The 136,930-nt window shown below is 39.0% G+C and overlaps 1 protein-coding gene across 14 annotated transcripts; it reads right to left on the reverse strand.

The window, feature by feature from the left end:
- Positions 1 to 18,452: 18,452 nt before the first annotated feature.
- EMSY (EMSY transcriptional repressor, BRCA2 interacting) lies at positions 18,453 to 108,270 on the reverse strand. 14 transcript variants are annotated; one of them, XM_032853010.1, is made up of 22 exons: positions 108,154 to 108,270; positions 106,332 to 106,440; positions 100,815 to 100,914; positions 99,243 to 99,317; positions 97,861 to 97,902; positions 94,389 to 94,564; positions 92,637 to 92,786; positions 90,002 to 90,261; positions 81,198 to 81,474; positions 69,861 to 70,115; positions 56,304 to 56,453; positions 53,381 to 53,551; positions 47,096 to 47,232; positions 44,504 to 44,677; positions 42,374 to 42,572; positions 36,170 to 36,334; positions 34,302 to 34,457; positions 33,124 to 33,165; positions 30,668 to 30,867; positions 28,217 to 28,780; positions 26,747 to 27,247; positions 18,453 to 22,927 (listed from the first exon to the last, which is right to left on the reverse strand). In XM_032853010.1, exons 2-22 carry the CDS (start codon positions 106,399 to 106,401, stop codon positions 22,733 to 22,735), a joined length of 4,059 nt encoding a protein of 1,352 aa, XP_032708901.1. In that variant the 5' UTR covers positions 106,402 to 106,440; positions 108,154 to 108,270; the 3' UTR covers positions 18,453 to 22,732. The 14 variants fall into 14 exon arrangements, with proteins under 14 accessions (XP_032708901.1, XP_032708900.1, XP_032708904.1 ...); XM_032853009.1 differs by having other exon boundaries at positions 92,637 to 92,789; XM_032853013.1 differs by having other exon boundaries at positions 30,668 to 30,819; positions 92,637 to 92,789; positions 108,154 to 108,269.
- Between the last annotated feature and the right edge of the window lie 28,660 nt (positions 108,271 to 136,930).

Genomic DNA, 136,930 nt, shown 5'->3' on the forward strand with positions numbered 1-136,930 from the left:
GAGTCGGGCCCCATTGAGATTTGGGAATGTTTATTTTATTTATTTACTTATTTATTTATTTATGGTGGGAAAACAGACTAGGATAAAATATTTCCTTGCGTCTGCAGAGCTATTTTGAGCCGGGCCAGCCGGGGGATGTTCCTGGTGATGGACGCTGGCTGACCTGGGCTGCGCCCCAGGCTTCCGGCCTCTCTCCCTCCCAGGCCCACCAGAGCCCTGGCAGCAGCACAGCCTCTGGGAGCCTAGGTTCCAATCCCAGCCTCGTGACTCATCCCAGGGTAGGCCTGAGGATACCCTTAGTGCTTCTGGACCTTGTCTCGGGAAGGGGAGACTGAGGCCTGTGCTGCCCCCTCCTGGGGATTTTGACAGGGACACCCAGCTCATGGCTATGAATGTGCCGTAGGGATGAGGAAGGCCAGGACAGGACCACCATACAGCCGGTCCTGCTCAAGATCCCAGAAGTGGAAGGGACCTCACTGGGGGCTCACCAGACCCCCGCCAGCCTCCACACTTCTGGCTGGGCCCCCTTCCTCTCCATCTCCACTCAGGGGCCACACTGTATGTCTGCAGAGCCGACCTGATTTGGCCCCAAACTTGTCTAATCCTCTACCAGCTCCCATGGCTCCCAGACGAAGTCCCATTGCATGTGAGGCTGCAGGCCCCATCCGCGCCAGACGCCCTCCGCTGCCCACTGCAGCCTCCTCCTCCCGTGCTCTAAAGCCAGGCTGGCCTCTGTGCTCTCTTCCAGCTGCTTACCCGTCACTCAGGACGCTCACAAGCTTCGTCCTGTTTCATCCTCTCAATGACCTTCCAGGCAAATGGACCTTCCAGGGCCAAGGGGTCGGCGGAAGTGGTGTTTGTGAATGTGCCCGCCACACAATAGGACCTTAATAAGTGTTGGGTTTCTTCCTTCCTTGTGAACACACACCCTCTTTCCTTTACAAACCCCTCCACGGCCTCCACATAAATCTCACTCCAGTGGCGGCTGCTGTCGGGCCGGTGGGTGTGGAATGGGGGCAGGAAAGGGCGGTGGCAGGGGCCAGGCCTCTGGGATGGGACACTCCTAGGAGCCTTCCCTCTGATGCATCCCAGCCTTCACCGGGAGCTGGGTAGCTGTCTAACAAGCTCCCGGCTTCCCCAGTGCAGACAGGGCTCTGTCTCCTACAAAAGGCGGGAAGAGGGTCTTCATGAGGCCATCCCAGCAGGAGGGAGAAGAAACTTGAGACTTCTTGATCCTGAAGGTGAAGCAGGAGCAGACAGAGGGAAGAATGGCCTAGAAGGAAGGACGTACTCCCAAGGAGGAGCTACAGGAACCCTTGAAGAGCTCGAGGACTGGGAGTGCTGGGAGGAGGGAAAGGGGGGCATTAGCTTTCGAAAGACTAGACCTGGAAGCCCTTAGGTCTCCTCCAGGCTCTTGCACTTAAAATGCGGTCTAGGGCCGGCGGCATCAACAGATGATGGAAGCTCATTCGAAATGCAGACTCTCAGGCCCTGCCCCAGAGCTGCCAAATCAGAATCTGACTCTTACCAAGATCCCAGTGATTCATAAGCCTGTGCACGCCTGATAAATAAAGAAATAATAAATAAAGAAATGGAGGCTCCACGAGGAGAAGCTCTATGCCCAGGTTCCCATAGCAAGTGGGCAGCAGTGCTAAGCCTGCAGCCGAACCCGCCCGGCCCCAGCCGGTGTCCCAGGACTAAGGCCACCTCCTCTTGGTCCCCCATGCAGGAAGCCATCTTCTCTTCCTGGGTGCGTTCAAAAGGGAAAGGACTGAAACTAGAGTGGAAGAGCCCTGGTTGAGGAGACAGGGGGCCTGGAGTCTGGTCCCAGCTCTGCAACCAATTCAAGGTATGATCTGTGCTGCTGGGGCCTCAGTTTCCTCCATAGTTCTCTGAGTTGAGCTGGAGGCAATGCAATCAGGTAGTACATTTATTTTCTCACAGGTGCCTGGTGAGGCAGGCAGGCCAAGAAATCTCATCCCTGTTCTACAGATGGGGAAACTGAGGCCTGCCAGGTGGTGGCTTCCCTGAGGCTGCCAGCTCTGGCTGCCTTACATGCCCACCCAGGCGACTGTGAAGTGTGCCCTACAACCAGGCCGTCCTCTGCAATGGTTCTTTCAGCTCCTGTCAGTTACCAGGGCCCCTGGCTCGGCTGACAGCCAGCGTGTCTGCTGCTGCTGCTTGGATGCCCACATTCCTGGGCTGTGACGAGGAGCACACCCAGAGCCCAGGCGAGGGGCACCCGGAGGGGTTCCACTTGGCTGCAAGCCCTGGGGCCTGGCTGTCTGGGGAGTGTCAGGACTCAAAGAAGTTTCTCTCCTTCTCACTGACAGGGCAGCTGGGGATGTCTCTAGAGGTCGACATGGCAGGAGCTGGGTAGGGTGCAGGCCCAGCCTGGCCCCAAGGCAAGGCCTACCCCTGTAAATGCAGGGTGGCGGTGTGAGCACAGTCAGTAGCTGATTGGGGAGAAGTGTTTGAGCATCAAGATGGAAAGACCTCAGGCTAGAAGGCCAGACCTGGCTGGAGTTTGGTTCAGGCTTCGACATCTTCTAGCTGTGTGCCTGACAGCATGGCGCCTGTCATCTCTGACCCTCAGTTTCCTCACCGGTAAAGTCCTCGACACAGCCTGGTGCTACATGCTAAGCCTGCAGTGTGAGCCTTACAAGCCTAGAGATACTCACGGCTCAGACTCTGGGGGCATTGCATTTTAAAGATTTTATTTATTTATTTATTTATTTGTCAGAGAGAGGGAGAGAGAGCGCGCACAGGCAGGCAGAGGGGCAGCAGAGGCAGAGGGAGAAGCAGGCTCCCGGCTGAGCGAGAAGCCCGATTCGGGACTCGATCCCAGGATGCTGGGATCATGACCTGAGCCGAAGGCAGCAGCTTAACCAACTGAGCCACCCAGGCGTCCCGGCATTGCATTTTATTTTTTTTAAAAGATTTTATTTATTTATTTGACAGACAGAGATCACAAGTAGGCAGAGAGGCAGGCAGAGAGAGAGGAGGAAGCAGGCTCCCTGCTGAGCAGAGAGCCCGATGCGGGACTTGATCCCAGGACCCTGAGATCATGACCTGAGCCGAAGGCAGAGGCTCAACCCACTGAGCCACCCAGGCGCCCCTCGGCATTGCATTTTAAACCGCTCCCGGGGCACCTGTGTGGCTCGGTTAACTAAGCCGGTTAACTAAGCCACGGACTCTTGATTTCCACTCGGGTCCTGATCTCAGGGTCAAGAGATAAAGAGAGCTACATCGGGTTCTCTGCTAGGCGTAGAGGGTGCTTAAGAGTCTCTCTTGCTCTCTCCCTCTGCCCCATTCCCCTCCCCCACCTCTCGAGCTCACTTTCTCTGTTTAAAAAAAAAAAAAAAAAAGACGCTCCTAAACAGATAAAGCCTTTAGGATAACCTAAATAATTATATTATTAAGTAATAATAAATAAACTAAAATAAGTCATTCTTGGGCGCCTGGGTGGCTCAGTCATTAAGCATCTGCCTTTGGCTCAGGCCATGATCCCAGGGTCCTGGGATCGAGCCTCGTGTGGGGCTCCACGCTCAGCGGGAAGCCTGCTTCTCCCTCTCCCACTCCCTGTTTCTGTTCTCTCTCTCACTGTCTCTCTCTGTCAAATAAAAAACTAAAATCTTTTAAGAAAATAAAATATAATAAAATAAAATAAGTCACTTGTTTCCTCGATTCCCGCAAAGAGAAAACGAATCTAAAGACTGTCGGTGCGAGGCTCTCAAGATCCACTCTTCTGCTCATGTCTATCTGCTGCCTGGTTCGGCTCATCTCTCCTCAAACGCTGTGAAAACTTCAACCCAAACTATCCAGCTCTTCCCACCTTTCCTCTTCCCTCGCCCCCAGTCCTTTATTACGTGGATCAACTTGGCCTCTTATCCAGCAATAGGGAAAATAAAGTGGGAAACTGCAGGGTCCCTGCCCGGGCTCCCGTTGGCAGGATGGGGACCCTGCACAGGGACCTGAGGCCCATCCCAATTCCTATTTATTTGTTATTAGTATTATTTAAAGCTGTGGCAGGACAAACAAGACTGACACAGGAATATCAAGGGCTGCCCCTAAACCCTGCCCACTGACAAGTCTCTGCCTTTTCCCTCCAGTTCCTTCCCATCCTTGCCCTGGCAGGGGGGGCTTGCAGCACCAGATAGGGTCTTTTACTTTGGGAATGGAAATAGAGCTGGAGGGCAGCCAGCGAAGAGCCAGATCAGAGGGCAGTGGGGAGGGCGAAGGACTCGGCAAAAGAAATGAAGCCTGTTTACTAAGGATACAGGAGGGAGGTTTCACTACTGTCCAAGATGTAGTGAGCTGGAGACTGGCTCCCATCCCCTCTTGCCCTCTCTTTCTCTCTCTCTCTCTCACACACACACACGCACACACACACACACGATAAACTACAAATCAGAAGTTTTCTTGAACTCATCACAGATCTGAGGTCAGAGGACAACAAAGTACTCGGACTTGTCCGGAGGGACAGGCCCCTCTAAGGAGAGATGAAACCAGGGACAGGCTCTCCTAAGACAGAGCGAGACATTATACGGCCCCTATACAGGCAGATAAGCAGACAACAGCTACAAGTTTTGTAACTGCTCATGGCCGAGTGTTAGCTAGCATGACAGCATCGAGCCCCAGACTCAAGGAGGATTTTAACATATTTCGAGGCTCCTTCCCATGGACCTCTACCAGATACTTATAAGAAATACTTCAGGAGAGACTGTGGAGAGCCACCTCCAGGACTATAACAAAATATCACTGTAACAAAAATCAGAAGAGTGGTTTTCTTTTGAGAAGAGAGGAGGAATGTGAACAAGAAAGGTCACACAGACTTGGGCGGCTGCTGGAGAGTGGTTACATGAATATTTGATTTTATAGTTACTCTTTAAACTGTGTGTATATGTTTTGTACACTCTTCTGCTTGTGTTTCTAAACTGAAAAATTATTGAAGAGTATAGAAATATCTATTCCCACAGCACTAGCCTCTTTTCAGGCACTTTAGCCTGCTAACCTCCAGAAAGCCGTCGATCTGTCTCCCTCCAACCACACCACTGCTAGAGGCAATGTTGGTGCCATTTAGGCATAACCTTCACCCACTCTTGCAAGCTTTCATGCCTTGTTTCCTAGTGCCACTATTTTTACCACTAGCGCAGACTTCTGGCAATTCTCTCTGGCCCAGATAGCTCTTACACAGTCAACAACGGTGTTTCAGCCATTAGTCCATGAACACTGGATACATCAGGTAGTAAGACAAGAAATCTTTTCCTCAATGAGCTCACACTACATTCTAGTACAGGAAGCACATACGTCAATAAACAAAAGGTGGTTTCAGGTACCAAGTTCAGTGAAATAGGTAAAATAGGGTAATGTGAAATAAGAAGTAGGCTTTTTCCAGGATAATCTGGGAAGACCTCTCTGAGGTGATACTTGAAATGAAACACAACTGATGAAAAGGAAGCAGTTTTGTTTGAAGAGTTGGGAGAAAAGCCTTCTAGGCTAGCTCTTTAGCCTTCTAAGAGTTGGAGGAAAAGCCAGTAAGTGTAAAGGTCCTGAGACAGGAATCAGCTTGCCATGTCCAGGAGCAGAGAGAAGGACACGGTGGCTGAAACATGGTGAATGAAGAGAATGGAGGAAAATGAAGTTGGAGAGGCGGGCAAGGATCAGTCAGTCACACAAGGGATGGGACTGGAGTGTTATGATAAGGGCAATGAGAAGCCAGCAGGTGTTTGTTTGCTACTTAACCCAGGAGATATTTACAAAATTTAGAACTACTGTTTAGTAGCAGCTGAATTGAGCTGAATTCACAAACCACAAAATTCATCTAGGCAAAGTGCAAAACTAAATTATTTTCACAATCTAATATATATTTACAGTTAGGCACTCACCTCCACAGTCAATTTTACAACATTTGCACCACACCGAAAGACAGGGAAAGAGAGAGGGAGAGAGAGATAAAGAGAGAAATACCCCCATACCCACGAGTAGTCACTCCTTCCCACTCCTATCCCCAAGCCCTAGGCAACCACCAATCTACTTTTTTTTTTTTTTAAAGATTTTATTTATTTATTTGACACACAGAGATCACAAGTAGGCAGAGGTCCAACCCACTGAGCCGCCCAGGCGCCCCACCAATCTACTTTCATTATGGATTTGCCTATTCTGGACATTTCATATGAATGAAATTATACATCTTTTGTGACTGGTTTCTTTCATTAGTATAATGTTTTTTTGTTTGTTTGTTTGGGATTGGGTTTTTTGGCTTTCTTAGTGTGAAAGTTTTTTCTTTACTTCTTTTCTTTTCTTTTTTTTCCCCTTTACTTATTTCCTGTTTGTTCTATTAACAGGAAAGGAATGTTGAAGACCCTGGGCATAAATGTGAATTTGTCTATTTCTCCTTGCAATTCTATCAGTTTTCTCTAATACCGTTAGAAGCTCTGTTATTAGGTGCATATGCTTTTAGGATTATGTCCTCTTGATGAATTGACCCCTTTCTCATTAGGAACTGGTGTCCTTTATCTCTGACAATATTCTTTGCTCCGAAATCTACTTTATCTATTAATATAATCAATCCAACTTTTTTGGTATTCTTTCTTTCTGGGCATATATTTTTCAATCCATTTACTTTTAACCTACTTTTTACTTTAATTTTGAAGTGTGTTTCTTGGAGGTAACATATAGATGGGTCTTGATTTTATATTTAATCTAATGATCTATGCCTTTTACATTGAATGTGATTATTTATCTAGTTGGGTTTAAATCTATCATCTTGCTATTTGATCTATCACTTCTTGTTCCCATGTACACTCACCCAGCTTCCCTTAATGACAACATCCTACATAACCACAGTGTATTATCAAAATCATCACCTTCATTTTTAAAACTTATTTTCAGTGTGTTCTGAATTCTAGGTTGATAGTTTTCAGTATATTAAAGATGCTGTTCCTTTCTCTTGCCTAAAAAGTGTTTCTTGCAAAAGAAACTATTACGATCTTTATTTTTGTTCCTTTGTATTGTAATGTGTCTTTTCGCCTCTGGTTCTTTTAGGGTTTTCTCTTTTCTCTATTTTCACTGGTTTTGAGCAACTGCCTGTGAGGTGTCTTGGTGTACTCTGTCACGCTTCCTGTACTTGGGAGTTCTTTGAGCTTCTTGCATATGTGAGTTTATAGCTTTTATCAAATTTTGGAAAATGCTGGCCATTATTTTCAGGATTTTTTGTTGTTGTTGTTCCTCCTGCCTTTTATTTCCCCAGGATACCAAATTATTCATGTTAGACCACCTGAAGTCGTCTCACAGTTAACAGATGCTCTGCTCATTTTTAAAATGTTTCTTCTTGGGGTGCCTGGGTGGCTCAGTGGGTTAAAGCCTCTGCCTTCAACTCGGGTCATGATCCCAGGGTCCTGGGATTGAGCCCCACATCTGGATCTCTGCTCAGCAAGGAACCTCCTTTCCCCCTCTCTCTCTCTGCCTACCTCTCTGCCTACTTGTGATCTCTGTCAAATAAATAAATAAAATCTTTAAAGAAAATAAAATAAAATGTTTCTTCTTTCTCTTTTTCATTTTGGATTATTTCTATTACTGTCATCAAGTACACTTCTGAAATGCCTAATCTGCTGTTAACCCCTTTTACTCCACACATGTATGTATATGATACATATACAGATATTGAAATTTTTCATCTCTAGAAGTTTGATTTGGATTTTTTTTTATGTCTTCTGTGTCTCCATTTAACATTTGAACACATATATGCTGTTAGAACTTTTTAATGTCTTTGTGTGCTAATTTCTACATCTGTGGCGGTCCCAGGTCTGTTTTGATTGCTTGGTTTTTCTCATTGTAGGCTGTATTTTCCTGCTTCTTTGCATTTCTGATCATTCTTATTGATGCTAGTAATAGGGAACATTATCTTGTGGAGTGCTGGATAGTTTTGTATTTCTATAAATATTTCATGAATTTTGTCCCGAGATGCAGTTATAGTCATTGGAAATAGTTTGACCCTTTGGGGTATTTTTTTTAAGATGTGTGAGGCAGGATTAGAGCAGCATTTAGTCTAGGGCCTGTTACTCCTCCCTACTGAAGTGAGACTTTTCCGAGTGCTCTACCTGAAGCCTTGGGAAATACAAAGTTTTTCAGACTGGTTGGTCAATTTTACTCCTGGCCCTGTGTGAGTGTCAGCTAGTGTTTCCTCTAATCTGTCCAGGTGGTTCTGTCCCTACTCCTGAATGGTTTCTTCACATGCATATACATATCAGTACTCTGGTGAATGCTCGAGTCCTCTGCAGATCTGAGGAGCGCTCTCTCTGTGATACTCTCCCTTTTTCAGTACGTTGTCCTGCACATATGATCTACCTTAGTCTCTCTGGGCTCTTGGTTCTGTCTTCCTCGACTCAGGGAGTCTGTCAGGCTCTGCCTGGGTTCTCCTCCCAAGTGCTGGGGCCTGGAAACTCTCTCGTGCATTTGTTTCCTATCTCTCAAGAATCACTGTCCTTTGAGGCTTGATGTTCGGTGTCTTGAAAACCATTGTTTCATATATTTTGATTGTTGTTGTTTCGGGCAAAAGAGAAAAATCTTGGTTTCTGTTACTCCATATTTCCAGAAATCAGAAGCATGTGGCCTCAGGGAACATATTGAGGCATGTTTGCAGGTTGGAATGAAGTAGGAGAGAGAAACGTGAAGGGATGATGCCGCAGAGAAAAGGGATAATTGCAGGAGAGAAAACCTTAAGAAACAGGAGGGAGGTAGTCTAGGTCTCTGGTAGAGGATATGTGACCTTATTAAGGAACTGGAATACTTTCTCCATTACCACTATGGGAAAATCAGGTATGTGGGTCCAGATCTAAGTGGATCAGTAGAAAGAGTGGTTGAAAGAAGTGTCTTTTTAAAAACATATATTATTTATTTGAGAGAAAGAGAGAGAGAGAACAAGCAGGGGGAGTGGTAGAGGGAGAGGGAGAAGCAGGCAAGCCCCAGCAGGGAGCCCAACATGGGGCATAATCCCAGGACCCTAGGATCATGACCTGAGCTGAAGGCAGATGCTTAACAGACTGAGCCATCCAGGCATCCCAAAAGAAGTGTCTTAATGGGGTTCCCCCAATAGACCCTGAGATTAGGGTGCCTGTAAGTCACTTAGAAGAGGATCCTAGGAAACACTACTGCAGGAGTAGAGTAGCGAGGCAAGGAGAGGAAGGCAGCTGATAAAGGCAACATTATTGAGCAAGTTACCACTATGGGTAACTGGGGCTTAGTGGGGGAGAAAGTGTCCCAGAGTTGCCCCGAATTAAGAGGAGAAAGAGTTGGCTTATTTTTACATCCACTCCTACCAATCCTTGGCTGACTGAGCAGCATGAATTTCCCAGCACTTCAGTGCCTGCATGGCCAGAGAATGCCCTCAGGCAGAGAGGCCCATTGCTGGCAGAGGGAGCTGGCCAGTCTGTCCTGAAATGGAAAGGCTCAAAGGGGCAAAGAGTGGGGCACTGACAGCATTTCTGCACATGCTAAGATGGTCGCTGGGATTCCAACATTTAGTCCACAAGAGTCAAGGTCATCATGCAAAGATGTAGATTTGAGGGGAGAGGAAATGTGACTCTTGGTCTGGGTGTCCTACCTGAGACTGCATGGGTCCCATGTGCTACAGCTGTTGATCAGCCTTTTAATACTGGCACACAGGGACATGTACGTACACCATTTTCCTCACAGCATTCCCACAGTGCTGAGTCCACAAGGCTGAGTACAGCACACAGCATACACGTGGTGGAGACAGCAAGAAGTAGTGAAAAGAGCACTAAACATGAAGCCATGAGCCCTGGTTCTGCCAATTACTCAGCTGTGCAATGTCAAGGTGGTTTCCCAGCTGGTGAAATGGTGCTGACTTACCTCTCAGGACTATTGTGAGAATGTGAAGAGAAACAGGGAACATGAGACCCCTCTATAAACCTTAGAGCACTGTGCACATGGAGGAATTATTAGCACCACAGGCCACGTGGTGCTTCTAAGATGCCCCAGGCAAAGAGTCGCTAGATAAGCTTCCCAATAAAACCCACTACAGGTCACAAGAAAAGCTCTGGGAGGTCAAATAAAGACTTGATATTAAAAGTGTGGTCTGTGGTCAGCAGCATTGACATTGCCTGAAATCTTGTTTAAAATGCAGACTTCAGATTCCAGGCTAGAACTGAAGCCAAATCTACTGAGCTAGGAACTACATTTTAACAAGTTCCTTAGGGGGCTCAACTGCACACTAAGGCAGAGTCACCGGCCCTATCATTGGGGTCAAGCTCTGCTTCTTCCCCTCACTCAGCCCTCAGGTTTCTGGGGCAGCTTAGCGACCTCCACCTCAGATTTTGGACACTAGTATGGGTCTGCTTCAAGGAGAGACCGAGCCCGAGTTACTCCTCCTCTTATTCCTTTAGCGAGGCTCTGTATTCTTGTAGCTGAGATGGAAAATTCTAACGATGTTCATGATAACGATTCTGAAGAAACAAAGACTGTGTAGAATCACGTTCAGAAAAGTATGATAATGCATTTCTTAAGTTTACCATCTAAAATGGTTAAAATTAACAACAACAACAACAACGTCCCGTTGCTTCATTTATTTGAACTGTGGCAATCCGGAAAAGTCGTCAGTACAAAATGACTCATTCCCTGAGGGTTCTGAGTAAGATTCTAAAACCACCACCCATGGTTTTCCTGTACTTTGAAGTGACAGAGCAAATGACAACAGAGATGGGCGCTGTCCTCTGGGTCCAGAGTGACTGATACACAAACGTTTCACAACAATAACATCCTCATCCCAAAACAACCTGCAATAGGGATGTTATTTCTGGATTTGCGTGTGCATTTCAGTTAATAAGCGTTTGCGCGCCTGTGGGCAGGGCCTCAGGGCCAGCCTGGGAGTTTTCTACACGGCCAGTCAACAGACCTGACGGTGCCTCCTACACACCAGGTACTTTTTCCTAACGCCATGAAGACGATCCAACTCTCAGAGCAAAACTTCTGTGGAACAAGAAGTAGGAGCCATAAAGGAGATGTAGAACAGCCATAAAGGAGATAGAGATGAGGAAGCAAAGAAGGAGAGTCAGGGGAAGCATGCCAGGTGACCTTGGAGATGCAGAGAGGAGACTGGCCAATAATCAGAGGTCAGTGTGTTGTGTGTGAGGAGGGAACAGCCTGTGCCAGACACAGAGTGCGAAAGGACTTGTCAGGGTTCTTCTTCAGGAGGACAACAATCTAACGCTAAGGAAGAAAAACTCAAAATAAATAGCTCTTTAAATCCTGTAACCGCCTCCAGGTGACCGCTCTGAGTTCACTGCCATCTGGTCACCAGACACCCCATCTTAGAGTGCTCTGCCTACTTCATTTTACTTCACTTTACTCCCTCGCCCATGGAAGAAATCCACCCTTCTTCCAGCCTCAGCTCTGGGGCTGCCTTTTTATTGAGGCCTACACCCCAGCCCAAAAGCTGGCCGGCCTTTCTTCTTCTCAGCATGGATCGGGATGCCATGGACAGGTAGTAACACAGCAGGGAGCATGAATCAGAAGGTAGTTCATTTGGGACAATGTAAAGTATTTGTAGGAGTATTTGTAGGAAATCCAGTCAGGGATGTCTCAAGGCAGTAGGCTTTGGCCCAGGGAAGAGAAAACAATTGTAGACAGGAATTTGGGACTCATTAGAAAATGGAGACAGATGTAGCTACCTGCCTACCCACTTCTGCCCCTGCATATCTTCTCTTCTATTATGATGGATGAACCCAGAACCTCCACAAATCCCAGCTCCCACCACTATTCTAAGAGTACACCAGCAATTTGACTGTCTTCTACATTACAAACACTTTCTTCTCTCCATTGGATCAATCTCATCAGGAATCCCACTTCCTTAAATTAAAAAATAGCAGACCTCTTGACCCCATTTGCCTTTCTAGCAATTGCTCCATATCACTGTTCTTTACAGCAACTCATTGAATTATCTGTATTCTCAGTCTATAATTCCCTCTTCACAACCTCTTCTAGCTTTTGTCCCCAACTCCACCCAAACTGCACTTTCCAAGGTCACTTATGACTTCACATGGCTCACTCCCGGAGTCCTCACCTTTTTTGATTTAGCAGCTTTATCTGTTCCCAAGATAAACATCTTGTGTTTCCAAGACACTAGAATCTCAATTTTCAGCTTTACTTCCCATCCTTCTGGCCAGTCCTTCTCAGTCCCTTTTTTGGTTCTGCTTCATCTTCCTGACTGCTGTGTGCTGGACCACCCAGAGATCAGCCCTTGGGAGCTCTTTTCTTTTCTACCTACCTACTTGACTTCTCCACTTGATGTCTAATAGGTGTCTTGAATTTAATCTATCCCCATCCGAGCCTTTGATATTCTTCAAAATTAGATCTTCCCACAGTCTTTCCAATCAGTAAATGGCTAGTCTACTCTTCCAAATTGCTCAGGACAAAACTGTAGTGTCGAGAGTGATGTCAGCAAAATGGCACAGTAGATAGCTCCAAGCTCCTACACTACCCACAGAAACTGAAACATAAGCAGAAACTACCAGAACCAGTTTTGTCAGAACTCTGGAAAATAGTCAAAGTTTTATATAGCAACACCAAATGCTGAATCAAGAAAAAGGCAACTTTGAAAGTATAGGGTGCTTAATAAGGGCTGGGGGAGGTGGGAAGGGGAATTATCATATAATGGCTACAGCGTTTCAGTTTGGGATGATGAAAAAGTTCTGGAAAAGAACAGTAGTGATGATTGAACAATATGAATGTACACAATGCCACTGAACTGTATGCTTACAAATGGTTAAGTTTTATCTCATGTATATCTTGCCACCTAAAAAAATGAGACAGAAACAAAACTATAGGAAAACTCTATGGTATTTCTACTGGCTTTTACCCTAGCCTCTCCCTGGCTCAGCAATGACCTTAAAGATGCCCATGTTGCCAGGGTGAGGCACTGGTCCTTGCTTTTGAAAGGAACACAGGACACTTTATTTGCAAATTACTGTGTACATTTATCCTAACCTGCTTCAGGGCTATTTGAAGGACTGAAGAAAGGCAATCATTTCTGTTTCACCTAACTCAGAACTCAGTCATGCTGGAAATGCAGAATACATTGTTTGAAAACATGGTAAGGCTGACAAACAATCTGCAGACAGCTAAAGCAAAAGATTATGGTTGAGGCATGAAAGAACACCTAAGGCCTGGGAGGAAAAGACCAGGAGAATTTCTTTGAGAAATTAGGACATTCAAAAGCACTTTATATAAAAGAAGAATCTACAAAGCCACATACATGCTTAGAAAAGAACTGAGAAGACCTCAAGCTTTCACTTCAGGTTGGTCCCTAGACTCAGTGGGAGTCTGGGTAAGTGCTGAAGAAGGACCACAGCACAAAGCCAATCTGCAAAGACCAAGAGGTGTGAGTGTGTATGTGTGTGTTTGCTTAGCTCCTGGGGTTCAAAGAAATCTGTCAAACACTAGTCGAACACATGCTGTGGAACAGAAACTTCAGTGACCACACATGAAAAGAATACAGTGTCGGGTTGGGGTGGGGGAAGATGTCAGTAGACAAATGAGCCACTATAGTCTTTAACAATCAAAAAAAAAAAAAAAAAAGAAAGAAAGAAAGAAAGAAAGAAAGAAAAACCCTGGGGGGAAAGGGAAACTCTGATTTCTAGTTACCACACCACAATATTCAAATGTTCACTTTTCAACAACAAAAAATCACGAAGTATACCCATAAACAGAAAAATACAACCTATTCAAAGGAACAAAATTACTTGACTGACACAGTTCTCAAGAAAACCCAGACACTGGACTTATTATACAAAGACTTTAAAATAACTGTCTTAAATGTGTTCAAAGAGCCAAAGATGAAGAACTAAAGGAAATACAGAAAGTGATTTGAGAACAAAATAAGAATTTCGATAAAGAGAAATTATCAAAGGAACCAAATGGAAATTCTGGACATAAATGTATGATTATTGAAATGAAAACTCCATGGAAAACACTATAGAGGTTCCTCAAAAAAATTAAGTTACCATGTGATCCAAAAATACCACTTCTGGATATATATTCATAGGAAATGAAATCAGTATCTCAAAGAGCTATCTGTACTCCAATAACACTGCAGCATTATTCACAATGGCGACAACCTAAGTGTCCATTAGTGAACGAATGAAGTAAATACAGTGTGTGTGTGTGTGTGTGTGGAATATTGTTCAACCTTAAAAAAGAAAATCCTATCATTTGCAACAAATGGATGAACATGGAGGACATTGTGCTAAGTGAAATAAGTTAGAAACAGAAGACAAATACTTCATGATACCACTTATATGTGAAATCTTAAAAAGTCAAACTCACAGAACAGTGTAGAATGGTGGCTGCCAAGGGCTGCAGAAATGGGGAGATGTTGGTAAATGAATTAAAACAAAACTTTACTAGAGGGGGTTCAACTTCTAGAAAATTTGAGCATGCAGAAGACAGAATGAGTGAACTTGAAGATAGGACAACTGAAATTATCCAGTTACAGAATTATCCAGGAACAGAAATGGGGCGGGGGGGGGGACTAAAAGGAGCTATGAGACCTGTGGGATACTATCAAAAGGCTCAATATATGTATCATGGGAGAAAGAGAGAAAGGGGCAGAAAGAATATTTGAAGAAACAATCGAAAATTTACCAAGTTTGATGGAAGACATGAATCTACACATTCAAGAAGTTGAATGAACTCCAAGTAGGATAAACTTACACAGCTATACTAAGACATGTCAGAGTCAAACTGTCAAAAGACAAAAAGATGTGGAAAGAAACAAGAGGGCAGCAACTTGTCAGGTACAAGGTCTCCTCAGTAAGGTAAACAGCCGATTTCTCACCAGAAACCATGAAGCCTAGGAAGGCAGTGAGATGACACAAAGTGCTGGAAGAAAAAAAATAAAACCTGTCAATCAAGAATTCAATATCCAGTAAAACTGTCATTCAAAAATGAGGGAAAAATTAGACATTCTCAGATAAACAAAAGCTCAGGGAGCTCATTACCACTAGATCTTCCCATAAAGAAATACTAAAAGGAGTCCTTCAAGGGCTTCTGGGTGGCTCAGTCAGTTGAGCATCTGACTTCTGATCTCAGCTCAGGTCTTGATCTCAGGATCCCGAGTTCAAGTCCCATGTTTAATAAATAAGTAAAATAAAAGGAGTCCTTCAGATGGAAACAAAAGGCCACTTGACAATAAGTTGATGCCATATGAAGAAATAAAGTCCTCCAGTAAAGGTACCTACACGGGAAAATATAAGAGCCAATATTATTGCAGTTTTGTTTTGTAATTCCACTTTTTATTTCCTACATAATTGAAAAGACAAATGCATAAAAATAATTATAAATCTGTTATTGGACACACAACGTATAAAAATGTAATTTGTGATGGTAACAACATAAAGGGGGGAATGAAGCTATAGAAGGGCAAAGTTTTGTATGCTACTAAAATAAAATTGGTATCAATTCAAACTAGGTATAAATTAAGGATATTAAATGTAATCCCCTTTGTAACCACAAAGGAAATATCTAAATAACTAAAAATTCACACAAAGGAAATGAGAAGGAAATAAAAACATCTCAATACAAAAAAAAAAAATCAATTAAACATAAAAGAAGGCCATGGGAAATAGGGAATTTTAAAAAGTATTAGACATGGCAAACAAATATTAAATGGCATAAGTAAATCCTTCTTTGTTCCTAATTACATTAAAAATAAATGGATTAAACTCTCCCATCAACAGTCAAGACTGGCAGATTAGATTAAAAATGATCCAATATGCTGTCCATAAGAGACTGGCTTTCAACACAGACATAAATAGGCTCTAAGTTAAAGGATAGAAAAATATATTCCATGCAAATGATAACTAAAAGAGAGCTGAGGTGACTATACTAATATGAGACAGAATAGACTTTAACTAAAAACTGTTACAAGACACAAAGAAGAACTATATACTGATAAAGGGTTTGATTCACCAAGAAATAACAATTATAAACATACACGTACCAAACAGAGCTCCAAAATATATGAGCCAAATATTAACAGAACTGAAGGGAGAAATAGACAGCTCACACTAATGGAGACTTCTGGAGACTTCAGTACACCACTTTCAATCATGGATAGAACATCCACAGTGGAATAGAGGTAGAAATCAGTAACAGAAGGAAAACTGCACATTTCACAAATACGTGGAAATTAAACTCTTAAACAACCAGTGATTGAAGAAATCATAAGAGGAACTAGAAAATACCTTGAGATGAGTGAAAAAAAAAAAAACCCACAACATACCAAAATTTATAGAATGCAGCACAAACAGTGCTCAGAGAGAAATTTACAGCTGTGTATGCCTACATCAAAAAAGGAAAGATCTCAAATCAATAACTTAACTTTACACCTTGAGGAACTAGAAAAAGGGGGAAAGACAAAACAAAGCCCAAAGCTAGCAAAAGCAAGAAAATAATAAAAAGAATAGAATGGAGATAAATGAAATAGAGAATAGAAAAACAAAAGAATCAAAGAAACAAAAAGTCAGTTCTTGGAAAAGATCATCCAACTTGACAACCCTTTAGGTAATGACAAAGAAAAAAAGAGAGAACACATAACTCCCTCCATCCCCATTCACTCTGACCCTATCTGGTCTTTTTTTGTTTGTTTTTGGCTGTTCTTTGAATATGCCAGGCACGATCTCAGGGCCTTTGTACTTGCTGTCCCCTCCACGTTGAACACTCTTTCTGTAGACATCAGTCCAGCTGACTTCCTCATGTCCTGCAGGTTTTTTCCAATTTACCTTCTCAGTGAGAACTTCCCTGTCTATTCCATCTAAGATTTAACACCTACAGATCCTAGAATTTTATATTCCCCTTTCCCACTTTGCTTGTTCTAATTATCATACCATTTATTTCTAATTTACACTTATAGCCCATTTAGAATGTAAGCTACATAACACAGATTGTTTTATTTTTCGACTATTTTGTTCACTGCTATATCCCTAGTGGCTAGAATAGTGTCTGGGTCACAATAACTGCTCAATATTTATTCAGTGATTTAATTAATTAATCCATATATGGTAGAGGTCAAAGTGATAGCATAGATGATAGACCCTGGTGAACGCTGTCATGCAAGGAAATAGCAGTTGATCCTGTGGAGAACCAAACAGGATGCTACTGACTTGAACGAATGAATCTTAAGATTACCAACGATCTCACTAAACTCTTTCTAACAAACTTGAATAGTAAGCCTTGATATTCAAGGGCATCAGAGACAAAAATGAATAAATAAAAAATAAATTAAAAAAAAAATCCAGAAAGCTCAGCACCTCTTACTTAAGCTAAAAGAATTTAGAATGACTCCTTAGAATACTGCATTTCAAGGACTCTCCCAGAGGCATTCTGTGAGAAATTGCAACTAATTCACAGTAAAGAAGCAATGGTAAGTGCTAAGTAAATGTGTATTTCTCCCCAAATGCTAGGGGAACTCAGCAGTGGGGTGAGATTAAGTTCCCCTTCAACACATCTGGGCAGTCTTGGTGAAGGATGTGGTTTTTAAGCAGGGCTTTGGGAAATGAGTGAGCCTTTCAAATACAGAGCATAAACTGTATGTGTGATGGGGGAGACAGGTAGTAGGTCGGGGTAGTGAAATGGGTTATGAATCTACAGATGTAGACTGCAGCTCTGGCTAAGAACCTTGAATGCCAGACATAAGGAGATGAGACTGGCATTAAAAAAAGAAAAGTTAAATATATTTTTCTGTACTAATAAACCAACATAACTCCAAATATTTTGTACATATATTAATTCATTTTGCCAGGGTCAATGGCTTAAAACTTTTCAGTGACTTCTTGTTCTAAGAATAAAACCTCAAACCTTTATCATAACCTGTAAGATCCACATATAGGTCTGTCTCTACTTTCTGCTCCCACGCTTGCTGCCTTCACTTGCTGCGTTGCTGTCACATTAGCCTACTCAAAGTCTCCCCAATCCCCTCCGACCACAGGCCTTTCATAGCTGCTATCCTTCTGCCCCCCCACCACATCCTTCTTGCCTAGTTAAATCCCTTCCTTCAAATCACTTTAAGAATCCCTTTCTGAGCAAAACTCCCCAACCTCCGTATTTACACACTATCCTAGCACTACTTATTTTCCACCATAGCACCTAGCAATGAATATATTTAGCTGTAATCTTTGATTCATGTATCTCCTAAAGGAGATAAAGGCTCAAGTTCCAAGAGGGTAGGGGTGTCTTTCCCTGGCTATTATATCCCCAACGTCTGCACATAAGAAATGCCCAGTAACTATTTGTTGGAAGGAAAAGAAAAAGGACATTTAAAAATGGGTATTAGGTGACATAGTATAAACCATTCATTCCATCTTGTGCTAACTGAAGCCTCTCAGCTTGTCCAGCTACATGGCTTGTCAGGATTCAAACCTAGGCTCCTTTTTTTCCTTAAGTGCCCTGTTTTCAGTTACAGTCTGTGTAAGCAAGGAAGAGGTAAGAAAGCAGAGCAAGACTTCTCACAAGTACAAATCTGATTCTATGGTGTTTCAACCCTTTTTTCAATATATAGGTCATAGGCCTCACTTAAAGGCTTATACACCTGTAAGCAGAGGCAGCAGACTGTTTTCTCACTCTTCTTGGAAAGGCCTTGCTTACATGGTGCTTTTTCACTCTACTTCCTCTTATCTGGGATTTGTGACATGTAATTGAACTCAAAAAACAAACTTGTGTGTGAGCACCTCTGTGTGAAGGCACCCAAGACTGACAAAGAGATTAAGTTAAAGGCCAACATCAAGTTCCCCTGTCTTTCCAAAGGCCAGTTCTGTGTTTGGTGGCACACATACACTCCTATATAGAAAGTATCAACTTGGGGATCAGCATGATGCCTATTAGCATATAATCTATGTGTTTTGGTACTTCATTTGTCTCTGAGCCCTCATTTTCTATTTATAAAGTGGGACTGTTAATAACTATTAGACTTAAAAAATAGAGCACCTCTGTACCTGGCATTTTTACATGCACTATTTCATGCATTCTTTACGATAACCCCAAATGGGTCAGAAACTCACACTTTGTATTACCGGGAATGGGACCTGCTCAAGTTCATATGATTCATTAACACAGGAGCCTGGGACTCAAATCCGACCACTTGGGTACTATTTCCTTTGTACTATGTCTCCCATCCAAGCAGGTCATTGAGAGAACCTCACAAAGAAATGTATTTAAAAACGTTTTCAATTAGCTCTACACAGTTTTAAGAATGTTAAGCAATTTGTTACATTAGAGAGGAAGTAAAACATGATTAAGGTTTTAAGGGTGATGAATTAATGACTAGAGAACAGGTTACTTTTCTTTTAAGAGTGGTATTATTGCCTGTACTTCGAAAAGTTCTCAATTTAAATAATAAAATAGAAAATCATTCAATTTGAAAATGGGCAAAGGACATTTCTCCAAAGATCTGTGAATGGCCAACAAGCAGATGAAAAGATTATCATTAGCCATCAGGGAAATGTCAATCAGAACCATAATGAGGTACCACTTCACACTCTAAGATGGATATAATTTTGAAAAATAATGAAAACTAAAAACAAATATAGCAAGCATTGGTGAAGATGTAGAAAAGGTCAAACTGTCCTATACTGCTGTAAACTGTGCAGTCACTGTAGACAAGTTTGATAGTTTCTCAAATCATTAAACACAGTTACTGTAGGACCTAGCAATTACACTCCTAGAAATGTACCAAAGAGAACAGAAAACATGTAAAAACTGTACACAAATGTTCACGGCAGCATTATTCATAAAAGCCAAAAGTAGAAACCCCAACGTCCATCAACCAATGAATGGATAAATAACATGTGGTTTATCCATGCGGTGGAATATTACTGAGCCATAAAAAGGACTGAAGGACTGAAACGTGTTACAATCTTGAAAATACTATGCCAAATGAAAGAAGCCAGTCACGGAAGACCACATATTGTATGATTCCATTTATATGAAATGTCCAGAATAGGCAAGTCCATAGAGACAGAAAGTAGTTTAGTGGTTGCCTAGAGCTGGAGTGGTAGGGTGAGTTTCAGGGGTAACAGCTAAGGGGTACAGGGTTTCTTTTTAGGGTTATGCAAATGTTCTAAAACTGGCTGTAGTGATGGCTGCCCAACTCAGTAAATACAGTGAAAACCACTGAACTGTACACTTTAAATGGGTGAATTGTATGGCATGTGAATTAATTTCAATAAAACATTTTTTTAAGATCCCTAAGTTCAGCATAAACTGCATTCTGCAATACAAAGCCTTTACAAAGTTTACTTCAAACCAAATGAATTTTTCTTACCACTGCCTGTAACAGTTGTTAGGACTCTAATAATTCTGTAATATTTGCAGCATAATCTCTGGATATCTTTCACAAGGACTGATTTAAAATTACATTTAATAATGCTAAGACTTTCAGTAAAAGGATACCTGGAGACCCATATACAGCACCACCATCCATTCACTTAAGCAAGAAACCTAAGGGTCACTTGAGTTTCCTCCTTCCTTTGGCCCTGGCATCCACTCTTCAGCAGGAAGCTCTGTTTGTAAACTCCATAAGGGTAGGATTTTCTGTTTATTTACTGTGGAATCCCTGGTGCTTAGAACAGTACCCGACACACAGATGATGTTTAAATAATATTTGTTGAATAAACAAAAGAATTCATGGCCTCCTTGAAAGTAATATCTTTGAAGGAAAAAAAAATGTTAAATCCGTCACTTGATAATTTGTTAGTATATACACACTAATTTTTAAAAGTGAAGCTTATGGAAGTTTCATCTGCTATTCCAGTTGCTGAAAACATATTAAGGTTAAATTGTCAAAGGGACACAGGTATGCTATGCTGCCAGAATATGTAGAAGTAGACATAATAACTTTATTCACGTTTGCTCTTGTTACCTGAACCATGAATATTTAAAAGATATTTTATTTTATAAAAACTTACATCTGTAAGTAGTGGACTGACCATAACAGAGGGCTTAACCTTGAATACATGGTTAGGCTTAGGGACCCACAAACCCCTAAGATTGTATGTAAAATCTAACATGTATATTGGCATGTGTGTCTTTTTGGGGAGAGTTCATAGTGTGATCAGATTTTCAAAGAAGCCTAGGACTGGAGAGGTTAAAAAGTTACTTAACTAGAAACAATCACAAAGTCTTTTAAACATGAATTTGTACAATAAAATAAAATCCAACAGCCCCATCTATGGGTAAGTCGTTAACCACTCAGGAGAAATGATGGCGACTACCAGAGGTCAGTGCATCTTATAAATGCTTGTGTTTAAATCTTCAGTGTCACTCTAGTGGGAATTTATTAACTACAGTATCACAGTTTCTTTTTCTAGATATAGATGCAAAAATTAGGAGACTGTTGATGAAATCTACTTACAGTACTTCAGCACCAAAAATTGGGCAGTTATGCTGAGATATGTATGTACAGTTCAACATGTGTCAGTCTTAAAATGCTTATTTATAGTGAAATCTATATAAAACCGTTAAAAACTTTTCTATTTACATTTTTTTAAAAATGAAAAGAATTGCTTCCTTTGCCACAACTTGTCAAAACTGACTGTTACCCTCCCACCCTTACCCCTCACTCTACTTGTGACAGACAGTGATCACAAGACCCAAACATATTGCTTAAACAAACTGTGTCCTAAAAAGGCAGAATGCTTAAAAACATTACATTTAGAACTGCAAATTAATTTTTATACATTTCAAAGGGGTTTAAACAAAAGTATGTAAAAGTTATCTTCAAAGTCTCAGTCCAATATGAATGTGCAATTTCAATGTTAAGAGAGCATCATATGGATAATTTTTCCTTAACATAGCAGAACATTTCCTTTAGGCTAGAAAATGTTTCTTTTCCTCTCCTTCACAATGAAACATTTTCTCTTTTCTTAAAGGAGCGGGAGGGGTGGGAGGTGGAAAAGGCAGGCAATCCCGGTTTACAGGAAATCTGTCAGAAAGAATACGGCCTGCTTTGAAATGTTTACATTTAAATAAATAGAAGGCAAGTGCACTGCCTAGAGCACAGGAACAACAACACAATAAATTAGCATACAATTGATGAGAATGTACAAGCCACCCAAAAAGCACTTCCCACTGGTTAGGGATCTGATTTCCACCATCTAACAAGGATTCTTTAATGCCAGTATTTTTCTAGTTATTTTATAAACTATAAACTGAGCAAATTGTAAAATTTTAACCAATTCAACACTTCCAGAGATTTTCAAAAACATACAAGGTTTTTAAAAAACTGTTCCTGACACACCGTTTCAAAATACAAACTATTCACATTCTCCTTTTCTGATGGTGTTTTGCTCAGCAGAAACCAGTTGAGGAACATTCACAGGAAAAGTCTCTTTCCACTGCATGACATACTTTTCCATCAGCTGTGGTCCAACAGAGAAAGAATATCAGGTCTTTTGTCACTGCAGATGTGCATGTTTTTCTTTTTTTTTAGTTTTCCTTTTTTTTCTTTTTTTTTTTATTTTAAAAAAGTACATTCCCCTGTGAGTTTTATCTTGTTTTAAAATGCTGCTCCTGCAGCAACTCTTGTTGAAACACTGTGATTTGGGGGTCCATAGCCTAATAAGCATGGGCAAAGTGCTCTCTTTAGACATCAAAAATCAAGGGCTTCCCTGGACACTTGGTAACCAAGTAGGTTTTAAAGTGCACGCCTGTTTCCAAAAACTTAGGACCGTTCAGCAGAACTCTGAGAGGGGCTGGGCTCGGTTCCATCCTCTGTGCTACTGTCTATGTCTTGCTCCATTGCCGTCTCATCGTCATCCAACTGCTGGCTAGTGAAGTTGTTTAGCTCAAGAAGCCCACTGGGCTCTACAACCACGTTGGAACTGGAGTGACAAGGAATAGCATACTGGGGAATAGCCTGGAAGAGAAGACACAGGAGACAGGCTTTATGGTAAAAAGAAGAAACAGGAGGATTTCCCCAACACTAAGGAAGGAAACAAGGAAACTGACATTTATTGGACAACTACTACACGCCAGGCACTGTGCTAGGTGCTTTCACACATGATACTCTACTAAATCCCCATACAACACTGTAAGAAAAATGTTACTCCCATTTTACAAATGAGGAAACTAAGAGGGTAAGTGACTTAATCAAGGTCACACAGTTGGTCAAAGTTAAAGTGCCAGGATTCAAGCTCAAGTCTTCTAACAACTTAAAGTGATCTTTTCACTTCCTGATGGCATCTCCTCCAGTAAAGGGGGCTGAAGTCTGTGCCTAATTCAAGAGAGAGACTTTAAAGGACATTTTCATTTGATCATTAAGCAAATTTTAAATGTAAATGCAGTCAGATTTCACTCATTATTATCTGCAAGGTATATGATTAATTTGCTGACACCACAATATATTTTAAACCCTTCAGTAACCTTCAGTAACCCTTTGGTAGTTCAAAGGGGAAGTTATTTATTTGGGTGACATACTAATTCTCTTTCCTAAGAGGACAAAACTGTCTTTTAAAATATGAGTAGACCAACACATGTTATGGCCATATTGCCTTGTCAGGTTCTTATTTCTCATCCTTATCAGGTCTATCAGTTCACATCATACCTCTGCTTAAAGTTCTACAACGGTTTCCTACCGTAATTGCTATAAAATCAAACTTTTTGTCACGACTCTAGGCTTATGCCAAACACACTCATACCTTGGACCTTTGCACTAGGTTCCTCCCCTCTTCCTGGAATACTTTTTCTCTGAATCTCTGCATGGCTGGTTCCATCCTGTCATCTGCATCTTAGCTCAAATGCTTAGAGTAAAACATTTTGAGAAGCTTTCCTTCTATGACCATTGAACCAGATCACTGGGTAGGTCCCACTCCCACCTCTATTACGTTGTTTTTTTCTTCACTGCATTTATCATTTTTGTTAAACTTTTTTCTCACTCTTAGAATGTAAGCTCCATGAGAGTATGTATTAGAGCACAGACCTTGACTACTTTTTTTCATTGCTAGACGCCCAGAGCTCTGAACAGGGCCTGTCATGCCTTAGTTGCTCAATAAACACCTGCCAAATGAATTGACCTGTCTTTATCATTCAAAGTCCCGGGGCAAAACTGAGTATCAGGAAATACACCTGACCAAAACAGTCTTCTACTGCCAGGGTGGGAACTGATGGGGAGAGGGATATAAATATAATTTTAACACTATAAAGAAAATATTTCAAGATGCCAAGGCACTCAATCTAGATTAGTGGAGTCTTCTGCCACTTGTTTTCCCCCACTCTGGTCCATATAGCTGGTCACTGTGAAGAAGTCTGAGGTGGGGTCAGGAGACCTGAATTCTAGTTCAATTCTGGCTCAGATGTGCTATGGACCTCTGAACAAGTCACTTCACCTCACTGAGCTTTAATCTTGTGCAGTAAGATATACTCTAAAGATCTTTAGAGTATATCTAAGGTTCTAAAACTATGAGTTCCACATATATAGACTCCTTCAGAATAGAAGATATATTTGTTTTGTTTACTCCTCTAGCCTGCACCTAGCACAGCACCTAGAACACAGAGGCTAAATAATACATGTGGTATGAATGAATGAATGAACGAACAAATGAATGAAATACAGTGTCTACAAAGAACAATGCTTTCATTCAAAGTATTTATTATTAAACATGTTGAATTCTTATAAAACATTTTTCAAGGAATCAAAGCACTTCTGTAGACTTCTTTCATTCATCCCCACACTATTTTACTGAATCCATAAAATCAGTACTTCCAGTCAAAGCTAAGTATATCTAGGAAGATCTGAAAATATCCCAACAATATATTCGTGATGATTATAGTAACAGGAGCTATAGTTATTGAGTGTTCCTTTGTATCAGACACTTAACTAGCTATATTCCATACAGTTTCCCATGAAATCCTCAAAACAACCTTGTGAGCAACTGTTAGGCTCTTCATTTCACAGGGAATGAAATGGAGGTACAGAGGTGAACTCTGTTGCTCCAAACCACAATGCTGGTAAGAAGGAGCACAGCTGAGACTCAAACCCAGGTGTTTCTGACTCCAAAAGCTTGGTTCCTAATGACCACACTGTCCTTTCCTCTGATGTGGCCACCTAGCACATGGTATATATACACTGAAAGTTAGTTGTGTGTTCTGTAGAGAGCCAACTCATTAGATACTATCCTTGATACACAAAGCAATTTTCAGCCCTGTTCATAAAATACAGAAAATAATTTCCAAATAAGCTATCCCAAATTATTTCCAATATAGTTGGCATACCAATTTAAACTCTTAGGAGCCACAGTAAATTTTAGTAAAATAGTTAACAGCTACCATTTATTGGGCAATCACCAAGAGCCAGGTACTGTGCTAGGTGCTTCATCTCAATTTATACAATCTTCCCATTAATCATGTAAAATAGGCATTCCTTATTCCCATTTTTACTGATGAGGAAACTAACGAAGAATGGGGTAAAAGAGCCCTGCCTAAAGTCATACAATGAGTGGCAAAGCTAGGAACTCAAAGTCTTTTTCCACCTTTTTTAGGGGGTGGGGTGGGGGGAGCGACACACCAATGACTCCCCCTGTCAAGAATGACTTAATTTGCTAACAACTGTTTTTACAGAGGAAGAAATCATTTAATAATTCAATGGCCAGTTCTATTTGCCTTTAAGCATTTTCCCCATACTTATTTATATTAATAAATATAATATTGGTCAATTTGTATTCTCTTATAGCCTGGCATCATGGAAAAGGGAAAGTTTACCATAGAAACTTCCAAGTCACACAACAATGAATCTATGGTAAATCCTAGATTATCCACATTTCAATGAATCCAAATTCTCCATTAAATAAAATGTGTTGTTCTGATAACCTTCCAAGCCATCTTATGAGTGTAGCCAAAAAAATGACAAGTGACAAGAAAACAATCTGAAACCCTGCAAGGAGAAAGGGAAGTAAAATACAACTTCTAAAGGCTAGTCTGGACTCAGTAATTCTTTAGTCTTGATCTATTATGCATGATGACAGATGAGTTTCAAAATGAAGGGAATGTGAAGCACAGAAGATCTACTGCCAATGAATAATTCATTATGTTCACTAGCCTGTACTTACCAAGGCAGGACAGTAACCATAACAAGATTTTTCAACAATGATTGAAATAAAAAGCAAATCTTTATGGTTAATCCCAAATTAAATATAAAATTAAATTATGTAGAAACATTTTCTTACAACATGTTTCTCCAGACAACTGCAGTTAATTAAGGTTTAACTGTCCTGAAAACCATAAACTTAGATCAAGATAAAGAGCTATGTATTTCCAAGGAAAGGGTCCCTGAAATTGACTTGAAATAAAAGTGCAATCCAGTTATATCCCAGGAGTTTTTGAGCAAAGACCGGGGAGACTGACCCCATCAAGTTGCTGATTTTCTGTGTTGACTTACTGAGTTAACCCTGGCAAGCATGTCTTGTATCTACAAATCAAGCTGACATATGGGCTCAGGGCCCTTGACTACCTTTAAGAGGGGGTGTGATAACATCCACCAATTTTCTAGAATTCTCTTCCAGAAAATAAAAATTTGTATATTTATAATAGGTATTAAACCCCAATTTTTCAAATGCCATCTCAAAAATAATTGCTATGTCTTTTGCCATCTTGGCATGACTCTTCCTGTGACAGCCCCAATCACAGCAAACCCACAACCCCCAAGATGCCCAATACTTCTCATGTTCCTTCCAATTCTTACCTGGATGATAATTTCTGCTGGGCTCTCTTCAGCTTTCTTTTGGCCTACATTCTGAATACGCATGAACTGGCCTGTCGTAGGCACTCCTGGTGCATCGATTTTCCTTGTCGTTAAGGGAGGGCCAACAGCAGATGGACTTGAACAGGACTCTCTACATTTCTGTTGCTGGGGAGTGGAATTCGCCATCCCTGCCACCACCACATGGGTGGACGGTAATGATCCTGCTTCACCAGTGAGCATACCAGTGGCAAGAACCTTCTTTGGGGGATCCACTACCATATGGTCTACATTTGTATCAATCTGAGCTTCCATCAAAGACATTTTCAAAATGTCTGACACTGCTGTCTTCTCAGAGGCCTGAATGGGAGATATGCTTGTAACTGGTGATGTCAGCTTAGGCACAGAACTGCCACCAGTTATCTTTGTAACTGTGGGAGGCTGGCGCCCCTCAAAAGTTATCTTTGTAACAGAGGATCCTTGGGTTATAATTGGCTGCTCCACCTGAAAACAAATTGGGGTTGTGTGTGTTACAGCTACATCTCTTTGAGAAAACCTATCCAACACCCCAGATAATATGGCAAAAGAAACATTCGTGCAGTATACTAGGAAGACATTCTGAATGAAGCTTGGTGTTTTAAAAGAGGGCTGGATGGAAAAGTATGTGGTTATTTTTAAGAAACCTAGGGAATGAGGAGGGATAAAAAGAACCTTCGTCTAGCCAGCCAAGGTTCACAGCAATAAAGGAAAAAAAAAAGTCACAGCCGCCTTGTTTTCCTTTGGGATTTATATCCCCACACAGTATACCTTCAACCCATTCTCAAATTATTTGCATCTTCTTCAGTTTTTAAAAATAAAAAGTAGGATTTTCAATTTTTTGCTTCAATACACCTATACAAATATATTCTCTATATAATACACACATACACACATATACATCACTCTAAAGCCACTGGTTTTCCTTAATATAATTTTTCTTTTGATTATCCAGATAATTCCTCTGTAATCTAGAAGATAAATCTAGAAGGTAAATTTATTAACTAGATGATAATGATGTAAACTACAAGGGAAGATGTTCAATGAAGCTTCTTAAAAAACTGTAGTTTACTTAGCTTTACTGCCACAGATATGAGTTTATAGGCACGGAAAAAAAAATTATTTTATACCTAAAAAATACAAATAATTTAGGGATCTCGCTTCCATGCACTGCTGACCAATGCTGAAGTGACTTCATTAACTGTCTGGAAAATCAAGTTCTGCATGCTATGCTTTTTTTTTTCTTCCTATTATTAATGCGTGCATTTCTTCCCTAATATCAACCTTCTGATGGGGTAAAGTAATACCAGCATAAATGAGGCTTTTGAGTTTCCTCTTGCCAGGAGAAAGCACTGCTAATCACGACAGGGTCATGATGTTCTTATTTTTTCCATGAACAGAGAAGTTTAGCTTTGCATGCTACCAATATTCCGTTACCTGGCTTGCCGGCTGTTTCTCTGACGCGGCTGGGAGCGGCATTTGGCTCTGGGGGGTTTGGGGTTGCACGTAGATTTTTGGTTGGTTCGGAGCCTGTTGCAGTTTAGGGAGCTGCTGCGTGGTTTTCACTGCAAGCACCTGTACTACAGTCTGCGGGGGCTGTGCCATTAAAGTAGGAAGCTGCCTGTCTTTGGCCACCATGGGATGCTGTGTGTGCTGTACATCTGGCTTGGGCTGTGCTTGTTCTTGCTGGAGAGGGGTGAGCTTTTGGTGCCTGATGGAAAGCTGGGGCATTTGCGGGAGTTTGTGCTGGAGCTGGTCTGCCTGCAGGTGGATGGTCTGCTTCTGTTTAGTCTGGAAGCACTGCAGAGTTTTCACTTGCAGCTGAGTCTGTTCCAGCTGGGGCTGGCTAAGTTTCTGCTGCTTAGCTGACTGCGACTGAGTCAGGGCAGATCGGTAAAACAGACCTGTCTGAGGGTCTAAAGTGTCCATCTCTTCAACCTCGCCCTCCTCAGTTCCAAGTTCCTCGCTGTGTTTGGTAAAAGCAGTGTGACTGCTTAATGCCTAAGTAAAAAAGGCACAAAGTAAGAATGAAATAAGAAAAACACCTACATTGCTACATTTTCCTCAAACTGGAAGAGACTTGGTTATGAGATTCATTCAAAAATTTTCAGAAGGAAGAGCCTAAAAAGACCAAGAAACTCAAGTTTTCTACATCTAAAGGGGGGTCTTTAGATTGAGACTCTTGTAATTTCAACTCTTAGACATTAAGGACTGCAAAAACTGATCTACTCACTTCTTTAAGAAAAGTCCTTGAGAGCCCAGAATGTGTAGGTAGGAGGAGTAAGGTTGCCCTGCAAGCACAGCCCAACACAGAAAAGGGAGAGGTTCTCTGGCTCAGGACACAGCTCTCTAGCCTGGTCATCAGAGATACTGACCCAATCAAGGAAAAGAACGCAGCAACCCAGGAATGAGGTGTCCAGAGAAAAGCCAAGGTTCAAAGAAGCCCATGTTGGCCGTGTGTATGTCCAACCCTATCCAGAAGGGAAGAGTCACTGTCTGAGGGACATGCCCATACGAGTCCCCAAAGAGGGCCTCTCTGCTCAGAGTGGAAATGGGTCCTCAGGCTTCACCAAGGCCTGTGTTTAGAACCGTCTGCACTAGTCGTCCTCCCCACTTTGGTTATCTTCTGGGCCCATTGAGCAACAGTTTCCCAGAGACTGGGCTGCCAGGAGGGGAGAAGACCAGGGAGGGGATGGAGAGCACTCCTGTCCGTGGAAAAGGAGATTGTTCTGTGTCAGTTGTAACTGTGATGGGAGAAAGCAACGATCTTGAGGGACATGGTTAGGGCCAGCCTGTTTGACCTCTCTGGGGGTCTTGAGAAAGCTCAATGTCAGGACCTGCCAGCAACCAGGCTAAGATCTGATACTCCGCTAAACCTCTGGCCACCTGGCTTTCCTCAGTGACACAACATCCACCCCAACCCCATTCTTCCTACTTCTTTGTCATGCTATTCCTTTATTCTAAACTTTAAAAACTTTGAGATTCAATTGAAACCCTCCTCTATCTCATAATGACCTTACACATATAGGTTTTTAATGCAACAACTTATTGTCATTCAGGTTAGTTTGCTTACTATTAGGATCAACTGCTACCAGTCAAATGATGGTGATTTATGTGACAACTAATCAGAAGTCACACTTAAATCTGGCATCTATGATATCACTTTGTATAGAGGCAGGATGCTTTGGGTTTAAACCTTGGCTCTGCCACCCAGAATAAGTTACTTAACTTCTGTAAGCATGAGTTTCCTCATTTGTAAGAGGGATAATACACCTACCTTGCAGGATTATAGTGGGAATTAAACAAATTAATGTATTTTAAAGCTCAAAGCACAGTATCTGACACAAAAATCAGCTTATCAACATATTCTTTTTCCCTGTTACCCTTGATACTAGATTTCCTGTTTTATATTAACTCATTCTCCTCCCCCATTAAGTCTCTTCCTCAATTGGTCACATAGAGTAAAAGAAGTGAGATATTTATACGTACTTATAAATAATGTTTCCTATGAGAATTCATTTTAAAACCAAAACACCTAGCAACAAACAGCTAAACAAGCTAACTTCTATTTCATTTAAAAATCTCACCTCAGTGATAAATGCTTTCATAACAAAGTATACAGAGTGACCAATTCTGAAGCCATAGATTCATCTAGATAATCCCACCCTTTTCAAATGTTCCAATTTTACAGAAGAAGATCCATGAATACTGCTTCTTAATTACTTTCCAGTGTTTTAAGACTCTCAATTCATTTTCTCTACTCAGTCCTCACAGAGGAAAGAACTGCTCTTCAATTCAGTTATTTCCTCTCCTATAATCAATGAAACTAAACCTTATTTCAGGAAGGAGGCAGTAACAGAAGGTAAGAAGAGAAAGAAGAGATACAACCTGCTGCATAATGTGGGTGATTGCTCCAGGGGAAGATGCCGGGATGGACTTCACCACCACTGAAGTCTGTGTTGCAGTCTGTGACTGAGCCACATGCTGGAGCAGGGTCCGCTGGGGCTGGGAGGGCTGTTGGGGCTGGGAGCGATGGCTGACTGAAAATAGAGGAGGTGATGATATTTCTCCAGAAATCACCACAGCATCTGTAACCAGTAGTCATTTTAAACAAATGTCTGTGAGATTGCATCACAGAGAATATGTGGTACTGTGAACTAGGAGGCAGAAGACCAGAGTCTGCCCATCTATGAGATGTGTGACTCTGAGAAAGTCACTTATCTTCTCTGAGACTCTGTGTTCTCATCTGTAAAATGGGAATAACAGAGTCATTATAAGGATGAGATGAGAAATGTGGAAGCACCGTGAAAACTATTATCACAAAGGAGGAACAAACCCCGTAAAGTTACAGCCTCCTGTGAGCTGTACTTAATTTCTCCAACAACCTTCACCCCTTTAAGGTAACCAAACAGCAATAAATTTCTGCAATCAAATCCCAGGCTAATGTCTTTAAGGACATGAAGGTAATACTAAATTTACTAAGATAACACTTTAATTTATTGGTCTTAGTTCCTAATGCAATATAAAACCCAGAAGCATTCATTCTTTTACATGAAGTGACATTGTCTTGCAGCCTTATAGTTCCTAAGGATATAAGAGGTCAAGATGATACTGCAAAAAGAACTGGACCAAGAGTCACACCTGGATTCTGTCCCATTCTGCCACCAACCCCAGCTATGTGAATTTGAACAGGTCACTTAAATTCTATTAGTCTCTAAACTTAGAGGTTTTATTTATTTATTTTTTTAATAGGAAAATAAAAAAATTTTTTCTACCTAGAAGAGGATCAAATGAAGTAACAGATTGAAAACGGTCCTTAAATTGTTAAGTCTTAAAAGTAAACATTGGAATAGAAAAATCACAAATTTTGTTCATCTGACATAAATGGGTGAGAATACAGTGTAACAGGAAAACAACCCCATTTCTTATTCTCTCACTACAAAAGTCCAAAGGAATAAGCTAGGCATTTATATCCATGTAACAGATGTAAAACAATGTCTACACTGATGCCAAACTATCTCTTACCAGTTTCAACTTCAACTTTTTAAACAGTAAAACATCCACCACTTCTTATTCTACAGAGCCTTAAAAATGCTTATGGTTATTGGGAAATGAACTTTTTGAATCAAGAACAGAGTAAAACAAATCTGTAAGATTTGGTAAGTATTTTGAGAATATCAAAATTCTCTGAATAACCCACGATTCTAATGCTCAAATATCTCAAGCTGCAATTTCAAGTAGTTCCATATTAAGTGGTTCCATGTTTAGAAAAGTGATAGTGGAATGTCCAAGAAGATGATCACTACAGAAATCAAAGTCAAAGTACCACCTAGGTATTATAAGTACAGAACTAAAACTATCCAATGTAATATAAACAAGCTTTACTTATTTTTGTAACTCATTCTGTCTATATTCACAGTTTTTCTATTGCTGCTTATACATATGCCTGCAGGTGCTCTAAGAGATTATAGGCAGCATCACTGGTATAAATGTACTGCAGTATCTTACTGCATTTCACAGTATGCTTTACATGCACATTTTAGATTATGTAAGTTAATAAAATCTTCCACATGTGCTCAACCAAACTGAAAAAAAGTGTTGATATTAGAACAACTACTGAAATCATTTATAATGTGACTAAGGAGAAAAAATAAATCATACTAATATTAAAATTAAACAAATTAATTAAGTTTTTTAACTGATAGAAGCATCATCAGAAATGAGTGACATTTGAAAAATAATAATCTTTTATGAAATTATCAGATTATATGGAACATTTCTGCTGTCCATACTAATCTTCATGATTATAACATTAAATTTTTTATTAAGAAAGGAAATGGATTTAATAGAAGATCAACTAAAATCATTTAAGAATAATCCTCATTCAAGATCTATAAACCCCTTCATAGTAATTCCCCAGTGTGTGGGAAAGTCAGAGAAAACTAACACCGATTGTAGGATAATACAAGACATCAGGGCCAGGAACCTGGATCTGAAGTCAAAGAAAATGCTTACTGTGGCTGAGGATATGATGAGGAGGAGATTATGGAAGGAAGTCAGAGAGTGAACATATGGAAAACAGCTGAAAGTGACCTTAACTGGGCCATATCAACAGCATAAAATAGTCACTTATTTCTTTAAACAGCTCTTATTTTTTTCAATGTCAAACTGCTCATTTCTGAGAAAGAATCCTACTATCCTGCAAAAAGAAAGTCTCCTTTTCACTGAGTGGAGCTTACCTTTCCTCTACCAGATCAGAGTAGAGCGCATCCATTTAAGTGGTTTCCCCCAAAACAATAATCTTTTACCTTCAGTTATACTACAAATGGATGCACACCACTTACCTAGAAGGGGAAAAGCAACCTCTGTCCCCTCATCAGTGCGTTCTGAAAAGGATAAGTAAGGGAAGAAATCATAGGTCTTTTCCTCCATTTACCATCTGATAATCTAGTCTATCCCCAGAGGTTAATACTCATATTCCCAACATACTGCCCCCTGCTTTATTTAGATTTCTGCTAAATATCTTTAAAGAAAGATGCTAGATGGCTTTCCATGGTCTTTAACTGGATTCTCCCTTCTGGCAATTTTAACCCATTAATCTTTTTTTTAAAATTAACATATAATATATTATTTGTTTCAGGGGTACAGGTCTGTGATTCATCAGACTTACACAATTCAGAGCACTCACCATAACCCATTAATCTTTAAAAATATCTCTTAAAAATGATACCAAAGAATTCCTTTTCCGCTTTAGTATTTTTTACATCCTTTAAATATTTTTAACTTTACATTCTCCTTTAATCACTGCTTAAGAAAACTTAAGACAGGCGTTCTTGACATACTGCCTCATAAGTCATTTCTCCCAACCCCTAATTATTCACATTACTATCCTCTGAACTATTTCAAATCTCTAGGTAATGAAGTGTCCAAACCAGAAAGCAGTATTCCAGGAATGGTCTCACCAGAATATGAGAGAAAGAATCTTATGATCCTTCCTGCTCCACTTTTCTATCTATGCCATCTAAAAATCTCATTAGTGTTTTATGGCCAGACCACATTTTAAACAAATACCTAATTTGCTTTCCACCAGAACTCCTAAGTATTTACATGGATTTCAAGGTCTCCATTTTTGCCTTTACGCTAAAAAAGCACTGGGTTTTATACCTTCTTTCTCCCTTGACCCACATCCCCTCCCCCAAAACTAGAAAATTCAGATGTATCAGAATATCTATCCTTATATAAAAGGTATTTTATCCTCTTTACAGCTGTCACCTTATAACCACAGATTTTATTTACGGCCACCTTCAATTCTTTATTATTTGCAGTTTGCAACAACCAATTGCTTTTTTCCCCCCTTGTCATTAATGATAGGGTAAGTCCCAAGGACAATGTGAATGTACTCTCAGACAAAATTGGAAAAGATCTAGAAATATAAAAACTATATTCTCCCCCAAACAACCATCCCATAAATCCAGAAAGGTAGCTCTCCTACCTTAATACTACTTTTTACAAGGACACCTACCAGTAGTGATGTATTCAGCAACTAGTTCTGACTCTACCACAGCAATGGATGGACTCTCAGGAGAATGTCTCTTTTCCTGGGTCATCTGAATAGGCACTGCCATCTGACTCAAGTCAATAGTGGGTTGTCTTGGTTTAGATTCCAATTTTTCCTTTACTGCATAAAAAAGTCAGGGGAAAAGTTAACTTTTATTACAAACAAGTATCAAAACCAGAGTTGTCCATGGGAATATGAACCAGACCTCTGGGGTGCTACACTGGCAGTGACTAAGGAAACAGTGAATTGAAAAGAAAAAAAGCAGACTGCTATGTATGGCTGTAGAATGCACAACTTGTACAGCCATACCCAGCAGCCTAGCAAGAAGAACTCATATGCACTCAGACTAAAATTCCCCCCTACTATGACTAGGCCAAGCAATCTGTTTCTCTTGTACACAGTCCTCTTAGAACATTTCCTTTACCCTTCTTCAAGGTAGTCCCTGGTTTTTTTGAGTTCACCAACCTGAAAACAAAGGGTGAATAAGCAGTATACACAATAATTTGCTCTAGGGCAGACCTACCCAGAATAGCACAATACAATGACCGGTTTAATTTGATCTATTAAAAATTCAAGATAATTTCCAAAGAAATTTACCAAGTCTTCAACGACTCTTAAATAAAAATTTTCAGTGTTTCTCTGTTCCTACAAAAATGTTTTATGGAATGGCCTGGAAACAAGAATGGGTTCCATGAATAAATTTACTTTCTATCTTAACACTTTTTCTATAAAATCTACTCATTCGGTTTCTACCCTTATAAGACATTAATGCAAATGGCTAAGTATGTCAAAGACAAGAAGCTGAAGAAATACCTAAGGCCAAAAGTAACACCAATAGAAAGATTAACCAAAGATACTAAATGCTAGTATTCTTTGGCTAGTGTAAAGTGGGTGTTATGGCAAATAGTTACAGTAACTAAGTCCACTGAATGATCATTCAGATCATTCCCACGAAGTATAATGTGACAAAATCAAGCTAATCATTTAAACAAAGAAAGCAAAACAAAACCAAAATAATATTACAGTCACCCCAAAAGTAGAGCAGACACTGAAATAGGAATCAAAAGACATGGAGTCTCGCTCTGCCACTAGCCTACTAGGTAACATGTTTGGATCTCAGTTTATTTACACATAAAATGAAGGTTGGATGAGATCATTGCTAAGGTCCCTTTAGTAACCTAATAATCTTTGACTTACTGTAACAGGTAAGTCAGTATAACTGATACAGGTTTTGCCTGGAGTTTATTGAAGATATTTAAATAACCAGAAATACTGATAGGATCTTGTTAAATAAGGATGGCTTTGCATGGAAGCTCAAGTGGTTAAATTATACAATGAACTACAAAGATAAAACCAATTAGAATGCTAGCAAGGGCTATTAATGGTGTTTTATGTCCACAAAACTGCCCAACCAGTATCGAGGAGGATGGCAGGGGCTCTTCAATCTGCTTCCTACTATTATTCTTACATAGAACTAGCAGCTATACTGGATCTACCCTTGTGCTAAGAAATGATAGAAACTACTGCCTTCTGGTGACAAGAGGCTACAAGGATTGCCCTTTTAAGCAGGAGACAGAAAAGAAAGAGTTCTGCCCTTTTTTTCTCCCTGACTAGCCTACCCTTCAGTATTCCTGGGCAGTATTCTTACTGAACTGAAATCAGTATTCTTACTCAACTGACAAGCACACAGACTGCAGCAAGGACTATAGACCAGTCCAGAGGGGGGAAATGTGCTCAAATAATAACAAAGAAAATATAACAGTGGTAGTATTTTAGCACAACCCATCTCTAGAGAAAACATGCTTCATTCAATTGAGCATGTGAATTCATACCTGTTGTCTGTTGGAGTTCTAATAGAGCTTTGATTGTTGAAGTAGCTGATTGTGATTCACTGGATACATCCTGATAAATTATGGTGGGACTAGTCTCCATTGCAATCTCATGTTCTGACCAATCCTGACGCCGGGAAGCAATTACATGAACTACAGGCTGGGAATCTGTTTTATATTAGTTAAAAAAAAAAAACCCTATAAACAAAGTTTCTCTTAAAAAAAAAAAAACAAATTGTTTTTTTTTTTTTTAATCTTTGTATTTACTGTAAACTTCATGCTTTATCTCCCCAAGAAGACTGTAAGCCCCCTGAGGGCATAATATCTTTCGTGTCTGTATTCACTCACTCATTCACTCCTATACACTGATTCAACAAACTAGGCACCTGTAAGCAGGAGTCTGTATTGGCACTGAGGATATAAAGGAGCTTACAGAATAATCAGAGGATGCTCAAGAAGCACATAATCTGGCTGGAGAGACAGACATGTAAAAAGACAAATTACAATTCAATGTGATAATTGCTATAATAAATAGGTGTGCATTTGTGTAAGTAGATGCATGTTTGTGTATAATAAGAGCAAAATACTGTAGGAGTCTTATTTTCCTCAGTGCACCTGAAAATGTGTTCTGTATTACAACCTGAGCATCCAGTCAACACTTACTGGATGGCTGAATTGCTGGAAAGAAATCCTGTCCACCAACAACAAGAATGGATAAATGATCTAGAAACAGGATGATCTAATAGGACACATATAACATCTGGAGTTCAATGTCTTAGGTTACAGCCCCAGCTCTAGCAATTATTCACAAGTTGAGCCTTTAGGTTTTAGTGCCATTATTTCTAAAATGACAATGATAAATTTACCTCTCTGCCTCACAGGAATTCTGAGGATATAATGAAATAATGCATGTAAAAGAGCTCCATAAACTATGAAGGACAGTAGAAATGTTATTGTTGTTGTGTCCTAAAAGTTCTTGATTCTGAGACTCTTAGTCAGTTTCAAAATAAATTAGAGCCCTAACTCCAAGGTTTATTATATTTATACTATGAAAGTAGGCATGTGAATACTAAATGCACATTAAAATAAGCAACAAATTACTGAGTTTTCCATCTACAGAATAAGCAGGTTGGATTAGACTATTGCTCCTTTGTCAGGATTCCACAGAGGACAAAAATTATGTTGGATCCCCACTCCCAAGTTTAAATTACAATGGAGGAGAATAAAAAAAACACACATATAGCTTTGTATTCTTGGGTAAAATCAAATGACTAAGGCAAACAAGACAAATACATGGAAAGAAAAAGACTGCTTTGATTTGGATTAGTCAGTGAAAGCATTGTAGAAGAATGAAAAGAATTCATGTAGCCCCACTCCAAAAAAAAAAAACAAGAATAAATTCAATGTAAGTTCACCTTCTTTGAACCTTTTATTTTTGAACACCACAAAGTTGTCGAAAAAGGTTGGGGAGGTGAAATGACTCTTAAAAAACAAAACAAACAAACAAACAAAAAAACAGCCTTCCCAAAGAAAAATCAATATATAATAGACATGGAATTTTTAATTACCATTAACAAACTGCATCCCCAGTTACCCAAACACCAGGCAGAATATACGACAGGGGTGTATAATTTCCATTAAACTTCTCCCCAAATTCTAGAAGGCTGTGGGACACTATCCTTCAATACCAAATGTCATGTGATGCATACCACAGTTTTCCCTTACTCGTTATAAGTAGACAAATAGAACTTACACCTAAGAAAAGTAATTTTATTAGGAAATAATTCTTTTTATAAAACCCAAGTTCTCACATTTAAGAAATTCTCACAATGATGTAAGCACCCCTTTGGGTAGGTGAGAGGACCCATGGCAAAGAATGTTTGCAACCCAATTCTGTATATTCATTAAATATCCAGAAGAAAGCAAGGATAACATTTGCAGAGGGATAAGGTAGAAAGAGACCAAAAAAAGAAAACAAATCTCTGCAAGGGAGCACCTATCACCACAAATAACATTATCCTGTAGGAGCTAGAGATTCTTCACTCTTTCTGCCCATACTCAGAAAATAGCTGATCATTGCACAGTATCACTGCGGCAACCCCAAGAGCTGTGACAAAGTTTCTACATTTCTCAATGTAGAAACCAATCCTTAAGTGATTTTCCTCTTTACTTTGGCTTTTATTCTTAGACTAGATAAATCTATTGCCTATTAAGTCTGAGAATGAGGTCAGAATGCAATGACAGAGACATCAAGAACACGATCTCACAGCAGCATCGTAGACCTCCCTATCTTTCTTGAGGATGATGGTCTGCTAACCCTCAGATATCTTTCCCCACAGGTCACTTAACAAATATTTACTGGATGTCTATTACATGTTAGGTACCAGAAATACACACTGTACTGTTATATGCAAGGGCAGATGAGGCATCTCTATGAAAGAATGTCTCCTGTAACTTTACCATAAAAGGCCCATATCACATTTTCATGGAAAAGTTCAGACCTCTCAGCTAGCAGGGATCTAAAAGTTCATTTCATGCTATCAGCAATCCTGTGCTAAAATCTTCACAGTATCCCAATCCAGGAACTGCAACACCAGAGAGCTCACTACTTTCTAAGATAGTTTCCTCCCATTTCTGCAGTTATGACAATTAGAAAATTTTCTTAAATGGGCAGGGTTTCCTGTGACTTCTACCCAATGGTTCTAGTTTCCATCCATGTAGCCACAAAGACGAACTCTTTTCCCTCTTGCATGTCACAGTCAAGAAAACTGACAGCTCCCAATGTGCCCAAACCAATCCTCATCTTCTCTTCTCCATAATAAATGTCCTATTTCCAACACTTTCTCACATAAAATGATTCCCAGATGCCTTACTCATCTAAACCACCCCTTCTAAACTAAACCCAGGGGACGCCTGGGTGGCACAGCTGGTTAAGCGGTTGCCTTCAGCTCCCGTCATGATCCCAGGGTCCTGGGATAGAGTCCCACACTGGGTTCCTTGCTCAGCGGGAGCCTGCTTCTCTCTCTGCCTCTGCCTGCCACTCTGACTGCTTGTGTTCTCTCTCTCTGACAAAAAACAAATGAACAAGCAAACAAACAAACAAAAACACAACACTAAACCCAAGATGTCTATGTCCCTTCTATGATGTAATAAGCATTTTTCCACTGAAGTACTGTCATAAAGCCCTAGCCCTTCGTGATATTAAACTGCCTAGACAGCATCACTCAAAATGTTTCAGAGAACATTAGTTCCTAAAGATGTTCTGCAAAAGAAGGGTTCTATGATCAAAAAAGTTGGGGAGCAGTTTACATTATATACTCTTCTCTTCATCTTTCACAATATATATTAACACATAATAGCTCTGAAAAGTTTTGCAGTAAGTATGTTTTGCTTAACCTGGATTTATTCCCCACCCTCACCATGATCTACCAAGATCATAAAGCTTCCGGAAAAATCATCCTAGAAACCAAGTTGTGGCCTCCTTAAAGCAATGTCTTTACAGGATGCATTTTTGTATCTGCCTCATACCTTGTTCCATCTTAAATCCCTACCCTTGGTTTTCTCTCCTTGCTCCCTTCCATTTCACTTCACATAATCTTATATTCTACCTAATCCACCTTAAACTTACTGGAAATAAACAAAATTTAAATAAAGAAATTTTTAAGGTGTGCCTGAGTGGCTCAGTGGGTTAAAGCCTCTGCCTTTGGCTCAGGTCATGATCCCAGGGTCCTGGGATCGAGCCCCGTATTGGGCTCTCTGCTCAGCGGGGAGCCTACTTCCCTTCCTCTCTCTCTCTACCCGCCTCTCTGTCTACCTGTGATCTCTGTCAAATAAATAAATAAAATCTTAAAAAAAGAAATCTTAATTATATTAAATTATATTAATTATATTAAAATTATATTAAAATATTAATTTCTCTCTTTTTAATTTAACTCTTCTTGCAAGTTTCTTGAAAGTTTGAAATTACATTAAAAGAAAAAGTTACGAAAGGTGGGGGAGTGGCAAAAACTACAAAAAAATATAAAGGAAAAAATGAACTGCTATGTAGTGCTTACATTCCCAACAGGTACGACCCTCGTATACTTTGAATGCCAGCATGATCCTAGACTGACCAAAATCTCTATCCCTTTCTCTTTAAATCACAGCATATAGATCATCAGTCATTGTGAGAATGCACTAAGGAGCTATACAAAGATATGAGTGGGATAAGGATGATAAAAACTGGCTTTATAATCTAGATATATGTATTCCGAATTGTTGACTTTTTCTGTATTACAGAACTTTTTAAAATAAATAATATGTAATGATACAGGACAAATAAATAAAAATAGATGAAGCCATGTTTAATAAGAGATTGAAAAGCAGAAAACCTTCCACTCAATCACTTCCAAAAATAGCCAAATTTCTGTCCCATTCTTAGAATGAACACTTAAGACTGCCTAATGAAATGGCATGTTTGGGAAGTAATGACTGGCTTACAGCTCCCTTAGGAAAAGACCTGAAATTTCACAAGATAACCCGAGATTATGGATATAAAAACATCTACTGTTCATGCCCCCCTTTTAGGACCAACTCATAAGCTAAACATTTACCTATCCTCTATAAAAATATTTCTCAAGGAAAAAAATGACATGTATTTTCAAGGAACCAGAGACTTAAAAGTAAAAGAGGAAAATACAGCCAATGTGTGAAAGTAAGAATGGAATCTTTAAATAGCAAATCATTATGAAATAAAGATCAAATGAAATAGAGAACAGGCATCACTCCATTGTAACTTGTACAAAGACTGATTCATAATCAATATAGAATGATAAATTGAATCTTCTCAGTAAATCAATCCAGAAAATATTACTAACATTGATAATATGCTGAAGAAAACCCTAATCCACTCTCTAAAATGAGTGTCATATTGTTTGTTAAAATCAACAGTTTTATTTCTTTTTAATTGAGGAGTTTTCAAAGACCACTTCAAATGCTATCTCCTTCATGAAGCTTTCTTATTCTCTCCTCACTGGAGTGTGAATTTTTAGCCTTTGGCATTTTTGTTTGTTTCTAATAAACTTATTATATTCATACTGAAGTTGTACGTGTATTTTTTAATCTCCTATTCTAGATTTTAACAAGAATTATATTTTACTCAACATTTATAGGGCCTAGCATAATACTTAATAAGTAGTATAAGAAATGTATATATAAATGTCAAATTCAATTAATGGACTAATCAGGAATTTGAACCCTGTAAGCAATCTGAACTTCCCATTAATCTGGAAAGACTCTGCTAAACAATTAGAATAATAGAAGTGCATAAGATGAAGAATCTGCATTAGAAAATTGAAGATGTTCAGAAAGCACTCCAGAAAAAATAATAGGGGGGTGAGGAGAGGGAATGGAGTGTGTGAGGAATGATCAAGGGAAGATAAACAGCTTTGCTTAGTAGATGCATTGGAGCATATAAGCAAGCATAGGCATAAATATACCTACCATCTGACAATAAGGGCCGTCAAGGTAACTGACAGACATTAGTACTAGATTTGTAGGTCTCAGAGCTTATGATCAAGAATATATTTCAAGAGACGTCCTAGGCAAACTACGTAATTAAAACAACACTGAGGATAAAGAGCTTCCCTACTATAGAGTCTGGCTTCATGGCTCTTTCCTTATAATTAGGACAACCATACAGTATCATCTAAATTGGGATACCCTTGAGAGTGAAAAGGAATGCTATTAATAGTTATGCTGGAACAGATATAAACCAGGACTTGTCCTCTGCAAACTGCAATATATGGTCACTCTACTTATAGCTCAGTTATGGCCCACCTCTGGCCACCCTGATTCTTTCTCAAGGTTAAACAGTAACCATTCGAAAGATACATTTGCTTTCTTGCCCACTTACTTCTCCTACCACCCAAAAGGAAACAAGAAGAACCACAGCACTATTTAAGTTTGGTTAACATCTACCTGACAAAATCACCATCTAAAGTTTACCAATTATTTGATGAACATAAGGTACGCAGGAAAGAATGGTAAAATCTTACCAAAAACAAAACTTCAGCTCACTGATTACATATCAAACAAAGGAAAATAAAATCAAAAGAATCAACAAAGCAAACCATACATGTTTGTTTGAAACCCCTAGATTCAACTATTTTGGAACTAGGGCACTATGTCAGAAGCAATTACATAAATCAGAAGTAAAATGGATCTTACCTTGGGAACTTTGGGAGGACTCTGTAGAAGAGGAACTACTATCTGTATAACTCTGTGGGTCTTCTTTTCCCTCTTGAATAGATGAATTACCAGCTTCTGCCACCCTAGATGCTTGCTGTAATGTTTCTGTGACCAGCTGCCTTGTCTGTTCACTAACAACTGTGGCTTGAAATGTCACTGGTTTGGGTTTAATTAGAACCTAGAAGAAAATCAGAAATACGCCCAGCTTAAATTTTAGAGCACTATTTAAAATGCCAAACTTGAAGTCATGAAGAATATTTTCCTGACATGGGAAGCTGTATTCTGTATATTTATTATGCTTTGGGCACAACACTGTTCATCAAAGACTAATTTAATCTATGACCAAATTAGAGTCAAGCCACATAAAAGATTTTAAGTGATACATGCCAGACTGCAACAGCCACAATTTTGACAAGAGGCTCTCCCCTGTTTTTTCTTGCCTATGATGACTTCAGAAGTCATTTTACAATCTGTGGGCTATATAGTAGAAAGAGAGCCACACACTATGGACAGCAGAAGAGAAAGACACAAGGAGCCTGGATTCCCAATGCCACGAGAATAGTCTAGAATTTCCTCCCTCTGAACATTTATTAACATCATAAAATAATTAACACATTATTATTAATATAACAAAAATAAGCCCTTATTTGTATAAGCCACTGTTCTTCAGGTTTCTTTTCATTAACAACCAAATGAAATTCCTAATTGAGACACCTGCACAAAATGGTGGGGACCTAAGTCATCTTTGAAAGATCCCCAGAACAACACTGACTTAGACAACTGTTATTAGAAGCAATATGAAACATGTGGTAGATCAATTCCTGGCAAAGGTCAAAACCACAGACATTAAAATAAGTGAAATGGGAGAAAGATTTCAAACTGAACCATTCCACTTCAAAATCTGAACTCTAGGAGCTGACTTCAATTGGATGCCTAGAATAAAAATGTTGACTGAGCACATTTAGTTTTTATTTCTCCAATATGTAAGATTCTAAATCTTTTCAGACTCCACTAATTCACCCATTTCCAAGAATTCAAGAATGAAAACACGGGTTATACTATGATGCAAATGATGGAGCAAATGAGAATTGTTACCAGTTAAAACTTAAAGGCAATTTGGACTTATCTCTAATCACAAAACTTGTTTGTTTAGATGTGTATACAATTTCACTATGATTCTAAGGGAACTGATCCTAAAGGCAAATTACTAAAGTAAAATAAAACCTTTTACAAGAATTCTAGGATAACATTTCTCAACCAAAGTTGACATTACTTCCTTTGCTGTTCTCATAAAGCATTTAAAGTAGGAACTTTATAAAATAAATAGTAGTCTAGCAACATAAGATTAAATCCTTAGCCTCAATTTTCTAGGCAAATTTCCAGAAAAATTCCCTTATCTTCTATTGCTTGAAAAATGAACGGATCTCTAGCTACTCTATCACTTAGGTTTCAAGTAAAACAATTTTTTTAAGTATCTGAAGTGCTTTCAAAGGCCATACCAGCTTATAAAAAATACTTGTTTCTGAGAGATTCCAAATAACTACCACTATCCCTCAAGCATCTACTTCTCAAATAACAATATATCCCTTCAGCAAATTTTATTCCAAGGGTGTTCATTTCCCCAAACTTTGCTCATGACATGGCACAAATATTTAGACCCCCCCCCCCAAAAAAAAAGTACTGAAGAGAGAAACACAGGTTTTGAAAACAGAAGGTTATGTACATCTGGTCATAACTTAACAATCGGATCTTTTATTATTTATTTATTTATTTATTTATTTAACAATCGGATCTTTTAAAAGATTATTGATCTTCTCATTCAAATTTCTAGCATGGAATTTTAGGTATTTGAAATATGCCAGAGCCAAGAAAAACCACTGTATCTTTTTTTTTTTTTTTAAGATTTTATTTATTTGACAGAGATCACAAGTAGGCAGAGGCAGGCAGTGGGGCAGAGGGTGGGGGAGGGGAAGCAGGCCCCCTACTGAGCAGAGAGCCTGATGTGGGGCTAGATCCCAGGACCCTGGATCATGACCTGAGCCAAAGGCAGAGGCTTTAACCCACTGAACCACCCAGGGGTCCCCAAAGCCACCATATCTTATAGCATACCTGTGTTTTCCCTTGCTGCCCATAAACAATTTTTGTCGGGATGATTTTAGCTGCTGGTTGAACTGTGGAACCTATTCCTTTTGGTTGAGTTACAATCATTTTGGTGATGGGTCTTGTAGCAGTGATAATAGCTGGCTTTGCTCCTGTTGGCACCGTCTGAATAGTCTTTTCTCCCTAAATTAAAGTTAGTGAATACATGAGATTTATATGTATTTAAATGCCAAAAACTAAAAAATCCTTTTATTGAAAAATCACACAGCAAGGTTTTACCAGGATGATGGGGAAAGGACTATAAATTAAATAGCAAAGTACAATGTTTTCAGGTGACCAAAAATCCTAGACATAGTTGAGACAGTCCTAAAAGTCATCTGCCCAACTTTTGATCCAAAGAAAGCATTACTTATTTCTTGACAAGTGAATTTTAAAAATTATCTCACATAAGAATATTTACTACCATGTCACATTCATAAAATACATACATTAAAATAGTCAGGAAATTATATAAGAATATATACTAAAATGTTAACAATAGCTATCTCTAAGAGTTGGGATTATAAGTCTCCCCCTTTATTTTCTAATTTACCCAAATTTTATTTTGGGTAAAATAAACATTACCTTTATTTTCTAATATAACCAAAATAGACATTAATGTAATAAGAAATTACTGTGCATTATACCAATAACTAAATGTATACCTACAAATAAATTAAGCTCTCCAAATACAAAATTATAAGGACACACAGCAATCTCTATGCAAAAAAGCATGGCAAGAGATGAAATCAGCAGATATTAACAAATGTTCTGAGGTTATACGGGAAAATACAAAAAACAAACTTAGGGCATTTCCCATGTTGTATTATTAGTATGTTACTAATATCACTTTAGTCTATTAACTAGATAGCTTAAGCCCATTAACTTTTCACCATTTTTTCACTTTTGTCTGCTTTATTCTTAAGTACCTTCTGTCATTTATAGAGTCAACACTTGAGTTTAAATTCAAAAACGGTGATTTTACTAAATAATTCATTCTTAAAAGTTAAAATCCATAAAACTGAAAAGAAAAATTTTTACCTTATTGGTTTTTAACTTTTAGTCATCATCATCTAAATGTGTGGCCATCTAAACTTAGCAGCCAGTAAGAACAAAGTACCCAGGTGAGCTGGCAGAAGGTAATCACTCTGAATTTAGAGCTAAATAGGATTATAAAAATCACAAGTTTATTTGCTGTAAGGGAGATAGTTATCTCAGGGAGATATGAAGTGTCTATCACTCCTGTTATTACTTATTTTAATACAAACACACCCTTCACAGCAGCAGCTTTGGAAGGAGCTCTAGTTCATTTGCCAAGAGCCACTAGTTTGCAAGTGGGCATGTATACCTATCAAATAGCTTAATGGGCCCTGTCCAAGTATAATGACTCATTCAAAGCCTATCAAAACCAACTAGCAGGCTATCTTTTGAAGACGCTCTTCTGATGTGTGTAGACATGCCCAGGTAAACAAGCTGATGAGTACAGATGCATATACATATGTGTAGTCTTATGCTCTGCTCTATTTTACTAGTATTTCCTGAGTCAAACTCCTGCTGTTAGATATACCTAGCAGCTAGGATTCATACACGACTCTTCGATGTATATGACCACAGGACTTTGGGTACATGGCATCCCCTCTTACATATCAAATTCTATGAAACTGTAAACCAGACTATAAAGGGGTTCTGAAAATAGGAATTCTAATCCAGGCTTTATTTTGGCTTACCATGTAAACTCAGGCTATGTTTTCCCACATGATGAAAAGATCTAATGCCAACATTATAAAGACTGTGATGCCTAGAAAGCTACTCAAGATCTACTAAAATGAAGAACAGTATTTTTTTTTCTAGCAAATCAGGACATTACCAAGCCTAAATAGTTAAGTACCAAGAGTAACGACGTAAGAAAAAAACTACTTATTCAGGATTTCCTACGCACGAGGCACTGTTGTAAGGATTTTCAAAACAGCTACCAGTTACTGAACAAACTCAGTGGTAAAGATCATCATCCCCAACTTATAAATGAGGAAATTAAGGATGACAGAAGTTGAGTAAATTTGCCAAGATCAAACAACTACGATACTAAGATACAAAGCCCAGGTTTGTCTAACTCCAAACTTCTGCACAACTGCCTTCACAACTATAAATGAAGCAGTTAATTATGAAAGTAAATTCCTGTCAATTAATTTTCTTCATTCCAAATATTTCACTTTGCCCAGCCTGGGCCAATACTAGGCTTGTGTCTACTGGCCAGAGGCAGGAACAAAACTGTCCTCTAACAGAGGTCTCCCTGTAGTTAAGCCAGTGGAATCCTCCATCTGGACTAAGCTAAGCATCTAAATCATGGTCATAAGCAATGTAGCTATGAGCAACATGTTTTAGAAATTACTGTGAAAAATGGCATCAGTTGGTGGTATTTTAACAGTTATTACATCACAGTAGTGGTAAATCAAACCATACAGGCCATTGTGGGGTTCTGAAGTCCTTAGGCAAATATTTATATAGCTGGTCTTTAAAATCCTCAGTGGATTCGCTGAGTCTGCAGTACAAGCTCTTACTTACTCCAGCATTTAGCAATGTCGTGACAACGTTTTTGCCCGGGAGGCCTTGAATAGTCGTTCCTTTTCCTGTAGTCTTTTGCACAACAATCACATTAGGCTTGGAAGTCATTGGGATTGTAGTGATTTTGGTAGTCGTTCCTTAGAGAAGGGGGGAGAAAAGGAGGCCTGAGTTAAGGACTAGTGATACTTGGTTATTTCTGTTTATGCTGTATATAATTAATACATGTAGTTAATGTCATTCCCAGATGACACAAAAGTTGTCATGAGGCTGAAAACGAAGGCTTGGGACAGTAAGCAGAAGTTGTCCTAGAATGAGAGAATATTAAGAATTAACTTTTACAGCAGTCATCTTTTTGGAATTTGAAAACCTGTACACCAAAATCAAAATCTAAAATATCACTATCAGTTTCCCCGTCAATATTCCTCCCCTGACTAGTTAATTGAAATAAATAAAAATCTGCCTTCCACAAAAAAAGTTTCCCCAAACCCAGGATTTTATTTGACTAGTGTGATGCAAAAACTCTTCAAAAAAGAACATTAAAAAGAGGTAAATACTTAACAAAATCACATAACTTTAGACTGTACAGAAAACTTATGAAAATAAGCCATTTATGCTTGTGATTAAAAAAAAAACAAGCACTCATAGACCAAGGCACAGATTAAACACATGCTCTTGTGATCTATAGTACTCTGAAGAGTATGAGGATAAAACTCCAATTTATATATTTATATAAATGGATCTATATTTTCAACAATTAAGATCTATTCAGTAGATCTACATCTACTGATCCAAACATATTACTGTGCTCTCTTCCTTACATCCTTCCACAACCTACTTCTCTTATACCTATCAAATTTGTACCCTATATTCTGATTGTCGCAGTTAGAAATCCTGGTGCCAATCTTGCTTTGTGAAAGCCCCTGGAGCTCCAAACTCTATCTTTTTGCATCCCTAATTCCTCAGCGCTTATCACACACTGTATGGCAATTACTCAGTAACAGCTGTTCAATGAATATGTGAACAAACTCGATTTGTCATCAACTTGTGTATTCTTTCAAAATGCTATCAATGTCAACAGACAGACCCTCTTCTCTTTGGGCTTCCCATATTTTCTCCCTATTTCAAGTTTCTGTATCATACAAATAGCTCTCATGCTCCTGCTATATCAAACATTCTTTTTAAAAAACCAGTTTGATCATGTCAAGAGCCCAGTGTGAAACTGGTCAAAAACCTGCCCAGGGCTACTGGTTGACTCAGTCAGTATAGCATATGACTCTTGGGGTTGTAAATTTGAGCCCTATTCTGGATAGAGATTACTTTAAAACAAAACAAACTTTCCTAATCCCTATTTTATCTAGTTCTAACTTTCCCTCTTAGATTTCACAATCCTACATGACCCGATCCTTAATCTACCTATTTGATCTTATTTGTTCCTATTCCATAATATACACCACAGACTCTAGTCTAATAAGTAACTTCTTCACTATGGTTTCCTATTACCTGTCATATAGAGCCCAAATTCCTCTTATGTTTCCAGGTTTTGCCAGACTTTAATTTTCAGAATTATCATATATGTGTGTGTATATATATATATATGTATATATATATATATATAATCTCCTTGAGTGTGTTATTTTCCACATTGGTCCTCGAGCCTATGTTATAATGCTACTTCTATGCCTATGATTTCTTCTGCCCATGAGAACAGACAAGTCATACTTTTCTTTTCTAGGCTTGCTTATCATTTATCAAATGACTAAGCACAGAACAGGTACCATTTAAAAATATGATGGATTAATATGTTCCCAAGAAGAAAAATTAAACAAAATTTTATTATTTTCTATGAGAAAAACAGCATTCCTGACGAAGAGTTTTAGAAATAAAGTTACACTAAAAACAAGGATATTCTAGTCAGTTCTTGGCAATCTTAGTGCTTAATACTTTATATATCTTTATAATATACTTGCCATCACCTAATGTCTTGTCTGTCCAAGATAACACCATCAGGTTACATAAAAACACACTTTTATCCAACCACCAGCTTCACAAATGATTTTCCCTCTATCTGTAGTTTTTGAAAAGTAAGCTGTTAAGAGCCACAAAGACCACACTGCCCATTATTCATATGTATCAACTTCAACTCTTAATTAACTTCAATCCCTCATACATGACTGATTACTATGACTCCTTCGACAATACAGCCTCACGAAATATTTGGTTAATAAAAATGTTTTTAGAAAGTAAGCATTAAAAATTATCTCAAGGAAATGTAAACTAAGCTTTCACCAAAGTACAAGGATCATTTTTTAAAAAAGCTTGCTAAACAAGTGCCTTATATTTGTATTAAGTCACTGTCTAAAACTTTCCATTACAGGGATTTGTCAATTTATTGAACAGTTGCAAATTAAGTTCACCAGCTTAACAAAATGAAGGGTGGGGGGAGAAGGTAGAAAACAGAAGGAAAAGGCATAACGTAAGGAAAAGTAAGGGTGTCATATTAAAACAGAATAGTTTATGACTAGAATTATCAAGTTATTAAAGTGTGAAATTCCAGTGAGCATGTTTCTTTCAGCTGATAACTATGTTGTGTGGATGAAACAAGTGTTACTCATTTTTTTTTAAAAAGATCTTCTTCTAGGGGTGCCTAGGTGGCTCGGTCATTTGAGCATCAGACTACTGCTTGGTTTCAGAGCATCAGACTATTGGTTTTGGTTAGATCATGATCTCAGAGTGGTGAGATCAAGGACCCACTTGAGCCCCGCCTCACTGGGCTCTGTACTCTCTGGGGAGTCTGCTGGAGATTCTCTCTCCCTCCCTCTCCTTCTGCTCCTCTGCCCACTAGTACAGGCAACCACTCTCTCTAAAATAAGTGAATCTAAAAAAATTAAAATAAAGGTCTTTCTCTACACTTTCACTGTAGTCAGTCTACAGTTCTCATGCTACAACAGAGCTTATAAAAGTTCATTTGTTTAGCATTCTTTAGGGCAGAGAATGCATCCATGTACATCCCTATGTATCACAGCACCCAGCCAAAGGTCTGGCTCATAGAATATCAGAGGACCCACTATATATATGGTCTTTAGTTATCAATTGCACCTACTGTGCAAATTAACTATAACTCACATTTGGATCATGGCCTATGATATTGGATGCATTCCAGGGATTTCTATTTAAAAATAAGATTCCTGTAAAAATGTGAGCATTATGGGAGGATGGTTTAAAGAAACTAATTTATTGGCCCAGATTTTACTATTCAGAGATTTCTTACATCACTCTAACAATCTGGTCTCTTGGGTAATGTTTTATGTTGCTTTGCTCAAAGAATGAACAAATGAACGAACAAATGGAAAGATAGATAAACACTAGGCCCTTGCCTGAACATTGTACTAAGGATCAAGAAAATCAAAATCAAGTCTTGCCAATGTCACAGGTTCTCATGTCCTTTGAGTGAAGATGAGTTCATCTCTGAAGGATGCAACAATCTTCTGCATAAAATAGCCATGGTTCCTTAACCAACCCTCAACAAAGTTCACCAAAAAACTTACATATCTGATAGGCCTCTCTTCATATATACATAAAGTTAATATCTGATTCTGAGGAGTTAAATAACTACAAAAATAGTCATGCCTTCCATTTAGTTGTTTATTCTAATGAAAGGAAAAATCTGACCTTTCTAGAAAGTACTTTGGAAGCATGACCTTGCTTTCTAGAGAAAAGGAAGTAAGAACATCACGTAATTTATTTATAATGACCAAAAAAAAATTGGAAGCAACCTAAAACATTCAATAATGAGAAAATGGCTAAACTATGGTACGTCATATAAGGAAACATTGTGTAGCCATTAAGTGGGGGCAGAGGAGTTCTCAAGATACATTTAAAAGAATAGGAAAATAAGATTATTCTATGAAAAAAGGGTAAAAGCTGATTATAATAGATTTCAATGTAATTTTAAAAATACACATACATTCACTTATAACCAAAAAAAATGAACAGAAAAAGGAATCTACAGAAATATATACACTTGAATTTACCATAGTTCTCTGGATGGTAAAAATCATATGTTTTTAATTTTCATTGTATCTTTCTGTATTTTCCAAATTACCCATGATAAGGGGGAAAGTATCATTTTCCTTTTTAAAGCCTTCTATTCTTACAGCTATCTGTCTGGGTATCTTTTTTTTTTTTTTTAATTTTTTTGAAGATTTTATTTATTTATTTGAGAGCGACAGTAAGAGAGAGAGCATGAGCAACGGGGAGAGAGGGAGAAGCAGACTCCCCACTGAGGTGGGAGCCCAATGTGGGGCTTGATCCCAGGACCCTGAGATTATGACCTGAGCCAAAGGCAGCTGCTTAACCGATTGAGCCACCCAGGCACCCCAGATGTCTGGGTGTCTTTTAAGAAAAGCGTTTCATTTTTGTTTGGGGATAAGGAAGCAGGGTAGGCACAAACTCTAGAATCCAGCATCTAATTATGGATTACCCAAATTCATCCAACTAGGCTTACCAGTTCTATGTGAATAGATAACCAGGGTCTGAAAACTGCTAATAAACTAAACTGTAATCCCACTATCACGAAGTAACAAAAATATTACAAAATAAGAGAACTGTCTTTATAAGGAATATTGATATGCAATAAGGATCAGTTTAGAGCAGTCAGAAATGAGAGATACCTTAAAATAAAAGTGTCAGTGAGGTGGAAGTAGACACAAAAAGAGCTCCACACAACGAATAGCGCTGTTTCAACTTTGTGCCAAGTACATCCTATTGCTAGAAAAGTTTAAGAACTCTTCTCATGTATACCAAATGTACTTGAAATAGCAGCTAACCATGAGTTGTTTTATATTTACATACAAAGGTGGATAAAATGTTTACATGTATAGGATACAGATCTCTGGCTTCCAGGAAAATATGCTTGCTTACTGTACCGCTCTAACCTGGTACAAAGCAGCTAAATCATGAAGAAGATCTGACAACAGTGGCCTCACGACATCTAGACATTCCTTCAAGCGGTAAGGTTATTATGAATTCATATGTAAGTAAAGAAAAACCATTATAGTGATAAAAAGCTACATACCAATGAAGAATGATCACTTTTTGAAAAATGTTTTAGAATGTGCTCTATACCATTAAGATACTGTCAGTTAATAAATCATAATTTGAGTTTTCACTGTGTTATTTTAAAAAATCCTCTTAAAGCTGGAGTATGATGATTCTTTCCCTATTGGTTTCACCCTCCTCAGTTTGGCAAACATCAGATTTTCTCACTTAAACTTAAAAATAGAGCCAATATTAGCAGCTTTAAATACTGTGCTTTATGCCAATATCATGCCCTGCTTTGTTTTTTTTTCTTTCAGTCCCTGAGTTATCAGCAACATCATACATTAGCAGGTACTTCAATCCCTTCACAGAACAACTCACCAGGCGCATAAAAAATATGGCTAGTCCACAAAAATGGTAGACAGTTAAAGTCCACAGGGCTTGCTTAATGAGAGATTATTTACATAATTTTAATTAAAAACTAATAAAGAAAATAGATGCTATGTTAACATTCCACTTCAGAGTCTATGGTCCAATACTGCAGGAATTAATGAGCTGATAAAAACCAGGTAAAGTCCCAGAATACCAGTAAGTATTAGCTTTCACTATCTGAGTAAAGTATTTCTTAAAAGTAAACAATCAATATAATGGTGAAAAGAAAATAAAAAGATATTAAAATATTTTTATTTTTAATAAGCTAAAGTGACATTAGTAAATGAAATTATGAGATATAGTCCTTCAAACATATTTAGATGAATATCCATTAAGTGGGGGCAGAGTTCTCAAGATACATTTAAAAGAATAGGAAAATAAGATTATTCTATAAAAAAAGGGTCTTCCTCTCTCTAGCGTGTGTGGTCTTCGACAGGTCAATCTCATTTCTCTAAACTTCCATCTGTCTGTACCTGTCAACTGGGGGTGATGCCAACTATTTGAATTTATCAGCTCTGAAAGGACTGACAAATGGGAGAATACTTAGTAAATGAAAAATCGCAATACAAATGTAAATCACAGTATTTTTATTCTGATGAAAAACAACTAAATGTTCTATTTTAAAATAAAAAACTTAATGTGTGAAAACTTAATACTAGAAATAAAAAACTAGACTTAAAATCACTAAACATCAGGACTAAAAATAAAGCTCCAGAATCGTAAGCAGAAAACAGATCAAAAAGAATCCTTCAACAGTGAAAAGCTTTTTCCTCTTACAAGTTACCTATAGCTTTAACATATTTCAGATATACCTACCAGAAACTATATTACTGCTAATTATCTTGCCCCCCAAGGTGGCTAATGACTTGGGTACAACTGTAATGATGCTACCACTGGTAGTTTTCACGTAAGTTGCAGCTCCAGGGGTTGCAGCCATCCGACCTATGGACGGGCTCACTGTTGGCCGGGTATAGGTTGCCTGTGTGCCTATAAAAAGGGAAAAGCCAAAGAAAAACTTGTCGTTACTTATAGAAGAATGACAATTTATACAGTTCAGCTATAATTCAATGTAATCTACATTGCTTTAACTTGAAAAAGGAATTTCAAGGTGTCAAGACATTAAGTAACAATTTATAGCCAGTTTTCAATGCACATAGCAATAACTAAGGCCAAGTCAATTTGAATTAATTTTACACATAAAATTTTGTGATGTGTTGCATCAAATTACTAAGCTCAAGAAAAAGTACAAGTAACTATGTTCCTTTCTTCCACTACCCTTCTTCCACTAGTTCTATGCCAAAAGAAACTTAAATTTAATCATCTTCCCTGCCAGAGCACTTTAGATATTTCTGTTATAGATTTTAAGGTCTCTGCATCTGTTTTATGCTGTCTCAGTGCCAAACCCAATGTCAGCACTCAGCAAATAAGGCAGTATTGTTTGCTTAAAATTTTATAAACTTTTACTATTTTGTACTCTGCTACTCTCTAAATATATTTCCATCTTTAAAAGAATTATTCCATCATTTTACTAGAGATTAAAGTTGAAGCTGCCGAGTTGCCAGAAATATTTCTTCTAGCCAAAAAAGTTCACTATTTACATATTTCCTCAACTCTCTAACTGACCTGTTAGAATATTTTTCTTCATGTCTCTCAAAGGATTTTGCACTCTTGCCCACTCTCCTAAGGACTTCTTTTCTCAAACAGGAATTAAAAACTAATCAGATGAGCCTGTCATAGTTTCCTACAAGTTCAGTAACTCAGAAATACTATTCTTGCACTAAGAACTATTAGTCTGGGGAAGAATGAAGATGATTAAGATAATACCTTCTTTGACAGGAAAGCATTTTTTCATGCTTTCTCATGGTCATCGTGATAACCGTTTTCAATGGTTATCCTGCAAAAATGCTTTTAGCAAGATATTTAAAAAATTTTTAATACAATCACAACTCAAACAAAGAACATTAGGTAGAATTAATTTAAACTGGTTACAAACATACATCTGAATCCCCCTCAAAAAAATCTAGTGCAAAGTAAACATGCTACAAACATAATGTGAATCAGCTGAATTTTAACAAAACATTTTCCACTTAAGCTTTTGTTTTAAAAATAGAAACACCATTTCTAACATAGATACAAAGGCACAGACACATTATTATTTTTACTACCTTTCCCTAAGGTAAAGAATCATATATAGATAACACTATTATCTTTGTACCAAATGGAAAAAAGTTTGGGGCAGGGGGCGAGGAGGGTGGAGTATGATAAATTTAATGCAAGAATACCATGTTTTTAAACACAGGCTTTGCAGAGACAGCAAGCAGAATGCTGGCTGGCAGGGACTAGGGGAAGGTGGTAATGAAGAGTTACTGTTCAATGTGTAGAGTTTCAGTTTGGGAAGATGAAAAGGTTCTGAAGCCTGATGGTGATTGATAGGTATAAAATAATATGAACGACACTGAATGTCAATGAACTATACCCTTAAAATGGTAAATTTCATGTTCTATTTTTGTCACAATTTAAAAGAAAAAAAGGGAGTCAAACAGATTGGGGTTCAAATCCCAGATCTTCCTTTTATTGGCTGCATGACTTTGGGCAAGTTGCTTTACATCAGTCTCTGTTTTGCCGCTAAAAGTGGAGATATCAGCCTAAGGGAGATTAAGTGTAATGTTTGCATAGACCTTTACATCCTGGCCAATAAATGATAGCTTTATAAACTTGAGATGGGTATCATTTTACATTATTTAGATTCTATCATCTACGTACTGACCCTTCTCAAAAAATCTGGTAAGAGTTATACAAATTTAAAATAATAGTAATAGGTAATTCTTACGTTAATTAATAATAACAGTTATTACTCTGCTGGGGACTTTACATACCTGATTTCCTCTAATACTTACAATAACCTTATGGTACAGGTATTGTTATCCCATTTAATAGACAAGAGAAAAGACTTAGAGGGATTAGTAAACTGCTCAAGGATACAAAGGGTGGTACTATTTAAAATGTTCTACACTGGGGGTGCCTGGGTGGCTCAGTGGGTTAAATCCTCTGCCTTCGGCTCAGGTCATGATCCCAGAGTCCTGGGATGGAGCCCCGCATCGGGCTCTCTGCTCCGCAGGGAGCTTGCTTCCTCCCCTCTCTCTCTCTGCCTGCTTCTCTGCCTACTTGTGATCTCTCTCTCTCTGTCAAATAAATAAAATCTTTAAAAAAAAAAAATGTTCTACACTGTCACTTCCTTGGACATAGCCTGGGTGCTCTCATATCTGGGCAAAAAGGCATCCTGTGCATCTCTCAGTCAGAGTAATGCTTACTACACCACAATGTAATATAGACTTTCAACCTCCTAAGAGTACAATCCTTCTGGGCTGAGAGAGTATGTTTTCGGTCCCTCAACAAATCCTGACTAAACACCTACTTTCAGACCAGCTCAACATATATATGGTGAATAAAACAAAGATGCCCCTTATCATGGAGCTTATGGTCTAACAAGGTGAACTACAGTAAATCAACAAATAATCAAAGAAATGAGAAGATGAAGATGATTAAGATAATACCTATAAAGTAAAAAAAACAGAAGACCATGACAATAATAAAAGAAAGCTAATTTTAGTTGGAGGGAAAGCCTCTTAAAGAACTGTCATTAATCCCTACATTCCCAGTGTCAAGCACTGTGTTGATACAAAGAAACTACTCAATAAATAAATGATGCATGAATGGACTGACGCTCAAGAAAACTTACCAGTAGGAGTGGTTACCAGTTTAGTTGTCATAATTGCACCATTACTGCTAACCACCATAATAGGGGAATTGCTACTGGTGGGCAGAGTTGCTGTCACTGGTTTGGGTAAGATTTTACTTGGTTGAACTTGTTGTGTGATGATTTTAACACCTTTAAAAGAAGAAAGAGAAATCTCAACACAGATTATTTTGAAAAACATGTTCCTTATACCAACCCAAGAGGGCAGTAGTTACACATATTTACTCAGTCTTGCCTAAACAGGAAGTTTTTTTTTTCAAAATGATGACACTCTCAATTTTTATTCCTTAAATTCCTATCTTTCCTAACTTCTCTCATTCAAGAATATAATTAAGATATTACAGAAACTATTAATAATTTCTTTAAAAATTTTTTTGTATATGATCATGTCAAATAAGAGCTTTCAAACCAAATTAGTGTAATGATGTGGATTTTTCTTACGTTTTTCAAAATTTTTATTTAAATGTTTTAATTGTTACACTGACTCTCCAAATATAAAATATCCATTTAAAAGAAAGCTCTCAAAAAAAGTAAAATAAAAAATAAAACGAATCCCTCATGCTAACTACAAATTTAAGTACTAATTGTTAACTGAGGAAGGAAAATTTGGTAACCCTTTACACCCCACTAACTTCATTGAAAAAATCCATGGGATGGAGTATATTGTCATAGACAACTAAAAATTATACTTTTTGGATAGTGATTTAGGTTGAGACATTAGGAAGTAAATACATCTATTTATTTAACAACCTTAAATAATTTTAAATTTCTGTAGGCCAACTAAGAAGTTAAAACTATGATCATCACCTAGGCATAACTGAACAAATTATTTTCTCTATAGCTCAATTTTCTCATCCATAAAATAAAGATACTATCAGTATATACATTCTTGGATTGTTATAAAGATTAAGTAAATCAAAATTGTAAAGTGCCTAATACACAGCAAGAATTTAATAAGGCACTATTATTGTAGAAATAAAGAAACCCTGATTATAATAAATCATAACCAGACAAGTTGTAGGGAAAAAAATTTTTCCAGTATTACCTCATTAGTGGATTATAATAATCCTAAGACATATAAAAAGAAGTACATCCACCCCCCCAATAACCACAGTCAGAAAAAACTTAATGGAATCATAAGAGATTACTTTGCTCAGTCCTATGCAAATAGGTTGAAAATTTAGATCAAATAGATAATTATTTAGAAAAATATTAGTTATCAAAACGGACTTCAGAAAAGACAGGGACCTAAATAAACAAATTTCTTTAAAATAAAATTTAAGGAACTCCTCCCCCTTCACCAATAAATAGCAGGCCCAGATAGTTTCACAGAACAATTCCACAGCCCTATAAAAAAAAAGATAATTACAATGTATTTAAAACCATTCCTCTTTAAAGTTCCCATCATCAGAAATAAAAAAAAAATTTGTTACTGTTCAGTGATAAATGTTAACTAAACTTGTTGGGGTGATTATTTAATAATACATATATATATATCAATCAAATCATTATGTTATACACCGAAAACTAATACAGTGTTATATGCCAATTATATCTCAATTAAAAACAAAAACCATTCAGAGATCAATTTCTGACAAGAGAGCATGAGGAGCTCTGCTAATCTGCTAACCCAATGGAACTAGTAAAATGATACCAATGAGAAGCTCAGGAAATAGTCCCAAGGACAAATGAGGAAAAAATTATTTAAGAATATAAAGAAAAATTCAGTAAGAAAGGAGAGATCTGGGCGCCTGGGTGGCTCAGTGGGTTAAGCCTTTGCCTTTGGCTCAGGTCATGATCCCAAGGTCCTGGGATGGAGTCCCTCATCAGGCTCTCTGCTCAGCAGGGAGCCTGCTTCCTTCCTCTCTCTCTGCCTGCCTCTCTGCCTACTTATGATCTCTGTCAAATAAATAAATAAAATCATTAAAAAGAAAGAAAGAAAGAAAGAAAGAAAGAAAGAAAGAAAGAAAGAAAGAAAGGGAGAGACCTGTGGTATTTAAACTAAGACCTGTCTGTCCCTACCCACTACGAGTGAAGCAGACTCCTCTCCAGACTGCTGTAGTCAAGAACACAAGGTTTCCTCTTATTGAACTCCTTGTTGGAGGGTTTTCTTCTGAGGAGCCCCAAGACTTCAGTTTACCTTGTCCTGCCCCCAGGTAGGTACTGCTAAGCCCCAGGCAAGTGATGTCAAGAAGTGAGCATTCCCTTCTTTGGCCAAGCCCCCAACTTATGGAACAAAGGCTATACTTTGGGCACAACTCTACTGAAAAACTGGAATCCTAATCACCACTGCCCTGGCTTGTGAGGTGGTGGCTCTAGAGAAGCAAGCCAAGAGGTTATCAGGTTGCTGCCCACACTCCCACCCTTGCCTTCACTGAATGCTCAAGCTTCTAGAGCAGCAGTGTCATTCAGAGAAGAGCTCCAGAGTTGCCTGAGAGTAGAAATAGATAATAAAACAGGTAGTCTGTAATCTCTTCCCAAAGGAACTGACTTCATTTGTAATACCACATGGAGAAGTTCAAGCTCTCAAGAACAGCTGAGGATGCAGCAACTGGAAGAAAATTTATGGATTTAAGAAAAACACATTTGGGGAACCTGGGTGGCTCAGTTGGTTAAGCATCTGCCTTTCACTCAGATCATGATCTCGGGGCCCTGGAATTGAGCCCCGAGTAGGGCTACCTGCTGAGAGGGGAGTCTACTTCTCCCTCCCCCTCTGCCCTTCACCCGTGCTCATGTCTTCTCTCATTCTGCTCTCTCTCTCAAATAAATAAAATCTCAAACAAACAAACAAACAAACAACATTCAAGACAAGAGGCCAAGATAGCTTGCAGGAGAGAACTGAGGTATAATGAAGCTGGGAGGAACCCTCCTGTGGTCGGAACAAATACACCTCTGAAACTACTCCTTCAAAGAAGCTACAATTTAAACTAGTTCGTAAAGCAACTTAAGACTCCAAGACACTTTTGAAAACAATAGAGCAGTTAATGTAGTTTGACAGTTGGGTGTGGTCAGAGAAAGAGCAGGAGAGAATCACTGTCTTCTCAGAACAACTGTGGGCATACCGAGAGCTGTGATTCCCTGAGCAATAGCATCAGAAGATTACTTCACTAAAATAAGTGACCTAGTTACTAAACAACATTGAATAAAGTAAATAACAACAAAAAAAATACACATTGAGAAGGTACAAGACCAGTGTCTACCTACAATATATAACGTCTACATCTACAATATATAATGTCTAATATCTAAAATATCAAGGGGTGGTTGGCTGGCTTAGTTTGGTAGAACATGTGACTGTCAACCTCAGGCTAAGTTCAAGCCCCATGTTGGGCAAGGAATCTACTTTTTAAAAAAATAATTAAGTAAGTAAAATAAATTAAATTATCAATATAAATATCTAGAATGTTCAGTTCCAACAAACTACAAGGAGATGTACAAAGAAACAGGAAAATATGACCCATACACTGGGGAAAAAAAGCAGGCAACAGAAATTCCCTATGAGAGCAATCATATGTCAGATTTAACAACAACAAAAGACTTGAAAGTAGCCGTTATAAACATGTTCACAGAAGTATAGGAAAGCATGATTATAGAAAAGTAAAAGAGAGTATGAAAACAAAGTTGCATCAAAACAGAGAATATTAATAATGCAAAAGAAATTACAAAAAAGAACCAAAGAGAAAAATTGGGGTTAAAAAGTATAATAACGGAAATAAAAAATTCACTAGAGAGGCTCAAGAGTAGATCTGAACTGGCAGGAAAAAAATAAAAGAGCAAATGTGGGGCGCCCGGTGGCTCAGTTGGTTAAGCGACTGCCTTCAGTTCAGGTCATGATCCTGGACTCCCTAGATCCCTGCTTGGCAGGGAGTCTGCTTCTCCCTCTGACCCTCCCCCTTCTCATGCGCTCTCACTCTCTCTCTCTCTCTCATTCTCTCTAATAAATAAAAAAAATCTTAAAAAAAAAGAGCAAATGTGAAAAGAGCAACTGAGATTATGAAAGCTGAAAAATGTCAAAGAAAAAAGAATGAAGAAAAATGAACAGAACCTCAGAGAAATGTAGAACACCAACAAGTGCTCAAACATATAGTAAGAGAACTACCAAAAGAAAAGAACAGCAAGAAAAGAGAAGAAATACTCAAAGAAATTGCAGAAAATGTCCTAAATTTTTGAAAAGCAGTAACTTACATATCCAGGAAGCTGAAAAGCAATAACTTACACATCCAGGAAGCTCTTCAAACGCCAAACAGAATAAACACAAAAAGATCTACAAACAGACACATCATACTAAAAATGGTAAAAGTCAAAAGCAACAGAAAAATCTTGAAAGTAACAAGGAAAAAAAACAACGTCACTTATAAAGGAACTGCATTAAGGTTAATAACTGACCTCTCAGCAGTTATTATGAGATAACTATTCCAAGTATTCAAAGAAAGAAAATGCCAACCCAGAATCCAATATCCAGCAAAGCTATCTTTCAGAAATACAGGGAAGATGAAGGCTTTACCAGTTAAACAAAAATGGAGTTTGTTGCTAGTAATAATGTGTTGTCTTACAAAAGATGTTAAAAGAAGTTCTATGAAAAGAAGGAACAAGGAAAAAAACAATGACGTGCACTCTTAAAAGTTATACTCAACATTTTACTAGACTCTTGTCAGGGAAATTAGGCAAAATAACAACAACAACAACAACAACAAACCTCCGCCCCCCAAAAACCAAAAAGCAAAAAACAAGGCATCCAGACTATAACAGCAGAAATCATCTCTATTTGTAGATCACATGATCTTTTACATAGGAATTCCTAAGAAATTCACCTAAAATTATTAGAACTAAAAATGACTTCAGCAAAGGTACAAGGTATTAAACAACACAAAAGTCAGTTTTATTTGTATAAATCAGCAATGAACAATCCAAAATATGAAATTAACAATTTCATTCATAGTAGCTTCAAAAAAATACTTAGGAATAAATTTGACAAAATAAGTGTAAAACTTATACTCTAGACACCACACAACATTGTTGAAATAAATTAAAGAAGATCTAAATAAATGGGAAAACATCTTATGTTCATGGGTCAAAAAATTTAACATTATTAAGATGGTAATACTCCTAAACTGACCTATAGATGCAATGCAATCCCTATCAGAATCTCAGTTAACTTCTTTACAGAAACTAATAAGCTGATTCCAAAATTTGTAGTGGAATTTCAAGGAACCCAAACACTCAAAACAATCTTTAAAAATAGAACAAGGTAACAGTAATTACATTTCCTGGTTTCAAAACATACTACAAATCAATGGTAACCAAAACAATGTGGCACTGGCATATGGATACGCATACAAATTAATGGAATAGAATTCAGAGCACAGAAACAAACCAAATGATTTTTCAACAAGATGCCAAGACCATTCAACGGTGCAGGCAGCGGGGTGGGGTGGGATCGTCTTTTTAATAAATGGTACTAGAACAAATGGATAGACATATGCAAAATGAAATGGGAGGCTTACTTCACATCATAACAAAATTAACTCAACATGGATCGAAGACCTAAATTTAAGAGGTAAAACTACCGAACACTTAGAAAAAGACAGAATAAATCTTTATGATCAGGAATTTGGTAAGATTCTTAAACATGATGCCAAAAGCATAAGGAACATTAGAAAAAATAAACTGGACATCACCAAAATTAAAAACTTTTGTAATAGGACATCACCAAGAAAGTGAAAAGACAACCAACAGAATGGCAGGAAATATTTGCAAATCATGTATCTAATAACAAGGATTTAATATAAAAAATATATAAACTAAAAACAACAAAAACAACAACAACAAGAAACAAAGCCTTACAACTCACTGATAAAAAGACAACCCAATTTAAAAGTGGACAAAGGATATAAATAAATATTTCTCCAAGGGAGAATATAAAAAGGGCCAATAAGCAGAGGAAAAGATGTTTGACATCATTAGTCATCAGAGAAATATAAATCAAAACTACAATGAAATACCACTTCAGAAACTAGGAGGGCTAGAATCAAAAAGTCAGAGAATAGCAAGTGTTGGAAAGGAGACAGAGAAACTGGAACCCTCATACACAAATGCAGATGTAAAATGGTACAGTCATTATGGAAAACAGTCTAGTAGTTTCTCAAACAATTATAGAGTTACCATAAACTGAGCACGTCCACTCCAAAATATATACACAAGAGAACTGAATACCCAAAACTTACACATGAATACTTTCCAGAGAATATACTCATAACAGCCACCAGGTGGAAAAAACCCAAATGTATTATCAATGGACAAATGAATAAACAAAATGTGAAATATTATTTGGCCACAAAAACAAATGAAATACCAATATATGTATGAACCTTGAAAACATTGGTAAGTGAAAGAAACTGGTCACAAAAGACCACATATATAAATATATATAAATATATAAAAATCCAGAGACAGAAAGTAGATTAGTGGTTGCTTAGGGCTGGAGAGGCTGTCATAGGGAGTAAAGAATGATAACTAAAGGTTACAGGGTTTCTTTCTGAAGTGATGAAAATGTTCTAAAATTAACTGTGGTGATGGTGACTCATATCTGTGAATATTCTAACTACTACTAAACTGTCATTTGAGTGGTTATTTGAATGGTATATAAATTAAAACTCAATAAGCTTTTTTTTAAATTCCAAGCATTTTTAAGAAAGAAAACTTTGCAATTCTTTCTCGAAAGCACATAATATTAAACTAAAGCCTAACAAAGACTGTACACAAAAAGAAAACTACAGACCAACTTCCCAAGACTGTAATACGTAATCAATTCCTCATACTGGGATAAATTGGAAAAATATTTAAATGTAGAAAATGTGAATTATAACTAAAAATCTAGAAGCATTAAAGACTACACTGATAAATTCAACTATATAAAAACAAAAAAAGATCTATACAGCAGAAGTCCTCATAAATAAAGTTAACAACAGACAAGCAAACTGGGAGGAAAATCCCTGCAAATCATGAAACACACACAGGGTTTGCTAATTATCCTGATATAATAAAATTCCCAGAAATTGATAAGAAAAATATCACAGCAGAAGTATGGACAATGAATACAGACTGTACACAAAAAAATGAAATACAAAGGGCTCTCAAACATAAAGAGTTGTTCAAACTCACTCTCAATATGAGAAATGAAAATAAAACAACACAGAGAAAATGAAATATGTTAAGTATAAATGTAACAAAACTTGTACAGGATTTGCACACTGAGAACTGTGAAACACTGATGAACGAAGTGAAAGAAGACCTAAATAAATGGAATGCCACACTCTGTTCATGAACTAGATAACTCAACACGATGTCAATTCTTCCTAAACTCATCTAGAAGTTGAATGCAATTCCTAGGAAATCCCAGTAAGGTTTTACTATACACAGATACATTTGAGCTTAAATTAGAAAGGCAACAAAACTAGAATAGCTAAAATAATTTTGAAATAGAAAAATAAAGTGGAAGGAATCACTCTATCTACATTAAAGCTTACTATATAGCTATAGTAATCAAGACAGTATGGTCCTAACAGAGAGAGAGATACAAAGATCAATGAAACAAATGGGAGTACCTAGAAATAAACCCACACAAATATGCCCAACTGATTTCTGACAAAGGTGCCAAAGCAATTCAGTAGAGTATGACAACCTTTTCAACAACAGGCACAGAAGCAACTATATCCACAAGCAAAAAAAAAACTAACCCTGACTTAAACCTCACATACTTTATATGAAAATTAACTCAAGGGGCATCTGGGTGGCTCAGTGGGTTAAAGCCTCTGCCTTCAGCTCGGGTCTTGATCCCGGGGTCCTGGGATCGAGCCCCGCATCGGGCTCTCTGCTCGGCGGGGAGCCTGCTTCCCTTCCTCTCTCTCTGCCTGCCTGTCTGCCTATTTGTGGTCTCTGTCAAATGAATGAATAAAATTAAAAAAAAAAAAAAAAAAAAGTTAACTCAAAATAAATTATGGCTTAGATACTAAAAAAAAAAAAAAACTGGAACAAACCATAAGAGACTCTTAATCTCACAAAACAAACTGAGGGTTGCTGGGGCGTGGCGGGTAGGTATAGCTGGGTTATGGACATTGGGGAGGGTAAGTGCTATGGTGAGTGCTGTGAAATGTGTAAGCCTGACGATTCACAGACCTGTACCCCTGGGGCAAATAATACATTATGTTAATAAAAATAATTAATTAAAAATATATAAAACTTTTAGAGAAAAATGCTAAAACCTAGAGCTATGCAAAGTATTTTGAGTTCATCCCCAAGACATAATCCATAAAAGGAAAAACTGATAAACCAGACTGAATCAAAATCTAGTATGAATGAACAACTCAGAGCTATTAGTGGAATTTTATTAGTAACCTATTTCTTGTATACCTATGATGGTTAGACTTCCTAAAGAAGTCATGCCATAAGACTCCACAATTGAGGCTTAAGGCATATGGGGAAAATAGGGTTAGCAGACAGATTTTTGAGTCAATCCAGAAAAGCATTTATAAGCATTTTCAAATAGAGTAAAAGTAAATCCAGACAACATAATAAGTATATAATATCATACAGCTTTTATTAGCTATACTAGATTTTGTGTGATTAACTACATCTTGCTCACTAGAAATTTTTTAGTATCTCCTACTCCTGCTGTTCAAAAGAGATAATTAAAAATTAATTTTTGGAATAAGACAAGCATCACCTTGACACCAAAACCAGAAAAAGACACCAGGAGAAAAAAAAAAAAAGAACTATAGGCCAATATTTCTGATGAACATAGACACAAAAATCCTCAACAAAATACTAGCAAACTAAATCCAACAATACATTTAAAAAAATCATTCACCACCATCAAGTGGGATTTATCCTTGGTTTGCAAGGGTGATTCAATATTCACAAATCAATCAACATGATACATCACATCAATAAAGGAAAGGATAAGAACCATATAATCATTTCGGTAGACAAAGAAAGAGCATTTGACAAAGTATAACGTCCATTCATGGTAAAAGCCTTGAACAAAGTAGGTTTAGAGGGAAGTTCAACATTATAAAGACAATCTATGAAAAACCCACAGCAAAAATCATACTCAATGGGGAAAAACTGAGAGCTTTCCCCCTAAGGTCAGGAACAAGACAATGTTGTCTACTCTCACCACTTTTTTTTTTTTTGTAATTTCTCTACGCAGATGATATGATACTATATGTGGAAAACCCAAAAGATTCCACTCCAAAACTGCTAGAACTTGTACAAGAATTCAGTAAAGTGTCAGGATATAAAATCAATGCACAGAAATCAGTTGCATTTCTCTACACCAACAACAAGACAGAAGAAAGAGAAATTAAGGAGTCAATCCCATTCACCACTTTTATTCAACAGAACTGGAAGTCCTAGCCACAGCAATCAGACAACAAAAGAAAAGGCGTCTAAATTGGTAGGGAAGAAGTCAAACTTTCACTATTTGCAGATGACATGACAGTGTATAGAAAACCTAAGAGACTCCAAAAAAAACCCTGCTAGAACTAATACATGAAGTTAGAAAATACACAGGATACAAAATCAATGTACGGAAATCTGCAGCATTCCTATATGCCAATAATGAAGCTGCAAAAAAGAAAGTAAGAAACAATCCCATTTGTAACTGCACCAAAAACAATAAAATACCTACCAATTAAACTAACCAAAGAGGCAAAAGAGTTATACACTGAAAATGTAAAACACTGATGAAAGAAATTGAAGATGACACAAAGAAATGGAAAGACATTTCCATGTTCATGGACTGAGAGCCCAAATACTGTTAAAATGTCTATACTACCTAAAGCAACACATTTAATGCAATCCCTATCAAAATACCACCAGCATTTTTCACAGAGTTAGAACAATCCTAAAATTTGTATGGAACCCCAAAATCCCCAAATAGCCAGAGCAATCTCGGAAAAGAAAAGTAAAGCTGGAGGCATCACAATTCCAGATTTCAAGTTATATTACAAAGCTGTAGTCATCAAAGCAGTGTGGTACTAGCACAGAAACAGACAAACAGGGGCGCCTGGGTGGCTCATGGGTTAAGCCTCTGCCTTCAGCTCAGGTCATGATCTCAGGGTCCTGGGATCGAGCCCCCATCGGGCTCTCTGCTCAGCAGAGCCCGCTTCCCCTCTCTCTCTGCCTGCCTCTCTGCCTACTTGTGATCTCTGTCAATAAATAAATAAAATATTTAAAAACAACAACAAGAACAAAAAAAAAACAGACACAAAGATCACTGGAACAGAACAGAAAACCCAGAAATAAACCCATAAACATATGGTCAATCAATCTTTGACAAAGCAGGAAAGACCATCCAATGGGAAAAGGACAGTATCTTGAACAAATGGTATCGGGAAAACTGGGCAGCAACACACAAAAGAATGAAACTGGACCACTTTTGGGGCACCTGGGTGGCTCAGTCGGTTAAGTGTTTGCCTTGGGCTCAGGTCATGATTTTGGGTCCTGGGATTCACCCCTACATCAGGCTCCCTGCTCAGTGGGAGCCTGCTTCTCCCTCTGTTCCCCCACTGGTGCTTGCTTTCTCTCTCTCTCTCCCGCTCTCTATCTCAAATAAAGAAATAAAATCTTTAAAAAAAAAATATGAAAGAAAGAAAAAGAAACTGGACCACATTCTTACACCATACACAAAAATAAATTAAAATGGCTTACAGACCTAAATGTGAGACCTGAAACCATAAAAATCCTAGAAGGGAACACAGGTAGTAACTTCTCTAATATTGGCTGTAGCAATTTTTTTCTAGATATGTCTCCTAAGGCAAGGGAAACAAAAGCAAAAATAACTTGGGGACTTCATCAAAATAGCAAGCTTCTGTATAGTGACAGTGAAGGAAACATCAACAAAACTAAAACCTATGGAGCGGGAGAAGATATAATGACATCTGATGAAGGGTTAATAGCCAAAATATATAAAGAGCTTATAAAACTCAACACCTAAAAAACAAATAATTCAATTAAAAAATGAACAGAAGACATAAACAGACATTTCTCCAAAAAAGACATCCAGATGGCCAAAAGACACATGAAAAACTGCTATCATCACTTATCCTCAGGGAAATGCAAATCCAAACTACAATGAGAAAACACCTCACACCCACCAAAATGGCTAACATCAAAAAAAGAACAAACAAAAGGCGTTGGCAAGGATGTGAAGAAAAAGGAACCCTTGTGCACTCTTGTTGGGAATGCAAACTGATGCAACCACTGTGGAAGACAGTTTGGAGATTTCTCAAAAAGTTAAAATAGAACTACCTTATGATCCTACAATCGTTATTATTGGGTATTTACCCAAAGAAAACAAAAACACTAATTTGAAGGGACACATATACCCCTGTGTTTACTGCAGCATTATTTTCAATAGCTAAACTATGGAAGCAGCCAAAGTGTCCATTGACAGATGAATGGAGAAGGAAGACATTATGTGTGTGTGTATACGTGTGTTTGTGTGCGATGGAATATTATTCAGCCATAAAGAAGAAGAATGAAATCTGGCCATTTACAACAACACGAATGGAGCTAGAGAACATAATGCTAAACAAAGTCAGTCAGTTGGACAAAGACAAATACTGCAGGATTTCCCTGAAATGTGGAATTTAAGAAACAAAGTAAATGAGCAAAAGGAAAGAGACAGAAGCAGAGGGAGAGAAAGAAACTAAGAAACAGACTTAACTACAGAGAACTGATGGCTGCCAGAGGGGAGGTGAGTGGGGGAATGAGTGAAATAGGTGATAGACATTAAGGAGTGCACTTGTGATGAGCACCGGGTGATATATGGAATTGTAGAACCACTATATTGTACGCTTGAAACTAATACACTGTATGTTAACTAATGAGTTAAAATAAAAACTAAAAAAGAAAGAAATCCTGCCATTTGCGACAAGGTGGATGGGCCTTGAGGGCATTATGTTAAGTGAAATAAGACAGAGAAAGACACATACTAAACGATCTCACTTACATGTAGAATCTTAAAAAAACAAACAGAAAAAAGACTCACAGATACAAAGAATATTGGTGGTTGCCAGAGGCAGGGGATGGAGGGCTAGCCAAAACAGGTAAAGGTGGTCAGGAGGTATAAACTTCCAGTTATAAGATAAATAAATCCTAAGCAGGTAACCTATAGTATGGTGGCTATAATTAACAATACTGTACTATATTTGAAAGTTGCTTAGAGAATAAATCTTTTTTTTTTTTTTTAAAGATTTTATTTATTTATTTGTCAAGAGAGAGTGAACACAGGCAGAGTGGCAGGCAGAGGCAGAGGGAGAAGCAGGCTCCCCATCGAGCAAGGAGCCCGATGTGGGACTCGATCCCAGGACACTGGGATCATGACCTGAGCTGAAGGCAGCCGCTCAACCAACTGAGCCACCCAGGCATCCCGCTTAGAGAATAAATCTTTAAAGTTCTCATCACAAGAAAAAAAATGTGATTATGTATAATAATGAATGTTGACTAAACTTGCTGTAATCATTTTGAAATATATACACAGATCACTATGTTGTACACCTATAATACAATGTTTGAGATATGTCAGTCATCTCAAAAACTAGTAACAAAATGTTCCTATCAAAAAATAAAACAAACGAAACTAAAAATGTTGGCATCTTCAAACACTTCTTTTACCACCAAATAAAGTCCAGATTCATTGGAGGAAGAAAAAAAGCCATTTCTATTTCTTAAAGATATAAAGTATATTAAGAGTCTTTCTAATTTCCCTGTGTTTGAACCCCCATCCTACCTGCTTTTCTATTCAATACTTTTTTTTTAAAGATTTTTATTTATTTATTTGACAGAGAGAGAGAGACACAGTGAGAGAGGGAACACCAACAGGGGGAGTGGGAGAGGGTGAAGCAGGCTTCCTGCTGAGCGAGGAGCCTGACACGGGGCTCGATCCCAGAACCCTGAGATCATGACCTGAGCTGAAGGCAAAATGCTTAACAACTGAGCCACCCAGTTCACCTCTATTCAATACTTTATGATTCAATAACTTAAACTAATTGACTCCTACTCCTGAGTTCCCACTGTCCTAGAGATGCTTTCAATAAACTCCCAAATTATTATTCCACAAACTTTATCGTACACAGTGTCTTATAATCTTAGCGCTTCTGCTCACACCATTTTATGCCAAATTCATAATACAGCATTCTAACACAAAACTCCAGACTAATTTTTCAACTGCCTACATTCTATAACCCCAATGCATCCAGAATATAATTCTAAAATCTGGGTTTGCTTCCTCAGCTTCCTTACCTCCCTGGAGAGTTCATTGAAAATAACTTCCTGCTGAGCAAATTGCTTTTTTTTTCTCATTTCTATGCCCAAGCTCTAGTTCTTTATATAAGTATTTCCCACAGGAGGCTCTCAAAACATATTTTGGAATTTAAATTCTGGTGCTTGAGGAAACTGTATATCCATATATACTCACAGTCTTCAGAGAAGCAGTGACTGGGGAAGAATTATATCTTATAAACATTTTCCAGTTACCTGACTCCTGTTTGATTTGAATAGTTGGCTTGATACCAGGTGGCAAAGGAGACTGCTGAGGTTGCTGCTGATGAGATACTGGCGCAGGCTGGGCCACATGCTGCGGGGTCTGCTGCTGCACTTGATGTAACTGCTGCTTAGGAGATTGTTGATGCTGTTTAGGAAACTGTGCGAGAATCTGAGTTGGGGCGCCCACTAAACTTTTGGGGGAAGGAAGCCTGGTTGATGCCATTTTGATCGCTGATGTAGACACACCTGCAGAAGAGTAGGGGGCAAAGTATTTAATAGCAAAGCATACTTAAAGCTACTTCTTGTAGTAATTGATAAAGACTAGGTAAATCAATAAAAACAATGATCAAGCACCTGTTAAGTGTCATACATAATATGTGGTGTTTTACATATTTGATACACAGTCCTCAAACTTGGCAAGGAAGGTGTCCTTGCTCTCACACTTGAAAAAATTGATGTTCCCTTAGTGAACAGTAGAGTAAAAGAGAGAAAATAACAGGAAGAATACTCACATGTCTTTCAATAAATTTTCTTTTGAAAAATACAAGTTCTTAGTGTGAATAATATAAGAACACAGCAAACTAAGTTTTGAATCTTATTTGTGATACATTTTTTAAACTACTTTTCAGGTTCCAGCAAGTCAATTTAAACAAGGCCAGAGAAAATATTTCACACTGAAACATTCATCTTTTGAACTACTCAGCATGGCAAAGGAGTTTTCCTATATCTCATTTCTGATGATCTACAAATTAAAGTCACTGCTTGAGATCTCTAACTGGGTCATTAAGTAATCTGTGAAAAATTACAAGCAGGTATACTCAATATATCCATAGCAAAACAATTCTGATGACATATTAATACATTGCTTCTCAGTGCAATGCTAATATTAGTAGCATGCATAGATAAGAAGTACCAGTAACATCCATTAAAGATGCACGAGTTTGAGAGAAATTCTTCCCTCTCCCAGATAGTTCTTCAGTAATTTTCTTAAAATTCTTCAACTACACAACAGGATGATTATCTGTAAATGATTTAATCTTCCTAACAACCTGGAATATAACTCATCAACTTTTTGAGCGTTGCTGAAATGAAATGAAACTCATAAATTAATTAGCCTAATTGCCAAATTCTTGGGCTATTTCACACCTTCTTCTCCCACACCTCCCATTATGACAATTACATTGCATTATAGAAAAAACGTTAAATACTATCATGTTCCTATGTAAAATGTTTCCGGAGAATGATAAAGATGGAAAAGAAACCTTGGGAAGTCATTCTGATTCCTGGGGCCTCAGCTCCTGCATCTGTTAAATTTTCCTTACCCTGCAAGTCTCTAAGGGTTGCTGTGTGGATCAGGTGAAATCACAGACTAAGAACTATTTTAAGAGACTAAGAGAGTAATCAGAATCACCTGGAGGGCTTATCCACATTACCTACACATTCTCCCACCTCACCCAAACCCATCCCTCCCCAAATACTAGTATTTGACAAGTTTGTGTTATATTGCTTAGTTGTGCTGAACAAGATTATCTCTGGAGCCCCATTCAGCACCAACATTTTATGACTCAATGAATATAAAGTTTTATATTAGTGAATGATATTATTTCTAAACTATTTAAAAGCTCTAACCTTTATATTGAATCTATAATGAACTCTTATACTGAGATAAATTGTGTACATGGGACACTCCCTCTGTTCTCCATAGTTTTTTACAGTGTAAGTATGTGATGTAATAGCAGTCAGGATAACTTTAGAATCAGAGAACTATGTCCAAATCGTGCCTTCAGCACATAAACACATTAACAGCTGTATGACCTGACTGAAGTACTTAATTTAAGAATGTTCATTCAGTAAAAATTTACTGAGCACATACTTCATGCTGGTTCCTTGGGGCCATATTGTATTCATGAAACAGTCCTTACCTTCGGAAAGGTTACAAGAGAAGATAATCAAATGACTATACAAATCTATTACCATAAACTGTAATGAAGACTATTTTTGTTTTAAATAAGTGAAAGGTCCTCTTCCTTTTGCCCTTTGTTTCCAAAACAATTCAGCACTAAAGCTATCAGCTGGTGCAAAGCAAGATGAACAACTAGGCAACTAAAGAGAAGAGTAGCTTAGCATGAAATGTCAGAGCTCACTGCAGAAATGGGGCTAGCATGGGAATCAGGAGAGGATGCAGAGGGTGTCCATGCTGGGGAAGCTCAGGAGGCAGCACACATGTATAGCTAGAGCCCAAGCAAGTGAGTGTGAGCCACCTAACAAACAGACTCAAAGCTTTAGCAGAATGTCCACGGGAAGGGGTGGCTAAGGTAGTATCAGAATCCAAATTAAATGAAAAGGCCTTCTGGGTGGGAGGGCAGCCTGTCATAGGTCTTAGAGCTGAGAAGGATGAGACTGGCATCCATGCAAAAGGCTGATGTGGGGAGAGTGTCAGAAATAGGTGGGGTGATGCAGGAGTCTACAGGATGTCAGAGCCTGAGTGGAGTGAGAGGTACTGCATGGTGGTGGGGGCAACAGCAACAACAGACTGGTTGCATACTGGGAACTGACAAAATAAGTCAATATATGAAAGACAATGGAAGTCAGGTTTTTCACTATCAAAGAAGGGAAAGGAAAAAACTAGAGCTGTTTGATTGAAATTAGATTTATCAGTATGAACCCACAGTTTTCAATATATAGAAATAAATATAGATATAAATATGTGTACATATAAATGCACACACATAATATAGCAGTAGCATATCTAGTACTCAGATTCTAGCTAATTATTACTTTCCACTAATGGAATCAGGGTTCCTTGGAAAAATGGCTGACCCCACGGCTAGAGGAGGAAAAGTACAAAATGAGCTTGGTAAATATAAGACTTTTTTACTCCTTTTTGTTATATCTTTAACAGAAAACAGAAAAACTAAAGCAAAAATAATAACCATGCAATGTGGGTTTTGTAATGTAGAGAAATAAGATGCAGGACAACCATAGCACAGGATGAGAGAGACAAAATAGAAGTGTACTATTCTAAGATTCTAACACAATACGGGAAGTGGCGTATTACTTCAAGACAGACTGTTACAAATTAAAAATGCAAAATGTAAGTTCTAGAGCTGAGTTCTCAACCAAGGGCATCTTGCCTCCTCCTACTTCCACAGGTGGCGATCACTGGAGACCTTTTTCATTGTCATGACGGGCTACAACTACTGCTATTTAGTAGGCAGAGGTCAGAAATGCTATAAAACATCCCATAATACACAGGTTAGCCCCTCATAGTAAAGAATTATCCGGCCCAAAATGTCCATATGTGACAGTTGAGACCCAACTCTACTACTATTTACAAAGTATCTATAGGGACACCTGGGTGGCTCAGTGGGTTAAGCCGTTGCCTTCAGCTCAGGTCATGATCCCAGGGTCCTGGGATTGAGTCCCGCATTGGGCTCCTTGCTCAGCAGGGAGCCTGCCTCTCTCTCCGCCTCTGCCTGCCTCTCTGCCTGCTTGTGTGCTTTCTCTCTCTTTCTTTCTGACAAATAAATAAATAAAATCTTAAAAAAAAAAAAGTATCTATAAAGTACACACACACACACACAGCTAAGAAACCAATGGAAGAGATAAAATGAAATCTTTTTTTTTTTAAATCAATAAATCCGGGCGCCTGGGTGGCTCAGTGGGTTAAAGCCTCTGCCTTCAGCCCAGGTCATGATCCCAGCATCCTGGGATCGAGTCCCGCATCGGACTCTCTGCTCACCAGGGAACCTGCTTCCCCCTCTCTCTGCCTGCCTCTCTGCCTACTTGTAATCTCTATTAAATAAATAAAAAATTTAAAAAAAAATCAATAAATCCAAAAGATGAGAAAAGAGGGAAAAGGAAACAAAGAACAGAAAGGATGAATAAAAACAATTATCAAGAGAGAAGAACTTGAACTCAATCATATTGATAATTACATTAAATATAAACAGACTCAGTAATTCAATTAAAAGGCAGAGGTGGTCATGGATTTAAAAAATCCATGACTACCATCCAAATCCATCCAAAAAAATCCATGACCACCATCCAAATACATCCAAAAAAAAGATACATTTTATTTATTTACTTATTTTAAAGAGATTTTATTTTTAAGTAACCTCTAAACCCAGCGTAGGGCTCAACCTTACAACTCCAAGATCAAGAGTCACATCTCTGACTGAGCCAGCCAGGCGCCCCAAGAGATACATCTTAAACACAAAGGACAGATGGGTTAAAAGTAAAAGGATGAAAAAAGATGTATCATGCAAACACTACTTATAAGAAAGTTGCATGGCGACATTAATATCAGGAAAGGTAGACATTAAAACAACAAATATCATCAGAGAAAAAAGGCAACACTTTATAAAAAGGGGGTGATTTCATCAAGAAACAAGTCAAATACACTTCACTAATAAAAAGGCAGCAATCCTAAATGTGCATACACCTAATAAAAGAGATCAGAATACATGAGACGAAACTGATAGTGCTGTAAAGAGAAATGCACAAGGCCACAGTTATAGCTGAAGTTATTTACACTCCTCTCTCAGTAACTGATATTACAAGAAGACCAAAAAAAAAAAAAAAAAGATTAAAAAAAGGATATCTGAACAATTCTTTTAACCAATTTAACCTCATCGACATGTAAAAGACCAAATAAAAAGTCAATTCTTCTAAAACCATTTACTAAACAATCTAATGCAGTATATACTTCTAGTTGCCCGGTTAATATTCTTTCTCCTCTGCCTTTTGTCCTTTCTAACAAAAACCTGTTTTCTCCTCTCAAAAGGATCCACCTTCCTGGGTACTGACATTTATTTTATGGAGGACCCCAAACCAGCCCTAGAGGGCAATTTCTAACTGATCTAAGCCAGTCATGATGGCTCCATTACTCTTGCCAAGAACTAATTTAGGTTAGGGTGTATAACACAGTTATGTCCAACAAGATGTAAGTTCCTTCTCCTGGGAACTTCTGGGAAAGGTATTCTCTTTCCTAAGACAGATTCACAAAAGGGGACTGATTGTCTCTTCTTTCTGTGCCTGCTGTCATATCTGGATGCGATACATGAAATTGCTGCACTCATTCTGCAACCATGATGTGAGCTACCTGAAAAAAAAGCTGACATACAAGGAAAGCCTAGAAAAAACTTCTTGATGGCTTCGGTGAGCTACCATTTAACTTAACTGGGGGCACCTGGGTGGCAACTACCTTTGGCTCAGGTCATGATCCTGGAGTCCCAGCACTGACTCCTGTATCGGGCTCTCAGCTCCATGGGGAGTCTGCTTCTCCATCTGACCCTCTCCCCTCTCACTCTCTCTCTCTTAAATAAATAAATAAAATCTTTAAAAAAAATAACTTAATTGGAACTTCTCTGCTTCTGAACTTTTGGTTTTATGAGATAATAATAAGATAAAAAATTTCTTATTAAAAACCAATTGCTGGGGTGCCTGGGTGGCTTAGTCAGTTAAGCGGCTGCCTTCGGCTCAGGTCATGATCCCAAGCTCCTGGGATAGAGCCCCGCATCAGGCTCCCTGTTCAGTGGAGAGCCTGCTTCTCTCTCTCCCTCTGCCTACCGCTCTGCCTACTCGTGCTCTCTCTCTGTCAAATAAATAAACAAAATCTTTAAAGAAAAAAAAATTGCTCAAATTTATATGAAGTCATTCAATTACTTATCAAATTTTGCAATTCAGTTTATGTATTAATAACCCAGGGCTCCAAAACAATCAAACATCCGAATGCCAAATGAATACAGGCAACAGTGAATAGCACTGAAGCAAACATAATAAGCCATATTTGGAGACATTAAATACAGTTCAGGCTACACAGGTATCCAAATAAACACGAACTGCTTGGAGTTTTAACATGAGCCCCAAGGAAAGAATGAAGCCAAAAACACACTTAAAAAAAAAAAAAGAAAGGAAAAAAAAAAGTCATTTAAGTGAAGGGGAAAGAAGGTATACAGCTTTAAAAGTCTTACCTGTGGTTTTGTTTTATAGAGATTAAAGAAAAAAACCTAGTATTAAACAACTGACTGATTCAACAGTATGCTGTTCAAAATTTTTTTTAATCCTAGAAATTACACTCCTTCCCCCCCAACTTTTGTGAATAGGAGGAACAAAGACTTAATAGTGGAAACGTACTAGTAAAATATTCTAAGATGATATAGTTCAGGGAACTAAAATATAATATTTTGCAACCTCTCCCCCAAAATTCCATCCCTCAGGGAGCTTGGGAGGCTCAGCTGGTTAAATGTCTGACTCTGGCTCAGGTCACGATCCCACAGGTCTGGGATCAAGCCCCAAGTGGGGTTCCCTGACCAGTGGGGACTGTGCTTCTCCCTCTCATTCCCCCTTTGTGCTCTCTGTCAAATAAATAAATAAAATCTTAAAAAAAAAAAAAAAGAAAAACTCATACAGTACTTACAAAAAAAAATTCCAACCCTCTGATTTGGTAATCCTGGTCCTAAAAACTCGTTCTAAGAGAGGGCTCAATTAAATTCACGAAGATATTTGCTATAGGTAAATCTATAATATCAAAATCTAGAAATACTCTAAATACCCAACATTGAGAGAATTTAATAAACTACAATAGAAAAAGAAATATTAAATAGCATTGAAAATAACTAGGGTAACTTAGAAAAATAGAAGAATGTTTTGAAGAAAGTATGATACCAAAGGGAATATGAGTTTTTAATTCTAAATAAATAATTTACTTACATAGGTAAAAATGCATTAATACATAAAATGGAAAGTTCTATTGTGATACAGTGGTAGGATTACTGATGGGTTTTTGTTCTCTGAAATTATTTAATCCATTAATACTTTAAGGTTTTAAAAAACTTAGATGCTAAATGAAGATCATTTTGAATTGACAGGGTTGGGGGATTTCATAAGGAAAGGATTTCATGAAACAGAAATGTTAAAACGGGAACTCCATTCAGGGAGACCCTAAAGAAAATCAATATAGTGAAGAAAACAGGAGTTTTCAGTGGAAACAACTGGAAGCAATTATGTTACTCAGGTTGAAGTGGGGTCAAGGACATAAAATAAAAGGTCAGTGGAAGACAGATTCAGTATTGGGTAAATAATTCATGAAGTCCACAAAAGAATATAAGTTGAAAAATGACATGAAAGAAAATTTCTCTCACCAAAATATGAGAAAAGACAATGGCAACAGGATTTATCTGAGAAGCAGGTAGAATAAAAAGTAGAAAGGTCACGGTCATCAACCTGTGTGGTTTATGAGGAACAAGAAGAGACACACAGATTCAAGATATAACAGAAAAGGCTATGCAATCTATAGGGGAAAAAAGGGAAGGAATCAAATATGAAGCAGTCATCTAATAAACTTCCTTCTATGCACATAAAGCACATTTCAACTTATCACCATCATTTTATATTACCAGCACCAGACTTAAAACCACCAAATTAAAAATTATCTCTTTCAACACTAAAGTGCAGTATATGTGTATGTTACTTTCCATTAAACACAAAGAGAAAATATAATTATGTACATACGTGCTTACATATTTAAAAAACATAAAAACAAATAAAAACTAATTAAAGGGAAAAAAAAGGTTATTAAAAAATGTTCAATCCCATTTGAGCCCTGGGTGGCTCAATCAGTTAAGTGTTGGACTTTAGCTCAGGTCATGATTTCAGGGTCCTGAGATCAAGCCCCACTTAGGGGACAGTCTGTTTGTCCCTCTCCCTCTCTCTGCCTCTTTCCCCCACTCGTGTTTTCTCTCTCTCTCTCTCTCAAATAAATAAATCTTTTTAAAAAAATATTCAATCCCACATCTCCCGAAAACAATCAGATTTAAATCTGATCGAGCTTCTTGATTTAACTACCAGTTTTATGGAAGGAAATACATGGAACAGGAGCACTTGTTAAACCACTCCATGGGGATAAAAATCAGTAAAATCTAGACTATAGGAAACTCTCATGAAAAATGACAGATTTCTTCAACAAATAAACTGCAAAGGGGGAAAAAAAAGGAAGATAGACTTATAAAGTTTAAAAAGACATAACCATATCAATCAATGTATGGACTTTGGATCCCAATTAAAATTTTTTTTACGCATGATCAAAGAAACTTGGATAAGAACTAAATATTTTATTATATCAAGAAATTATTGTTAAAAATCCTAGGTGGTAGTGGCATTGTGAGTTGTGATCTTTTTTTCAGGGATACATACTGAAGTATTAATAGTTAAAATTATATAATGTCTGGGATCTGCTTCCAAACATTCCAGGTCAATGGTGTGTGGATGGAAATAGCATGTATAGATGAAATAAGACTGACCATATACTGCCCATCTCTGAAGCTGGGAATGGGCTCATGGGGGTTCATTCTAGTGGTCTCTCTACTTACATGTGATTGGAATTTTCCATAATAAAAAAAGTTTTTAAGTCATCCTTCAAACTTTTATTTATTTATTTTTTTAAAGATTTTATTCATTTATTTGAGAGAGAGAGAGCAAACCAAGAGAGCACAAGCAGGGGAAGCAGCAGAGGAGAGGGAGAAGGAAACTCCCCCCTGAGCAGGGAGCCTGATATGGGACTTGATCCCAGGACCCTGAGATCACAACCTGAGCCAAAGGCAGCCATTTAACTGAGCCACCGAGGCACTCCTAAATCATCCTTTAAACTTTCAGATGACCAACCCCAAATAACTACTCTCATTGGCAAAATTTTTAAAATTCCCATATTTGAAATATTAAGGGGTTCCTTTCCATCCCCTTGGCATAAACCAACCATAAGAACATACCCCCTACCTTTGGAACCATCTCTACACTTTTAAACATGGAATCACTTACCAAGTTGCTGCCATTAAGACTCTTCCCCCCTTTACCACCAGCTGCCCTTACAAGAATAACCAGAGACAGATACATCAACTCTGAAATAGCCTGTCTCTAGTCCCCGACAAAAGTAGACACTGAATGCCCTTGTCCCCCAGTTAGCCACACAGAAGCTGCTACAGAAGCCCTACAGTCAGAATGACAGCTCTGGTCTGTATATTACCACTTCCACTAATATTTACCTTTTTTAAAAGGAATTGCTTTAATTTTTTTGGCACTAGTAATAGCTAAATTAAATATCTCAAAGACTCAAAAGAATCATAGTTTCCCTGAGTATCTGCATTCATGAGTTTATTTTTATAGCTCTCATGTTCTATTGAATTCCAGTGAATTTCCAAGAAACCTCTGAGATATTCTGTTCAATTCCCCAATAACTACCTGGAGCTCAAAAAGATACAGAATACTATAAGAAGCAAAGGAGAAAACAGGGAAGTCTTAAGTTCCCAAGAGTTTCAGAGGATACCTAGAAAAAACAGTGTGAGAAACAGAAGAATGGAATATTCATTTTGCCTAATGATACTTCATTAGTAGTGGGATTCCCAGGTGACTCAGTCTATAAGTGTCTGCCTTTGGCTTAGGTCATGATCCCAGGGGGTGGTCTCCCTCTCCTTCTGCCCCTCCCTCTACTAGGGCACTCTCTCTCTCTCATTCTCTCTCAAATAAATAAATAAAATCTTTAAAAAAAAAAAAAGATATTTCATCAGTGGCCAAGAGAACCCCCCCTTTTATCTCAAGTAATAACATCTTCCTTTGGAAGAACAGTAATTCTTCTAATAGTTCAATATAACTTCAACAAACTGTGTGATGAGTACTGGAAGGAAAAAATAATTATCAGTGGATGATAGTTTTGATACAAGGATCACTCAGGTAAGGACAGAGGTGGCCGTCCCTTCTCCCACCTTCAAATTTTAAAATGATGAATTTGGATCATGTTTGTAACTAACATTTTCAACAAACTTTCTGTATAAAAATTATTACAGTTTACTGCTATGCAAATAGAAAAGTTGGAATTTTTTTTAATTACTTAAAATAACAAATAAAAGAAAATTTCAAGACTACTATTTTCTGTCCTTGATTGAGACATTAAATAGGTATAAGAGCCAGGAAATAATGACAGCTGCTTTCACATCCTAGCACTGGAGCTATAAAGTAAAGGAATACTGATGGCGTCGCATCTATATAGCTTCTTCCTTGCCTACGCAGCTGCAGAGAACACACTAAACATTACTAAAACAATGATGAAAAATACTTCTGTTTTCCTATGCTAGTGCTTGCATTCACTACTAGTTCATAAACTAGGACACTTTTAAGTCCCACCCTATCTTTAGCTATGTATTGTTCAAGTAAAATTCAATGAAAACTAAAACTAAGTTGTATTCCATATTGTCTCTATGCTCCCTTTGATAGACCACAACCATGAGTGTGATTTCTGTACAGTACATGCTTCTCTCCCATCCCCATCTTAAGACTCACTAGCACTAAGAAAAAGATTTCTGAAAGTATGCTATCTGGCTTTCATAGGGAGGAAGACAAAGATATGGAAGAGAGCTAAACTTATTTAGGCTAATATGGAACTAAGATTTCCACATTTCCTTTCCTCTGGAATTACTAAGAAGCAATTGTTCTTCAGTTCAGCCTTAGCTCCTCTTAATATCTCCCATCATCCACCATACAGAAAAACTTAGGAAGACTGAAGAAAGGGTGAATGACATGTCCTTGAACTCATCCTCTTCCTCCTGCTTCTTATCATTGGGTTACTTACTCTGAAAACGTTGTATACTTAATGTTTCCCCTAAGAATCTTTTTTAAAAAAAATTTTTTTTTTTAATTTGGCAGACAGAGATCACAAGTAGGCAGAGCGGCAGGCAGAGAGAGAGGGAGGGGGAAGCAGGCTCCTCGCTGAGCAGAGAGCCTGATGTGGGGCTCAATCCCAGGACCCTGAGATCATGACCTGAGCAGAAGGCAGAGGCTTTAACCCACTGAGCCACCCAGGCACCCCTGCCTAAGAATCTTGAGTAAGACTGACTCAAAGAACTGTATGGGTCCACTCATACACAGATTTATTCAATAAATACAGTACAGTATGAGAAATGTATTTTCTCTTCCTTATGATTTTAATAACATTTTCCTTTCTCTAGCTTACCTGACTATAAGAATACAGTATTTGATGGCTACAACATATGAAATATATTGATTGTTAATCAGTAAGGGTTCTGGTCAAAGTAGGCTATTAGTAGTTAAATTCTGGGGGAGTCAAAGTTATATGTGGATTTTCAACTGTGCCAGGGGTCAGTGTTCTAACCCCTGTGTTGCTCAAAAGTCCATTGTAATTTCAAGTTCCTCATTTAAGAATTGCTGATATAAAAAGCAGGGATCCTCATACCCAAAGCAGAAAAATATACCCAGCTGGTTGTCTTCAAAATCCCCATACACCACAGGTACAGAATTACACGGCAGGTCACCACTCACCTTGTGCTACTGTTGACATGACCACGGATGGTGTGGAAGATACCACAGCTGTCACTGCAACTGTGTTAGGAATAGGTGATGGTGTAGAACTGCTGCTGCCACTGCTGCTACTACTGACCAGGGAGGATTGTGAAGCAGTTATAACCACTGGTGGCTTCTGGGTTGTGGAAGCAATGACTGATGTTGGTACAAGCTTAGTGACTGCTGCATAGTTATGGGATTTGGAGAGAATGTTGGGCACGAAGGTTGAACTTGGTGATGTGGTCACTATAATAACCTAAGGAAGGAAAAATAAGTTATTTTTATGAACCCACTATACTACTAACGTATCTAGACTCATAGTTACATGTAATCCAAAAATAGCTTATGAAATATGAAGAAACAATTCACCAAAGAAAAATACACAACTAAAAATATGTGTAAGCTTTCCTCTACTAGTAACCATCAAAATATGTTTAAAAGAAACAATTTTTACCAACCAAGTATTTTTAAAAATAATGTTCAATGCTGTATAAGATACTGTGAAATAAGCATTTCAATATACTGCTTAGGGAGTATAATATGTACAATCTTTCTAGAAAGTAATTTGGATAATCATTCATTTATAAATATTTGTTGAGCATCTACTATGTGCCAGGCATGGTTCTAGATGCTGGGGATAGTGAAATGAACAAAGCAGACAAAGTTCATACTTTCATGGAGCTAAATTCTTATAGGCGGGGAAGAAAACAATAAACAAATTAGAAAATATATGTCACATATATGTCATATAGAGATAAATGGAACAGACACTAAGTAGGGTAGGAAATAAAGAATACTGAGAGTACTGTATTATTGTTTATACAGGAGTCCATGAAAATCTTTCTGATAAGGTAACATTTGAGCAGAAGCTAGAAGCAGGGGTGTGAACCATGTTGCCACCTTGAAGAAGTGCTCCAATGGCATAGAAAACAGCAAATAAAAAGGCCCTGAGGCAGAGGCAAGCTTGGTATCTTCAATAAACTTCAAGGACTTAATGAATGGGACCGGAATTTAGGACACAGAGAGTAGTAGGAGACAGAATCAGGGATGTAATGGGAGACCAGATGATATAAAATAATGTTGATGCTATATACCCTTGATATGATAAATGAAAATGGCACTTTATCAAAACCCCCAAGCCCTAGTCTAATGATGAGAAAACATCAGACAAATTCCAATAGTGGAGCCTCCTACAAAATATCTGACCAGTATTCTTTAAAATACTGGTCAAACGAAGTCTTGAGAAGCTGTCACAGACAAGCGAAGTCTTGAGAAACTTTCACAGCCGAGAGGAACCTAAGAAGACATGACATGTAAATGTAATGTGGTATCCTGTAAGAGAGAAATCTGAACAAACCATGGACTTTGGTTAATCTTAATGCATCAATACTAGTTCATTAATTACAATAAAGTACCACAGTAATATAAAATGTTAAGAACAGTGGAAACTGAGTATAGGGTATATGAAAACTCTCTGCACTATCTCCTCAATTTTTCTGTAAATCTAAAACTATTCCAAAAAATATTTTTAAAAAAGCATTATTGTCTGCTAGATGAAGAGTACAGTAGGGCAGAGGTAGTAGAAAGAGGGAGACAATTAGGATGCTCCTGGAATAAAGCAAGCAGAGATGATTATGACCAAAGTGTTTATAGCAGAAGTGATGAAAAGTAAACAGATTATGAATATACTTAAAGATAAAATGAAGAGGATTTGCTCATAGCTTGATACAGGGAATGGAGGGGAAAAGAGAAGCAGGAAAGAGACTTCAAAGTTAGCCTGAGTGGCTAGAAAAGTGTAGAAGACATAGGGAGGCAAAGGATTTCAGATGAAAAAAAACACAACAGAGCAAAGGACCTATAGCATGATGTATTTAAAAACAAAGAAAGTCAGTGTAGCAAAAACTATATAGAGTAAGGAGAGGTTGGCAAAGTAAGGAGAGGCCAGGTTATACTTATAAGCTGGAGTAAAGGATTTAAATTTTACACTAAGTACAACAGGAAGCCATAGGGGGATTTTTAAGTGATGAAACAACAAAATTTGATTTATATTTTAAAAGATGATTCTAGCTGCTATGTGGTGAGTGCCAAAAATGGAAGCAGTGAGACTAGTAAATATACTGCTGCAGTAGAGCAGGCACGAAATGATAGAGGCTGCTTGGACTAGGGTATTAATAGTGGAAATAAAGAGAAGTGATCACATGTAGATTCTTTTAAGAGGTAGAGTCAATAAGACTTGTTGATGTAGAGAAACTGTAGGCCTAAGGAAAATAACATAATAAAGATGAACTCCTAGAGCTAATGTGCATTAGCTAAATTTCAATCTCCCCAAAATTCTGTAACACAGACACTATTATTATCCCCATTTTACAGCTGAGAACACAAAAATCATTTACAAAACTATAGTATCACAGTTTTATTCTGGGTGGGCATAATGGTGGTATGGTGATACCCAAAACAGAGCAGAGTTTCTTTTTCTTCTTTCACCAAAATTCCCTTTACCTATCTAGGGCAGAAAACGGTTTTGAAAAATCCAAAGAAATTAAGGGAGAAATTCTCTTTCATTTTCACATTAGTCCTAAAGAAGGCCTGATATTACATCAGTTGTTCAAAATTTACTGAGTATGTCTGCACTCAATACTGACAACTCAAAGATGACTATATCATCACTATTTTAACTATATCATCATTATTATACATTTGAAGTGTCATGGAGAATTATAAGACATAACTACTTTAAGCAGTTTGTTAATTATTTGATGAGTTTAGACAGATATCTAAGTCTTGACCAGCAAACATCTATATAGAGTTGACCAGCATACTTCTAGATAGACTCGGTCAGCAAATATCTATATAGCATTATTACAAAAACAATCAAACGCTATCATATAAACTGAGAAGAAATAGACCAAAATGGTAAAAAGACTAGAAGTTTAAGAGTCAAATGAACCTGAGCTTAATTCTGCTTCGGCCACTGACAAATGGCAGGCTCCCAGACAGGTTAAAAATCTCTGGACTCCTATTTTCATCTATAAAATAGGGATAATAATACCTACCTTGCAAATCATTACAAGGACTGAATGAGATAATGATGTGAAGCATCTAACATAGTGCTAGGCACATAGCAGGTGGTCAATATTTGGCAGTCAACAAACAGTAGTTATTAGATTACTACTACTCTTCGGTAAAGGTGTTATGGATCAATTCAATCTGGAGATATATTTTATGTATTCTTTTTTTGTTCCACTAAAAAATGTTATATATCTTATATATATATACATATAAAATGTTATATATATTTTCCCCAAATTCTGATACCCCTGAGAATCCAAAGAACTCATAGCTACTACCACAGTCAAACCAATTATAGTGGTAATGGTAATTAAGTTTCACATCTTCACATTTGCCAACTCTGAACTCATAGTAGTAGCTTCCTGGAGCAGCGTTTATAAGGACTCTGTGACACAGGTAAGGATTCACCAAGGCTTGGCAGGAAAGTATGCCACAGTCAATTAACAATGTCTGTCATGGGCAAGGAAGGGGAAGCATTCACACTTGTGTCAAATAATTCCAGTGTTTAAAAACTAGAGTATCCATGTAGGCTTCTAACATTAAGACAAAATTTCAGCAAAATAAATCTAGAAGTCCTTAAGAGCATTTTTTAGGCTATAGATACGAATGATAAAATATATTTTAAGATTTCAGTCTGCATGTTGATTTCTGATCTGAAAAGCGGTTATCCAAAATTAGAGATCCACCTTAAAGAAAATGCACTTGTACTTCAAAGTTATGAATTACAACAGGGGAAATAAAGGGATTTTGAAACCAAGTGAACCAAACAGTGTTTATTCAGGCCATAATTCAAATTACTGACCTTCTAGCACTCACAAAAACTCCTTAAGAGTGCTGGGACTTGCACCCTAAGGATAAAATGAAAAATATCAATCAAGCACATGAAAGCATAAAGCTATATTTTGTTGCTTTTTTCATATAAGTGCTGTACCAATGTTATACTTAAAATGAAGGCACCGTATTAACATAGGTGGAAATTTGTCTACCCTGAAAATATATGACCTATTTGAATTTGAATCAAGTCCACAAATTCATAAGTAATTATACTTAATGTAAAGTCACTTTACCTAAAATAATTCCTAAGTTGACTTACATAGGATTTGTGAGAAATCAAAGGTGAATGCAGTAATGAAAACAGCCTCAGAGATTTCAAGAAAGTCCAATTACCCAGCAGAAGGAAAACAAAAAACAAACAAAAATCCCAAAGATCTATTAGTGCTACCATACTCAGCCTGTCCAAGACGTAACAAAACCAATGGCACTGGGTACACATGAAATCAGAGTATAGTTTTGCCTCTGGAACATAGTAGATACTCAGTAAATATTTGTGGAATGAATGAGTCTTATTTTTAATTTAATTTGTTTTAAATGTTTACTTTTTAAGTACAGTAGGACAAATCTAAGGTTTTGAGCTTGGAATCTCCTGGTAGGGTTCATATAACCGTGGAGATAAATATGCTTATAAGCATCATATGTCGACAACCTCGACTACCCATTCTCAATTGGCAATTCCGAAGAAAAAGCAAAAATAAAGATATGATAAAGTCATCGAATCAAAACAAAACAAAAAACGCCAACTTCACTTACAGGTGAACCTTCCATCTTTTACAAGTATTTTTATCTATGTCTATCTTCCAAAGAAGATTTGAAAGTTAAAAATGTTAAGGTGACATTTACTAAGCATTCATCATATGTGCTATGTTAAGTACTCTCCATGAATCATCTCATGTAATTTTCCTGATAACTCTACGAAGTAAGTACTATGATCTTTGTTTTATACAGAAACTGAGGCTCAAGAAAGCTGGCAGAATCAGAACTAGGAATCAGATCTATTTATTCATTTTTTCATTCATTCATTCAACAAACATTAATAAACACCTTCTATGAGCTATTCTAAATACTAGGAAATACAGTGATGAATAAGATAAAGTTTCTACCCTCAGCAACATATGAGAAACAGGAAATGAATAAAAATATAATATGATACTAACTGGTTATAAGTATAATAAATAAAAAATAAAACGAGTAAGGAAACAAAAAGACATGATGGGAGATGGGTGCTCTTTCAGATATAACTCTGCTACACTGGGATGCCTGGGTGGCTCAGTTGGTTAAGCGTCTGTCTTCGGCTCAGGTCATGATCCTAGGGTCCTGGGATCCAGTCCTGCATCAGGCTCCCTGCTCAGTGGGGAGCCTGCTTCTCCCTCTACCTGCTGCTCTGCCTACCTGTGCTCTATCTCTCTGTCATAAATTAAAAAATCTTTAAAAAAAAAAAACAAACTTTGCTACACTATTTCTTAAATACCAAATTAAAAGAGCAGTTAAGAAGGGGGAAGACAGAGGCGCCTGGGTGGCTCAGTGGGTTAAAGCCTCTGCCTTCGGCTCAGGTCATGATCCCAGGGTCCTGGGATTGAGCCCCACGTCGTCGGGCTCTCTGCTCGGCAGGGAGCCTGCTTCCCTTCCTGCCTCTCTGCCTACTTCTGACCTCTGTCTGTCAAATAAATAAATAAAATCTTTAAAAAAAAAAAAAGGGGGGGGGAACATAGAAGAATTACAGACAAGTTAAGTCCCAGCAAAAAAAAGGGGGGGGGCAGTAAAAAATTACAGTAAGCAGACTTATAAACTCATAGAGGAGACTGATAACACTTAATATAGGGTTAGTCCAGAAAGCATTAACTGTATTATATTACATGAAAAGTGACATTCAGAAGGATTACCTTGGAGTCATCAAAAACAAATGCAAAAACCATGTTCAGTTTAACATTTAAAAAGTTATCAAAAATAGTCAATTTCTACATATTAAGGGGTAAGCTTCAGTTAATTGATGAATTCATTTGGAAGAGCTCATTCTCAATGGTGCAAATAAATAAAACACTGCCTTACATAAAATACTGGCAAGGAAAAAGAGCTAACATTTTTTTGAGTATATAGCTATTTTGTACTTTAAAATATCCAATCTCATTTAATCCTCACAGTAACTTTTTAAGATTGGCATTATTCTCATCTCACTAATGGGAAAACAGATTCAGAAAGACCTAATTTATCTCAAGTCATACTAGAAGAGCTGGGGTTCCAACTCAGGCCTCTCTGACTACAAAAATTCTTGATTTTAACACTGTACCATAATGCCTCATCCTGAAACTGAAAACAGAATTATATTCCACAGATCAGCTCATTATTGCTTACAGTTTACTAAGAAAATAATTTCTCATGTATTATGTAATGATATCTTTCCAGGAAACTCAAGGAGGTTCTTTAAATGAAAGTTATTGTGTGTCTGAGGGTTCAAAGATAGGAAAGATCATCTGCGGAAGATAAGACTGTACCTCTCCCTTCCTTCCCCCAAATCCCTCTAAAATGATATGAAGGGATTTTTTTTTAAAGGGGAAGAGGCATGTAAACCCCTAAGGTCAAAATGGAAAGAAGATAACAGCTGTGAAGTTTTGTAAAGTAGACAACAGATAAGTAGTAATCAATCACGCATAACCTCAAAGTGGAAACAGAGAACCCCAGAAAGACTCAGGACTTGAGAGCAGAAGATATGTCTTAAGTGGGAGTAAAAGTAGCACTAGAGAGAGGAAAATTAGTTGAAAATCTACTTAAGCAGCATATATATTTACAGCTATCCTCCCCCACCCTAAAGGAAGATTAGGAATTTAGTCTCTTGAGGGAGAGATTGAATCCAAGGGAATTTGCTAAAACTGGGCCAAGGGAGCCGAGTACTGTGCTACAGAGGGGTTAAGTGAAGTCTATATACTGAATGGTCAGACTACCCAGCCCATTCCCTCCATTTACTCCCAAAATACTAGCAGACTGGCTAACTATTCTAAGCAGGAGACTGGAAAATTCTTCTCTGGGGAAATCTTACCAGTCCATAATAAAGCCATAACGAGACTGGTAACTGATAGAGGTAAAGGGGTAGTAGGTTTTTCTCAACAGAACAGCCTAGGTAGAGGTCTACAATGAAAGTCGCCAGCCAACATGCCCCACCCTATACATACAGCTTTCTGTCAGTTTTTAGTGCCCATATTCATATATAATGGACAGCTAGCTAGCATTTAAGAAAACTCTAAAATGAAACAGAGATCAAAACAAATAGATACAAGGAACTTACAGGTAAGAGAGAAAACATAAAAGAATAAAACATAAAAAAAAAAAATCATGGATATCATCAGGATACAGTGATTTTACTAAAAAGGAACTTTTAGAGATTAAGAAAGAGTTACCAGAAGTTTAAAGTATGATAGCTAAAAGGACAAATCCAGAAAAGTAGTGAAGAATAACATTAAAGGATAAAGAAAATAATACTTAAAGAGCATTTACTATGTGCTAGGCTCTATTCTAACAGTTTTATATTTATTATCTCATTTATTTACACCCCAAAATCTTATAGGTTGTTTTCCTTGTTTTCAAATGAGAAAACTTAATTCCAGAATTTAGTTTCCCCACAGTCACAAAACTGGTTAAGTGGCAAAAACTGATATTTAAATTCAGAAGTCTAGTTCCAAAAATCCAGGCTTTTAACCACTATTATAGTAAAAAGAAAAAGCAAACAAATAGAAAATGGGAACGAGAAAAGAAAAGCAAAAGGATCGATCCAGGCAGTTCAACATCCTAAATAGTTGATCCAAAAAGAGAGAACAGAGAAAGACCTAGGAAATAATTCAAGAAATTTCCCAGAACTGAAGGATACAAGTGTCTAAAGTGAAAGGGACCACTGAGTATGCACCAATGGATAAAATAAAGACCCACACCAAGAAAAATTACCTTGAAATTTCAGAATTCTAAAAGTTACCAAGAGTTTTCAAAGAGAAAAAGAGGAAATTAAAACGGTATTGGGCTTCTCAAAAGCAATACTGAAGGCAATAGCCAATGGAGCACTATCTTTAAAGTTCTCAGGGAAAATTACCTCCAACCTAAAAAATACTTTCCCTAAACCATCAAGAAAGTGGGAGACTAAAATAAAGACATTTTCAGTCCACCATACAAGGTCTCCAAAACTTTACCTTCCATCCACCCATATACCAAGAAGCTACCAGAGGATGCTCCAGCAAATGAGTAAATAAACGAAAGATGGGTATCAGCATGCTAGTGAAGGGAGACTCCAGAAATACAGGTGTGCAACAAGCCTTGGGTGCCATCAGCATCCAGATTAGTGTGGAAAGTTAGAGTGTTCTAATAACATACAACTGACAGAATACTGATGATCTGAACATACTAAGAAGAGTTTCGGAAAAGAACTAAGGATACCATACAAAGAATAAAAAAAAGAAGGCAACAATAATTATTCACTTAATCATATCCTTCCTTTCTTCTATAAAACACCCACTTCTGACAACTTTGTTACTCTGGCAAAGTAAAAACTGAGTTCCTAAAGGTAAAGTTATCCATATACAGGTTAAAAAAAATCTACATTTTCATTTTTTTCCCAAATGGCATTACAGTAATAAAACAGAACAAGTCTTAGAAGTATGACATCTGCTGGCTGTGTGACATTAGACAAGTCATTTGTCATCTCTGAACCTTGTTTACAAAAAGTGAATTAGTAATATCTATCCCAAAGCTTTCTGTGGAGAATTAAAGAAACCTGATTGTTCCCAGCATAATGCCAAGCACATAGTAAGCACTCAGTGCATGTTTGTTAAATCTGAATCATACTGACTGAAAGAGATGGAAACAGCAACTGGCAGACAGAGACTCCCTCCTTCACATACCTTCTGTGTTGTTGTGTTTGTCGTCTGTGTTGATGGTTTGGTGAAGGTTATTTTCACAGGAGACATGTGGGGTGGTAAGGAGTTGGCAATGCTCTGCATGATGTTGCTCATCTTGGGACTGCCACTCACAGGCACAGTGATAGTCTTTGAGACTGGAACAACAGCCTTTGGAACTTCCTTTAGGACAACGGGGGAGGAGCTAGAAGAATTTGTTCGCCTTCGTTTTCTGGGTTTTTCATCTTCATCTGAACAGCTAACACCTGAAAGGCAATGACAGTTTTGTTGTACTTATCACGATCTAACCCTGCATTTTATACTTCATTTTAAGTCTTTGTGTCATCAGCTGTCCTTTACCTCTCTTCCTTTGCCTCAAGCCCAATCGAACAGTAAGTCCTATCAATCTTCCCTCAGAATTTTTCTCTGAATACCTTTCCTTCTTTCTCTAACACTTTGGCTATGTCAGGCCTTCTTATCCCCAGCCTGTATTTTAGCAACCTCCTAAAAGGTGTCCATGCTTCCAATCACTCCAATTCAATCCTCCATCCTGCTGTCAGTTACAGAATCTTATATCTAATGGTGTCAATGCTTTGCCTTAAATCCTTAAGTAGTTTTTATCTCCCTACAAGAAGAGGCACTTAAATCATTACTACATCATTCAAGGTTCTACAGCTTTCCAAGAATACAAACACATGTCTTAACTGCAGAGGTCCACTAATACGTGCTTTTTTTTGAGAAATACAGTACATTACTGTAAATGTTTCTCTTTCCTCCTATGATTTTCTTAGTAACATTTTTTCTCTAGCTTACTTTATTGTAAGAATATAGTACATAACACATATACGAAATACATACTAGTCAACTGTTTATGCTACCAGTAAGACTTCTGGCCCACTGTTGACTATTAGTTAAGTTTTTGCAGAGTCAAGTTATATGCAGATTTTTGACTGTACAGGGAGTCAGCGTCCCTTAGTCCCACATTGCTCTAGGGCCAACTATACCCTATTCTACCCAACCCTGTGCCCCCTATAATCCCGATACACTGAACTGCTCATGATTCCCCAAAGCCACCTTACCACATTCTACCCAGCCAGACTCTCCAAACGCTATTGTTCTTTGGGGAATACTACCTACCAACAATGAACTCTTCATCATCCTGCAAATCATCTCCTCAGTGACGTTCTCCCTTACTCCTCTAAGCAAAACTAATCCACATCTCCTCTGAGCTTAAGCACTTTGTATATTCTCTTCTGTATCACTTACCCCAGGGCACTGTAGCTGTTGGACTGCATATCTCCCATTATTAAGGGGCTCTCAGATGGCAATGACTAAGACTTATTGGTTTGTTTCCCTGACAAGTGCCTTGTACATATGAAGCTAGATTAATGAATGATTATATCTCCAACTAATGTTGCCTCTGTGACTTCTGAGAATAAAGCAATAAACTTCCCATTACTTTAAACAACATTTTATGTTTAAAGGTTTCATTGGGTTTGGGATTCACTCTCAATGTTTTAAAAAATGATTAAAAAGAAAAAAAAAAGTAGATTGTGAGGCGCCTGACTGGCCCAGTCAGAAGAGCATACAATGATGTCAGGGTTGTAAGTTCGAGCCCCATGTTAGGTAGAGATTACCAAAAACAAACAAACAAACAAACAAAAAAACAGATCTCTTACAGTCACCTTGGCTAAATCTACAGAAATCAGATAGAAACTTAACAGTTCCAGATTCTTAGTTTTCTTCTTTATGAACTAAAGCCTCAATTATTTTTGCAGACTTAAAAAAAAAAAAAAATCAAGTGAGAAACATAAAACCTTGCAACATACACAGGAAATCTCTACAGAGCAGACAAAAATAAGTATACAGCATGACTTATGGAATTGTTAATAAAATATAACTCCTTATACAGTTATACCTTCATTTTTAGACTTTAATTTAAATAAGGCTGACAATGACCTAAAATCATTCCTAAAACAGCAACTCTACCTCTAAAAGTTACAAAGAAATCAGGTTTATCGCCATATTGAGAAAAATGAAACTTAAATGTTAGTAATCTCCAGCTGATAACAAAAGTAAAACAATACTGACATAACAGACACTAAAACCAAAACATGACCTGGTCTTTAAACTGTTTCACAGGAGAGAATCAAGGGGTTAAAAATTGTAAATAAACTTCAAAAGCTTACAGTCAACTAGAAATATAAAAGATGGACTCTCTAGAACGTAGCACTGAATGTAACAGTTGGATGATATGCTATATAAATAATTTTTTTAAAGAATATTACAGAGATTACAATTATAGGAGTAAATGCAGAATAAATCATATAAGCACATTTCTTCAGTTTCCATTCACATTTCTATTCCATGACAACAAAAATAAGTGAATACTTGGAAGATAGCACTGTTCAAGGCAGATTTCCCACAGAGAACAAAAAAACGTCATTTCTCAACCCCAGTACTGATTAAAAAGCAATATATACCTAGTCACATGTAAAGAAAGGAATTTACAACCTTCAAAAACTAACCACTGCTAATAGCCAGTGGACCGATGATTTAATCCAGGAAGGCAGATCTAATCGGAGCCTATGTTGCAGCATTTAGCCAAGATGGCCCTGATAACACTGAGAATATCACTTACTTTTGACATAAACAGTACTTCCACTTGGCAAGACAACTACATTGGAGGCAGGACTGGCAGGTCTTGGAGACTTAACCGTTGCTATGCTGCCACTTGGAACAGGGGTAGAGGTTGGGGTTGACGTGGTACTTGTGTAGGAATAGCAAACCACTACTGAAGGAACGATAAGAAAGTTTGCTGTTAACTTTCACCAAAACTGTCCACGCATATACAGAAAAGTAATTTTTTTTACTGCAGGCCAATTTTAACATTTTCATGTGATCAGAAGTTAGAGGCCATTACGAGGTATTAGGTCCACTAAGTTAAAAGGTATTAATAACCCTTCCTGAAAATCATCACTTCACTGGGTTTTACTCAAGTATGTAATAGCTGGTCTACAGGTGACATTGCCAATGGAAAAGAGCACAATTATAAAGAAATCAAGTTTAAAACTATACTGAGAAAAATAAAAATAATTTTTCGTTCACGGCAAGAGTTAGACAAAAGGCACGTACTTGTATTCCCTTTTTAATACTGACAGCAGCACCAATGATGGAGTGATGTGTAATTTTTCCCTAACCATGGCAATTTCCAACTTGGCTACTGGGGGGAACCACAGCAAGGTTACTTTATTATAAAACAACTTATAATCACTTGCCATCCAACCAGTACAAAAATAACTCAACTAAATGACATCATATGTTAATTTCCTGAATGACAACAAGAAGGAAGAATAGTTCATAAGACACCATTTACTGATAGCATGCATTACACTAAATCCTTCTCCATATATTAGCACGAATTCTCACACCACCACATCCTCATTTTAAAGATGAGGAATCTAGGGTTCACAGAAACTTAAGTTGCTGGAGGTTACATAACTAAGAAATGGCTAACTAGGACTCAAAGGCAGATGTGACTACTAGAAATGGGGTTTTCACTTTACCAGACAGCTGGTGGATAGAAAAGGTAAAAGTAAGAAGAGAGAAAGATAACTCTCCTACAACAAAGAAAACAGGATTTTGTATATTGGTACCTGTCTCTCTCTAAATATAGCTTCCTGTAGTCAAAAACAGAGCCTGGCATGCATGAAGTGTCTCATTTTGCTCCACAATCCACTGCTAGTCAAGAAACAACAATTCCCTAAAGTAATCTGACAACTTCATTATTTTCAGGGTTACTTTCAAGCAATACCAAACTAAGCTACTAGAATCAATCCGAATACGAGCTCTCGAATTTAATATCAGTCTTGGCGATCTCAAGAGAATTCAAGTAAAGCACATACCAATTACTAGATTAAATAACAATAAAAAAGCGTTCTCCTCTGCCAGGTAATCCCTAATAGATTCAGAACACTGACCAGAACAGAGAAACACCATATACCACTGACTCCAGAAGATAAAACAGAGTTTTATTGTCTAAGTAATCAGTTAGGCATCTTTCCCCAGCAGCTAAGTGACTTCCATCCTTTTTTTTCTATGTCACCCATTAAGGCCTCTCATGCACTTCTCACAAAACTGATATCAAAAATTCTCTCCAAGAAGGCTTTTGCAATTTTCTGATTAATAGAATTCACACTTTGAATAAAAGGGAGATTTAGTTTTGGCTGAGACTAAAAACTTGGCAGTTTCTAGTTTCAGAGTAAGAGCTGCTTACTGTGTTTTTGTAACCTTCATACACTGGGATTTAAAAACAGATGAAAAACAGGATACCTTTCCTTGAAGAATCTGAGAAAAGTCATCTCTACACACAGAAGTATAGTTTTCTACTCACCTTCCTTGCTTCCGGTTTCTGCAGGCACTGGAAGAGATGCATTGTGCTGGATAGCTGCATTGGCAACAGCGTTAGCTGTTACCGTGAAGGCGGTTTGGGGAACCAACCGGGGCATCAGTGGAACCAAGCGACGACCCTCAATGGACCATTCTGAAGAGCTATTAGGTCCAGACATACTAAACAAAAAAGAAAATGCTGCTACAAGGGTTCTCAATCACTAAAAATGAATCAACTATTTTCTCAAGCAAATATAACTTTTTAAATTATAAAAACTATCCTGAGTGAATAGGAGAGACTTTATTTTAAGCAAGCAAAATCAAAATTATGAATAATTATCAGAATTCAAGGGATTTCACACACAAAGTTCTTACACATTTTATTCTAGAATCTAAATCTTATAATTAAACACAACTGAAACTATAAAAAAATTTTTATGCCTTCTAAATATTGAACTTATTTTCATTACTTTAAATCTGGCATTGCTAATGAAAACTAGTACATCTACTACTTTTAGACTTAATTTTTGTTATTCAACTAAAAAGGTAAAAGGTACTTATAATTTTTAAGATTAGATTTAATAATTGAGGAGAGAATTCACTGAATCTTTGCAAAAATGATCTAACTGCCTGCATGGCCAGAGGTTCTAAGGCTTTCAAACAAGGGAAACTGAGGCAGTAAACGAGGGAGACCAAGTATGGAGGGAGAGAAGAGGGTTGTATATATCACTGCATGTGTCACTGAAGGTGTGTTATATTAGTATCCTTCCCATAAAAAAATAAACTAGATCTGAGGTCAGTGGAAGAAACCTGCCTCTACTTTAATTTTACTTATACCACTCTTTAAGAAATATTTGAGGCCACTGAACTATCCCCCTAAGTAGACACTATTCTGTTTCTCTACTCTAAAAACTTGAGTGAGTTTTATCCCAGGAATCCAACTGAAATATGGTTGAAATATGAAAAGACAATTGTGTCACTTCTCTTGATTTGGCTTCACAAAAGGCAGCTGCATCACTTCTCCTAATGATCAGTGTGTCAAGGTTTAAAATATACCCAGAATCAGTTAATCAATCTCTTTACTAAATCAGATATATTTCTGTACATTTTCCAAACCAAACATTCTACAACCCAATCTAAGGCTTAAGACCTGAAATGTCCACTGATCCTTCATATTTAGAGAGCGTACATAAAAGCCCTTGTTAGTGGATAATGGAATGATGATGATGATGATGATGATTATGGTAGTTAATATCAACTAAGCACTTTTTTTATGTCAGGCACTATTTTAAACATTTTCTATGTATTAACTCATAATTCTCTCCATAATCCTATGAAATTGGTAATATTATTATCTCCATTTTGTGGATGGAAAAACTGAGTCACTGGAAGGTTAAATAACTTCCTAAGTTCATACACTTCTGCTGAATGGAACAAATAAATTACTTTACAACTTAAGATTTACTTTCAGTTCAGAAAGGAATTTCTAGTTGATGAATCTAGTTGGGTTACTATAAGAAATTTGCAAACTATTTAACCAGTCCTACCTAAAACGAGGGAAAGAAGAGTTTCTAAAACCCCTATTAACTCCATAAATTTGTTATCATATAATCTCCAATTTGACACTAGTTATTGAAATAGAGAATGGTATAAATAAGAGAAACAGAAACGGGCTACAGCTAACTGTCAAAGGAAAAAATTCTAAAAGCTATTTAGTGTTTTCTTGACTGACTCCTATTTTGCTATAATTTTATTAGAACATCACTAGTAAATTTGCTAGGTGATTGTTTACACACAAAGTGATGTCTACACTTACCTGGTGCATTGTTTAAGTGGTGGCAGAAATTATGGAAGATTAATAATTTGAAACACATGTATATTTGCTATTGAAAAGACAGAATTTGCAGTGCAAAAGACAGAACTGCAACTTTTTAAAAAATCTGTAAATCTTCCAAATTTCTACTCATGCAAACATGCTCAAACTTTTTTTAAGTGAGTAAAAAATTATGTTAGAATTAGATTAAGAAATTCCTATTTGCTTAGTAATGAGGGTGTAAATATGCATTAGTTGCACAAATCATCTAAACTGAATTTTACATCTTACTCAGGGGCTTCCCTGGAGCCCCTAAGTTTCAATATAAGGATCGCTTCTCTATTTAGATTAAGAATGGCAAGGGAGGGTAGAAACCTTGCTCCAGACCCTTTCCTGAAAAATCTAACATGATACTAATGAAACTACCTTGGCCCTCACATCCTTTGGTATGCAGTGCACCAGCAAAAAAAAAAAAATCTTTACCCTCACACAGAAACTCACACACAGTAGCCTATGAATGTCCAGCTTATGGGGAAGGAGTTTAAAAGAACAGTAATTCCAGATAGCCACTTTCTTTGAACGTTAGAGACAGTACTGGCAAGGGCGGGGGGACAATTAAAAACTCGGAAGCCCCTTGACATTCCAGGCTTTAATATTATAATATTCTGACATGTTTCAAACTGAATTCGAGTATCAAACTTAAAAAAATGGTCTGGTGCCAAATAATAAACACGTGTTATGCTTCCGGCCATAAGCAAGGCTTTTCTTTGATCCCAGAAACCCAGCTCCTTTTGTTTCCACCTCCTTTGTGCTCAATCTTCTCGGCTTTCTCTTCACCTTTCAACCACATTCCTTCTGGCCTAAGCTGCGATTTTGAGTGGGGGAGGGAAGGGCGAGGGGAAGGGAATGTAGTCAGCTCAGATGCATTCCCCTTGGCTCCGGTTGCTTTTTTCCGGCTCAGAGTATGAGGCCATCCTATAGATAATCTTTGGATTTAGGTTCTGTTACTACTTCTGAAGGAAAGAGGGCAGAGGAGGTATAGAGAATAAGGGAACTATGCCTTCCTTACCACTCCACACTCACCAACCCCTGGGCTCAACAAGTAAAATGCGACACCTAGTCAAACTAAAACCACAGCATAAAATATTAAAACAGGAGTACAGAAAGACCTAAGAAGCTTTTAAAATTATATGCTGAAGTAAACTCTTCAGAAAATTAAATTCATGTATTAAAGAAATCAGAAAGGAGAGAAAAAAGGAAACACAGGCAGATAAAAGCCAACTCTCAATTATCCATGCTAATAGAGAGAGGAGGGAAAGGGAGAGGTCAAACAGATTAAAGAAATCCACATATTATCCAAAAATACTTTGGTAAATACTTGTAAATTCTTCCACCAAGCCATTTCCAGGTCAACTAACAAGTAGTAAAATGACTAATTAAAATTTTCACCTCCTCTCCCTTCCCACCCTCTGACTAGAGGTACTCCCAAGCAGCAAAATGGCTAAAGGGTGGGCAGTATTAGGAGGGGGAGGAGGGGAAGAGAAGGAAAAGCAGAGGGCACGGTTAATTCGTAAATGGGAATATGTGCCCCTGAATAATTGAGAGCTTCAATTTTGAAATAATACAAGAAAAAGCCTGAAATAATAATAACCTATTTGCATACCTGTAACTTGGTCTTTCACCCAAATATAAGGATAAATTCATTCTTTAAAGGGGAAAAAAGGAAAAGGAGACTAAATAAATGTTATCCTTTAAGTATGAAACTGATGCATCAACTTACAACTGATTGCCCCACAACATTTTTCCAATGCTTTTAAGGTACTAACTGTCTCTAAGTGCCTCTGAATGTTAAGCTATTGTTTACTACTTTATTATCTAGCACATAAGTTTCCTATTACCATCTCAAATTAGAATCTAGGTTCAGTCATTATTTTTAGAGCAACCCAATTCAAAAGTTTAGAGCAAATTAAAGAAGGAACACATTAATATTTGAACGGTTCAACCATGTTGGCCTGACAACTAAATACTTAACGTCTCTAGTGGAAAAATTCCAAACTTCTACAGTGCATACATACCCACCACTGAAAAACCTCAAAATCCAGATACCGAAGCTTGCAAACTACACAGTTAAAAAAAGGTAGCACCCCATTTTATAAGTTAATAAAAATGAGGAACAACGAAGCACAACATGAAACTAATGAATCTGCGGCGTCAATTCAAATACTGCCAACTGGTTTAAACACACTATTGATCACATTATGGAAATGCACTGAATGTTTTCCTTTAGTTTTATTTCACATTAAAAGATAAAAATAAAAAAATAAATGAATTATACTGTAATAGATCTTATTTTTAATGAAATGTTCCTGTCATCTTGCATTAACATTTAAGGATAATTTGTTTCTTTCTATTCTTCAGGAGGCACTATCTCCATACAATGTTTGATCCTTGCCCATAGTCCTCCTCCCCCCTCCACGCCCCCATCTGTCACATAGTTACAATGATCTGAAAATAATTTGATAAGAATCCTTCATAATTTTATTTTGTTGGCTTTTTTAAAGTTAAATTAAGATATATTCATATTTCTTAAAAGTAGAACATATATTCTTACAATCTTTTTTCTGACTCTCAAAATACATGAAATATTAGTTATAAAGAAAATATATAATGCCTATTTATAAAGCAATATGTATACCACATACCATTACAAAGAACCTCTAAGGGGCTGTCAAATGAGGGGAGCATACTACTTTATTACTGAACTTTGCTTTAAGTAAGCAAATCATCTGCTAAACTGTGGTGGCCTTTTATCCAGAGATCACATTATACCTGGATTTGACCTGAGTACTTAAAGCTTGCCTAACCAAATGCAAAAACATAACCAACTGAATAAACAGTTAACACCTCTATGGTCAGGATCCCTGAGTAAAGAAATATTACTATTAAGATAAAAGACTCAGGAATCTGCTATACAACAGGAAGACTGTTTCAAAACTATGTTATACTACGTCATAAAAATCAGGGGTTGTATGACTAATGGCTTACTTATGTGCAATTGTTGTTAACCGTTCATCGTTTACTGCTCTCCGAACTTCAGCACGGTGGCGCTCTGTTGAGATGCTATGAAAAAAAATAGCCATTATAGAACTCTGCCAAGCAGGCAGCTCTTTTCTATATTTTTATTAATGTTTAAGTCAACATTTTGTTTGGGGAAGAGGGGAGACAAGATTGATTTGTGAAAAGATATAGACGGGGCCTAATATATATGTTCAGATGCTTTAATTAAAATCATAGGAAAGGGTTCAAAGTGATTCTGTGTAACTGCAGAAAGAATTAGTTGCAAATTAGAAATCACAGGAAGACAAATCAGCTTGGTAGCAAGTCATTACTTCCAAAACGCAGCAGAAATGTCAGACCATGTTCAAGATTAGCAGAGGTTCCTGTTATCTAAATATGCAAACAGCCACTGAATGACCCGTAATTGTGGTTACTGAGAAGATTTTGGCACTTAGAAGCAAGTCTTCTAAAGTTCTTTCTAAAGCTTAAGAATCTATAATTTTATGTTCAGTGAATATAATAAAGAAACAAGTGGCAAGATAATCTGTTTCCTGTGGGTATATGCTATGAAATTTGACACCAAGACATTACTCCCCTACTCAACACTTCAGCTGTATGTCTTCTACATTACACTGTTACCATTCCAGTCAAAATGTGCAGATATTGATCCTGACTAAATACCGTAAAGTTAATACTAAACAAGTGAAAAAGGCTACACCCATTCCATTAGTAAATATTCAGTAAAATGAATAACCACTCTTCAAATTGTAATCTTTACTGCTTAAGCAAAATCTGTATCACGGACTAAAATATAAAATAGGTAAGGGGCTGGAAAGCAGATTTATGGGGAACCACAAAGAACAAACAAAAAATATATAAACTATTAAATATGAAGACAATAAGATTAAGGATTTGACTTAATAATATCCCTATATCTTATAATATCAATATCTATATCAACCATAGATAGGAAAAGACTTCTCTATTTTCATTTAAAAAAAGAACAGGACAAAATGGTTTTAAATGTAGAAAGGAAACTTCAGTTAAAACAGTATTTTTGGAGAAAGCTCAAGATGTCAGAATGGATCAAGACAGGTATCAAAGAATTCCACTCACTAGAATTTTTTAATGGATTCAAGTGCCACTCTAGCCGGAAAATGGGGGTATAAACTATCTGCAGGGCTATGACTATATCAAAACCACCCATTTCTATAAATTAAGATACTAGCTTCCTAGTATGTCCTTCTTCCCTCCCAACAAATGACACTGGGCCACTCCAAGTCTTCAGATCTTGTTGCTACCAGGTCTTCTTCCCTTCACCCATGTCAAAAATACCTCCCCTTCCCAGGTGACCAAAACCTAAAATAACCTGCCTTAAACTCTTTCTGGTTACAGAATAAATGATAAATTACATAACTTTCTGTAAAAAGCACACAACTAGGATGAACTAAGTACCAACAACCTGAACAACTCTGTCTTCAACTTGAGAATGAAAAGTATTAAAACTCCTCAAAATGAAATTTCTAGAGTCACATCTCAGAAACTTTTATGATAATTTACCTAAGAACTTTTGAGAGTTCTCCAAGAAGATCTTTCTTTTCCTTGGTGAGATCCCCCTGTGCCCGAAGTGCACTGATAACTCCAGCATATGCCTCCAATTCTAGAAGAAGAAAATTATTTTATCAAGATAGGCCTTCAATATTTTAATACTGTGGCTACATATAGTGAAACTTCAGGGCAAAAAAAACTAGAAATCAATAAAAAAAAATCAACACACAAAATTTTTAAAGTTCCTCTCAAAAATGTTATCTAAGATCACTGATTAAAATGTGGTTTTTATAATTGTATATCTTTTTTTTATTGTGTCACAGAAGTCATGTGTACAAAATGTTTAGGTAGAAAAATCTAAATGTAAGTATTTTATCTCACACATTATCACTGAAGAACATGTAATTCTGATGCTACCAACAATTGGGAACAGGCAAAAGTGATACAAGGCTGATAAGAGAAATGTTTAGCTTTACTGACAGGTTACCTACAATGACCAATCCTTGAAATAATTTCTTAGTCCTGCCTAGAATTCAAACTACATTCTACCTCCCTCCTGGGGTTGAGAATACCATGAGTACTGCACAGTAGAAAACTCCTAGAACAAGAGTCAAATGACCAGATTCTGGCTCCAGCACTCCCACTTACTAGTTGTGTGACCTTGGGCAAATTCTTTCTCACTCTTGAACTTCAACTGCTTTATCTAGAAGAGACATTGAAGGTATCTTCCAGATCTAAGATCCTCTGCATCTTCCATTGAAATGACTAAGACCGGTTAGGAAACATGAGTTGCTCTTATAGCAACCAGCATATAATATACTGAACCCTAATGCCAGATAGTTTCATTTCACTATCTTTCCACAGCAACAACCATTATGAAATGAAACTGCCAGTCTCCAGTACTGGTTAAAATATAAAAGCAAAAAGTCCTCACTGGCTTCCAATGAACCACGCCTATCTCCCAGCACACTCCTTGGGAACTATACTACTTTTGAATACTCCCTTCCCACACTGACTCTGAGCTTGGCATGTGACTTGCCCTGGACAGTGGAACATCAGCATACATAATGCAAACATTATGTATGAAGCTCACTAACATTTGCCTGCAGGGCCTCGCTCTCTCTCTCTCTCTCTCGAGATCTCTCTTGAGATAACCAAGCTGCGAAGAAGACCAGGATAAAGGCCACATGGAGAGAGGCCCAGCCATCTGAGCTAAGCCCAGCAAACCAGCTAACATACCAGCTGAATACGCCACATGAGAGAGCTTGGGCAAAACCAGCAACCACAGAATCAAAAGAAATAATAAAATAGTCATTTTATGCCACTAACACTATGAGACAGGTAAATCTAAGCAAACTAGAATGATGGAAATAAGTGTCCAAACTACAAATTATCTTCTTAGTCAATTCAAGCTGCTACTAGTATTTGGTATTTCCCAAGGCCTGACGCACAAATAATGAAGGTATACATATGTGCATCCTAGGTACTGCACCAATAATAAACAAGTAGCCTTGTTTAGTTCATGTTATTCACAGTTCTGAGAGCCAAAAAAGAGTGAGCTGACTATATTAAATAGAAATGTCAATCCATGGGGTGTCTGGGTGGCTCAGTCAGTTGGGTGTCTGCCTTTAGCTCAGGCTGTGATCCCAGGTTCCTGGGATTGAGGCCCCACATCAGGTTCCCTGAGCAATAGGGAGTCTTGCTTATCCCTCTCCCCCTGCTCCTCCTCCCTGCTGGAAAGAAATGTCTGATCCAACTGAATTACCCCATGTGTAAACATTTTGCATATTCAATCTATGCTGAATACTATGTAGATGTTTCATGGGGTATCTCTGAAGAACAAAGCTTTCCTGCTCTTAGAATAGTGAAGGAAATACTTAGTACCAAGAAACATTTATTTCAGCTTTTATCAGGACCCAAAGTAAAGTTCAGAAAGACACGGGGAATAACCAACTAAGAAATCACTATACTAAAAGTTTACACCTCATTTATGGAATATTTTACTCAACAGATCAGTACTGAGTCCCTTTATATATACCAGATAGTATGCTAAATCCTGCCTTCAAGGAGTTAACTCTAGAATAAAGCTACAGTGAAACAAGTCATCAGACAATGATGATACAGTTTATAATACAGTGGTAAAAGCAAAGAGAAGAAACACATCACCCAGTCTAGAAACATAAGCTTTCATCAGAAAGAGAAATGTGCTCTAAGCAATTAGAAAAAAAATCCAAATATGCAGAAGGAATACATTAAAAGAGCAAATAATGTCTCATACAGACATCAAACTTCCAGGAACAGTCAGTGAATATTTTTGGAGTTCTACTTTAGTATAAGTAAAAACATGCCTGTATTTGGATAGTCACTAACTCAAACCAAATTTAACTGCACCTTACTACTACTACAATGTACCATGGAGAATATCTACATGAATAAAACAAAGTCCTATCCTCAAGGTAATTAAAATCAAAGAAGAGACCTGTACATAGGAATAAAGAAGGACAAAAATGGAAAAGTAGTTTGGGGCCAGACTAAGCCTCTAGTTCCAGGCTAAAAAGCTTTTATTGGATAGGACCCAGTAGTTGATTGAATGTGGAAGGAATAGCAGAAGGAAAGGAAACAGATTTTGTAGTCTGCAAGATATTTAGGTGAAGGGCAATACCATAAAAAGAAATGGAGAGGTCAGAGAGAGGAAATGGTATGAGAAAAAGAAAAAGAAGTTCACTTTTGGCCTATGCAATTTATGGTGATCAAGATACTACTTCAAAAAGAGTGAAATTAATCAAAGAAATGCAGCAAAGGTTTTTGACATTTCAAGTCTCGTTCCAAGTCTAACTAAAAAGTCATGGACAAAAGTTAAGAAGTGGTAACCTCACACTAAACCAGAACTCAGACCACAGTTATAGTCACACAATCTGAGGCACTTCCTCCATTCTCCAGAAATTCACTCATTGTAAAGAACTTTTACTGACTTCCCAACTTCCTTGACATAGGATTTCCATTTTGATGGGTATCCTCAGATCCTGACAAATATCAAACTTAATTGAATTTCTCATCATTTTGGTGCCATTCTATTGTAGTATTAACTCTAATGGCACATAAATATAAGAGATACATGCAAACACCATGGAAAACAAAAAGATTTGCCAAATCACTCTATAAAGTACTCAACGTTCCATTTAAACAAATCAGCCATTCAATTATACTACAATCCATGAAGCCCCATGTTGGTGTTATAACTGAGGAATGGTTTTTTTAAAATAAGGCATGGGAAAGGCAGGATAGAAAGAGGGAAGCATTTATCTATCACTGGCATGTTCAGTATAGAATTAAAAAAATTCTTGGGGCGCCTGGTGGCTCAGTTATTAAGCATCTGCCTTCGGCTCAGGTCATGTGGGATCGAGCCCCAAACGGGCTCCCCACTCAGCAGGGGGCCTGCTTCTCCCTCTCCCACTTCCCCTGCTGTGTTCCCTCTCTCCCTGTATCTCTTTGTCAAATAAACAAATAAAATCTTAAAAAAAAAATTCTCGATCTCAGTGTTTTTTATCTAAGTAAAATTTAAATGTTTAGCATTTTATGTTAAATGATTTATAACTACTTTTAAAAGAGCAAACTTAATTGTTACAATATTTTAAGTTAATTCTTAAATACAGTACTTTCTCTAAACTTTGGACCGAGAGCTAGTGTTTGAAGGCAATTCAAAAGTTTCATTGTTATGATAATGAGCCAACGGGTGGGGAGGAAGTCTTTCTGCAAATCACTATCAAGACTCACCTCCCAAAGGGAAGGGTCATTGACGATGACATTACCCTGTAAGAAGGCTGTTTTCTTTTGTATAGAAACAGCTCTCCCGCAATATTACCCACACAGCCCTGGCTAAAGTTAAGGATAAATTTAGACTTAAAGGTTACCATTTTTATATTTAAACATAATCTCTTGACTCAAGGCCCCAAAAGCCCAGAAACTCTAATCCAATCTACTGTAGTTGGGATCTGTTCATCTGCAATTATTTTAGCTATGTATTAAATAGCAGTCCAACTCTATAAACGGTAGATAGCAAGCTATAGCAATTGCATGCAAGTGTGTAGAAAATCATCCTCGAATTAGTACTAAAAGTTTGGATATAAGGTTAAAGAAAAAAAATGATAATGGATGATTGCCCAAAAAACCTCTCTAAACATGCTAAAATACAATGCTAAGAAATAGTTTAAAATAAGAGAAATCCTCCCAGTGGCCTGATGGGAAATAAAAAAGATAATGTTACTAGCAGACAGCACCAGGGCAGCTATGATCCAGATTTATACAAAAGAATTCCCAACAAAGATTTCCTCTGAAGATTCTCCTGCAAATAATGTCTGAAAGCAACTGCTCTAAAACACTATACCCTCAGATGTCAAGCACTATGGTAGGACCCTTTTATATACAATGAATCCACATAACAAACTTATGAGGCAGATATTATGCTTTTTTTTACAAAAGTGTCAACACATTTAAGGAGATTAAATAAACTGTCCTTGATCCTGTGGGTCATTAGTGACAAGACCAAGACCCCAGGTCCCTCTGAATTCAAGGCTCACACTTTCCCCTTTAAAATTATAAACAAATAATTCATATCCACTTCCAAAACATTTAATGTTCTTTTTCAAATTATTTTTTCATTTACTGAGCACTCACTATGTGCTAGCCTGAGACTATAGTGGTAAAGAAGACACAAGGTCATTCTTGGACCTTATAGTCTAAGGCATTCGTTCTCAAACAAGGATCTTTGAGCCACAGAATATAAAAAATGATTTGAGTAACTTTCTCAATTTTCTCAAGAATAGTACAAAACTATTACCATTCTAAATGCATAAAAAGAAGTTAGTTCATACAATGTTACATACAATGGATTAGGCTTGGCATTAGTGCTTAATTCTCTCCCTAAATGCTAGTTGAGAAAGGCTCCTCTCAAGGAAAAGCAGCTCAAAATAATGAATTATAAACATAAAGCGTGTTTTATTACTGACTGTAAACATAATTTAGGAAAGTCAGCATAGTTAACATTTACTTAGAATTCAGAAACAGTTTATAATTCACACATACATTCATGAAGATTAAAATAATGCTAAAGTAAGACTGGAATCATATTCCCCGGGTTACAGTCCTGACTCCCTGACTTATATTATCAGCATCACGTTGAATTCTAAACTTCAGTTTTGTCATCTGTAATATGGAAACACACACATACACAAATACCCACCTTTCCCATTTGAGTGAGGATTAAATAAGATATTGAATGTAAAGAACTCCGAATAGCCCAGCACCCCTCAAGAACTCTGAGCTACTATTTTTATTATTACGGTCCATGCATCTACTAAGTAAAAAAAGCACTATGCTAGGCAGTGGGGAAATAACAATGACAAGATGAAAAGTGCACCTCTAAAGAATTTCTAATGCAGCATGAGATGACATCCAGGCAAACAGCCATGACAAAGACAGAAAGGGGAAAGTATCATAGAAAGGTATAAACATCAAAAACAAAAATCGTACCCAATTTTCTAAGAATCCTTTTGCATTCATCCCTGCTGAGATCCAAAAGGGTTGGCCACACAACAGGCATTGCTGCTTCTTTTTGGTAGCCCCAAAGAGCTTGTCTTCCCTACCAAAACAAATGAAACAAAAATCAAATTACCGAAGTACATTCAAAGGCCACTTACCTGGAGATCCACACACTAAGAAGTAAAACCAGTAAGAACATCTCACAATCCTATTTCACCACCACACTTTTCAACTTCTGATAAATGAAGAACTAAACAACCATTCTGCAGCTTATTATTCCAGCATAGGGCAGTGGAAAGAGCACAGGCTTTAGGGTCAGACATCTCTAGTTTCTAGTTCCAGCTTTCAACTCACTGGCTGAGTGATCCTGGTAAAGTGGACTATCTGAACAAAAGTTTTGCACATCTGTAAAACAGAAGTACTATCATCCAATCTGTTTAAGGATTAGAGAACAATATGTTAAGTTCTTATGATAGTGGCTGGCCCGTTGTTTAATAAATAGGTGCTACTACCCGTGTAACCTTGCCCAAGTTACCTGATTTGTGTCTGGTTTCTCACTTGCGAGTTACAAGAGATAAAAACATATACCTCCTAGCACGTTACATGGGCTAATGGAACTTAACTAAAAACTTTCTTCTCAAGTCTTAACAATGAGCGATGAATTTACACTCTGTAGTCATTAAAGAATCATTTACCAAAAGTTTAGATGTCAGGAACTTATTTCATACTGGGAATTGCCTGGTCTAGAAGATAAAAAGACAACAGCGCTGGGCGCTTGCACAATACCTGCTTAGCACACGGTAGACCCAGTGTAAATATTTGAGTAGATGAATGAAGATAGAGAAGAGTGGGTAAAATGAATGAGTAAGTGAGTGAGTGAGTGAATGAGCCAGCTCAATGTCTAGTCGAGGAGTCAGGCACCGAACCGTAATAACTGCTACATCCCGTTCCAGGCACTGGGACTCCTAACTCCAGCTCTGCGCCCGGAGTTGATCCCCCCCTCCTCCGACTTCCCATAGTCCTTTCAGCTACAAACCAAGCCAGAGCAAGGAGAACCGGACTGCGCGCCCCAGCCGGGAGGATGACATAAAGAAAAGGGGTGGGGAGGAGGAAGAAGGGGCAGAGCCAAAGGAATCCGCTCCCTCCACAGGCCAGTCCCCGCCCCCCGACAGGATCTTGGAGGCGGCCGGCGACCGCCCGAATCAAGCACCACGTCACGGCATCCCGACGCGTCCCCGCCAGCGCACCCCACCGCGGGGCCGCAGCGCACTGGAAATCTGGGCAGCAGTAGCGGGAGCCCGCTCCGGAGCCGGGATCTCGAGTAATCCTTCCCCCACTCAAGTGTCAAGGAGGCGAGCCCGCCCCGCCCCCTCCCCAAACACGCACTCTCTCGCAGCACCACAACAAGAGCAGCCCGCCCACCCTCCTCACCGGTGCCGCTCAGCGCCAACCCCAATGTCAATCCCACTACCCAAACCCTTCAGGACCAGTAGCCGGTGTCAGGGGCCCCGGCCGGCATCAGCACCTCGTTCGCTCCCTCAGCGGAGAGGACAACGGAGAGAGTAGGCGCGCGGACAGCCAGACGGACGACCGAGACTCACCGGGAGGCTCCCAGAGTTGGACCCCGAGGATCCCAGCACCAGGCCTGCCAAAGTCCCCCTCAGCCCACCTCGGGGAGCCCCACGATCCCGTTAGGAGACAACGGAGGATGGGGCTGGGCGCCCCAAGCCGGGGACCAAATGGCTGGCCCGGGGCTCCTCCAGCCTGGCTAACCTGCCAGCTCTTCCCAGCACCCTATCTGAGAGTCACCCACCTGCCCGGCCTTTCGGGGCTCATCTAAAAGGCTCCTCCGCCAAGACTAGGGAACACCAGGAATTGGGTTTGTTTGCGGTGCCTCAGAAGGGGCAAGATGGCGACAGGCATCAGGGCGCAAGCGCAGCCGCGCGCTGCCAGTCGGGAGGTGTAGTTCGCCTTTCCCGCCTTTCGGAGAACAGACTCCAGAAGGCCTCCGTTCTCCCAGTCCCTCTTTTCCTCCGCGTTTTGAAAGGAAAGAGGAGACATCGCGGGAGGTTCTGGGAATTGTGGTCCGAAACCAAGCTCCCTTCTCTTTCGCTCTCTGTATGCTGTCGTAGGCGCAAGGAAGGCCGGGATTGTAGTTTCCTTGGCTTCTCCTCCATACCCTCCTCTCGGGCTTCGCGCGCCTCTCCTCCGCCTGCTGTCTCCCAACCAATCAACTGCGTTCTTTGCTACGTGTGGCGTCACACGTAGAGGCCAAAATGGCGTCGGTAGCTGGAGCCGAGGGTTTACCGCGACCTTTACTCTAGGCGAGGTTAGGGACCGTAGGAAAGAAGCTTTGTCCCTGAACCGCCGTTCAGGATTAGTATCGGATTCCTCAGAGTCATGGGAGCAATTACCAGCGGCCTCCAGCCCCCACCAGACGCAACTCAAGGAGAGAAGCCACGCTACAGGAACCGACATAGCGGACGCCTCAATTGCCCAAACCCAGTTTGGGGGTTGCGGAGTTGCCAGTGGATAAGGGGAACCCGAGCGTTCTCCACTTCGGGTTTCTCCACGTATGAAGTGGGAATGATAGTGATATCTCGTGCTTTAGCTGTCAAAGGGAAGAAGGAGAAGGTATTTATTAGAGGCCCTACGGCGTGGTAGGTTCACCCTTCTAGCCTTTGTTCTAATTTAATCACAGAACAATTGTGCGAAGAAGGTATTGTTGACCCTATTTTACGTATGAGATAAGGGACCCAGTCTGTAGTTTCTCGTGGCCATAAAATCGAAGCCAGTGCTTGGTATTGTAGAAGATTCAATCCCAAGTTTTGTGATTGTTCTTCCTCTTAAATTTTGTACTTTTGGGAATGTAGGATCTGGTTAAAATGCCCAAGTCAAATGGGGTTCTTAATACGCTTTCTGATATTAACAGTTTTCGTGTAAAATGGGGTTAATCGTACCCTATGGGGATGTTGGGGATCCAGCCCCACATCAGGCTCTCTGCTCAGCAGGGAGCCTGCTTCCTTCTCTCTCATTGCCTGCTGCTCTGCCTACTTGTTATCTCTCTGTCAAATAAATAAATAAAATCTTTTTAAAAAGAAAAAGAAACTTCAGTTTTGTAGTTTAACATACATTCTTTGAGCCTCACAGCATCTCAGGTAGGTATAATTTAGATCCTCCTTCCACCCCCACAAACACGTTTGAATGAGGAAAACACAGAAATTGAAGAACTCACCCAATTTCACAAAGCTAAGAATTAAAGTGAAGTGGACTTTATAATCCCACGTTTTCTGACTTCCAAGTGTCTTCCTCTACATCAGATGTCAAGGTGACAGTAATGGAGTAGAAATGGAAAGACAAGCTGCTTATAAAACTGACTCTGACCATAATACATAGCATATAAGTCAAGAATTATAGCTTACTCTTGTGCTTACCTGGTGCCAAGTATTATTATAAGCATCTCACATATAAATCATTTAGTCCTTAAAATTTTACGAGGTAGAAACTACTATTTCTAATTACAAATGAGAAAACCGAGGCACAGGAAGGGCATTAAATAACTTGCCTAGAGTCATACATTTGTAAGTAAATAGTAAAGCCAGGACTTAAGCAGCTTGACTCCAGCGTCTGCTCTAGACCAGTGGTTCTCGAACTTGCATGTTCAGTAGGAACTACCTGAGGATCCTGTCAAAAATTCCCATTTGACTGAGTTATGTCTAGGTAAGGCCTAAGATTCTATGTTTCTTCCTTAAAAAAAAAAAAAAGATGTTATTTATTTATTTGAGAGAGAGAGACAGAGTGAGAAAGAGCATAAGAGGGGAGAAGGTCAGAGGGAGAAGCAGACTCCCCGTGATGCTGAGAGCCTGATACGGGACTCAATCCCAGGACTCCGGGATCATTACCTGAGCCGAAGGCAGCCGCTTAACCAACTGAGCCACCCAAGCATCCTAAGATTCTATATTTCTTTTTTCTTTTTTAAAAGATTTTATTTATTTGACAGAGATCACAAGTAGGCAAAGAGGCAGGCAGAGAGAGAGGAAGGGAAGCAGACCCCTGCTGAGCAGAGAGCCTGATTCGGGCTCCATCCCAGGATCCTGGGATCATGACCTGAGCCAAGGCAGAGGCTTTAACCCACTGAGCCATCCAGGCACCCCAGATTCTGTATTTCTAACAAAGTCCCAATCTATCATATATCCTTCCTTTCCTCCTAGCTACATATGTTTGTACTTTGTGGCCAGAATCTGCCTTCCCCATTCTGCCTGTGATTGCTCCATGTTCCCAAATATTCCCAGTATTAACTTCTCTTCCTTAAGGTTCAGGGTCAAACTTTACCCTCAAGAAACGTTTCCTGGGGTACCTGGGTGGCTCAGTGGGTTAAAGCCTCTGCCTTCAGCTCAGGTCATGATTCTGGGGTCCTGGAATCATCAAGTCCCCCATCGGGCTCTCTGCTCAGAAGGGAGCCTGCTTCCTCCTCTCTCTGCCTGCTTCTCTGCCTACTTGTGATCTCCGTCTGTCAAATAAATAAAATCTGAAAAAAAAAAAAAAAAAAAAAACAAAAAACTTATCCTGCCCCTGACTTTCCCTCTAGGATAAGACAGGCATTTCTGCCTTTGCTTCTATACACCTTATTACTGAATCCAGAACATTTAAGTTACGGTCATTTGTTCAGAAATCTTCCTGACAATGAGCTCTTTAAGGAGAGGTCTTTGCACTCCAGTGTCTAGCATATAAAAATAATAGCTAATACTTATCCAGGGCTTTCTCTGTTTCAGATGCTGCTTATTACATTAACATGTTTAATCTCCACAATAGCCTTATGAGATATACTGTTCCCATTTTATGGGTGAAGAAACTGAGGCACAGATAGATTAGGTAGTTTACCTAGGGTAACAAGCCAGTAAGTAGCAGAGCGATGATTCTAAGTTAAGTCATATTAAGTCCAGGAAACATGAGCTGTCCTCCATTTCCAAAAAAGAAAAGCCGAGACTTACTGTCCCACTAGACATGAGTATAACTAACTCTTGGCTGGGAAAATGTGTTGGAGTACAGTATATGCCTCAAACTTTATTCCTCTATTGACCAACCAGGTTAAGCAGGTTTCTTCAAACAGACTTTTTCAAGAAGCCTACCATCCACTACTCTAATTTTGTAGTGCTATATTGGAGAAGTTGGATTTCACAATTATCATGAAAATATCTGTTAAGTTCCCTGTAATATTATACAGGTGGGCAAGTCAAAATGGATAAGACTTTAGAGATTCACTTTCAGAGTGAAAAAAAAAAAAAGGTCCAAAAACATCAAATGAGTTAACCAGAGTCATACAGGAACTTCGTGGCAGGACTGGGACTGGAAACCAACCCTTTTGACTTAAAGGCTGCTTGTCGTTCCATTATACCACACTGCCTTTAGATTCTTACCTTCGGAAAGATTTTTTACCACAATGGTATAAGCCAAGGTGCATACTAAAAATGAGAAGAGCAAAAGCAAAAAATTAAATTAGTAATATTTAAAAATAACTTGGCAATAAACTATATTAGTAGCATATAAAATAATAGATCAAGATAAGTAGATTTGGGAGACAGAAAAGAAAAAGTAAGGGGAGATAGCAATTATATACCTGGCTTTCTTGGAAGATCAGAAATGCTCTGAACAATCTAGAACAGCTTCAGAAACGAGGTGAAAGATCTGGACCCTGCCTTGTCAACTGCCTTAACTCCTCTCCCTTACTGCCCACTAAACTCTGTAGTCTACTTCACAAATAGCTGGCCCCAGTGTTTCAGTGAGCTGATAATGAGGCCTCATCACACCACCTGTGTGGAGTAGACCTTTTTCCCAACCCTTTTTCTCTGAAAGAACCTCTCTACACTCCTTCCCCAGTACATCCACCATACCGCCACTGCTGTCAGGGTGACCTTTCTAAAATTCAAAGCTCACCATGTCAGCCACCTGTGTAAAACTTTCCAGTGGTTTCCAGTTGCCAACAGAATAAAGTTGCAGCTTTTTTATAAGCAAACTCACGTCAGTGCAAAGAAATTTCCTTGTATATCTAACATTTTCCTAGAGCATTGCCATCACTTCTTTATCTTGCCTAAAATCTGATATTGTCCTAAAGTTAACTGCTGCTCTTAAAGCCCTTTCAAATGGAATTCTGTCCCCATCTTTAGTATTTTGAACCAGAAGTAAAGGCTGGCATTCTCCTCACCTTGTAACCACATTTCTAGATCAGCTACTCCTGCACTGAGGCTTTTTTCTATCAAGCCATGCAAACTCCATTCCATCTACATTCCATCTCTCAAGGGATGATGGGATCTTATAAACTTTTTAACAGTCTGCTATCATTAGTTTATGTTGCCCCGTTGTCCCCTCTGCCCTTGTCCTCACCAGAAAGATTTAAAAAAAAAAAAAAACACTAAAAACCTTCCCCCAGCACTGCCTTTCTAACACCCATTTCTTTGATCATATCCTGTACTTTGTTCTCCAGAACTCTTCCACCTCTGAAATCAGTAACCAAGGGATTCTACCTTCTAAACAAGACCTTCTTTTGTCCAGACTTTTTATATTCCTTTACCCTCACCAAACCTGTTCTTCAACTTCAGTGAAATCTGTCGTTTACAGTCTACCGGTTCCAAGTTTGTTCCCCTCCTCCAACTTTACTTTATTCCCTTTCTAAGCTGGGACCTGGGATCATGTGTTTCAAACTTGGTCTCATTGGTACTTTCAACTTCATTCAGCCGTTTCTGTCCTTCCATATAAACCCTAAAACAGCCCTCCTTCAATCAGTTCTTTCCTTACATCCCTTCCCATGTTGATGTAGCTATTAGTTAACTATTGGGGCATAATAAGTAATCCCAAACCTTGATTTAAAACAAAAATAAGATTTTGGTTTTCAGTTTTTTGTTTTTTTTTTTTTTCATTTCATACGGGTTTCGCAGTTTCTATGGGAATTAAATTAGCGGACTCATTCTGGCTTGGAATCTCTAAGTGGTTGCAGTCATGATGTCCGCTGGGGCAGCTGTCATCTGAAGAATGACTGGGGCTAAAAGATCAGCTCCCCAGGTAGTTCCTTCAGGTGGTTGACACTTTAGCCAGGGAAGAGATCTGTATCTCACTCTGTGACCTCCCTATAAGGCTGCTTGAGCATCCTCGCAACATGATGGCTGGCTCCCCCTAGAGCAAGTGAGGGGTTAGAGCAGTGTGGAAGCTACAACGTTGCAATGTACCTGACCATTTGTGTGTAGACAAAATCTGGTTTTAGGAATTTGTACAAAGCAACAAATCTAGAACAACTTTATGGAAGTTAAGTAGCATTTATTGAAGTCCAATTATAAAAAGAGCACCATGTGTACATCACTTCATTTAAACCTCACAACATTCCCATGACAGTAATCATTGTCCATTTCATAGCTGAGGAAACCAGGACCTAGAGAGAAAAGTAATTTGTGCGATGTCAGGTATCACCAAAAGACTCTTCCCAAGAACACACAGATATTACAGAATCCTGGTTATCTGTGGTTGCATAACAAACCATTGCTGTAGCTTGAACAATTTATTTTGCTCCCAAATCTTCATTTTGGTAGGGCTTAGTGGAGACAGTTTATCTCTCCTCCTCTGGGGTCCACTGGGGAAGTCCACTGGGGAAGCTTGGCACCTAAGATCTAGAGTCATCTGAGGTCTCATTCATTCATATGACCAGCAATTGATGTTGCCTGAAATCTATGTTGGGATTATCAGCAGAGACATCCATATGTAGCATCTCCATGTGGCCTAGGCTTCCTTGCAACATGTGGCAAAATTCCAAGGGCAAGTGACTGGAGAGAGAGAAACAAAACTATGGAAGTTTTTATGATCAAACAATGGAAGTCATGTTATCATTTGTGCCATATTCTTGGTTGGAACAGTCAGGCCCACCAGGTTCAAAGGGAAGGGGAATAGACTCCATTTCCTAATGGGAGAGCGGTAGAGTTCTGAAAGAACACACAGAACCAGAAATACTGCTGTGGCCATTTTGAAAAACGTCATCTGCTGTAGTCAACCTTCTGTTCACAATATACCCTCATATGCAAAACATACTCATTCCTTCCCCCACCGCTCCCATCCCCAGCCCCCAAGTCTTTTCTCATTGTGAAGGAAAGATTGGGCTGTTAAAAGGCTAAGAGGTTGCAGTCACACTGTGAGATTCCATTTATATAAAGTTCAGAAGCAGCAAAAAAAAATGTTGTGATAGAAGCCTGAATAGTAAATAACTTTAGAGGAGCAACTACTTGGATGGAGTGGGAACCATGATCTAGATCTTTGATCTGGCTAGGGGTTATATGAATCAAGCTATACATGTAAGATTATATCCTTTATGTAGTTTATACTTAAATAAAAAGTAAAATCACTGTAATGATAGATACATGTCATTACACGTCTGTCAAAACCTATAGAATGTACACCAGGAGTGAACACTTAGGTAACCTATGGACTTTGGGTGGTAATGACACCTCAGTGTAGGTTCATCAATTGTAACAAACATACTTCTCTGGCATGGGGATGTTAATAGGGAGATTATATGTTGAAGGGGGGCAGGTGGAAGGGCTGGGTAGGACTGGAGGTATGTGGGAACTTTTTATACTGTGAACCTATAAGTGCTCTAAAACTAAAGTTTATTACTTAAAAAAAAATAAGTAAAAAGGATTTCTTTTAAAAAGCTCTATTCGTTGGGGCACCTGGGTGGCTCAGTGGGTTAAGCCTCTGTCTTCAGCTCAGGTCATGATCCCAGGGCCCTGGGATCGAGCCCCGCATCGAGCCCCGCATCAAGCCCTGCATCAAGCCCTGCATCGAGCCCCGCATCGGGCTCTCTGCTCCGCAGGGAGCCTGCTTCCTCCTCTCGCTCTGCTTGCCTCTCTGCCTCCTTGTGATCTCTGTCAAATAAATAAAATATTAAAAAAAAAAAAAAAGCTCTATTCGTACCAGTTAGGAGTGTGTCTGTGTGTCAAATGAAAGAATGGATGGAGGGAGGGAGGAGGAAATGATTTAAGGGACAGTGAAAATTTTGGTTCACTTTACTTAAAAGTAAGTCCTAGAATAGTTCTGGACATTACTGAATGACATTACTGAATGTAGAGTATCCCCATCCCCCACCTTGTCCTGCGGCGTCGGCTTCATTTCAGGTTCCACATGTTGACTCCCAGCAATTCCAGGCTTCTGTCATCCTCCCTGCTTATAGCCTCAGCAGAAAAGCACATGCCATCACTTCCAACAATCTTATCAAAAGTCTTCCTCTGTTGTTGTTGGCGCCATCTGGGTCACATGCCTATCCCTAAACTGGCCAGGGGAATGTAATACTCTGAATTGTCAGGCCTTATCCACATGTTACTCTCTGGAAAGGAGGAAGCTGAGTGGCAAAGTCAGTTATTCCAAAGTACGTGGAGTAGGGTGGCTTGGCTTCCCTTAGGAAAAATAGGGTACTACCCAGCAAAATCACAGATGCTTATTAAAATAAGGCAGGACATTGTGTGAGTCAAAAATGTTCATACCTTTGATACAGGATTCCCATTTGTGAGGATAATCCAAAATGTGGATTATTATGATTATCCAAAATAATCCAAAAAGTTATGTTTACAGAGATTCTAGTTTCAATGCTATCAAAAAATTGACAACATAATTATCTTACAGTAGAAGAGTATTTGCATATCCCACATATCTACTCAGTATATAGTCATTTAAAATGAAAATTACAAATAGTTAACATCAAGGAATATGCTTAAGATAAGGGGGAAAGCATGTACTTTCATGTATATACATATATAAAAGGACACGTGTAAATATGAGAAAAATGAAAGAAAACATGCCCAAACAATAACTTATTAGAGTGGTAGTACTATGGATGATTATTTTTCCTTTATTTTTCAAGTTTCCTCTTAGGTATTTGTGTCATTGTTATGATTTAATAATGGATTTTGTAAAACTCCTTAGCATCTCTTTTTTTTTAAGATTTTATTTATTTATTTATGACAGAGAGAGATAGCGAGAGAGGAAACACAAATACAGGGGAGCTGGAGAGGGAGAAGCAAGCTCCCCACTGAGCTGGGAGCCCAATATGGGGCTCAGTCCTAAGATGCTGGGATCATGACCTGAGCTGAAGGCAGATGCCTAACCAGTGAGCCACCCAGGTGCCCCACACCTTAGCATCTTAATAAGAATACTCCAGTCTCCTAAGTACTATGGAATAGAACCAAAATAAACTGCTACCTCGGTTTACTAATGATCCTGGTTAAGGTCACAGAACATTAGAGTTAGCAGAAACCTTGGAGATATTCAGTGTAATGCCCCATTTTACAGAAGTATCTGAGACCCAGAGAGAAGAAGTAACTTGCACAAAGTCACACAGGAACCAAGGGCGGGTCTTATGATTTTCAGGCTAACATTTTCTACATTGATTGAACCAACCAATTAAGATTTGGATTTTTGTGAGATTGTTATCCTGAAAACAATCCTCAAGTTCACATTGATATCCAGCCTTTCATTTTCAAATTAAAGGAGCTATTATCACTTTCGTTGGGAAAGTATTGTTTTTAAAAGGCTATTAAAAACTAATATCATGCCCCTTTAAAAGTTCCTTACCTTACATCCTTGCACATCTTTTTTTTGTAAGCAACTCAGTCAAGAAATACCGAGTAAGCTCAGATCTGACTAACTTAAATGGACCAATGTACGGTCTACTTTTGGGTATCAACCTCCTTGTTCATTCATTGAGTGAATGTTAGGCCCCATGCCAGGCCTTGGAGATATGAATATGAATAAGTTACCACCATTTTTCTGAAGCTCATGGTTGAGTGGGGAGGTTAGACACATATAGATAGCTCTATATACCCTAGGAGAACACAATAAGGCAGAATGTTCATAAAGGTGTTGAAGAAGTGCTATAGGATCAGGAAGAAAAAGATTTTCATCACAGAAGGCTTCATAGCAGAGATAGCATTTGGGTTGGGCCTCTTGAGTGAACAGGATTTTACCAGGCAGAGAAGTGGGGGAGGGGGTATCAAGGGTAACACAGCGGAGGAAATAAGCAAAGGCTGGAAGTATAAAGGGACACCTAGAATGGCAATGTCAAAGAGTGAAATGAAGGATGCTGGACTCTTAGAGATCCTCAACTGGGAGTACTCATTGGACTAACTTAGGGAGCTCCATCAAATTTCAGAAGATTGTAATGTACACCTTTGGCTAAAAACCTTAGATGGCTGAGCTCTCATGAATACCCTCAAGGTTTTTTGAGTCTGTGATTACCACAGGAATGAGAGAGCACCAGACTGAAGAACACAAGTTATTGCCATTTAATCCACATTGGAACCCCAGTGGCAAAAATACTATCCGTGCTCTGGATGGTGATTTGACACTGATTAATGACTTGATCATTAGAAAACCAAGGGGAATTGCAAATGAAAATAGAAATAAAGACATAATCTCACACAGTGAGTTTTTCCTAGTACATATTCCTGAAAAAAAATTTTTTTTTTCAGGTTCACCCAAATGCTAAAGCGCCTCAGGTGAGGAGCTGATGATAATCAGCAATTATCCAAGGTGAGATCCAAGATATTTCATAAAGATGGAAATAATAACCCTGTCGGAAATGGAAGTCAGCTATCTTGGGGGAGGAGGCTATAATTCCAAACATAATATCCAACTTGTCTTCACCTCAGAGAGTTTCCAGCTGTTAATGATGTTTTGCTGTGATTTGCCAGAGATGAAATCCATTTTCTTAAACTGCTCCAGCCAGCCGAACAAAAGGCTTGGGAACCATATTCTCTTTCAAGAAGTGTTGAGCACTTGTGAAGTCTGCAGAGAAACTGTACAAGGTATCTGCTTTCTTGTCAGTTCCAATGAAGATCGTTTCCTCGCAACCCTAGGACTGATCATTATTTTCTAGGTGAGCTCATGGAAGACAAGACCAGGTCTCTCTTGGATTGAAAGGGCATTTGCTGAGATGCTATGAGCTTTAAACTTATCACGTCAAGGCCAGCAGTTCAAATCCAAGCCTTGCTAAAGGCAAAGGTAATAAAGGAATGCATGCTTATGGAGGGCCTGGGGAATGTATTTGTTGAGGATTGATTGTGGGAAGGAAATGGTCCAAATAATGGTTGTATGAGTATGTGCCCCACCCCCACTGTAAACACACAACCTGAGCTGAAGTGTAAAAGGCAGTCTGTGGAGATAGCAGTTAATCTCACCAGACTGAAGAAACTTTTATTTTTTTAAGATTTTATTTTATTTATTTGCCAGGGAGAGAAAGCACAAGAGAGCACGTAAGCAGGGGGAGCAGCAGACAGAGGGAGAAGCAAACTCCCTGCTCAGCAGGGGGATGTGGGACTCAACGTGGGACTCGATCCCAGGACCCTGGGATCATGACCTGAGCCGAAGGCAGACGCTTAACTCACTGAGCTGCCCAGGTGTCCCTGATTCCAGACTTTCAAGAACTGAAGTTGGGTTCTGAATGCCCAGCACTGTTGAGTAAATTACTGAATGACGTGTGGAACCTGAGAAGACAGTGGTAGGGGCACATGGCAGTGTCTTCCCACAGTCACTCCAGACTGCCCAAGCTTCTCCACACAAACCTTGCACCTTCATGTCATGCCCTGGGGCTGATCTCCTCCCATCTTTCCTCTGGAATGCTTTTATGCCATCCCTCTTACACCCTCTGGCCTTTTGAAGCCTTTAAAATCTTCATTATTTATAGTCCATTGCAAATATCTTTTGAAAATAATTCTCCATGCACAGATGGAAGCAGGGAATGTTCTTGGAAGCCCAACAGAAACGGATTTGAATCACAGTTCTACCTCTTTCAAGTTCTTGAGCAAGTTACCTCTGTTCTTTGTGCCTCAGTTTCCTCCAGATGGGTTTTGGGAGAAGTTAATGTGATAGCATAAGTACAGTCTTATCTCAGTGAGCAGCATGGGTTAGATAATCAGTGACTGTTAGCCTTCTCCCCTTGTTTAGCATCCTCCGTGAAACCCAGGTCCGTGCTTAAAAAATACTGCCTCCCAGGACACCAGGGTGATTCAGTTGGTTGGGTGGCTGACTCTTAGGTTTGGCTCAGGTCATGATCTCAGGGTTGTGGGATCCAGCTCCACGTGGGGAGCGCTGAGCATGGAGTCTGTTTATCCTTCTCCCTCGCCCTCTGCCCCTCTCCACACTCTTCCCTCTCACTCCCTCTTTCTCTCTCTAAAATAAAATCTCTAAAAAAAAAAAAAAAATGTTGCCTCCCTCTGCCTATAATTCCTCAACACTTCTTTCCCTTTCCCCACTGCCAATTATATCCTCAGATGTAATTGCTCTCTCCTCTGTTCCATAGTGTTTGGCTTATGCCTCTCCTCTAGCACTTATTATAGGCTGACTTGAACTATGTAACTCGCCATGTTTCCCTCCCACTCTGGCTGAAAACACCTTAAGAGCAGTATCTCCAACAACTAGTGGAGGGACTAGTTTAGGACAGACATTCCATAAATGGTTGTCTAATTGAAACAACATTTAACCCAGCTTTCCAGGAGGCAAAGTGAGTGCGTAACATGTCTTCTCACAAGTGCTGAATGGTCTAAGTAGCAAGGAGGAAATTCCCATGCAATTAAGTGGTTCAAAGTTGATTGCTGTCTGTCTTCCACTTCCAGATGTCTTTGTTTCTCCCACTTCCAGCTCAGCCAGGCCAGAAGAGCACTCCCATAAGGGTAACCCAATATATCTTTTTTGGCTGATTTGATTAGAGTGTGAAATACTTTCTTTGGAGAAAATACACAAGAGTGAGGTTTTTCTCTGTTTTTGCAAGGGACAGAAGGTGAGGGAGAGAGAGGGAAATTGAAGCCAGAGGAAAATCTATTGCACCCCAGGAGATGAAGAACATATGTAGTCAATACAGCAGATACTGTCCTGGGTCAGAATTTCAGAGCCTGAGCCATAAATGACTCCAAAACTTCACATTGATCTTAGGGAATTAAAAAAAGAAAACAAAACAACAACAACAAAATCTCTTCCCCAGAAACTATTCTGCGCCATGATATTTGTACCAGTGAAGAACCAGAAGCAACATAAAATTCAATTCGACAAATACTGAACTATGAAATGCAGGGGCATTGAAGTTAAGGAGATACTGGTGAAGCTAGGCTTCTAAACTTCGTCTGTTTGTCTTTTTGCTCAATTATTTTCATCTTCGCGGAAAAGCACAGTATTTCAGTCAGCATTCAGCTAAGGAAGTAGAACCACTCTTCGTTGTGGGATAAGGGATTTATTATAGACATTAGAACTTAAACAATCGTGGGAGGGGCTGGGGCAGTGCACCTCTGAAAGGAGGGTGATCAGCGGAGTCACCAACCAGTCTGTCCCAGAAGTCAAGCACATCCAGGTGACGGGGGCTGTGAAGGGGAAGCTGATAGAGAAGTCTACAAGAGAAGGCTGCGGGTCCACAGCCAGGAGTCTGGTGGTGGGCTTGGAGCTTCTATTGACCAACAGAGTCAGCAGTTAGGAAGAGCTGGGTGTAGAGTGGAGGACAGTGAAGAGCTGGAACCTTCTGGAATCTTCACATCTGTCCATGACTTTAGTGATCAATGGCTGCTGATTCACTTCTGCTTCCCGAATCTCAAACAACTATCTTTTTTAAAAAAGATTTTCTTTATTTATTTGAGAGAGGGGGAGCAAGAGAGAGAGAGCAAGCAGTGGGGAGAGGCAGAGGGAGAGGGAGAAGCAGACTCCTCACCAAGCAGGAAGCCTGACACAGGGCTCAATCCCAGGACCCTGAGATCATGACCTGAGCCAAAGGCAGCTGCTTAACCAACCGAGCCACCCAGGTACCCCTCAAACAACTATCTTTTTAAACCAACATTAACTTAGAACCATGGGGTTTGCCACTTAACCAAGCCGGCGCACATAAATTTCCCCAACGCCATAAAGTCATTTCTGTCTTCTCCCAATTTCTACCTAATCCTGGGTCTGCGCAACCCCCACCCCCCACCAGCCAGCCATATGACCTCAAGTAAATTACCATTTCCAGACCTTAATGGATTGGGAATCCTTCCTCTGTGCTACTGTAGCCCCCTATGCTCTCAGCTGTAGCATTTACTTCATTTTCTTGTCATTATCTATTTATGTGTCCATTTCCTGCACCAGACCACAAGCTTGAGCATAGGGATCAGATCCGATTCTGCACTATAGTTATGGTGCCTAACAGAGCCTGACACAGGATAAAATGCTCAGTAAATGCTGGCTGAGGATGAATCCTTGGAAAGGAGAAGAGAAACTCACCAGACTATTATGCTAATAACAGTGGAGCCCCAAACTAAGACATTAAGGCAGTGAGACCCACCTCTGTCCCTATCACATCCAGTGCTCTGTAAAAACAGGCTCCAGACACTCTTACCTCATCCACAGCTTCTATCTTAAACCATCTCACTTCCCAACCTCTTAATTATTCCGATTCCTGGCTCTTGGGCTCGTCTTCTGTTTAGCACCTGCTACACCTCTTGGCCCTATTAAAGTGTTCAAGCCCCTGGCTCTCTAACTTGTTTGAATTTTTCTTTTTCCCCTTTGAGTAAACTATTTTCCCTTTCTTGGCATATTTCCCACTGTCCTACCGGAAGTTTTCAGGTCAGAGACCATGAAAGTCCCTGCCCTCGGGGAGTTCTTAGGCTGGTGAAAAACAGACAAGGAAACCAGCAATTCCAGAACCGTGTGGAATGAGGTCTGTTGAGGTACATTCAGGGTACGGTGGGAGCATAGAAGGAATGAAGAGCACCTAATCTTACAAGAAGAAAGTAAACATGGATCTGAGTCTTGAGAAATTGCTTAAGAGATTCCCAGGCAGAGAAAGGGAGGATGTGTGTCGCAGATAGAGCCCAACAACACAGAGCTGCGAAGATGGGAGAGACAGGGCCTGGGAAGCTGCGGGTGCACTGGTGTGGTGGCAAGAGCCTGCAAGCGCAGTTGGGAAGTGGAGGGAAATGAGCCAACATTGTAAAATTGGGGGATTTCACATAAAATTCTGGATCTCCGGTTTCTGTCGAAAAATCAGATCTGGCCATACTGGGCTTTCACTCTCATATGGGCTGAGTTACACATCCTTGCTAGATGCCATATGTGCTTTTGTTTTCTGTTGTTGCTGTTTTTAAAGAGTGGATATTTTAGGGGCACATGGTTGGCTCAGTTGGTGGAAAGTATAACTTTTGACCTTGGGGTTGTAGGTTTCGAGCCCCACGTTGGGTATAGAGGTTGCTTTAAAAAAAAATAAAATCTTTTATTAAAAGTGGATTTTTTTGGTCTTTATTTATTTATTTTTAAAGTGAGCTCTAGGCCCAATGTGGGGCATGAACTCACAACCCTGAGATCAAGAGTCACACATGTTACCAACTCAGCCAACCGGGCACCCCACTGTATGTGCTTGGTAATTTGCTTGTCTCCGCCACACTATATGGTCATCATACTTGCACTCTTGTTTTTCTTTAAGGAGAGAAATATTTCCTAATACCTGGGTTTGTTTGTTTGTTTGTTTCTTTCTTTCTTTTAGATTTTATTTATTTATTTGACAGAGATCACAAGTAGGCAGAGAGGCAGGCAGAGACAGAGGGGGAAGCAGGCTCCCTGCTGAGCAGAGAGCCTGTTGTGGGGCTTGATCCCAGGACCCTGGGATCACGACCTGAGCGGAAGGCAGTGGCTTAACTGACAGAGCCACCCAGGCATCCCAATACCTGGGTTTCTGTGAAAAGTCGGGAAGTAGAGTTTAGACACAAGAGCCATGCATTCCAAAAACTGGGAACAGTATGTGTCTTCTGGAAGTGAAGAAACAAATACATCCACTGGAGGACTGCAACTTTCATTTCAACTCTGTCCCCTTCCCTCATTTATGTTACCTGCAAGGTTTGTTACCTAGAGTGTTAACTTCATGGGGCCGCTACACTCATCAGAAAGCTTTGCAGTGTTCACAGACCATCAAAAAGGAATGCGCCAAGAGTGTTAGTCTTAAAGAAGGTGTAGGAGACATGTATATGTCTGCTTAGAGCTTGTCAAAGAGACGCCAGTGCTGGCTCTGAGAGCCTCATATAGGTGGTGAATCAAGTAGGAAGAAATTGACGGGACTCAGAAAAGGGCTTGTCTGTGGCCCCAAAGCAGCTAATGGCAGGAGTTCTCTGCAGCCAGTGACAACACAGGGAAATGCAGTGTAACCCTCACTTCCAGATCCACAACCAGAAGACTAAGGTGCTCCCAATAATCATGCAGAACTGGCCCAGCCTCTTAGTAAGAGGATGACTTTAGAAACCCCGTTGGTCCTTCCATCCCACGTAGGCATACCGCACTCCCATGCAGCTGAGACCTCCAACCTTCCCAGAGCCTGGAACTCCTGCTCTGAGCTCTGAGCTCTGAGCTCCTTGCAGCCAGCTGAGTGAGAAGAGACTGCCTTGAGCTCCTTTGGGGCTTCTTGTTTTCAGTGATGATTCTCTGCAGCTCTGCTCTGGCAGTTTTCCCTCCTGCCCCTGCATAACTGATCCCAGTCCTCCGCATCTGTCAGCACCTCTGCTGTATGCACCATGACATGTGTGAGCCTTGAGCCAGGCAGGAACCCTCAAAGAGAGGTGTGAGTTTCTTTGTCAGCCACTGAATCTGCCTGTCTGTGGTATGCCGGACATTCGGACTCTCCTAGTCGGCAAGCAGTGCCTTCATGACGTGGTCGGGGGAAGGGACCCCCAAAGTTTTAAAATTGAACTCCCCACTCCCCATCTTTTCCCACACCAGTTCTGCTTATACCTGCTGAATTAACATACATTAAAGCATAATGCTAAATATGCTACACTTCTGATGAAAAGCTTTTGGTGCCTCATTTTCCACCAAATTCAAAAACCAAGTCACCTGCCCCAGTATTTTGGGCCTTTTCCAGGAAGACCCCCAAATGCTTTTTCTAGGCCTGTCTCCTACTATGAACACCAAATACTCCAGCCAGAATGATACTCTCCTGGGCTGGCTTTCCTTGTGGTCATAAGATGACTGCCACAGCTCCAGCCATCACATCCAAACACTACAATATGCAACAGAAGGGAGTCATTTCTTCCTTGTGTGTGTGTGTGTGTGTGTGTGTGTGTGTGTGTGTGTGTTTAAGTGGGCTCCACACTAGAGCTTGAACTCACAATCCTGACTGAGACCTGAGCTGAGATCAAGAGTTGGTGATTTAACTGACTGAGCCACCCAGGCGTACTTCTTACTTATTTTTGAAGAGTGAGAAAACATTTCCCTGTCTCTCCCCTCCAAGTTCTTACATGTGCTACTTCCTCACTGATGGCCCTCCCGTATTTTTGGCTGGAGCTGGGTCTCAAGGGATTAAATCCAATCACAGACAAAAGGGAATAGATCACAATGATTGGCTTGGGCAGTCATATTGGAGATAGAGTCCCTTTTTCTGAGGGATGGATATCTGAATAGAATTAGGATTCTGGGATCATAAAGATGGGATGATTGTGGGTGAGTAACCAACACGGTCTGCTGCAGCTTGGAATCTGGCAGATGGCAAGTATACGTTAGCTATTGTTATGAACTCTTACTGGCCGCGTGAACTTACTCAAATTACATATCTCCTAGAGCCCTAATTTCCTCATCTGTAAAATGGGAATAGGATTATGTAATCTGCTGGATGGTTATATGATTAAATAAGATGACATTTATAAAGTCTTAAGTACTTAGTAAATGAATACTATTTATTATAATTGTATACAATTATTGCCAGAGTACTGGGCAGCAGGCTGAGGTCTCCAACAAAGACCAGAAGTTCCAGGGTTAACCTCAGCCTGCAGAAGTCAAAAGCATGAGTACTAGAAGCAGTTCATACTTCATGTTCTGTAGTTGTGGTTGAGTTGTATCAATTTACCAGACCCTAATCTGTCAGGAATGGTTGCCCCTGCCCAATAGTTCCTTGGTTTCAGGAGACCCAGTAAGACAAGGATTCCTGCTAGAGGGCCCCACTCTTCTGGTGCTCTTGCCCCTAGAGGGCACTAGACCCAATCCTGCCTCCTTGACAGCAGGGATTTGACGGCCTAAGACCAACAACTCATGCAAAAGTAGATGTCACTTCCTGGCCTTTGAGTCCTCAAATTAGGATGGGAGTTGATGGAACCATTTGTAGTCTCCGCATCTCCACCGCACCTAGGACCATAGCCTTGTCAGATCCACGTTCTCATCCTAGCCCTACCATTTACTAGCACTGTGACCTTAGGTGAAGCTCTTTATCTCTCTTTGAATTCATTTTCCTCACCTGTAAAATAGGGATGATAATATCTATGTCATAGAGCTTTGGTAAGGATGCCCAAATGCTTACAACTCTTACAAATTAAGTTTTCCTAGTAGAGGTAGAAATTAGCCTTAGATTAATTTTTATACATGATGATACTAAGGTTCAGAGAATAACAACTTGGTCCAATTCACACAGCAAAGTTAGTGACAGAGCAGGGATCTGAACCCAGGTATCTCTGGTTCCAAAGCCCCATGCTCTTCTACATCTACTCTTATAATCTTGTCTCTGAAGTCAGAGGCCCCCACCCATCACACCTCCCACATTCCTTCCCACAGGGGTCTCTCTATCCTCTGAGCTCCTAAAGCTTGAACCTCCCATTGGTTCACACTTAGGAGTACATCCAGCTAGCCAGGCCATAAACCTGAGCTCCCCCTTGACTCTGCCCTCTCCCTTACTCCTTATACCCAATAGGTTAATAAGGTCTGTCAATTCTACCTTTTAAATGACCCTGAAATTGTTACATACCCCTCTCTTCCTACTATCACCACTGTTGTAGACTCCCCAGTATCTCTTGGGGTAATGCAGCAGCCTCCTGACTAGTCTCTGTGTCCTAAGTCACCCTTCAGAATGACATTTCTTTTTTTTTTTTTAAGATTTTATTTATTTATTTGACAGAGATCACAAGTAGGCAGAGAGGCAGGCAGAGGGAGAGGAGGAAGCAGGCTTCCCATGGAGCAGAGAGCCTGGTGTGGGGCTCAATCCCAGGACCCTGGGATCATGACCTGAACCGAAGGCAGAGGCTTTAACCCACTGAGCCACTCAGGTGCCCCCAGAATGACATTTCTGATAGAGAAAGCTGACCATGTCACTCATGCACTTAAAACTTTCAGAACAGGGGGCCTGGGTGGCTCAGTGGGTTAAAGCCTCTGCCTTCAGCTCGGGTCATGATCCCAGGGTCCTGGGATCGAGCCCCGCATCGGGCTCTCTGCTCAGCGGGGAGCCTGCTTCCCTCTCTCTCTGCCTGCCTCTCTGCCTACTTGTGAACTCTGTCTATCAAATAAATAAATAAAATCTTTAAAAAAAATAAAATAAAACTTTCAGAACAGGTGGCCCTACTCTCCTAGGCAGCCTCGTCTTTCATCACTTTCCCTTCAAATTCTGTTCACTGGTCACTTGGAATGACCTGTTGTTCCTAGAAGGACCACACTCTCTGTCCTCCCCAAGTCTTTGATCTTGCTACTTCCTCTGCCAGGATCAATGCCAGCCCCACTCCCATCCTTGCCTGGAAACCCCTCCTCATCCTTCAGGATGGGATTCAGGAAAACACCTCTTTCTCCACCTCCTACCCACAGCTCAAATGATCTTGAAGCATTTGATACTTATTTCTTCCATTGCATTTCTATCACTGCTGGATCATAACTGTCTTTTACTTTATATTTACCACTAGATTATAAAACCATGAGTAGAGGGCAGGGTCCCCCAATTTATTCATTTCTCTACCTTCAGATGAGCAGAGTGTTAAAGTGTTATCACTTTATTGATAAGTCTTATCAATGAAGACTTATCAATGAAGGGGAGTTCTGCAATGTCCAGTGAAGTTGCCATTGGTGGTGTGTGGAGCCCCAATGGCACCACAGAATCATTCACCCTCCCTCTGTACCCCCAGAATCCCAATCACAATAAAATAGCATGATGATTTACTTCCTTGGGAGACTTCCAGCAAGTGGAACATTTCAATAAACAAACAATAAAAGTGTGGGATAAATAGGAGAGGGGAAATGTAGGCTCCCAAGAGGAAGATTGGACTTGGACTTGGCAAGAGGCTATGAATGCTCCTAAAGCTGACAGATTTATGATTGGGAATTTTGTGTTTCCACATGGACCTTCTTTGCCTTTAGTATACTCACAGGCAGGGCTGAACATAGAGTCAAAGTGACTTGAAGGACAGAGAGCCCTAGATTCATCAGACTTGGAAAGAGCTTTGGATTTTTATATTCTGTCTTCAAACACAAGGGTGCTGAATGGGTTTAGTGGGGTATAGGTGCCTTTATGTACAAGTGTGCTCTCTGCTCTCCCTCTCTTTCTCTCTCACCACACACATACTCACACATATACTTCCATATGTAAGGATTTTTTAAAAAACTTGATCAGTATATACTTCCATACTTCCCCAAGAAATTAGATAGACAAAAAAAAAAAAAAGACCCATAAGCTTCTTTTCTATTTCCCTGGAGCCCAATGATTTAGGTATTCAGATTCTCCTATTTGTCTGCATCAAACCAAATGTCTCCATTCCAGATCCAGGGTCCCATTCCTCCCCATTCATGCCTTAACTTTCATCCAAGAACCTTGGGAACTGGTGAATTGTAACATTGTAATTCTCTACCCACAGTATCAAAGCTTGAGTGTGATTTTCAATTATATTAGTCCTGAAGCTATAATACATTAAAAATTTATCCTAGAGCCATAGTAGAAGCTCTTACGTTCTCAGAATGTGCATAGAACTGAGCTCGTAAATTTCTTCCAGTGCAGTCAGAAGCAGCCAACCCATCTCAAAATACTTGTAGTCACAATTCCTACCATAACAGTTCATTTCAGTGGCAACTTGATCTACGAAAGACTTGTTTTTCTATAGGCTTATCATCCCAGGAATTCCCAGGTATAGTTTCTAAGCAACTCTTGTGCCATTGCATGCCACCAATTACTAGTTATTGAAGGAGGCAGTCCAGCAGTGATCTCAAGTGTCCCTGTACATCTTTGTTGAGTGTGCCAAACTGTAAGACCTAACCACATTCTGTCCCTGAGTCATTTCTGTAACTAGTCTCAAAGGCAATTAAGTAGGTCAAGGTGATCATAACATGACTACTGTACAACTCTTCACTCCCCAGGGGAAGGACACTGGTTTGTTGGCTGCTTGTTATAAAAGGTTCTGAGCCCTCGGCCCAGGGTTCCTCAGCTATGGTGCAACTGCATTGTATTGGTATCTGCCATCTGGACCCATTGCATTGCCCAATGGGACTTGAGGGCAAGGAGATGAGCCATACTATTGCCCCTGCTGTTGGCAGTGTTATGAAATAAGCTGTTTCCAATCTGCTGCACCTAGTTTTCTTACCCTCAACACCTATAGAGTGTGGCAAGCCAACTTAGAGTCCTGTTATTCCTTGCCATCTTCCATGACGTGGGGGCTCTTCCCTGACACAATATCCTGTTCTCTCTTTTTGTAAGACTTTATTTATTTATTTGATAAAGAGAGATAGATCACAAGTAGGCAGAGCAGCAGGCAGAGGCAGAGGGAGAAGCAGGCTCCATGCTAAGCAGAGAGCCCGATGCAGGGTTCGATCCCAGGACCCTGAGATCATCACCAGAGCCGAAGGCAGACACTTAACCAACTGAGCTACCCAGGCACCCCCAATATCCTGTTTTCTACTGGCAATGAAGTCATTGCTGAATTCAAGCCCAATCAGATCATACAACAATCCCAGAGTTCTCTCTTTCAGGGTCAGTTTCTCACAACCACTTTCCATAGCAACTACTATATCAGCTAGTGTCCCATGAAATGAAAAACAAATTAAACGGATCTGTGCTATCCAGTATGGTAGCCATTAGTCATATGTGGCTATTTATGTTAAATTATTAAAATTAAATGTAATTAAAAAGTCAATTCCTCAGTCACACTAGCCACATTTCAAGAGCTCAGTACCCACATACGGTTAGTAGAAACTGTATTGGCCAGCACATTAGGACATTTCTGTCATCACAGAACATTCTATAGGACAGTACTACTCTAGATTATTTGAAGCAGAAAGGGATTTAAACCAGCAATTGTTTTCAGAGATGGTGGGCTCATGGGAGTGGTCCAAGGAAAGAAGGGCTTAGAAGAGTTAGAGGAGAAAAAGAGATTATGAAGGTGCTGCCACCCTGGATAAGGGCGGCCCACAGCAGGTACTGATCTGTTAGGGGTGCTGCTACTGAGAAGGAACCCAAGAGCCTGTGTTTGGTGTTACTGCTGCTGTTGCTGCTCGAGACACCATAAAAAAGCGGGACAAAGCAATGGCTTCTTCCTTCCACACACCCTTTAGTCTCCTGCCAATGCCTTCCATCTGCCAAGAGAGTCTAAAAAAAAGGTATTTGCAAGTGTCCATATGTCTTATAATACTACAGAGAGCAAAGAGGGTGGGAATATATCTTAAGACAGACAAATAACTGCATAGAAGGGATTTTTATCAATAATGATATTATTAATATTAAGGGTGGCAGGGCTCCTTCCCTATAAATTAGATCCATTCACTTATATCCAGCAACTTACCCCCTGTCCTCTTTGTCACAGCCGTATGGAACTACTTTCAATTCTGTTACGAAACCCTATGCACTTGCTCCTCCTCCAATCTTGAAGATACTGTTCCCTCTGTCTAGAAAATGCCTTTCCTTACTCTTCATACAGTTGCCTATTCTCATCCTTCAAACATCAGGTCAGTTGTTACCTCCTCAGAAAGACTTTCCATGATCTTGCCAATCTGCCTAAAATAGCTTAATCTTCTGATGTCCTGCCATAGTCATTCCCCTTCAAGCCACCCTGTTTATTTTATAGTCCTTGTTTCTATTAAAAATTATCTTCTATGTTTATTATCTGTCTTATCTCATAGAATGTAAGCTCAAGGAAGGCAGGGGCCTTGTGGGTTGTTTGATGCTGTGTTCTCAGCATTTAGAACACATCCTGGCATGTAAGAGAAATTCAGTAAATGAATGAATGAAATGTAAATGAAATGAAATGTCTGAATGAATAGTTTCTATCCATTTTTCTGCTAAGTGTTCCCATAGAACCCATTCTTCTCCCATTGTGACACTTAAAAAAAAAAAGTATAATTACTTATATCTGATCCCTTGCTAAACTATAAACTCAGTGAAAGTAGGGACCATGTCTGTCTTGTTCCCAGTTGAATCCCCAGTGCTTAGCACAGTGCCTGGGATAAAGCTGGAAGCAAGAAATTACTCGATGGCTTGGTCATCATATTATTCTACCAAAGAATTTGGGAGATGATTTAGCAATGAGTACAGTGAAACTAAGCAAAAGAAAACAGCAAGGCAATTATTAACTCTAGGAAAAACTAAAGTTTAACAAAAATGGAAATATAATCACAAAGCCTTTCGTGGCTTGGCTGTGAATAGTATTTACATAGCCATAATCAGGATCAAGAGGGCATATTAGGTATTTTAGACTTTATGAATTGTTGACATTTTTCTATACCAGTTAGTAAATAATAACTACCCCCACGCTTCCTGAATACCCCATTGTTAAAGTGCCAATTGCCCTAGCTCTCTATCTTAGAATTCCCTGAACCTTCCCAGGATCCAGCAACTAAAGAGACAATACCTGACACAGCAGGGGCTCCTGAAACCTGCTGGAAAGGCCAGCCTCTTTTGGTATCAGTCAGTGCTTGTTCCAGTAAGCACTCCAGCCCCTCCTTGGCACTCCCTTTATTTCTTCAGAAGGTTTACCTCAACCCTGCTTGCTATACCTCCCTGCGCCCAGGGAGCCAGCCCTATGTGGGAACCTTCCAGAGACATCAGTCTGCTAGCCAGTGGCTGGCCTGCCCCACCTCCCACACATCAGCCCCTGTCCCCAAGTGTTCTGCCTTCCCCCAACAGGCTCTGACCCCACTAGGAGAGATAACAGGCCTGGAGGGAATACTGGCATCTCAGAGGGCAAATATTTTTAATAATACTTCTGGTCACAATAGGTAAGGACCATCTGATGATTTAACCAAAAATGGTAATACAGTTATATCAGAAGATGGGGCAGGGAAGTGGTGTTAGAGAAATCTTCCATTGCTCAAAGTCAGTAGATAATGTCTGAACTTAAAAATCACAAAGCAGCAGTCTAGGTATATTATTTGGAGTATGGAAGTAACTACAAAAGGCTGGAAGAAGTAAAAGTGGCTAGTTGACTCTGAGGTGCAGGGCTTGGTGTGGGGAGGCATGGGACAGGAATCTACTGTTTTTTATTATAAGCCTTAGAGAAAACAGGACTTTTGAACCATGTACATAGTACTCTTTTTCTTTTTTCTTTTAGGAGACTGACGCAGGAATCCTGATCAGCTGTTAATGCCAATGGTGATGTCAATGAGAGATGTGTGGCTCCAACATCATGATTAGGTGATGGTTGGCATAACTTGGCAACTGCTGGTGCAGAGAGTGAGAGAGGTGGAGAGAGAGGAGAATCACGCAGAGCTGGGCATAGAGCTAGGTTCAGAGAAGGACTGTTTCTTGGGGAGAACTTGGATGCCAAAGGTTCCTCCAGGCACCACATATTATAAGAGTGACTAGCTCTGCTTGGGAGAATTGCAACTAGTTCAGAGGGAAAGGGGTATTTAAGCTGGGTCTTGCAGATAGTGTGAAAGCTTCCAGTTCCATAAAGGGTGAGCTGAATGGTGAGAAGGCATATTAAGGAAAGGATATTCTTGAGCAAGGATGATGGAGGATAATAAGAAGTACAAAGGCACAAAAGCTTGGCAGAATCATTTGAGGGAGGGGTGTGAGTCATCCTGTGTGGCTACAGTATGGGAGGCAGGTTGGGGGAGAAAATATGGAAAATAAAGCAAGACCAACAGTTTGTGAAGAGCCCAAGAGCTTCTAATGTAGTCCATCTGGTCCTCTCCCTCGAGCTGGTGACAGAGTAAAAGGCGCAAACCTTCTGAACAGTAACTTGGAAATATATATCAGAAGCCATTAAAATGATTCTATTTTCTGCCCTAGTGAGGTCCTGGAGATTGTTCCTAAGGGACTACTTTTTAAAGGAGGAAGGATAAAGGATGAAGTGACCAATATTCATTATGATACCTATTGCATATTTATTGGATATAGTGAAAAATGGGAAAGCAATCAATGTTTCCCTCAAAGGAAAATACTTAGGTAAATGATGGTGCATTCACCTAGTAAATAAGAAACAGGCAGACTTGAGGCAGGCCCGGATGAGGGCTCCCGATGACGGCAGAAACTGGTTTCCTAAAACACCTAGGACAAAAAGGATAGTCCTGCAGACAGACCCTGTTTGGATCAAGGAGGCCAGTTCTTTGAACCTGAACACCGACTGAGTCAGGGCATACCCAGGAGATGGAAGGCGTAGTGACAGTCAAAGTGGAGGAAGATAAAGATGAAGAAGACCATTCCCAAAGGGAAAGAAATGGCATAGAATCATCCCCACCATTTCTTAGTTGGTCCACAACCATCAGTGAGAGGGCCTTGTTATCATCATACTTGATTGCCTATCGGGTAGCAAAAGAAAAAATGGCTCACACAGCTGCTGAAAAAATTATTCTTCCATCATGTATGGTATGGTACGGACAATTTTTGATGATAAATCTGCTGATAAATTAAGAACCATAGCTCTTAGTGACAATACGATATCTCATCGAATCTGTACGATTACAAAGCACTTGGAGACGATGCTTATTGCGCGCCTGCAGACTGGGATCGATTTTGCAATCCAACTTGTCGAGAGCAACGATATCACAAGTTGTCCAATACTCCTGGTTTACGTCAGATACATGTGGCAAGATGACTTTATAGAGGATCTGTTGTGTAAGTTTAAATTCACACATATCCATATTAGATTTATTTAGTGAATTAGAGAAGTGCATTGTTGGTCAACATAAATTGAACTGGAAAAACTGTAAAGGAATTCCAAGTGATGGAACAGCAAATATGACTGGAAAACACGGCAGGGTTATTGAAAAATTGTTAGAAGTAACACATAACAGGGCTCTTTGGAATCACTGTTTTATTCATCAAGAAGCTTTGGTGTCTAAGAAAATTCCACCAAGTCTAATGGGTGTATTGAAAAATACAGTGAAAATTGTTAATTTTATTAAAGGAGGCTCCCTGAACAGTCGACTTCTTGAAATATTCTGTTCAGAGATTTGAATTAACCATATCCACTTACTGTTTCATACAGAAGTTCGTTGGTTGTCTCAAGGAAAAGTACTGAGCAAAGTATATGAACTCAGGGATGAGATTTACATTTTTCTCATTGAAAAGCAATCTCATTTGGCAAATATTTTTGAAGATGACATTTGGGTAACAAAACTGGCCTATTTAAGTGATGTTTTTGGCATTCTTAATGAGTTAAATTTGAAAGTACAGGGGGAAAACAATGTATTTCAATACCTTGAACGTATTCTAGGATTCCAAAAGACATTACTGTTGTGGCAAGCAAGACTTAAAAGTAATCGCCCTAGCTACTATATGTTCCCAACTTTGTTGCAACACATTAAAGGGAACATCATTAATGAAGACCGCCTAAAAGAAATAAAATTAGAGATACTGATGCATCTCACTTCTTTGTCTCAAACCTTTCATCGTTACTTTCCAGAAGAGAAATTTAAATCATTAAAGGAAAATATTTGGATAAAAGCTCCATTTGTTTTTTTTTTTAAAGGTTTTATTTATTTATTTGACAGAGAGAGATCACAAGTAGACAGAGAGTCAGGCAGAGAGAGGGAAGCAGTCCCCCTGCTGAGCAGAGAGCCCGATGCGGGACTCGATCCCAAGACCCTGAGATCATGACCTGAGCCGAAGGCAGCGGCTTAACCCACTGAGCCACTCAGGCGCCCCTCCATTTGTTTTTTAGACCCCGGAATCAATCAGTGAGTTAAACTTGGAGCCGGAAGAAGAGAATGAATTACTGAAGCTCAGTTCATCATTCACACTAAGGAATTATTATAAGACATTGAGTTTATCAGCATTTTGGATTAAGATTAAAGATGAATTTCCATTGCTAAGTAGAAAGAGCATATTGTTATTACCGTTCATAGCTACTTATTTGTGTGAACTAGGATTTTCAATCTTGACACAATTAAAAACGAAGAAAAGAAACAGGCTCAATAGTGCACCTGACATGCAGGTAGCCGTATCCTCCTGTGTTCCTGACTGGAACAAGCTTATGAACAGGCCAGCACACCCCTCACATTAAATCCAATCTCTGTGAAATTTGGTTTTGTACTTTTTAAGGTTTGTTTTTTTTTAGTAGATTGTATGTAAAGTATTAATAAAATTATATTTGGAATTTAAAAAAATAGGCAGACTTGGTATATCTGAATTTAGATAGACTAGTCCAGGAGGCCCAGGGGAGGCAAGAGAGGAAGGGTGGAAGCAGAGTGGACCCTAGGTCAGCCCCAGCAAGGGAAAGGGGAGGGGAGCTACCATTCACTGGGCATTTCCCTTTCGGTATTTCATTACATCCTCCTGGCAGTCCTGTGAGGTGATACTAAATACCATTCCCGTTTTGCAGACAAGGACCGGAAGCTCCAAGAGAGGCAGTGATCTGCTCAGTCCATTTGGCTTTGAGGTAAGGGGCTGAGATTCTAATCTAGGTCTATGTGATGACAGAGCAGTTTATGTTTTTCCTCTGCACCTTGATGCCCATTGTCAATGATGACAATGTTATCTACAGGGCATTCCTTCTACACACCCCGGGTATCTGTCTTTAGTCTTGGGGAAACCGGACCAAGCCTGTGTAGACACCAGGCGTTGGCAATAAGTAGCAAAATGGAAAAAGCTGTATGATACGATGCTGAGCAGTAAAAATAGAATATGTAATTCTATCAGTGATGAAAGAAGCTAAAAAAAAAATTACACTACCGACACCTGCAGGAAAAGGCAAGGAGAAATGGAAACAGATGGAAACAGATAACATGTAAGTGGGAGCTCTTCCCGCTTTCTCCTATTTTGGGGGTTTCTGTTGTTATCATTATATTGTTTGCACAATAAAACCCAATTTAAAATGAAAGAGAAGATGGAAAGACTGAGAAAATATGAGCCCCTGGGGTGGGTGGGCCCATGGCCATACCAAGCCTTCCAAGCCATTTTGCTGGCAGTACTCCTAAAAGAAGGAGCTGGCTTCTTTTGGACAAAGGAGGGAAGGAGAGCAACTTAGTGTATGACTCATGGCAAGGGGCTTTGGGTCTTTGCCATCATGCTCTAGATGTTGGTGTCATTGCTACATCTCAGGTGGAGCTTTCCCCTGAGCTGGGAAGGGTAGCTGTGACCAGCACTCTCCAGCCCCAGCCTCTTTGCCTCTGATGGTTGTTGCGGTTCCTGGTTCCTTTGGAGTGGGCTCTCCTGCTTGGGGGTTAGGTTCCGCCTTGCTGGAGGAAGGGCTAGCATGAGATTTTCCTGATGGAGGGACAGAGGCCAAGGTGTCCCCAGCCAGCAAAAAGAGCAGTTGAGGTAGCAACATCCATGACTGGGTTTCAGAGCTGGGGCCCAGTGATTTTTCTTTTGTTCCTGCTCACACCCCATACCTCACTTGATTTCACTGTGACCTCTAGACCACCAATCCTTTGATAATTTTGTGCATTTGCCCATGCTGTTCTCTCAGACTGGAGTGCCCTTTCTTATGCTTCCTACCAGAGCCAAACACTGCCCATTCTCTCACACCACTTCCTTGATGAAACTTTCCCCAATTTCCTTTTGGGCAATGAATTGTTCCCTCTCTGGCTCCCACAGGGCTTGATTTGTATCTTTCCTATGGCAATTGTATTTTTCTGTAGTGTGTTATAGTTAATCGTGTCCATGTCTGTTTCTCCCGCTAAATGGTGAGCCTCTGAAGGTGAGCCAAGGAACTTGTCTTATCCAACTCTGACTGCTCACACAGTGTAACCAGCCTCTGGCGTATGGTAAGTACTCAGCTGATGTGTGGAATGACAAATGACAATGGCTGAGTTCTACTTTCCATGCCACGGACTCTCTGGGAAAGCTGTTGAGAGGTAGACAGATGACCAGTTTTTTTTTTTTTTAAGATTTTGTTTATTTATTTGACAGAAATCACAAGTAGGCAGAGAGAGGGAGAAGCAGACTCCCTGCTGAGCAGAGTGCCCGATGCGGGGCTCGATCCCAGGACCCTGAGATCATGACCTTAGCTGAAGGCAGAGGCTTAACCCTCTGAGCCATCCAGGCACCCTGACCAGTTGGTTTTATATCCATTTCTCTCCTGTGCATTTTGAAAGGGGCAGGAAGAGGAAGAGAATTAAAGCTATCTGTGGATCCATATTCCAGAGATTTCGGCCAGGGATCCTGAGAGGGGGTGATAATATGTATAATAGCTAACATGTGCAGAGACACTTACTTATGTATACTTTCACACCCATTAACTCTGCTGGGTCTCACCAGGACTCTAGGAAGTAGGCTGGGTGGCAGCATTTGGCTTGTCCCAATGTTATAGTCGAGAAAACCAAACTCAGAAAAACGAAGTGATTTGCTCAAGATTCCATCAACTCAAAGTAGAGCTGGGACTCAAACCCAGATCTTTTGACTCCACATCACACTCTTGATATTGTAGAAGTGACAAGGACAGAGGCTC

The sequence above is a fragment of the Lontra canadensis genome, unplaced genomic scaffold, assembly GCF_010015895.1.
Source record: "Lontra canadensis isolate GAN:19392208 unplaced genomic scaffold, GSC_riverotter_1.0 scaffold7, whole genome shotgun sequence".
Classification (NCBI taxonomy): domain Eukaryota; kingdom Metazoa; phylum Chordata; class Mammalia; order Carnivora; family Mustelidae; genus Lontra; species Lontra canadensis.

Excerpts from the sequence above, each read along its gene's own strand:
- EMSY (XM_032853009.1), bottom strand. The coding sequence starts at position 106,401 with ATGCCTGTTGTGTGGCCAACCCTTTTGGATCTCAGCAGGGATGAATGC. Across the intron at positions 47,233-53,380 it reads TAGCAGTAATATAGTTTCTG|GAACGACTACCAAAATCACT; the intron begins GTAGGTATATCT and ends CCCTTCTCTAAG. Across the intron at positions 34,458-36,169 it reads AGAACTCCAACAGACAACAG|TAAAGGAAAAATTGGAATCT; the intron begins GTATGAATTCAC and ends TTTTTTATGCAG.